This window comes from Pieris napi, chromosome 1, assembly GCF_905475465.1.
Source record: "Pieris napi chromosome 1, ilPieNapi1.2, whole genome shotgun sequence".
Classification (NCBI taxonomy): Eukaryota; Metazoa; Arthropoda; class Insecta; order Lepidoptera; family Pieridae; genus Pieris; species Pieris napi.
This window is the reverse complement of record NC_062234.1, coordinates 4399835-4544013: the sequence shown is the minus strand read 5'-3', so window position 1 is coordinate 4544013 and position 144179 is coordinate 4399835. Positions and strand designations below refer to the sequence as shown.

At 33.2% G+C, this 144179-nt stretch overlaps 2 protein-coding genes across 4 annotated transcripts; one reads left to right on the top strand and one right to left on the bottom strand.

Moving 5' to 3' along the window:
* The first annotated feature begins 55795 nt into the window (after positions 1–55795).
* LOC125054564 (G protein-activated inward rectifier potassium channel 4-like) lies at positions 55796–62059 on the top strand. 2 transcript variants are annotated; one of them, XM_047656543.1, is made up of 4 exons: positions 55796–55898; positions 56482–56572; positions 57378–58542; positions 59786–62059. In XM_047656543.1, the coding sequence occupies exons 2-3, from the start codon at positions 56488–56490 to the stop codon at positions 58445–58447; spliced, it is 1155 nt and encodes a 384-aa protein (XP_047512499.1). In that variant the 5' UTR covers positions 55796–55898; positions 56482–56487; the 3' UTR covers positions 58448–58542; positions 59786–62059. The 2 variants fall into 2 exon arrangements, with proteins under 2 accessions (XP_047512499.1, XP_047512507.1); XM_047656551.1 differs by having other exon boundaries at positions 55828–55898; positions 56486–56572.
* A 16333-nt stretch (positions 62060–78392) lies between these two features.
* LOC125052112 lies at positions 78393–142330 on the bottom strand. Of its 2 annotated transcripts, none has more exons than XM_047652756.1 (17): positions 142225–142330; positions 131011–131397; positions 102204–102327; positions 89052–89260; positions 88712–88825; positions 88040–88225; positions 87469–87617; positions 86917–87061; positions 83155–83291; positions 81214–81373; positions 80959–81116; positions 80641–80797; positions 80350–80510; positions 80032–80227; positions 79785–79962; positions 79525–79712; positions 78393–79220 (listed from the first exon to the last, which is right to left on the bottom strand). In XM_047652756.1, the coding sequence occupies exons 2-17, from the start codon at positions 131090–131092 to the stop codon at positions 79135–79137; spliced, it is 2430 nt and encodes an 809-aa protein (XP_047508712.1). In that variant the 5' UTR covers positions 131093–131397; positions 142225–142330; the 3' UTR covers positions 78393–79134. The 2 variants fall into 2 exon arrangements, with proteins under 2 accessions (XP_047508712.1, XP_047508713.1); XM_047652757.1 differs by having other exon boundaries at positions 78393–79217.
* Between the last annotated feature and the right edge of the window lie 1849 nt (positions 142331–144179).

The following is a 144179-nucleotide window of genomic DNA, read 5'->3' as shown; positions in this document are numbered from 1 at the left end:
ATTGCATGCAAATAATTAATTACAATTAAATAATCAAACACTGGAAAAGGAGTCATTATAGTCAATAAAGTTCAGTTTACATTTGAAAAATTAAATAAATAAATATTTATTACTCTTCTCTTACGTTAAGTGTAACATAAATTCTATTATTATTCGAATGTTGTTTTTAAATTATGTCCAATGCCGTAGCATCGTCCGTGGGCAACTTCATTCTGTTAATTTTGTGTCACGGTGCGCGCGCATCGTAAAATTTCACTCTCATAAATTTTTCATAACGCCCCTAATGGTAGGGGAGCCCACGATGCTAAATGGGGATTTACTCGAGCGTCGTAGAGACCTATTGGGATGCAAAGCTTAGATAAAAAGAAGAAAAAAATGTTATATGATAAATTCCTTTTCATCGGTGGGGGAAGCGGCTATAGATAGTTAAATATGTAAAAAAAAACTGTTGCATGGACATCCTCGAGCGCGTCAGATATTGATAGCATCTATGCCCTACGTATTTTTAATAATGTACGTATGTTAATCTGATCGTTTGCATGATGCGGGTGGTTGTATTTAAGGGTTGAAAATTAAAAAAAAAAAAATTTTATCGAGCGCGTCAGATTTTCTAAGGGAGTGTTAAGTGCACCAAAAAAAAGCTCTAATTCACTAATCTGACGATTTCGATGGGACGCAAACCCACAGCCATTTTCTTAATTTGCAAAAAAAAATCGCAATTTTGAAATACTCAAGCGCGTCAGATTAAGATATATGTGGTTCATCTTTATGTTCTAAACGTACTGTCTCATAATCTGACGATTATCTAGAGGGATTCGCCTGATCTGCCAAAAAAAAAATAGAAAAACGGTTCACCTAAAGGGCCATCCCTGCAACTTCCCGCTAATTCCATGCCTGGGCGCTTAAAATTGATATTTTGAGCTCGCTGAGTTCAAAGAAATAACATTTCTATGCATTTGAGCTCTCCCAGCTTGAAAGTCTGATAGAAGTTTCATAGAACACTATTTTTGGAATTTTCAAAGCGCAATAACTTTTGAATGGATCAAGCAATTTTCACGCGGTTGGCGGCATTCGACGCAGTTTTATCATCCTCATAAATAATTTTGCAATTTTAATTGATCGAACCACAAATTTCGGAGTAATCCCGAAAAAACACTTTTTCGGGTTTCTTTCGTGTACGATATCTCTCGAACGAATCAACCGCTTTTGACCAGCTTGGTGGCGATCGACGTGGTTTTTCAAGCTCAAAGGCGGATTAGTTTTTGAAGTTGATCGATAAAGAAACCACTTTAAAAAAAAATATTTCTTATTTTTTTAAGATTTTTCAAAATTTCTCAAAATCTATCGGTCCGAATCGGTTCAAATTCACAGGAAATGTAATTTTGAGGGAAATATTTAGAACGCCGTTTAGTAGATTCCGATCGGTTTAAGGAAATGTAGGCATCACGCAGCTGCACGCATTTAACTTTATCGACGAATTTTTGTTATTTCGGCTTGCGGAAATCGTCAGATTATATATTTTTCATTATTCTTAAATTATTTCCTTCAAAATAAAAAAAAATTAGCTATGCTCGAGAATGTCGAGATGACGTTTTTTTTTTACAACTTTGTTGCCCTCCCCTTTTTTTCCGTCACTCTCAAATTGTCAGATTAGTGGAATATACACTTTTTAGGATGTAATTACCTCACCCTACCTTAATCTGACGCGCTCGGGAATTTCTGATGGTCAATTTTTTTTTACTAAACTGATCCTGTCTCCTTCACGTGCGGCTTTATATATGGGCGTCATATTTTGTGGAGGTACTTAACCGGGTACAAGGTATCCCCCTATATATTAATCTGCCGCGCTTTAGTAAATCCCGAAATCCCCTCTTGGGCTCCCCCCCTACCATAAAGAAGTATAACTTCAAAAAAAGAGAAAATATTCCTTCAAAATATAGAAGTCTTAAACAACCGAATCGCGTTTCAGTCCATTACACGCTATCATAAACCTTATCGCACAAGACTGAATAACATAAACATAGCATAATGCATATTTTTCTGTAATCGATATGTATAACTGTCGTAAATATGTATCACAGATTTGCATGTCGATATATGATTGCGTGTCATGTCAGCTTCTATTTGGAAGGTTGTACACAATTTAAATGTTTGATATTACCTACGATTAGCGTTTAGTCGAAAACAAGAGAACGTGTTTTTTATCATGATTTTGATAAATAATCATATGAACTCTGGCTAAGGGTTAGAAGAAGAAAATTAAATGAGTCAGGTCACATAAAATAAACCTGAAGTAGTGTTCCAGATTGTAACGTCACCTAACATCCTTAATTAAAAAATGTCTAAATTATGAGTTAAAAATTAATACGAGTTCGTACATATCAAAATTTGTAAGGTTTGGTCGCTGTGTCATTACATGAAAAACTTGCCTAGTGCAAATAATAACAAACGAGGATGAATAATCCGTATTGTATTACACAATTTTGACCTTAATTAGGGTAATGTTAATTACCACCTAGTTTAAAACAAGGAACAAGACAACATAGCGTTGAAATTAACTAACCTGATACAATAATAAAGTTATTGTGGTGTGTTATGAATAATGTGTTTTAATATTGAAAAGGAACAAGAATCCTTGCTATTATACCTATTGTAGGAATTTCTAGTTGTTGTATTATTAAATTATTCGTACTTTCAAGCGAAATGTGCTTATAGAAAATGTATGCTAAGCTATTTAGTGTATTTTCCAACATCTTCCATGACTTCAACATTACAATATGCTTTCAAGACTACGTTTGCTGTATGTATCTATACTCGTAGAACTTGTAATTATGCTTATACTTACATCGTGATTTCAGGTATTACTTTAACATATAAAGCACATGAGTTGTCAATATTAAAAAAAAAATAGTTTAAAGATATAGTAGTAGTATAAAACTGATGGATTGACGTTTTACTTTTGACTTGGCGACTCATTGGTCTAGTGGTTAGTACCCCTGACTGCGAATCCATGGGTCCCGGGTGCGATCCCCGGCTGAGACGAACATCGATGTGAGCATTTGGTGTTGTGCTTAGATCTTGGGTGTTTAAATATGTATTTATATGTCTATCTATCTATAATATGTATTTATATCCGTTGCCTAGTACCCATAACACAAGCTTCACCAGCTTAGCATGGAACTAGGTCAATTGGTGTGAATTGACAAAAAAAAAACTTTTCGTACTTTGCTTTAGACTCTAGTGAGTCACAGGGTATATATCTCTGAGTCTGTTTAATTGATTATTATTATTAATCAAGACGAAGGTCTTCAGTGGTTACGCAAAGGAAAAAATGTATGCTTCGTCGTTGAACTTCGCACACAGGTTCTGCAGGACGGAACGATGACGTGATCTCTGACGTGTTGACATTACAACGTCACACTTTCACCCCAAATATTTTTAAATGAGTGTATACTCAAATAAATATAGTTTAAAAAAACTAAAAAACACGCTTTTTAGTTTGATGTGCTTTAAAAGCGTGTTTTTTAGTTTTTTTAAACTATATTAATTTTCTACTTTTTAGTCCTAGCAGCAATACGTGTTGTCTCAATTTAATCGTATTGCTTTGTGGACTAAAAAAAAATTTCATTATTTTTCGAGATAAACCTATGAAATTATTATATTGTCGCTGATTCTTTATAAGTGTACAAAGTTTGAATTAAATCTGTCCGTTTAATGTGGGTCAAAATCGAGTCCGAATGAGTCGGTTACATACATACATTCATACATACATACAGGTGAAGCTAATATAAAGCGTGTAAAATCCAACCCTAAATTAAAGACCAAACCAAATACTGTATATAATATCCGTTTCAGATGACATTTCTAGGTAAATTTTTATGTGCTGTTAATATCTGTTTTTGCAACGTTGGAATTACAATGAAAGCTTAATAATAATAAATAACATAATAAAAATCAACATATACGAGTACATGTCATGAATAGCACAATTCACAATTCGGTGGGTAGTTCGATTTTATTCCAAAATGAACTGGAATATTTGAAAGCTACCTTCATCGAAGAATCCTCTAATGATAAATTCAAATCCTTAGTCCCTTGGGGAGTAATCGGACTTTGAACAAAGGTAAGTTAGGGTTTAGGAATTCTTGAGATCTACATATTGCATTTTTTTATGTTAGCTCTGACTCTGTTTTCACCTTAACAATACAATCTGGACTTTACATAAAGTACATATTTAGTATTGTTGCCTCAAACTTAACTATTTAGTATTTTATAACTTCATTTAGCATTTTGTAACCCTAGAAGAAACACCATTTAATATTTATACAAACTTAAAACGAGGGTGAGGCAGCTCAACTCACCGTGACGGAGTTTAGAAGTTTTTCCGATTCTCTTATTTGTATTTAAGATCAAGAACGGCGTTAAATTGAAACTTTGAGTTTACGCGGATTGAAAATTTCAACTTATTGTTTATATTCTGTTAGAAATTTTTGCAAGGTTTCGTCTTCCGCTGGGATTACCAATTTTATAAAGCGAATAAGTATTTTGTGGAGGCTTAGGTATATGAGTTTCAAGTAATACCCAGACCTAATAATACCTAATTATTTGTCAGTGATTTATATGCACAATGTTAGCGTGAATGACGGTCACAGTTTGATATTGCAAAGACAAAAGTAATGGCCATTGCCGTTTATATATCAGTCACAGTCGTAGCAGATAGAGCTCTTGATTGCATGCGGCAAACCAGACAAGGGCATACCGGATTCAGATCAAGAATGATAGGCAAAATTCAAGGCAAGAGACAGGCTGGTATAGGGTAAAAGACGTCCAGCCCATACGTTCCGTGGGCAAGCATCACATCCTCCGAGGAAGTATATTAGACTAGCGCATAAAATTTAGTAATTAGTACCAGTTTATAGTGCGAAATCCACATTGACTCACGCTTTGATTAATTACAACAATAATTTATTTCTGATATGTGTGATAAGTATGATTTAAAAACGAATGTACCATATCAATAAATGTGATATTGACAGAGTGGGGATGGGTAAACCTCAACGCTGAATTTGTGTGTGTGTGTGTGTTTTTCTAACCCCAGCTGGAGCAAAAAATTTTTTTCGATGTGCACATTGCACAATTAACACTTGCTATCAAAGGTAGACAAAGAATGCTGATCACTTAATATATACAATAACATGATCAATGAAATATATGGAACCTGAGGTCATAAGGTTGTTGTAGTACCATTGAATTATTATTATAAAATGTGATATGGTATCAGTTATATTATAAGACAATATATAAAAAATTTCAAACGCTAAACAAAAACATAAATTAAACAAAGCAGGCGAATAGTTCATCCTAATATAATAGAATGGTAATGAAACAGAAAAAGTGTTGTTTGTTTTCAATCATGTTAAGATAATTTTTTGTAAATGTACGCACGATTTTTACTGATAAATTTACATATCTATAAATGAAATTGAAGCATTAGAACTATTGTTTGTAATGAACAATGATATATCTGAATCTAATATCTGAAGCAAAGGAATCCCTGGACAGCCAAACAAACGTGTCCATACTAAGATGGTAACAAGTAAAAAATCGTCTTTCGACACTTTATTACCAACGCATCCTGAGTTTTTTGGCTATGTAGCACACAGAGATTTAGAAAGCCTAGAAAAACTGATCGAGGCCGATCCCCTACTCGCTGGACCGATCATGTAAAGGCCATTACGGGTCTTACCATCACCCAGGCGCAGAGGCTTTCCGAAAACAGGGGAGAGTGGAGGAAGTTATGCGGCACCATTAACACGACCTTCAGAAATCAAGAGTGCGACTGAAGAAGTTATCTGAACACAAAGGGAACACAAACACATTCCTTACTTTTAATTAAGAAGAGGTTTAAAGATAAGCCAATGATTTTATTGAGGGCATAGAAAACCACGATTCAAAAGTTGGACATTTTACAAACAACGCTAATTTTATTTAAGTGAACGAAAATCATTAGACATTTAATTGGGTTCAAACTTTTTTTACATAAGTGTATACATATTTAACATGTATAATGTATTTAGGTTTGTTTAGGGATTATGATTTCAAATTCTGTGGATATAAATACGAAAAGGGGTAATTATCTAATAAAAAACGCACGAAAATAATAATAACGCACGTTGCGTTTAAGTTAATTAAGACCTATTATTATTTTTCCTATTTAATTTAATTCAATAATTGGGTATGTATTTTTTATTTATTTATAATAAAATGTAGTTTGTACTTTTTCTTCACTACAATAGACGTACTAGATGCTTAATTTAAATAGTCACTTAAAGAAGCGTTAATCAACTGACGACTCATTCAGTCGCTGCATTTGTTCTTTTTGCTAAACTTTGCGCGTAACTTTGCCTTTCTGTACAAGAGTTGATTGCTTTGCTCTCTTGGGATCAAGATTTGAATATTTTAACATTAAACACGTCAAAGGTTTGAATTTAATACCACTTTTACTAAGTATGTAAGTTTTCCTATTTTCACGATAAAGTCAGTATATTTTACTCACATAGTAAATTCATATTCCAAAAGTATCCACAAATCGTTCTACTGTTAATACGCGCCACCCAAGTCTTAAAGCCATTCTATAAAACAAATGTTTGTGTCAAATCAATTCCTATAAGCGTAGCAAATTTAAATTACAGAACAATATTCAACTTTAAGGCTTAGGACCCAAAGCTCATTATATCTTAAAGTGTATAGAGTATTTATTTTCCGTTGATCGAATGATAGCTCTTGAGTCGTTCATGTAATGATTTAACAGTGTTTTGATTATTACACAGGTCACTGACAGTACTTATTAATAATTGAAAACGCTGAACGAGAGTGATTTTCTCAATAAGGTACAAAATGTCTCAAATGTCTCAAAATGTTTAGTCCTTAGTAAATGTTTCAAAATGTTTAGTCCTTAGTAAATCCTCAGGCCAATGTTTTCGTCAAATATATTTTTGTGTTTAATAAATATGTGTTTATTAGGTTTACTTTGGTGTGATATGTCTAACTGTAAGTGTATCTAGATAGGAGTTAAGTGTAGCTATATAACTTAAGGTTTTTGTATTGGACATTGTAATTTAGGAAACGTATATAGCATAGGATTAGAATTTAGTTTTTAAAATGAAACATTTTATTATAACGTTCGATTGTGATTGGCTAACAGCATTACAACCAATCACAGATAAGTTGAAATTAATATAGTAACGTAATTTGCATTGTTGTCAACATTAACGATTTCAAAATACTTACATTACAGCTGTACCTATTGGCGCGAATTCTACGTAAACCTGAAACAGAAGACAAAATCAGTAAGATTTATCGATGTTAAGATTAGTGTTATCCCCCAAGTGTTTGTTAGATAACACTTAAACGGAGTGAGATTTGAATTAAACACACGGATTACCACTACGCCGCGAAATCGCACAGATTACAGGAAATGCTTTATGTTTAGATTCAAAGAGCTACTCGTATTTGAAATCGTACTCATTGATTATTCGTATTTATTTTCGTAATATATTTGTGAGAAACAACTTATTTAATAAAATGTTATGATCAGGATACAGATTATCTACATTCAATAAACCGCCAATCGGTCGTAAAAATTATATATAAAATATCGGATAAAATTCTTTATTTGTTACCATTTTGTACACTCATATAATATAACTATGGCATTGTAGTTTCTTTTATACACTCTTTTACACTACAATAGAAATATTTTATTCAAGTGCGTACAACACGTATGAAAAAAACTAAATGTATTATACGATAAGTAAAATGGTGAAGTTTTATTTGAATTACATTATCGGTTCTATTACATATTATACTACATGGACTTAAGAAAAAATATAAATAGCATCGTAACCATGGTAACAAGCATGGTGCTAACTTTATTGTGCGTTTTACATTATCGAAACAATACTCGAAGTACACAAGAAATTTGATAAAACGAAGTGTTCATTTAAAAGCTTTCCTTTATGTTTCATTTAAATTAATAGTCATCAAAAATAAAACGAAGATAGAGCAAAAAGCTTTTATTCATTCAAGATTAAGCCGCGTGTCTATTAATTTGTTACCTTTAAATATATATATATAGGTATACACTACGCCCACAACACACCTACAAGACTGCGTAACCCAATATCAAAGAGTATGTTAAAGCAGCTTTAAACTAATCTACAGTTATCTTCCAAATATACTGTAAATGGCAAGCATTAGGGTCCCTTCGGGCCTCCATTGAAAGGACTCCGTTATGTGAATTTCTTAGTGATATTTTTTGAAAGTATGATGATACTTTAATATGGAAAAGTGAGATCATGCAAATTTCTTAATGTCCTGAGAGTTTCGTTGATGTTTTGATACTATAATGGAGACAAAGGTTATATTTTTCACGATACTAAGTATACCGAAACATTAAGGGGCTGTCACAAGCAGTTTTGAGTCGGTGTGTAAAAGACAAGATATTTAAGTAACAAGTGACGAAAAGAGTTTATCTTTAGAGTTCTTTACTTACAGATTTAGAGATTACCTTTTAAGTGCTGACTCATCAATAATCCGCTAAGCTTTAGTGGGACCACGGCACTCCTTGTTGCAAAAGGTTTGTTATAAAAATACGGTTTTCATCCCTTGAAAGCCTTAATAAGCCTCGTTGATGCCATCTTTTACGGATATTTGGGGAATAAGGTAATTTCTTTTTGATAGCGCTTTTCACTTACAGGTGTCTTTTTTTCTAGTAACGTTATTTTTATAAACGGAAGTTATATAATAGGTAGAATTAACGAAAACGTATTATCAACCTTGGGGCTGGGGCCTACCATGAGCTCTAATTGGGAGCCTATTGACGGCCTACAACTGAACTGCATCGCTTATTCATACCATGACGTCAAAGAAACCAGTCAGATAAGGTTTACAAGCACTTCGATTTATTCATTTTTGCTAAAAGAATAGTGAAGAATACATACCCCATAACATTTAGGTAAGTTAAATTATTTGTAAATATAAAGTTTCAAATATTTTACAGAATTTTAAAAGCTATATATATACATTTAATATAAACACACATTAAGTATATTTTAGGGAGGCTAACATGGGCTTTGTTAAAATGTTTCAACTGATATATGGTCTTAAACCCTCGTTATTGGACCTTCTGCTGACTTTGCGTCCAAATAACTACCAATTCTGTTGACCGCCATTGGGTCCATCGGATTATTGCGTGGTCCGGAAACACTGTGCCGTTCACGTGCCCGCCACGGCATCGCTTCGCGGGCTATCGCCGTGTGTGGCACTGCAAGTATGGGATGATGACTCGCTGCCCATGGCCAATCTTCTGGGCTGTCTCTTTGCGTCGAACTCGACTTAGGATGACCAAACGCAACATCGACATTATTGCCGTGTGATACGTTGTTGTCTGAAATTCAATTTCGGCAACGTGCTATCCGCAAAGCTCTGTCTTCCATGGACACTCATAAGTCGAGCGGGCCTGATGGCAACCTCCCGATTGTGCTGCGTACACTCCTGAGTTAGTTCCAGTCCTAACGCGCCTTTACCGGTACCTGTACTCGCTCGGTATTGTCCCGAAGTTCTGAAAGACCACATCAGTACATCCGATCCCTACAAAAGGAGATTACTCTGATCCTTGCGAAACTTCGATCGCGATCGCACGATACGCACGCCGGCAGCTCAGCGCACTTACACCCAAAATTTGCCAGCGGTGACACAGTCGGTTGGAGTGTTTAACTCCGAGAGCTTACAGCACTGTAGCACAGCACGCAGGCTAAAAATAGATTTTTTTTTTCTCGCTCGGGGTAGGGTCTAGCCTTCTATACTAGCACATTATACATCTTATACGTCTACATATTCTTCTATCTTGCGTAGTCAAGACGAAACTTAAACTTTACACCATCGTCAATAATTATGGAGCATGTACAATCACCATAATCCCGGATGATATCTCATAAAGTTAACTGATAGCTGGGTTTGAAGGGTACAAAGCGAGGAGGGCACGGAGGTATAATGTTATAAATTTCTGCTTGTTGGATACAAAATACGTGCACTATAAAGGATAGGTCTACTTTGGAACACGATACGCTGAAGGGTCGCCATCGAAATTCAGATGCCGGCTGAATCGGTAATTTATCATCACTATTTACACTTTTAGTGACAACATCTCACTATATTTCATACATTTTTATTTAAGTAGTGCATCAATCTTCAGGAACATATTTGAAATAGGATGATAGGATATTTATAACTCTATTAACTAATGAAAATTTTAAAAATATAGCATAAAATTGTGATTTATGAGTTAGATATACAGCTTATTAAATAGTAGGTATTATTAAATTATATGTAAGATGTATTGTCTTTTATTGACATAACTTTCACACATTTAATAATATGGAGGAGGATGGAGGGTTTTGGCAGAAATGGCTCACGGTGTCCTCTATTACATTTCTGCCGAAACCCTCCATCTTTTAGTCGATACCAACTCCGGGGAAATAAATACAGATAATGCAACTTTTTCTACAGCTGTGATACTTTTTGACATTCAACACCTTTTGTCTCCAGTCATCGTGACCACGCACGCTGTAAACACGCGAAACGTCGGTTAAATCTAAAGTTATGAAAAATAATTGTAAATACATACATAACTTCAATCCGGTAAAAAATTGTTTAATTATTAAATGTAAGATGTAGTCCAACATTTCTCTTTTAGGACCATCTTCGAGAATATATAAAAGACGTCTGCTGCCATTACTTAAGTAACAATTTGTTTTACCCACATTGATGTATTTATGTGTGAATCCAATACAAGGTATTAAATTGTGAAATTAGAGCATGGTATAGATAAATTATTTGGCGTTTCTGACACATTGTGTCTCTTAATATATATTTTTTAATTTATGCCATATTCAACGAAGACTCCAACTAATTTAGTGCCTAAAAACTAAAACGCTAGAATATTTGTAACTACATAAAATAAAATTAGGGTCTTCATTAAAAATAGAGCTTTTTGAAAGGAAACAGAAAAAAACATTTCTTCATGTTTTCTGTATTCTACGCATAAAACATCTTTGTGTTTACATTTTTATTACATTTATTATTGTTTACATTAGATATGAAGCCTTTACTTCATATCCAATTTTGACATACGATTTAAATCGTTGTACTTAACAAATTTTGATTAATTTACACAATATTTTTCTGTCATAAAAGTTAATCGCCCCATTTTTGTAAATTAAACCTACGTCGTAATAATTTACGACACAGACTAACAAGTTCCGTCCACGCTTCACTAATTGACGCGTACAATAAATCTTTTATTACTAATTACTGGTAATAAATAAATGACGAACAACGACTATGGGGATTTTACAACACATTGAATTGTATGTTAGCAGTGTTAGCCTGGTTAATATAGCGATTTTCAACCCAAACGCTGTCGTGCCTTCGACCTGACTGTGACCAAACTTGTCTATGTGAGTAAAAGACACTTGTACTCATTACTTCTAGTCACGTAGGTATGATGAAGGAAACATGAGGCCCATACAGCATTACCTATATATAATTTAATATACTTAACTTGGTAATGTTGTATAAGGAATTTTGCGCTCATTATAATGTCTTGAAATTAAGAATTTTTTACTATTTAAATTAAATAATTTTATGTTCCTCTTTGGCGGTAGTTTTTTAGACAATCTAATTCTTGAAACTCTTACTCATAAAACTGAATTCTATCACTCCTCCTTTACTGTGCAAAGTATCCTGCTATGGAATTCCTTACCAATTGATATCAGACGAGCTCGGTCTTTAAATTTATTTAAAAATCATCTTTTTGATCATTTTTCTTCTGCCTCGTAATTACCTACTACTTATATATATATCAATTGTGACTCAATTAACCTTTGGATTAGATTTTACATTTTTGTTTATACATATTATTATTTTTATTGTATACGATGTATGCACTTCTTGTACTTTACCCTCTGTAGGTGTTTCCTTTTTTTATTGTTCCATATTAGGGCTGTCTGGAAGAAATCGCTTGTTAGCGATAAGGCCGCCCGTTGCCTAATAACTTATGTAAACTGCTTTTTTTATGTGTATGTTTTTTTATAAGGTAATGAAGTGTAAATAAATAAATTAAAAAAATACTTGTACAACCGCGTTGTGATCCACCTTCACCATTATAGACTTGTCGAACGGAAAATTAAGTTTCCTCTGTAATTTAACTAAGAAACTCCGGAAAAAACAAATGAAATAAACCATTACGTGACCTATTGAGTGCAAAGGCACTTAGCAATCCAACAATAATGTAACTATACTTACTTAATAAAGAATTTGTCTAGAATTGAAAATACACTTAACTTAGCACTTAGCCAAGTTATATGTAGCAGTATACAATCACAGTAAAAGTTTATCTGTCAATTATAAAGGTACTTTCATAGCCACAGACTAGGGAATATATACATCGTTTTTGATTTTTGCTCACAGCGGGATAGCGTTGAAGTAGCTGAGATTACAGATACTGAGTAAGCTCGGTACGCGTTTCTTAGCTTATATATGCAAAACGTGGAATGTCAAATTATGCTAACCACACAGCTAGGATAAATTTCATTATAGCGTAAGTTTCAATAGAGGGTCGATTTAGAGCTTTTACGAAAACATAGAATCGAAAGGGTCGTTATATAAAAATTAGACTTGTTAGGCTCTAATTTTTAACGTAAGGTTAGACTAATATTACCTATACTATAGTAATCTGTAAACGTACAATAAAAAAATTGATATAAATAAATGAATAGTGTGCACTCAATTACGACATTATTACATACAAAAATAATAATTAATAATCAATAACTTATCCTATAATAGGAAAATTTGGTAAAAAGTTAATCGCCTGTGTGTATTACAAAACAATCTATAATAATACAACTATGACTGTTTCTAGAACTTTACAACAAACATTACACTAAATGATTCGTAGTAATCGACATACCCCTTTCATCCACTGAACGCGTGAATCAAAGATAATATTACAACAGCCTATTATATTATGTGCAGGCAAAATCGCGTGTTATAATATGTACATACAGACAATCATTAACGGGGAATCAGAACAGGATAAAAAAGGAATTTATATAACCCCATCGAGATACGCTTTACGTGAATAAAACGTTTATGACGGAATAATTCAGTTTGAACAGCATTCAATAGCTATACGTGACGTAAGCCGTGTCATCCCGGCTTATATATTGCTTACGAAGAAATTTCCTTCCTTGCTCGATTTGTGATTCGGTAAAGAGAGGAATATGTATAGTGACATTTTAGGTCAAAAGACATAACGTATAATAATATTTGTTAGTAATGTAAAAAACGTTTAAAGAATGAGAGGAAGTAATAATTATAAGTGGTCACTAATGGCGACGTGTCGAAGCCGCATCAAACTCAAAATATCTTTGTTCATATAGGTAAACAAGTACACTTATGAACGTCATAAAAGAAGTTCAAGTTAATTGTAAATTTACATTTGCTACCAGTTCGCAAGTCAAGGGCGTAGAACGGGCAAAAAGAGCTGGCAAGAAACTTTCCGCCACTCTTTTTAATCGCTAAGTTTTGAGTCATACAAATTGTTTGAACTGGAGTATCGTCAAGATTTATTATAGTGAAATACTTTACTCATCTCTGACTTGCCTAACTGGTCAGTTGCAGTGTCGTCTGGCGATCAAAAAGTTTCCCGCCTCTGACTTGCCTCGAGTAGGCTGACCAGAGTAGAGTTTTAAGAACTATACGTATATATTATATACAATCATCATCAGCCTCCTGTGCCTGACACATGCCGTTGACTTTACGGGTCTAAGGAAAGCCGGTTTCCTCACGATGTTTTCCTTCACCGTTCAAGCGAATGTTAAATGCGCACATGGACAGAAAGTTCATTGGTGTACAGCCGGGGTTCGAACCTACGGCCGCAGGGACGAGAGTCGTACTAGGCCAACACTGCTGCAAAAGAATAAAAGTGTAATTATTTCCAACAAAATATATTTGGCCATCAAGCGGAAACGATAGAAACAAGCTGCAACCACATTTTTCCTAAAACAGCTTAAGATTTATAAGGTTTCAGTACTGCACCCATACCGAAACAGAACAAAAATAAATCGCGCGATCTACATACAAATTCATTAGTTCCAAGTAACTCCCAATATAGCGCTAGTGAAAACAATTAACCGTCCACAGGAAATACACATAAATTACGTCATTCGGATAAAAGAAATAAAAATAAGACATAAAAGGATAGCACACTAATGTACGCTCCGTTTGTCTGGGTTACCCGGGTCATCCGGGCACTCGTCCCGGATAAATCATTCCGGGCACTTTTTCCTGCTAGCATCAATTAGAGAATTCTTGCCTTTCAGCTTAAGCTGCTGAAATCACGTGACTATTTTACAAACATCGTATTTAACATACAAATTCTATATACTCGTATATATATATATGTATAAGTTAAGTACTTAATTATAATAAATTTCTAAGATCAAAACGTATAGAATTCATATATTATTTATTACTTATTAATTTTCTCGAACGTTACAGTGTGTAAACGAAATTCGTTTATGAAGAAATACATTACATGCCTAACATATTAGGAAAGATACACATATTTTATTAAAGAGCATTTTCCAGTGTTTTTCATAAGAAATTTGATATTAGTAATTCATAAGACAATATTCCGCTTCATTGAATACAAGAACCTTTCGAGCTAGTTCATAGCGAGAGACAACCTAATATTCTAAATTGATTCCTTTATCTCGTTACAACATAATATTAAACTATATGTATGATATTTTTATAATGCAATACTTGAGACATATTATTAAGGCCGTTATTTTCTTTATGAAATCGTATTAAAGTATAAACTAAGCAGTCGAAGGGCCTTACAATCATCATTAGACATTTTGACTGGTCCATATCATATGAATAGTAAGCCAAAAGAAAAGACGACTTTGGGTGTGATTGAAATACTATTTTGTATGGCGTTTCATTTTCCTATCAGACCAAAATGCATTATCAATTTATTTATTAACTAGAAATCCTTTATTTTACGCATACAAAATGTGTATTTTTCATTCACTTTAATTAAACTAAACCATCCAACGAACCGTTTTATCGATTTTTAATTAAAGCTTTTTGCAATTAATCTGAGCATGTACGAAATTGTTTCCGTCTGTCCACGGCAACGATGAATGGGTCATTGTTATCATCCAAATAATACCAAGTTGGTTAATTTATCCACCTACTGTATTAAGTTATTACGTAATTAGCTTACCTGACAACATGAAATAGAGACAATATCAATATTAAAAACCTTTTATGTTTTAAATAAATAGATTGATTAGGCCATCGCATGGAAACGCAATGTATTTCTGTATATACAAGAAATAAGTACATGTTATATTAAATTAGAGTGTTTAGGGACGCTTGCGCTTGTGCTATAAGCGCGTCTTCCGCTTGCTCGGGGAAATACCCGTGTGCGTGCCGCGCTCTTACTTACAATCATACTTGTATGCTGGCATTGCAATGGCAACACTCAGCATACGAACCGATTAGATTACATTTTTTTAAAGATTATTTAAATATTTATACCCATTCTGACTGATACAATTTGCGTACCTGTATGACTCAAAACTTAGCGATTAAAAAGAATGGCGGAAAGTGTCTTGCCAGTTCTTCTTGCCCGCTCTACGCCTTTAACTTGCGAACTGGTAGTAAATGTAAATTTACAATTAATTAAACCTTTTTTGTTGACGTTCATAAGTGAACTTGTCTACCTATATGAATAAAGATATTTTGAGTTTGAGTTTTGAGTTTACCTACATACACCTAATACTCCATTATTATATTAAACACAGGTAGAAGATTCATTGGTTGTTTGGTCATTTAGTTGGTGTATCTAGAAATTGCAAAATATTTTAGATTTTCCTTGACTAAACACTAATTGTATTCCAAATTTGAAGCTTCTATGTCTGCTCCATGTGCCTTAGAGTTTTGAAGGTCGATCAGTCAGTGGAAAATGAAATTTGACTAGTTACAATTCTTAATCTACTAGTTCAAATTAAATGAAATTGCTTGGTTACTGAAACTTCAGGTTTCAACGAAGTTATAGGTGGTTGAAAATGGCCTGAACTGCTTCGAGAAAAGTATAGTACGGCCGTGCCGCTTTTTTGCTCAACTTGGCGGGCGCACAACTGTGTTTCCAGGTAAAGAGGCCTGCAACAATAGTTATTTGTTGCTTATAGTACGTTTATGAAAATGGGTATTTATAGTTTCTTTTTTTACACGCTTTATATTAGGTTCACATACATACATACTGTATGTATGTATGTATGTATGTAACCGACTCCTTCGGACTCGATTTTGACCCACTTTAAACTGACAGATTTTATTCAAATTTTGCGCACCTGTCAAAGATCGATGACAATGCAGTAATCCGAAAAAAAAATAAAAAAAATTTAACTAAAAAATAAATAATAGTTTAAAAAAACTAACATTTTTAGTTTTTTTAAACTATTATTTATTTCAAATATATTCCACATTATTAGTTAACATTACATATTATACTTACTAGAAATGTTACTTGGACTGCAAAAATAGGCTTATAAAATCTAATTAAAGGAAAATTTCTATTATTATCTCAAATCCTTTTGATTTACAAAATTACGATCTCGTTTTCACTCCTATTAATTTTAAACTCAGCTCAATTTCAAGTTTTGTTATAAATACCCGTCTTCTACAATCTTCAATTAAATACCTTAAAGTTTCTACGCGATTTTATCAAGCAAAATCGTTGTGGGCCAGCACTGCGAGTTAAATTTTCTGACACTTGATGTTTGATACGCGAACAAGCGAAGCATCGTATTGTTACATTCAATGACGATCTTCTTGTTACAAAGTAGAGTGCGTAACTCTATAAGGTTACATTAATACGGCTTATAACCCATGCCATTCAAGAATAATGTAGGTTAGATTATAAAATATCATCGTAAATAAGACTCGGTCTCACCATGGAAATGATCCTAATGTTTAGAGAAGCCATCACCTTTACAGAGGGGGTCAAACTAACGTACCGGTAAACCGTCTTTAGCACCATTACCTTTTAATTACACCCTTTGCTTAATTAGGGGTTAGGCCGATAATTTTGCTGAGCCGCTTTTGTAATGAATACTTAAGGAAAAGGTTTTCTTAGGTATTTTTTGTTAAATTGTTTACCAATAATATTAAAGGTGTGTTGTTGTATCAGAGTATATAATAATATGCTTTTATTGTATTGTTCTATAGTAAAATAAAATGTTATAATGAATACCAATCGTTTTCGGCCTATCTAAGAGTCATAAAAACCTAGCACAGGCGCGAAATAACATCTGTCGTACCTATAAGTGACACTTTTAGCGGATACGTTTAATATAGTACCGAATTAAATAAATTTTATTATATATAACGTATTTAAATTACTATAGATTCGATATAATACCTACGTGTATATATTATGAATAATTTACTGGCATCTTAACGTGACTTTTGTAATATATCTTGGATAAGAATAAATTATGTTCTACTAATACACGAGTAATACGAGTTCAAACAACACGTATTAATAGCGTATTAAAACGATTTAGAAGATGTACAAACATGTACAAAGTCGATGATAGACTAAAAAAATTATATCCACATAGTAGGTACACGGTTTAAGATTTACTGCTGTTTACACAAACTTTATGATAAGTATTTGCCAAATACAATTACAATTTATCTAGATTAGTATACAAATTATATTTTAATTATATAAATATTGATCAGGTAAGTGAATGTGTTGTACTGTACGTATTACATTAATTTTATTTATATGTGCTAAAGGTACGTTTAGGAATAGACATACACATAACATTTATTACTAACGAAACACACACCAAATAATAAGAAAATTTATGTATAATATTTAAAGTGTGTGTTGTGGTTGTAACTGGCACCGGGCTCAGCATTATGCTGAGGAGCAGACGTGTTCCACTTGTCTTTCTGCCAGAGACCACAACAGCTAGTTTGCGCCTCAGACGCAAAAAAAGGAAAATAATGTACCTAATAATAATAACAATAGTAATCAAAACGTCATGTTAAGTAAATAGTGCAATAGCGTCGCCTTTAATAGCATTTTTAAACTATGTATTATACATGGTGTAATACAAACGTTGTGTAAAAAAAAACATGGCGATTAAAAAGAGTGGCGGAGAGTTTATTGCCAGTTCTTCTCTTCCGTTCTACGCCCTTGATTTGATAACTGGCAGTAAATGTTAAATTAGAAGCATTAATATATATTTCTTTAATGACGAATCACAAGTGTACACTGTGTTACCTACGTGAATAAATGATTTTTGATTGTTGATTTTGAAAGAAAATTTTATGGCTGTAAAGAAATAAATTTAGAATCGTAATTAAACTTCAAATTGAGGACAAAACAATACAGTTATATAATAAATTTAATTAAAGTAACGAGCTTAATGTCAGTTCCGAATTAATGATAAATATTTCATGCAATGTATCGTTAGTTGAAGCTTTTGTGCGCTTGTCCAAATCATGTTTTGATTATAACCTGTGACTCTTGACATTTACGACGGCGGAAATTGAAAAAGAAATAATGAGCCGGACGAAATATGTTTTGTAATTTTAATATTGCGTGGTTTAAGAATGTTTTTTACTAATTGTGCGAGGAAAATTTCATTGCGGATTTTTATTATTAAAGCTTATGACAAATGTTAATAACAGATCAAAATTTAACATTAATTATCCTACACGCTGATAAGAATCCATAAAATCCTTACATTATTAATCGAGTCTATATTATGAAAATTCGTATAATTAACATGTTAAGATAACTAAATAATAAAGTGTAGTTTAGTTGTTATAATTAAAAGCTTTTAAAACGCGCTTCAAATATGATGGAAAATCTCCATACATCATACAATCTTCCATCATTCGTTGGATCTCAGCAAATCGTGCTTTTTAGAAGTATAATATGAGAGAACTGATTAATATAGATTTCTCAAGCTCCAATACATCACATAACATGATGTACCTGAAACAAACAGTTGACATTGTCCAACACTATCAAACATCTCAGATAAAAATATAATTTTAGTAATAAATTTGTTTGACAATCAGTGCACCCAAATAACAATGAACTCAGGTACCGTTTAATGATAAGGGAATCACTTAACCCATACATATAAAGTAAGGAGTGACTAGGGCTAAATGCTCCCTCACGGATTATGCTAATTTCGGAGCAGATATTTTGTGCTCATTTAGAATAATTTCCGTCCAAATGTGTTATGTTAAAATTAGGGTCGAGTTCTATCTTGATTGTCTATGTTTCTGTTAAATTAGTCTAACGGATGGGTTATTCTACGCATATGACGAATATTATAAGTTATTTATTTCTAGGATAACAGAAAGTGGACCAAACGAGTTACCCAATGGAAAGAAACACCAGGCAAGAGGCGGAAGGGGAGACCCTTAGACCGCTGGGAACATGATCTGAAAAGATCAGCTGGCAAAAACTGGCACTCCATAGCACAGGACCGACAAAAAAGGGCATCTTTGGAGGAGGCCTTTAACCAAACCGGGGTTCCTGTTAATTCATAAATAAATAATATATTCTTTTTTTTTTAGAACGGGGGGAAAACGGGCAGGAGGCTCAGCTGATGTTAAGTGATACCGCCCATGGACATTCTCAATGCCAGAGAGCTCGCGAGTGCGTTGCCGGCCTTTTAAGAATTGGTACGCTCTTTTCTACTAACACAATATTAGCTAACCTACTAACAAAATTAATATTTTTGGTTACTGTAATATAGCATTTATTGTAAAACAGGAAATAAAAAGGCTTATTATTATTATTATTGCTAGGATATTTCGTAGAATACATCGTATTGAAAACGTATATTTTAATAGTTAACAAAAAAAAGTCCGCAAAAGTCGAGTGTTCCATTGGTGTATTTGGAAGTAAATGAAAAGAATACATTGTAAAAAAGAATAGAAAATATATGGCAACACGATACCACAATTTGAAGTGTTAATGATGTACATACCAAATATGAAAATGGTCGTAAATTTCGTGATTCTGATTTGCTAAAATTTATTTCTCCGTTAATTTTATTAAATGTTTTATTGTATTAGAAACACATTATCCGGTCGTTCGCTATTGACCCATACATTTCATATGTCCTTGATTACTTGTTCCAAGACAAGACTGGTTTTAAATAATATTCATTTAATACACTGGTTTAGACAGATGTTATGTGGTTTATTTACATATCGTTTGTTTGTCATTATTGATTGAACAATTATTTAAATAATGTACTACAAATTTATACAATCTAAACTAATATTATAATGAGAACAAATTTGATTTTTTGTTTGCATTGAATAGGCTCCACAACTTCAGAACTGATTACAAAAATTTTACCATTTAAAAAGGTTAGGGTTTAGTATGAATACCTCCGGTGCACTACGGTTTTTCAGTGTAACATGCCGTTGAGGTCCCGGTAGAATGCAACAGCGAACCCGGAGCCTCTGTAACGCGGCTTTGTAGGAACTACTGGAGATGGTTTTAGTGGGTATTGCTCACCCAGCCTCTGAATAGCAGAGATTTTGACGTGGATCGAGTTCCACACACCCCTGCAACTTTTCAGGGTCAGGGGATGCGCAAATGCCTTTCCACCTCTAATATAAAAAAAGAAGGGTTTAGTATGAAAGTACCTTGGTGAGAAAAGACCAATAGAAATTCGTAAATCACGTACACTGCGGAAACTTGACAATAGACCAAAGTGTATTATAATTTTATAGATGACATCAATATCTACAAAAGAGTCCCCGATTCAATATCGCTAGCAAAACGCTTTTGATCTTTAGTCTAATTAGATGAATGTAATTTACATTTAGATACAAATTTTAAATCGTCGAATAGGGAAAAAAGCTTTCATTTGACATATTATGTAATTGTATACGTCATTTACTTAGTATCCTTGTAATATTAGCATTTCCTTCGGTTTTTTTTTTCTGAAAAAAAAAATAGATTTTGCTTTTACGTCTTTGTTCCCCGGGGCAAGCGAGTAAAAGTAAAACTGGAAGAGTTTATGATATTTTTATATGCTTCGCATACAAGATATTTCACTAAGTGTCACGCAGACATTTATTTAAATTGACATCTGTCCAGCCTTTATCTCGTTACGTCTAGAAAATGTATGAAACAAAAAAATACACCAAGTTTTTAGTTAAAGAAAATTATCACATAAAATGCTATTGCTTAAATTTTTTATGGAATAAAACTACAAAAATAAAGCATCCCTTTGTTATGATAAGCAGATGTTTCTGTATATTATATATTTGATATATTGAGAACTAAATCGCATAACAAAAGTATTTATATACTTATACCCGCTGAAGTTAAACTGCGCGTATAAAGAACGTATTTACGTTACACAACACATAATCAAAACATATATACATATATATATATATATATATATAGTATCAAAACCTAGGGTAAACAGTAGCCTTTCTCAGAGATCCGGTCAACCATCAATATTTACATGAAAGAGGGTAAGTCCTCACGTTTGCTTTTCCCAACGAAAAGCAAGATTTCATGCAAGACTTCCTGCCCTGTTTATCTATGCTACGAATGTTTTCTTGGCATGAAATCTGAATAAATTGGTTCTATACGATAACGTTTTATGTATAAAGCTTTAGCGGGAAAAGCCTCGTAGAGAATTTGATTTAATTTGGACCCAATTATTATAATTTGTTTGAAAGCCCATTACAGATTGTCAAAATATAGTATTCACAATGTGATTTATAGACAATATTCTTAAGTGTTAAATGCGTACATAGATCTATTTGATAGGCATTTTTTGTTCTCACGTATATCTTTTTAATAAATGTTTATTTTTGACATTTAAAGTAACATTGATCCATTTTTAATACCTTGGTGGAAATGTCTCTGCTACCCAGAGAACCGGGTGACTTATACCCACTAAAACCACCTTGGGTAGACACAACATGAACGCATCAAAGAGGCCCTCAGGGTGGCTTCCACCGAGACCTTAGCAGCCATAAGTAAGCCAGGAGACCAACGAACCTGACCCTAATACCAAAGAAAATATAACAAACTAACTTAATATTACATTTTGTATTCCACAATATAATTCTACTAGGTATACTAATGTTTTAAGTCCACCCCTATCACAAACTATAAAAAAACAATGAACTCGCAGACCGGACAGGCGTTGTTCTGTATATATACACGATTATTTTTATTCTGTGCTTGAATTTAAAAAAATCATCTAATTGTAAATCTAAATCATTCGCGAATCCATTCCACACAACACCAATTTCATCAAAATCAGTCCAGCTTTTTAGAAGTTTAATTACAAACACGGAAGATTTATAATATTCATGTCGATGGTGGCGTTGCTGTCGGCTGGCGTTGCTTCAAAGAATCGGTTGCGTTGCGATTAGCACAAAAATATATATTTTTCAAAATGTTCTTATCGTTTCAAAACAAAATTGCGATCGATTCCCCTCTAGATCCATAATTAAATTACGTCCGTCCTCTCAAAAATATAGAATTCTGATTGCAATTTTCTCACGTTATTGAAAACCGATTGGTGCGAAAACTTAAACTTTTTTAATTGAATATTGATTTAGCGAAACATGTACGATGTATGCAATGTATATGTCGTTTTACAATTAAATAAGTATAGCAACAAGGTTTGGCATTTTCACATATGTATATGACTTTAAACGTAGCAAACCTTAACTCAAACTATCTTTATTCATATACCTAGGTAAACAAACACACTTATGAATCAAAAAAAAAAGTTAAATTAATTGTAAATTTACATTTACTACCAGTTCGCAAGTCAAGGGCGTAGAGCGGGCAAGAAGAACTGGCAAGAAACTTTCCGCCACTCTTTTTAATCGATATTTGTAAGGTAATCTAAATTTTATAAACAAATTATGTCTTTATACAGTTAAAGAGCATTTACAGTCAACCTGGTCAGTAGTTTGTTAGTCCGACAGCCTGTCTTGACTAGTTCCCAATAATGTTAAAACCTATTTTGTCTTTCTTTAGAATTTTCAAAAGATTTATTTCCATTGCTCTTAATTCTGATAATAACTTTGTTACCGTAGGTCCTCGTTTGACATCCGTACACAGAAGCGTGGTGTCAAAAACCACTTTACACCCGAGAGCCCTATGGCATGCTTAAAAGCGCCGCCATATTGCCATACATCGAAAAGAATCGGGTGGAATTCTCTTTTCCTTGATAGTATTTGATAAAATCAGAAATAGATTACAAAGTTATAATTTCGCGTCATTAAAAAATTTTCTTAAATGTAATCAGAGTCAATAATTTAAAGTAATTAAATGCTTGCGATTATTCATTGGTAAAACCAAAAATTTTAATTTAACAATCTTACCCATTCAAATATCGACGTGACGCCACTGAATGAGTAATTAAAACAAACAACCATGTAAAACTAAACGCGAAATAAATTGAAATGTAAAATAATCCATTGTTATTAACGGGTCGTTAATATTCATGCGTTTAACCGATACCATTATCACAATAATTATGGTAATTTAACGATTGATTATGACGTGTATATTGGCTCTAATGAAATAATTGAGATTGTACTACGTCATATAGTTAATTATAATGGTGATAAAGATCAGCTGTACATGGTTATGTTTCATTAATCTGTGGTAATAGAGCTAAACTAGAGTACCCATACTGGAACAATAATTATTAACGCTTCTGTACGATTTGGACTTTAGTATGTATAACCTACTTCAAAATAGCCTAGAGGTATACAATTCAGCCCGTATAGGGCGGTCTAAGTAAACCGTATTACGAAGTTGAAATCGCAGATAAATGTTGCATATTATTTATTATCACCATTATTGTGGTTAAGCAAGCGCTTAATTTGTCAACTTACTCGTCTTAATATGAAACATTTTAAAAAACAAAATTCTTTACATTTTTTCGATGCTTATCACTACTTCATTTGTAGACCGATCAGAGGATAAAAATGTTTTATCCAGTGGGTACTTTTGTTCGTGCATTCAAGAAGCTTTTCATTTGTAAACGTTTCATTATAGTAATGTCAAGTATATCAAGGCTCGGGTCACGTACATTATAGGTTTGGAATTAAAAGAAGATCGACTCCCCTAATAATATTAGCTATAGAACAACAGCCGTGCGATTCTGTTAATCCGTGAGTTCACCTCGCACTAACAACGCTCCCTTCCATTTTTGGAATCTCATGGTATTCTATTAAGAAATTTCACATTACGTCTTGACAAGCGGAGGGAGCTTGTAGTTTATTGTTTATCAGAATGCCAAATCGTAAAATGACTGGTTCACGACTGATTTGAGCGCGACCGCCGCTGCGAAAACCGCTGTGAGAGTTCGAAAGTGAGTTACAGAATCGCAAGGCAGGTTTTAAAGTGTGAAAATCGTGACTGGTCATGTTTCTAACGCCCATAGCAAATGGCCTTGACGACGCAAAACAACAACTGTTACGCATTGGTGGGCACTGAAGGCTGACTTGCCTAGTAAAATATCAATTACACCTTACATGTCAATATCCATACTTAATCGGAATATCCTAACAGTAACCGACCCTAGGCCAAATCAATTTATAACTAGCTGATCCGGCAAACGTCGTTTTGCCATGTATATCATTTATAATAAAAAATAGGGGTTGATCGTAGAGGGGTGAAAATTAGGGGTTGTATGTATTTTTTAATGCTGTACCATAAAAAAATAAATGATAAAAATTTATCTACAAATTAAAAAAATATTTTTAGGGGTGGACTACCCTTAACATTTAGGGGGATGAAAAATAGATGTTGGCCGATTCTCATAGATACTGGATAAGCACAAAAAATTTCAACAAAATCGGTCAAGCCGTTTCGGAGGAGTATGGCAACGAAAACTGTGACACGAGAATTTTATATATTAGATTTGATGTAATACATATATTTTTTTTTTAATTTAAAATGAATCTAGCTATACTCTAAACGCTTATATACTTTACAAAAAAAAAAATCCAATGGCGCTACAACCTTTTTAATATACTTTTAAGTTTAATTTATTTACGAAGTGATAATTCAAAAATCGATAGCCTTAATATAATAGGATTACAGAGCTTAAAGCACGTCAAGTATTCTTCACTTAATCATTTTTGGTGGAAAAGAAGGAAAACATGAAAATAGCCAGATTCCGGAATATTCATTATTCCAAGGACCGCTAATTTAAGCTATTAATCTCTCATGATAACGTTTGAAGTCTCTCGCTAATTACTTTTTTATTATTTGAAAAATTATTATTCAATATGCTTATGTACAAAAGTATGTTCAATAATTGTACTGTAACTGAAAGAAAAATCTTCGTGTAGTAAAATCTATGGGTTTCTTATGATCTAATATATAAAATTCTCGTGTCGCGTTGTTTGTGGTTAAACTCCTCCGAAACGGCTCGACCGTTTCTCATGAAATTTTGTGTGCATATTGGGTATGTCTGAGAATCGGACAACATCTATTTTTCATCCCCCTAAATGTTAAGGGTCCACCCCTAAATATATTTTTTTTATTTTTAGATATTTTTTCTGTTTTTATGATACAGCATTAAAAAATACATACAACTCCTAATTTTCACCCCTCTACGATCAACCGAACTAAAAAAATGTTTCCTAGAAATAATATTCATGGCAAAACAACGTTTGCCGGGTCAGCTCGTCTAATCTAAAGAATTTTAGCATTGATTTTAAACGTCAGAATAAATATTTACATCTTAAGAAATCTTATATATAAAAACTTGAATTTATTTACCTAATGTGACGTTTCCATTGCTTTACAGCAGTCGTCACCAGCGAGATACTGATCATATCTGTCAAATAAATTATTTTAAAAGTGTAGTATTAGCGTAAACTAAACATTAGAATTGCTACAACTGATTCTAAGAAATATCCTTGATTTATTAATTTTTAAAATTTCATTATCTAACAGCCTAAATTTGAAAAAATCTATTATAGTGAAGGATTTATTTCATCTTATATCTGTTGATTTATAATATAACGTGTTTACTCTGTGTTAACACTAACAATAAGAAATTATTCGACTAACAGGAACAGAATATTTTTTCTTACTTTTACTCGCTTACGAAGTATGGTATGTAAGAAAGAGAAGAAACATTAAAGCGCGGTGATTAAATTTAAATGAGTTATTAAAACGAAAATGTTCCGTCAATGTGTCGTAGCTGTATAAACATAATTAAATTTCATTAGTTTATTCCTGTCCGTTACATTTGGAAGAGCAAAATCAGTCCTGCAGAATATTATAGAAAAACCTGTAGATACCTAATTATCTTCTATGAGCCGCTGCTCAGACATCTTAACGTACATGTGTTGCATATTACAATAACACAAAGAAGACAATTTTTATTTCTTAAAAAATCAAAAATATTTTAAATATGACATATGTCACTGTTAAACATTGAGTAAAAAAACAAAATATAATATAAATTTACAATAATGGTTAATAAATCTAGCAGTGTATGTTAGTCTTGAGCAGTATTGGCCTAGTGGCTTCAGCGTGCGACTCTCTTACCTTAGGTCATAGGTTTGATCCCCGGCTGCTTCACCAATAGACTTTCTTTCTATGAGCGCATTTAACATTTGCTCGAACGATGAAGGAAAACATCGTGAGGAAACCGACATGTCTTAGACCCAAAAAGTCGACGGCGTATTTCAGGCACTGGAGGCTCTTCACCTACTTGCCTATTAGATTTAAAAATGATCATGAAACAGATTCAGAAATCTGAGGCCAAGACCTGAAGAGGTTGTAGCGCCACTTTATTTTTATTATTTTATGTAAGTCTTGTGGTAATAAACAATAGGTTTTGGCCTGCCTCTATTTTCCTATTCTGTAGTACCTTCCCGTAATGTGAGCTCGGTCTAGGGTCCAATAACTTGTAACTTTTTATGTATGTCATACTACTTTCTATTGCGTAAAAGTTTATCATGTTTTCGGTGTTATGCATTTCGCGACTTGGCACGCGTATGTTTTTATTTCTGATATTAATTAGTATTTGCACAAAATAGTTATCCCATAAATGTAAATGTTTTATACTTTTTAATAATCACCACGAATCACGATTAGACTGCGAATGGCTCACAATCCATGGTCGCCATTATTTTGCATAATACAAATCGATATATTATGCAAAGAAACTACATAATGAACATACTTTTACTATATATATCATAATAAACTATATGGATGTTTGGATTTATAACTAGTATAATAATATATCATCACCATTATTCACAAATAATATACGTATTGTATTAAATATATAAAAAAAAAGATGTGCAAAAGCAATTATGTCATCCAATGACAGTGTCACGATTGAAGGGTTATGAAACCCTAGGCTTACCATCTTCGCTCCATAAAATTAAGAATATTCTTAGTGATTAAAAATCCTAAATTACGTAAAGCGTTAGTTTAAGAAATTCTTATTTGATTTCAAATGAGATGCAAATCCGGTTAACTGACAATATTATTAATAGGCAAATCACCCAAATACATTTTAATTAAAGTTTTATAAAACTACTAGTGGACCCGACAGACGTTGTCCTGCATGATATTTCAAGCGATTAGTAAAGCAAAGTATGAAAGTACCGACTGCAGCGCCATCTGGCGGGCTGATTTGTGAATCTAAACCATTCCCAGATCCCCTTGAACACACACAAAAAATTTCATCAAAATCGGTCCAGTCGTTTGAGAGAAGTTCAGTGACATACACACTCACAGAAGAATTATATATATAAAGATTTTGTATAGAAAGGATAATTAGTTTCAGTTGTAATCTACTCAACGTTCAGTTCTAGAAGTTTAATAACTTGTTTATTCATTATAAATTCAAGGATAACTTGCAAATTCATACTAGTTCTAAAGCTTCTATATGTAGGGTACATACCATACATTATAGACGTATAATACAATCCAACAATGGACTAATTGAAGATGGTTGGTCATTTAAGTAAAACACGCACATCTGAAATTGATTAAATTCGAATACATTCAAATCATACTAAAAACACTTAAATCTTAGATATATTTAAGTAAAATGTGCAGTAATAAAAAAATAAAGACTTTATTAGTAGGGCTGGTTTAAAAGGACTTAGTCCTATGTAGAACAAAAATATATATAAATATATGTACTTTTGACTATTACGCATGTTTATATGTTATGAATCCCCTTACTATACAGTACCTAAAGCACGCAAAAGAAATAGAATAATTGTAATGATTATGCGTTTTAATGCGGTATATATCAGCACACGACAAGGAGCCCTGTAAGATTCTCATTTCTTTTCTTATTTACAGTACATACAGTGAGAATTATTTATATAAAGATAATATTACGTTTATTATAATTAGTATATTATAATTAAATATGAGAACTTAATAACAACCGCACTCATAACAATTTTAACAAATGTCAGCGTTTCGCTGTTTTAAAGCCCAACTTTTAATATCACAGAAACGTAGTGACCTAGAAAAGTAAAAACTTAAACTTTTCATAAAATTCACGTTCTAGATATTTTTTCCAAAAAATATTTATTTCGCTAAAACCGTCTAATTCATTTTTAAATCACCTTCTGGCACCGTATGTATATTGTAGAACTTGGCTATCGCATGTGACTGTCAGATAAAGTAACCATATACAGTTTTTACATTTCAATTTCAATTCATAGGATCAAGGAAAAATTAGAATAATCTAATGCTCTGGATTTTTCCAAAATTATTAAAATTGATTAATTCATTACTATACAAATGTTGATTTAATAGTATAAGAATACTGATTTGAATTAATTTATATTACGATGTGTGGCACCATATACACAGGTATATGAACACATTAAAACACAGTCGTGTTTAAGTAGTCCTCATCATGCAATAGTAACTGTAAATTAAGTGCTAATTGTTGCTAAATTTAGTTATTTACACTTTGTTACATTATAAGAAATAACATTGAAAATTATAAGGGACAACGGGCGGCCTTATCGTTATCAAGCGATCTCTTCCAGGCAACCCTAGTAAGGAAGAAACTAAAATATTAAATATAAAGGATAAATTTACTGTTTTTAAATAATAATTTATTAAAAAAGATGCTATCGCAAATTATCACTGAAGTATTTCTTAACCAATTCGACTTAGAGTCTTTTAAGAAAAAAACTTAACAGTTCTTCTTCATCGACGAAATGACGACTCATAAGCATTCAGATGAGCCTCCTGCCCGTTTTCCTGTTCCATAAAAAAATTACTAATACCTCAACCATAAATCTAAGCCTTTTCTTTAGTACACGGGTGTTTTAGAATCTTTGGAAAATTTAATGAAAAAAGGCTACATCAACGCCGGGATTTTTTATTCAAAATAACCTCGCAAAATTAAATGAGAATTTTTGTCACCGAGATAAATTTAACAATACTAGTAGGGCTGTCAGCACAGGTTTTTAATAATTTTTATGTTTTGATATTATGCATATTAGGAACGTCTTGCGCCAACCGATTATTTAATTAAGCGGAATCTTGAGCTTTGGTTTTGCTATGGTTATTGATTCCATTTCGAACTTGTCTGTAGCCAAATCGAATAGTAAATTATAATCAAGCAGTAATTACGATTTCGTACCGTATTTCTTATTAATAATATAAATAATGATACATAGTCAAATCTTTGTTATAAGTCTAACCTCTTGTTGTATTGTTGTGATATTAATTTCGTTATTGAAATTTAATATAATTATATTATAATTATTATTTATATTTAATTTAGTATGCTTAAAACTTGGCGACTATAAAAAGTGACGGAGAGTCTTTTGCCAGTTCTTCTCGTTTCCGCTCTACACCCTTGACTTGCGAACTGGTAGGTAGTAAATGTAAATTTGGAATCAATTTAACAGATTTTCTGTTGACGATCATATGTGTAAAATATATACATTAAATAAAATAAAATAAATATATATATATTACTTATATGAATAAAGTTATTTTGAGTTGCCGGTAATAAAAATGTATCTAGATTTATAATTTTTTTTTATAAAATTTAATAATAGATATTACTACTGGCACTTGCACTTTGAATAATTATTACCTGCCTGCCGAATATTCAACTTAATTTAATTCTTGTAAACTATATATATATGTGTCAACCCTACATAAATTAAATCGCACCATTGTTTAATTTCCGTATTATATTGCGAGTGATTTTATAAAAACGTTCATTCATCAGTGTTTAACACAAAATGCTACTTCAATGGAGTAACTTTGATTTAGTTGAGTAAATCTAATGATTGATCATAAAATATGTATGCTAATATGTTACATGGACACTAATGACATCTGCTGAAAGCTAAACTAAAGTTGTGTTTCATTATAATAATGAATACTTTAAACCGATAAACGTAGCAAAGATATAAAAAATAATAATAGGTTTGATAAGCTTTATTTATTTATTTCCTTATTCGTAAAAATCAAACCAGAATCAAACACTTTTATACAACAAAGTTTTATTTTCATGTTTATCGGTGTGTATTTTAGAAATAGGATATCGGGAGAGACGCTAATTATTTTTTATTTTTATCACACTTCGTTGCAATTACCTAAACAACCTTGGTTGAAATTGAACTTCGCAATCGCTACCGCCATTAAAAGTTACTTTTCTTCATTAGTTTTCTTTATAGGCATGTGGGTGTTCAAACTATTCCTGACACACACCAGATGTGTCTTAGACACATTGTATCGTTAGGAAAAAACTTAAAAATACACAGTCATGTTACCGGTATCCTTAAACGTTTCTAAATGTTATTATATAATCGCCTTTACACCACTTCAAAAATACTACTAAAAGTCCTTAAGACACTAAAACGATTTGTACAAAAAAGATAAATTGTACTTCGCAAAATCTTAAACGAAATCCTAAACCACTTCGAAATTTTAATTTTGCCTTTTCTATTATTTGGACTCCTTTAAAAGACTTTTATTTACATTTACGTAGATTTACTCTCACACAATTTGTTTTTTTTTTAAATAAATGTCAAGCTCATTTAAATCGCTTTCTGAATATTTAAATATAGATAGTAGGTTACACAACTAACCTATTTTTTATGTTACAATGTCAATTAATTAGCATAATAGCAGTATTATAATGTTAAAATCGTTAAACAACGACTATGCAAAAATACAGATTCATAATAAAATGCCAGTTTGATATTTTAATATTCTATCACCGTTAAACATCGAAACGATAAAAACTTTATTATAAGGTTAAATATCATTTAAGCCTTTTTATGTGCGCATTTAACATTTTCTCGAACGGTGAAGGAAAACATCGTGAGGAAACCGACATGTCTTAGCGACGGCGTGTGTCATGCACTGGAGGCTGATTACCTACTTGCCTATTAGATTAAAAAAGTATTATGAAACAGATTCAGAAATCTGAGGCCAAGACCTAAAGAGGTTATAGCGCCACTGAATTTTTATTAGACTAGGAACATAAAGTATATTTTTTAATACTTTTTGAAGTAGGTAAAACTACTAAAGCTTAAACAGTTGTAACATAATAATTAAACTATTACTATTTTATTTATACTAAGTTCAGGTTAAATGTTGGTAGCTAACAACTGTTTATACCAACGATGTATTAGAGGTAATGTATACCGATGTTTGTGGACCATTTAGAACTCTATTCAATTGGAGATTTGTAACATTTATTCATAACTCCTCTAGACTCTAGATATCGTTCCACTATATTTTATTAAAAGAAAAAGTAAAGTTTTAAGCGTCTTAAAGAACTAATGGTGGCTGTACACACTCGGCGAGAGCTTCTCGCCGCGCCGGGAGTCTCGACCGAGAGGACCGAGAGAAGAGCGCAGCCCGTACAGTGTACACACTCGTTACGTTAATTGTACTTAAAACACCGTTAATAATGGACGTGGCAACCGCTGCTGCTGTTTGTCTTTGTGCAATGAGTTATTATAATTTTATTCACGTTAACCATTAAAAAAAATACGAAGCCATGGCGAAGAAGATGGTCACTATACACCGCAACAGAAATTGGTAATTAGGATCATAAACTTTTAATATTACCCAAAATTTAATGATTGAACGAGTGTGTACAGGTCGCTCTCGTTTTACTCGCGAGATCCTTTGACTCGTGCGCAAAAAACCGACAGGCGACCGAGAGAGGCGAGACCAACTGCGAGGAAGCGAGGCGAGACGAGAGCTCTACTGTACACTCTTGCACTCGGCCTATCTCGGGGTGTCTCGACGAGTGTGTACAGCCACCATAAGACAATGAAGTTAATACGTAACATAACAAAAAAGTAAAATCCCTACAATCTGATAACGGTACCGAATACATTAATATTATTTTTTTTACTCTGGAAATGGAATAGAGGAGTCTCACCGCTACTGATACACCACAACAGGCATAAGTAGGAGAAAAATCAAAAGCCTATTAGAAAAAGCTCGACGCTTGTTAGGGGCAAATGTTCCTCTAAAATTATGGGCTGAAGCGATTGCAACTGCAAATTATTTAGTTAATCGTTGCCTAACTTAAGTATTAAAATGTGAGACACAACTTTTTTTAAAAAGGAGAAAAGATATTTTCTCAGAAAATGCAACAGAGGGCATGTTTTTAGAATACTCTCTAGGGCATAAGGGTTTATAAAACAAAATGCAATGAAGTTGTGATAAGACATGTTAGGGTTACTGACATAATGTACATTTATTTTCACAATGAAACTTATGAGAACTTTGAAAATGAACGAGCGGAAAAGGCGGTATCGGAAATACACGAGACTGGAAATAAAAGAAGTCTTGCAAAGAAAAATAATAGACCACACATAGAAATCGAAAATGAAGAAAAATACTTATCCATAAATTCATAAATTGCACACAGACGAATCGGAATATAAATCAGGCCATGAATAAAATGAAGTAAGTATGTTAGAAATTAGATGTCATAAATTAATTCTAACCTTAAAAAATATCTACCATGTAAGTACGACGTAGGTTACTTGCTTATAGGAAATAAGTAGGTAAAAAAGTGTTTTAAGAGAAGTGGTTTTGAAAATTTTTTGTCTCATTATACAAAGTCACAAATTTATTGGCTCATAGTTATTTATGTGGTCCTTGACTCTTTTATTTTAATTGAGTTTTTTCAGCTTTTCTTAGTATAGACAGTGCAAAATTGGTTATTCAAGTGTTAGCTAACCAATGCGTAGATACACTACAAAGACCCTTAATATTTTTTCTTTAAAGAAAAAAAAATGATAATGGAGTTTAAATTCTCAAATTTCTGTATACCTACCACATATAACAAAGAAAGAAACACTAATTAATGTATGTGTAAAATATTTGGACAAAAAGCGAAAAATTTACGAAAGCGCTTCTGTCTTCTAGTCGATTAAAATATGAAAGAAATTAATTTATGTTTTTTTAAGGTTAAATGTGTATTTTTAAATCAAGTATTAAACAGTGTGACGTATTCTATACCGTTTACATTATTACGTATTTTTTTAAACTTACGTTAAGAATACACAGGTGAATGATACTAAGTCGATTTCCTAAATAATAAAACTGATAAATACTTACAGCCAAATGTTAATTATTTTCGTTAAAATCACAATCACAATCACTATATTTTAACACTTTCCGTTACCATCAGTTATTGCAAATCAATCAAAGCACACGATTAGTACAAATACACAAGAACACAGCACTGCAATATCCGTAATCCATAGCCGGTTTACGTAAATTAAAAATCCATAGATTAAACCAATTTTTTTTGTTTCATAAATTTCGCATGGTTTCTCGATCACGGCTGTAGCGAATATTATGATTTCAAAGATAATAAAGCTTCACGCAAGCTCCAAGCTCGACTGCCCGAAGGGAACTGAGCGCCGATACCTGCAACGGCACGCACACAGATACAAAACACACTCACCGCTGGGCGTCGAGCAATATAATATTCTTTGATAAAGCGAAGCTAACGTCTTCACGTGCTTTGTGTGCTTTTCACATGGTCAGTGTCGCATTATTTTGATAGTGATTGTTATGTAAATCACATGACCTATAAAAATATTGAAACTTCTTACTATATTTTATGACTAAGACCAAGAACCCCGGCTTCCTAGAGTGTGGTGGTCTGATGGCAATGTACAGAAGGCTGCTGAGCAGGACTTGAATGGGCCTTATGTCGGATACATCCGGGTATCGTATGTTGAATGATTTTACAAACCTCAAGAGGCATTTTATAGGCGATTGGAGAGCATAGGTGCCACAACCAGTGCCGGATTAGCCATATAGCAAGAGTAGCAAATGCTACGGGCCCCGCGAATTTAGGGGCCCCGCGCTCCAACGCCTGTCTGACCGTAATAAAAAAGTATTAATTTAGTGGCGAGTGTTTTTTTCAATATTAAATGGTATTAAATGAATTAAGGAACTCGAAAACCCAGAAAAGTTTATTTGAAACAGTTTTTTTAAATACCCTTAACTTAAAAACCTACAGTAAACCAAGGGCCCATAGGCAGAATTTGCTACAGGCTCCGCGCTGGCTTAACCCGGCACTGGCCACAACATCTTCGCGTCAAGTCTGACTTTTTGTGGCTTTATTTACAGTTTCCAACCTATTAAAATAATGGTTACAGCCTCATCGCTTAACGTTTTCCTAAAAAGACGCAAATACATTGTTTTCTTCCAGTGGTGGATGCGAAAATCCGGCTTTGTCGCGGCGGCGAAGAGTTTAGTAATCGGCGAGTCGATACAAACAATTCTATTATATTATTTAATTATTGTCGTCCTTGTGTGTATCATATTTAAATCTCGAATACTTTATTTACTAATAACACTATATTATTCGCACTAAAACCCGTTCTTTGAGAATAAAATATTTTAGAGACTATAATTCCAGCCTCTTGGAATTTATATTCATAAATATTCATTATATTATTACAATAGTTGATATTTTTGTTTTTATTAGACATAATATTTTAAATTCTAATAAAAAAATATTTTATGGTGGATTATTAAAACCTACTTCTGAAAATTGAGAAATACTACTAAAAAAATACTACCGTGAGCTTTTATTAAAAGGGCTGCTATGACGTTTTGTTTAATAGCATAATAATTTCCAACCCTTTTATAACATCTAAATTATAGTTCAGCCATGAAAATCCGGTACAAGCAGCTAGTTACACAATTTTTCATGTGTTGTACAATTCCATATGAACCTAGTCGGATTCAACAGCAAGCAGAATAAAGTTTCCATTTAAAGTAAACTTTATCAAATTTAAAATATATATATAATACTAGCTGACCCGGCAAACGTTTGTTTTGCCATGTATATTATTTCTAGGAAACATTTTTTTAGTTCAATAAAAATAACTATCTACAATAATAAAAAATAGGGGTCGATCGATACTAGCTGCCCCCGCGAACTTCGTTTCTCCTTAATGTTATTTTACTTAGCCTACCTTTTTAGTTTTTAGTACATAACAACATGGAACATTTTGCTATGCTACCCCAGAGACTGTTCGGTTTTCCGGAATGAAAACTTTTTAGGTTTTTCTATTGATTTTTCATTTAGATTTCATTCCGATTCTCAGACTTAATGAATTCGCATAAAAACTTACATAAGAATCGGTCGAGCCGTTTTGGAGGAGTATGGGAACGAACATTGTCATACGAGAATTTTATATATTAGATATAATTATACATCGCAGACTTATGAAATTAATAAAAGAGGTAAGCAAGCCCGATACATAACGATTCATTTAATATATGTATTACCTACCTTACATTTTAAAATAAAACGTGTTATTTTGAATATAACTTATTCATCCACTTAATTCTGAAGGTGCATTAAATTTATACGTAAATTCGTAATCAATTTTGTGGTTATTGTGGTTTGAATTTTTGAATTTATTAAATTGTTGAAACTGAATTTATATTTTTTTAATTACTTATCGATTTTTCATTTTTATTGCTACATGTGACAAGTGTCCGTTAAGAGTTTGTTCTTTTGTTTTCTTAATAACCACTACGAATAAAATTGCATAAAATGACTTAAGAAATTGACGAATTTACTGGTGGTATAAAACTTCTGTCTTTAACCCGAATAAGCATTGCAAGACTAGCAAATTACGTAAACTTTTTTAAAACTGCGCCTGGGTACGGTTTTATACTTACTGTTTTAAATATACGCTGTGGGTGGGTCCACATCTGTTGAATATGCCGCGAATGTGCGCGCGAGCATTTTTGTTCGTGCGCCGCTCCTGCGCCGCCCGCGAGCAGATAAAAATAAATAAAGGATAAAAGTCGGTAATAATTTGGCGCTTATATGTTGTGATAATAAGCCGGCGTTTAAATGATGGCACTTATGATTGGCTTATAAGGCGCGGTTATTGATTAGTGTTAACAACACGGTAAATGTAAGGTTATTTTCTGAGAGCTTTTATTTTAAAATCAAGTTGAAAGCAGACAGTTCAAAAATCCAACTGTTAGAGTGCGTCCACATCTGGCGAATGCGACGCGAAGACGAAAAGACGCGAGCCGTGACCTGTCACCATTTGGACCATTGGTGCAGTAGGTCTTCTAGTTTAGTTTATTTACGTCCGGTATAATGACTTATGATGGATATTATATGAGAAATGGGAAATTTGTCATTTAAAGGAGCGCTTTTAAGCTTTGTCGCCGCTTACTTTGCCAGTTCGTCAGCTCCCTCATTTCCTGCCATACCTACGGGTGCGTTTATCCAATAAAGACGTACGATTTTCTTCTTTTGTGAATGCATAGTTATATTTTTTCTGATTTCTATTTTCTACCACTAAAGGATGTAGCTATTTTGATTTGATTATTGCTTCTACAGCCGCCCTTAAGTCTGTATAGCTATATGTTCAATTCCTCTTCTTTATCGCTACATAGTATAGTTATTGTCGCGTACGCCCGCTCTAGAAGTTCTGCTTGATAGACGGTGCAGTATTTAGGGACTTTTATCCTTCAAACCTTAGCCGTCTCACACTTTGTTTCATCGCTGCACTTTTCTACTCTCCGTAAACGAATGCCGCTTGCCATGCTTGTAAGATGGTCTTAAAAACTCAATTCCTACCTTTACAAGCGCCGCTTACATTACCGACAATAAGGCCGACCCCATTGCGAGAATTTTAGCGACGCCAGTTTTGCTAGTATTAAAAATACTTATTATTTGACTAATGCTTGAATAAGGAAAATTTTTAACACATTTACCAACCAGCTACTAAAATACTAAATCTAAAATGATATTATAATCAAATATATATTAATCAAAATATAAGTTATTATAAGTGCTTTAGTTATCAGCTTCAATACGACACATAAAGTATTGTTAGTCTAGGTATAATTAAATGTTAAGATCATTACATGATATTATAAATTCTTACGACTAATATAAGCTTCGTTATCCGCTCTACGCCGTAGACGCAAATTATGCAAACTTCGGCGTTCATAATACATCTTACACATTTTTGTAAATAATCCGGCCGATTTTATGATTTGTTATTCAAATACACATAGCCCCTAATTGTCATCTATTTTTTAATAGCGATAGTGGTACTGATGGAGCAGTAGTTGTCGGTAGTAGTTTCCATAGTGGCTACAGCGTGCGACTTTCATCCCTGAGGTCGTAGGTGGGTCGAACTTTCTTTCTAGATGCTATAGATTATGTGTACATTTAACATTCGCTCGAACGGGACGATTTACGGAAAACATCGTGAGGGAACCGACATGTCTTAGACCCAAAAAGTCGATGGCTTGTGTGTCAGGCACTGGAGGCTGATCACCTACTTGCTTATTAGATTTAGGAATGATCATGAAACAGATTCAGAAATCTGAGGCCCACACATAAAGAGGTTGTAGCGCCACTGATTTTTGATAGTTGTACTACAATATACTTGCTATATAAGTACTAGGTAAATAACCGATTTGAAAATACACCAAAATTAATATGTTCACAGGGGAACTTAATTTATATGCGGACAAACATGGGATTACCAAAAGGAACAATGCTTATTAAATTGTAATTCTCTTCTTCGGTTTTCTACGTCGTTTAAAATAAATTGAAGACTGATATGTAGGGACAAACAAAATTTGTAGTAAAGCAAATGGCCTAAAGTTTAGCTAGTAGATTCAAGGGTCCTCGATAGTAAATAGCCTTAGACTTAAGAGTTTTCCTGTCGATTCAAGGATTTTCGCCGTCAATAAAAATGTGCTTAAGCAAAAACATTTTCACATCGCGAAACGATGAAGAAAAATGGAACAGTATAACATTACCGCGCATTTGAAATTATAATAAGCACACTATAAGAATCTAACTGAGCGTCCCCAACGTAAAATTAAATATTCAAATATTCTTAAAACAGACACAGATAACATTTTACTGGTCGTTCTGAAGTGTGCCACTGTTTCTTATCTTATATTCGTTGCGAATTCTGTTTATTTGAAAATTTAATATTCTGTTTTTATTATTATTGCTTATTTCGCCTGTAATTAAGTTATTAGGAAAGTATAGCGAAATATTTAAGCCTGCGATAGCTTGGCGCGTGTCGTGAACTTTCATATTTTTCAATAAAACTCTTATTTGATCTTATAAATTAATTATAATCATGTAACACTCACGCAAATCAAAATTAATCTTTCAAGATTATATTATTAAATAATTCGCCTCTTTTCAACTTACAAAAGTCTTAAGCATAATAAGTTACCGGTTCAGTGTTGGGTTTCATCCTTATTCCAATTTTTTTCCAATTGGTTAATTATTGCGCCAGCTCATCGTTTTGTATAAAAGGCTTTTTAATCAGTCGATGTTGTTAAGTCTGTCGCAATATTATTAAACTCTTTGATGTAGAGGCGGAAATTAAACGTTCCTTAAGAATAATCCAATATTTACAAGATTGCGAAAAGATCGGGCGAGTAAGGATATTAGTATCCCTTATTTGCTTTTGTGACACATGGTGTTTCATATGATGCAAGTGGTATGATTATTACTCACCGACTTCATAAGTACTTAGTTTATAGAGCCAAGCGTAGTCAGTTTTAGAGAAGTCTGAGAGATTTACCTTATATGAAATTATAGAAAACTATGAAAAATTGAGCTAACTGTTTCAAATAGTATACGTTACTATAGAAATGAAAATAATAGTAATAAAATAATCTTTATTCGCCACTATAACTTACAAAATATATTCAATTCACAGAACTCACAGTTTTGCAAAGCTATCTCCATAATTTTAGGTACTACAAGTTAACAGTTATATTTCTCGCTTTTTAATAATTTTATTTATTAATGGCTTCTCAGAATTCTTTTAGATAGTAATAATTATTAAGTATCACGTATGTTGTGTTTCCTTATCAAAGGATGTTTTTTTTTTTTTTTTTCTATACATAAGATTTTATTGTAATGCCCGTTGGAAAAGTTTGTTTTATATAAATTAGTTAATTAATTTTAGAAAGTATTGGAATCTTATGTTACCTATCTCATACGTTTTTTTAATCGCAGCGCGATGCCTTTCTTGATCGATGGGCTATTATTTTTATTTCAATATCAACATAGACCGGCATTATTAGTGCATACAAGAAATTTTTCTCAGCCTTTTATATTGACGTTTTCTATTGTTATTTGTTTTTTTTCAACATAATTCGTGTAATTTCAGGTGTATAAATATGTATATATATGTTAATTATGATATAGTATTTTATGTGAAATAAAATTAATATTACCGTTGTTATATTTAGATAGTTAAAATGTTTTTATATAAAACAAAAAATACCTATCATAAAAAAATCTTGCGTAATCTCAATAAAAAACTACGCAATAGATTGAGTTTTTCTTAAAACATAATAATTTATTGGAAAAGTTTATATGTATAATCATATTATCTTCGGTCTTAGATTCGTATTTCTATGCGAAAAGAGTAATGCAGTCAAAACTGGTTAAAGTTAAAAATTACCAAATGGAGACAACATAACAAACAAATTAAAACAAATTCATATGTGTACAAATGAAAATTTAAACTTGCGTATTGTTAATACCAGCCGTAATCGCAACGAGTCGTAGTCTGCTACAAATAACCGCTCATTGTAGAAATCGTGGGCTCGTAGCATATACCTACATGTAGCTTATTTTTTGAGAAACATTATATGAGAAACAAAATAAAACTAAAACTATTATTTAATAATAACTAAAATTGTATAATAATAAAATTTTTGTTTAAATCCTATTTAATATGTAGTAAAGTTGTTTGACCTACGACTTGCAATTAGTGCGCTAAGAGTTAAGACAAATCTATATATTGTAACCTTTTCTTATACTGTACTACTACTTACTAAGTGAAAAACTATAAAAACTGGACCGATGTGTTTTTATACCTCAGAACATTAACAATGTGATAACCCAACGAGATTACAATCCTTATGGAATTTTAAATGATAAAATAATAATATGTATCTATAAAAAGCAGCATTTTCTAGGTCGAGTTTCTTAACGCCTGGTGTAAAATTTTAGCAAACTTTAATGGTATGTATAAAGGAATTGTTTAAGGCGTCAAAATATGTATGCCACAAATAAAAATGTTGGGTATTCTAAATATTTGTACGTTGCAACGTCGGATGAAATTAAACCACACGTAGTTTTGCAATTTGTACAAATATCCAGAGACATCCGTGTCAGCGTGAATTCTTGAAATACGTCGATTTGTGAACTTCCCCAAAAAATTCACAAAATATGAATGTTGACAATGAATGTTAAATAAATGATTTATAATATAAATATTTCACATAAGTAATATATTATTCTTGAATCATATTTAATAGTTAGGTCATGACTTATTAATCGCTTAGTGTATTATTACACTTTAAACAGTGAATTTGTAATGCATTATACTATAAAAGTCCTTTTTTGTACGTATTTAAAGCTAGGACTAGTAACGAATAATATCAAAACCACAGTTATCCTGTAACATCTGGATATATCCGGCTAGAAGCAGTTGAAACCGGCTCGCACCTGAACGGGGCGCTAATTGAATCCGCAGTACCAACATATTAAGTTTTCATACGGCATTTAAAACTTTTGCAGCAAAATGCTAATTTTTATTTAACGTACTCCCGTTGTTTTTGTTCCTTTATTATTGCAGTAAATTATGATTGAGACCAGATTAAATACACTGGTAACATAGTTTAAAAAAATTGTCAAGTTAGTCAATACGATTTTGTTCTAAAACCCGGTGTGAGAGAATATTTTTGTTTAATTTAGGTATATCTAGTTTAAAGATTCTAATTATCATTGACACACTATTTCATCGGGTTCATAAATCGTTACTATAAATATGACAATAGAAAATAATATTTATATTCCTGTGTGACGAACTTCCTTGCACGGAAGTTAGTCTAACATCACAATAATAATAAATCAACAAAGGAAAAATCTTAGAAACCTTTACTGTTTACTTCTGTAAGGAAACGTTTGAAACCATTCCCCGGGCGATCAATCAGGTCGACAATAAAAATACGATATCGAACCGGGTCGTATTGTGATGTATTCAAAGAAGTCAGCCTGAGGAACGTATGGGTGAACGCTGAAGCGAAGATTCTTTGGGATATTTAAACTGGAAGCTTATCGGAAAATTGGCAACTTTGAAATGCAAACGTAACAAGGTGTTCGATTTTTGAACCTATATGTATACATTTTGGAATTACGTTTTACGTACGTAACGTAAACTACGATTGTTTTGATTTTAATTGTTCGCAATTTTTGCTTCACATAGGAAATCTTAAAAATCGAAAGTCAGCATTCCAAACTTAAAATCATTGGAAGTTAAGCTATAACTACCCTGTATACATTTTGGAATTACCCATTTTACGTACGTAACGTAAACTACGATTGTTTTGATTAAAATTATTGGCAATTTTTGTTTCACCTATAGGAAATCTTAAAAATCGAAAGTTAGCATTCCAAACTTAAAATCATTGGAAGTTAAGCTATAACTACCCTGTATACATTTTGGAATTACCCATTTTACGTACGTAACGTAAACTACGATTGTTTTGATTTAAATTATTGGCAATTTTTGTTTCACCTGTAGGAAATCTTAAAAATCGAAAGTTAGCATTCCAAACTTAAAATCATTGGAAGTTAAGCTATAACTACCCTGTATACATTTTGGAATTACCCATTTTACGTACGTAACGTAAACTACGATTGTTTTGATTTAAATTATTGGCAATTTTTGTTTCACCTATAGGAAATCTTAAAAATCGAAAGTTAGCATTCCAAACTTAAAATCACTCGAAGTTAAGGTACATTCACCAAAGTTTTAAAAGTTAGACAAATCTTGAAGTTAAAGTGTAATAAATAATATCTTCCAGCACGTGAACAAGGGCTAATCTGAGCCGCTTAACGGCGAAACTTGGGATATTTTTCAAACTTACGAATTGGTCCTATTAACTGCACGGTGCAGATAACTCAAACTCAGTCACAATAAAATTCATCTCCTTTGTTAGGTTCGTTCTTTGGCTATGTTACTTATGTTTTAAACGACATCCGTAGCATCTCTGCTGGAATAACGTAAAAACAAAAGCAACAGATAGTTTATATTGAGATTTAGACGTCACAAATCTGTCTTTAACTTTGAGTCTCAGTTTTCCTTCACGAATACTTTTTTGACATATGTAGCCAGTTATTATTTAAAACGGAATAATGATTCTTTTTTTTTATCAAAAAAGTAACCATTATGGGTCACACCAAGGCGGTTTCAAATAGATGTTATTTTTGAGATTGAAATTATTGGTTTACACGTTAATGTCTCTCAGTTCAGTAGTGACGTAACAAAATAATTAATTACAAGTATAAACCATCAATAAGGATACTATAAGGAATTCTGGCTTACTTAATTATCACATAATTTAATCACATCACTAACAGATAATTAAATTTATTTCGTTAACGTATAATAAATTAAATTATTACAACGCGGTGTTGCGATGATAAATCTATTGATATTTCATCGAGAAAGTAAATTTCTCTATGCTTAAATAACGAAGTTACATTTTAATAAGTAATACAAATACCTTCAAAATCTTTCGGTTTATAATTGCTTACTATGAATGTTACGTCATTGCCCAATATTTCCCCTTACATGAGATTTATATATTGCAATGCGTATAGGTGGTATATGGTTTTAATGAAATAATTAATGAAACAAACGCAGTATCCGCCGAAGCCCAATTCCAAAGAAACATTTTTGCGATGAGAGATCAGAAAATACTAGTTTCTTATGAACAATTTTACATTGCGCATTAAGGGTGCCTAAAATTGTTTATTAAAATTATTATTGGTCCAAACAAATATTTACCGAAGTTAGCTTTTAGAACTTGGTCAAACACTTGGTAATATTGTTGTAATTTTTTAATATTAAATACTTATTAACTAAACAGACATTAACTTATTACTAATAAATTAACGTTGCATCAAGTATTCTATTTTAAGTTAAGTAACAACTTCATGTAATTAAAATTAAACCTTTAATAGTTAGTTTAGGCGCATTTCCACTGAGAGTTACGGTTTTTTTTTAATATCACATTTAACTTTTAATTCGAGTTAAGTAAATAATGTAATACAGTGGAATCTCTAAAACTCTCTCCAATGTCAAGGGTAATGCAAAAAAATACAGTTAACGTGTTTTCGACGTACTAAGAACTTCGAGATACATATGATTTAACTGCTGAAATTTCGACTTACAGAGGCACGATTTCTAAGTGATTTTTTTTATTTTTTATTTGTAGAGTCGAATTTGAAAAAACAAAAAACAATAGATTAGAAGTCCCTAACCCGAACATTCATTTTGGATTTTATTTCTATTATTTCGGAGAATTCCAAGTAAGACGTCATTATATTTTACTTACGACCTACGGAGTCTCCTTTTAGAAATTCGATGATTGATAATACATATTTGTACTCAATAGAGTATAAAAATACTGTTATAAAAATAATAAAATATTATTATTAAATATGTATTATCAATACTTCGAAGGGAAATAACATTTTGTTCGAGTTACTAAGTCTAAATAATACGCGGTATGCGTGCGTATTCAGGGGTTCAGCGGAAGGGAATGGGAATTTTTTGACTTGCTGACGATTTCGACTTAACAAGGTTCGAGTTATAAAGATTCCACTGTAATTCAGGTTTCACTATGTTCAAGAAACCTAATAAGGCGTTCAACACATTATTTTGGTCGTGACCAGTACGTTAATTGAACTTGTGAAACAAATTAGTGAAGAAATTTACAAATAAGCGGTGATTTTGCGCTTCGTTCGTAATTGCATTGATCAGCTTTTCATAAACTGGGTGTAAGTTGAGCTTTAGGTCCTAGTCTATAACGTGAAGCTTAACAGTCGAAAACCCTGTTTATAATTCATACATGCCGGGAAATTCGTTTCTGCTCTAAGTTCAAAATGGCCGCTTTTATCTACTAGATATTTTGTATCAAATATCGCAAAGAAATAATATTACTTTGTTAAAAAACAAGGGCTCGAAAACCTTTTAGTTTGTGCATCAGATATAGATTTCGTTATCATTATTTTTTTCCTAATAGACAAGAAGGTGACCAGCCCTCTGTGCCTGACACACGCCGTCGATTTTTTGGTTCTAAATTCCGGTTTCCTCTTTCCCATCACCGTAAGAACGAATGTTGAATCCTGTGCGCATTTAACTGAATGGGGTTCAAGCTCATCGTAGGTTCAGGTATGAGAGTGCACGCTGGGAGTTAATACAGATACTTAGATTGTTTTTACAGTACTTTAAAAATACAATTTGTTTTAACCTACAAAAGTATTTAAAAAATTAACCATGATATGGTTTTTTCATAAAAATATATCAGTCACTTAACACAGATCTTAAGTGATTTCACTTCGAAATTGACCCTTTTTAAATAATATTTATCTAACAGATCATTACAATATAAATTGTTAATATTCCTTCAACCTTGATTTTAAATAAATAAATTGGAAACTAGACGGGACTAACATGTACTGAAAGTCTAGAGGGGGGTAGTGTGCAACCCAACTGTACCTCAAGAACTGAGTTTCTTTGAACCTATGGGATATGTGCGTCGGCGAAGACCTAGGTTATTTGCGATACCAAGGACCAGAACCAGTCTGTTGCACAGATCCCAGATCAAAGACGTTGCGCCTACTGAATGCTGTCTCCGACAATATCGACATATTTATATGTTCGCAGAGTGAATTCACAGTAGCGATATTGTGTATATTATGTGTTTAATATTATATACTTTATTATATTTTTTTTTATTTTTCTCGACATTATCGTGTTGGTATAGTCTATATGTATTTCTGTAATAAATAAATTAAAAAAAACTTCATCAGTTTTCGTATGAATTCATTGTAGAGTCTTACACAATACAAATATTCATACTCGTACATTGTTGTTAAAAGATGTCTCGTTTTCAAGGTAAAATATAACGCCAAGCAAAATATTGAGTTAGTATAGACAGCGCGCCCTTCAGTTTGCTGCTCTCCCTATGTAAGCATGCTTTTATACTGTGCATCATTGTATGAATTACTACATTTACGACAAATTCATGTCAGTTTCTTTGAAATATTGCTGCTGAGTGTACTGCATGTTTTTAGTAACTTTTTTATTGAGTTTTTAGTTAGCTTAATTAATTATACACAATTAATTCGTTACATAGATAGTTTTACGTTACTTTGAATGATGTCATTCAATCATTCACTATTTCTATTTATACGTTGCATTGCATTTTCTGTGTAATGGTAAAATTAATCTCAATCAAACAGATAAAACATTTGTGTGAGATCTAATTATGCCCAACTTGGAGGTAGGTATATCAGCTTAATAAACTATATATTTCCGCTGATTTCTGGAATTAAAATCAAAGTAATATTATCATTATGAATACGTCTTTACCTCGTTACTCCCAAACGGACTGGCGGATATGAGATTCTTTGAGACACAATGACTGATGTTCCAAATACAGCTTCTATCTTTTATAATGAAAATTCTTATGAGTTCACGGTACATTTTTTTACTGACGCATACATAATTTCAAACGAGATATGGTTATACATTTGAAGGGTACATTAGCATTCCCAATCGATTAATTAATTGAGTTGCGGGATATAGAGAAATTTTAACCAGTTCAATCAATCAGCCATTCCTTCTTTTCGTATAAAGATTAATTACTTCCTAATATAAATATTGAAGTGGTCGGGAAACGCTTAAATTCATTTTTCTTTATAGGAGATCTCAATTATTGTTTATTGTCAATAGTAGTATAATATATACTTTATTATTTAAATTTAAGTTTAATTCGAGTTCAGTTTCAGTTGTCATTTTTTTCTAGAACATTTTCTAGAAAAAAATGTATAACGGGTTGTAAAATACGACGATATTACAATATCTTAAAGTTTTCTTGACTTGAGGAGGCGGATTTTTTCAAGCGCTTTTGAATAGTCATTAAGAAAGTTGAACTGACTTAAGTTATACTGAGAAGTGGGGAACAAACTTACCTAGTTGCCAATCTAAACTTGAATATTTATTTTAATTTTCGATGTACTTTTGCTAACAATAATGTATTCGTATAATAATGCATTGAAATGATAAGTACATAAAAAATACATGGCACTACAACCCTTTAGGGCCCTTAATTTTTTTTATATGTTTCATGATCATGTAAGGCATGCCGGTTTCCTCACGATGTTCATAATACGAGCGAGTGTTAGAGCGCGCATATAGACAGAAAGTCCAATGGTGCTGGTCACCCGGGGTTCGATCCTACGACCTCAGGGTGGGACAACAACTCTCGGACTATAAAAATAAAATAAAAATAAAATAGCCTTTATTGCTGAACTTATTTTTACAGTAATTTTTCTTACAAATACGTTTATAACTTTTAACAGTTTCTTTTCTTTTCATAAATCCGGTATCGGTAAACGGTCGTTTCTACATTTCAGCTTGTCTTTCGACATAGGCCTCCTCTAAAGATTTCCACTCTGTTCTATTTTTCGCTATGCGCGTCCATATTGGGCCCGCCACTTTTTTGATGTCGTCCTCCCATCTTCTAGTCTGTCTGCCTCTGTTTCTTTTACTATCTCGTGGTTGCCATTCTGTTATTATTCTCGTCCATTTCTCCTTCTTCTCTCTTATCATATGTCCAGCCCACCTCCACTTTAAGCACCTGTATGTTGTGTATGCATTCTTAAATTTTGTTTTGTTTTTGATACATTTTAGTTTAACTCGGTCTTTTCTTTTAATTCCTATTGTGCTTCTCTCCATTCCATTCTGACAAACTTTTATTTTCCTTGCTTGTTCTTCTGTCAATGCCCATGTTTGGCACCCATATAGTAAGCATGGTAAGATACACATATTGTATATTCTCCTCTTGTTCCTCATAGACATATCCTGGTTCTTCATGACTTCACTGAGTGACCAATATCTCTTCCAAGTATTAGTTATTCTTCTTTCTATTTCTTTTTGCATACATTCCTCAGTAGATATTAACTGTCCCAAATACACATACTCCTTTACATACTCTATTTCTTCATCATTTACTGTTATGGACTCTGTTTGTGAGGAGTTAGACATTACTTTTGTTTTCGTTAAGTTCATTGACAGGCCTGCCTTCTTACTTTCTTCCGCTAACTGTTGCAACATTTCCTTTAGGGTTTTCGGGTTTTCCGAAAATAAGATTAGGTCGTCTGCAAAGCGTAGGTGACTCAGATTTTCGCCATTTATATTTAGTCCTTTATTCGTCCAATCCAGATTTCTGAATATCATTTCCAGAACTGCTGCAAATATTTTTGGTGAAATTGGGTCTCCCTGGCGTACACCTCTCTCAACCGGAAATTCTTCGCCTATAGATTCTAGTTTTACTTGTGCGGTGCTTTTTGTGTATACGTTTTTCAGTATCCGTATGTATTTTGCATGTACGCCTTGATCTTTTAATGCGTCCCAGATAAATCTATGTTCAAGTGTGTCGAATGCTTTGTTGAAATCCACGAACCCTATGTAGTAAATTTTGTTATATTCTTTAAATTTCTGGAGTATTTGTCTAAGGGCGTGTATGTGGTCTATTGTTGAAAAATGTCTACGGAATCCAGCTTGTTCTTTGGGTTGATTTTCTTCAAGTGTGTTTGTGATTCTAGATAATATTATTTTTGAAAACACTTTGTAAATATTGGACATTAAACTGATTGGTCTGTAATTTGCTATATCTCCTTTGTCACCTTTTTTATGTAGTAGTATAATTGTAGATTTTGTCCAATCCTCTGGAATGTTTTCCGTTTTGATAATTTCATTAAATATATCTGTAAGTCTTGGAGCGATTACTGGTAACGTTGCTTTTAGAAGTTCGTTTGTAACAAGATCAGATCCAGGGGCTTTATCGAGTTTTTGTGTATTTATTGCTTTTATGGTTTCTTCCTTCATTATTTCCGGTATATATTCTTCATTAGTTATTTCGTCGTTTTCTTTTATAGTGTCTTTCTCTTTTTGACTTCGGTATAAGTTTCGGTAGAATTCTGTAGCGATTTTTAATATTTCGAGTCTTTTACCTGTATTATTGCCATCTTTCTTTCTCATACTTGGTATCCAGTCCTTTTTGTAGTTTAACTCCTTCAATGCCTTTTTTATTCCTCCTGTCTTTTCTATGTAACTTTTCATTGTATTAGATCTTTTAGTTTTTCTTTCTTTCCTAAGTTGTTCACTGATCTTTTTGCTTACTTCTGTTACTCTTTGGCGGTTTCCTTTAATTTCCTTTTGTCGTAAAAGTTCTTTTCGTTCTTGTAATAATTGTTTGATTGTAAGTGAGACTTCTTTCTTGATACTTTTGTTTGTTTTTCTGGTTACTGTTTTTAGTTGATTTAGTAATAGGTTGTATTTTTCTTGTATCGATGGATATTCTTTCTTCTCTAATTCCGCGGCATCTAGAGATGTTTGAAGATTATTAAGTAATAGTTTAGGGTCACCTGAGTATTGTACCGCTAATTGTTTATTTTGAAATCGTCTTGTTTTCTTGAACATTCCTGACATCGCAACTCGAACCATCCTATGGTCTGTGTGGAAGTTTAAATTGTTTATGATCGAAATGTTCTTGAAGGCTTTTCTATTATTAGACATAATAAAATCGATTTCATTCCTATATTGTCCATTGGGTGAGATCCATGTCCATTTTTTTGATGGTTTCCTTTTATAAAAACTGTTTAGAATACTTAATCTGTTCTCCAGTGCAAAGTTTACTAGTCTTGTTCCGTTTTTGCTTCTATTTCCATACCCATAGTTTCCTATGGTATTTTCTTCCCCACTATTTTGAATCCCAATTTGTCCATTAAAGTCTCCCATCACGATGACGTTTTTGTGTGCGTTATCAATAGCGTTTTGGAGATTTTCATAGAATTCCTCAATTGTTTTTACGTCCTCTTTTTTATCAGATTCAGTTGGTGAATATGCCTGTATAATAGACCATCTCTCTTCTTTATCTCCGTTCACGGGCAGTTTTATATTAAGGATTGCAATACGTTCCGAGAATCCACTAAGTTCTTCTATGTTGTTGACTAGATTTGCTTTCACCATGAATCCAACTCCATACAGCCCGGGCGTCTCCCCTTTATAATGTAGTACGTATTTGCCATGGTTTTCTATACCTTCTCCAAATCTGCGCATTTCGCTAATACCTATAATATCCCACTTTAACTCTTCTATTGCCAGCTCTAGTTCTTGGAGTTTTTCAGGTGTTCTAAGAGATCGACAGTTAATAGTTGCTATGTGGATGTCATTTACTTTGTTTTTCATGTTAGTGTTATTTTTCATGTTAGTGTTATTTTTTTCCTTTAGAGGGTCGTGGTCATTTTTCCCCACGATGACCAGTCGGCTTGGGGAAGTATTTTGTTTTGTTATTTTATGTTGGTTCATGTTGAGCTGTTTATTTTTCCGTTTACCGACAGTTAATTGTTATTCTTTGTTAGTTGTTGTCTTAGCGGGAAAAGACGAAAGAGAATTAGCTCTAATCCTCATTACGTCGAAAGCATTTGGTCTATTGTTAATCGGCGGCATTAGAGTTTGTTGTTTCCTTGGTTGAGCATTGTTTTGTGGGGATGATGACGTTTCTCTTTTGCGCTTTTCCTTATTTATGTTAGTATTTTTTTCTTTTACTACTAGTTTGTCAAATTTCAGGTACGCGATATTTCCCTTTTCTCTCTCCTCTTTTAGCTGCGCCTGCAACGTTTTCCTTTTCTCTATTACTTCCTTTGTGTAGTCTTCTGTAACATATACATTTTTGAAGTTTTTCTTCTTTCCCATAACTTCATTCTTCTTCCATTCGCTCGTAAAGGAAATCAGAATTGGTCTTGGTTTTCCAGAAGACTTTCCCTTTCCTAGACGATATATTTTGTTTATCTCATGTTCTTGTAATTGTATGTCAAGGTCAGTTTTGAAAATATGTATTGTATTTTGTATTAATTCTTGTGTAGACCTTTCGCCTTCATTTACTCCAAACATTATCAAATTGTTTTGCTTCTTTCCTCTTTTTAAACTTTCTACTTCCTTTTCGAGATTTTCTACTTTTATTTTTAAGTTTCTATTTTCTGTTATAATAGGTTGAAGTTTTTCGTCTAATCTCTCCATTATATTATTTGTTATCGAATCTTTCAATTCTATTGTTTGGTTCAAGATTTCATTCTTCATTTTATCAAACAATAGTTGAAACTGATCTTCCATTCTTGTAAACTAAATCTGCGTGTTATGGAACGTAATTAGTGGTAGTTTTTATTTACTTGCTCTGGCAACACTAGTTAGCTGTTGCTGTGACAAGTGTCAATGTCATTGATCTTTTGTCTATGCTCAATATGATTGGTGAATTTCTAACCTCTAATTATCACTTTTTGGAGATACTTTTGTTGAAATTCAAGAACTTACGTGATATTGTGTGAAATCGGTAGTTCCACTACACGGACGACACTTCGATTTGTGTTTTGTGACGTCGCAGTCTCAAGAACAGTGTACGAAATTATTTTTTAGCACTCAATATTACGGAGCTACACAATTACGATGCTTACAGTATGACAGCCGGAAACGGACCCCGGACTATAGCACATTATAAATAATGTCTAAGCTTCTTTTTTACACCTTAGCCTTAGGAGTATAGGCATACTGTCGTAATTGCTGAGACGGAGATGCCATCTTTTGGTATCCTTAATTGGTAAGTACCATATACAAATTCATTGTTTTTGCTGGATTTTTATCCGAGGATAAATAACAAAATATTATATCCGTGTAGTCACGTTATCTTTATGAAAATACTGTTGTGTTAAATACTTCAGAACAATAGCCAGTGCTAATTTGAAAATAGATTTTCTAAGATTAACATTATTATAACTATTTTCACCAATACCATCGAATATTGTTAAAATACACATATGTAGTTGTAAAGATATTTTTTAAACAAAGTAAGATCTTTAGTGGATTGTCATGGTCATGAATGGTTTTATACAAAAACAAAACCCAACTTTCAGGCATGTGGCATTCTATGATCGTATACTGAAAAGTAAGCAGTGAATCCTACTTAATAAATCCGTCTCAGGGACATAACATAAATAAACTATGACTATTATAAATCTACAGACATTTCCTCTAAATACTAAAACCTGACGCATGCGTTCATCTGCTAAATGGGTGGAGATAGGATGACAGCTGCACTTTATTCTTACCCCCGTCAAATGCGACACACCGTGACTCCTGCCACGCATAAACTTTAAAACTATTTCTCGACGTTTTCTTTCAATCATTCTGGTTTACTGTCAAGGATCAAGCAAGGTCAGGCTTGGGTATGCCTTTATGGCCCAACCGTGTGTCCACCGTATCCTCCGTATATGATGACACGCGGGTAATGCTTCTCTTCCAACAGCTCGATGCAGGTTATTCCCGAAACATATCCAGAGTGAACCTCCGTCGAGCATATAGGAAAGTGTTTCTGACGGCCGATCTACCCAATGTTTTAGAAGGAAGAATGAGTTCAAAGGTTTGTAAACCAAACCGAAATTCACTTGTGCCTCCCTTCTTACAAAATTACTTCTCCTTCCTTTATCTACAGAGGTGGGTCAAAACCGAAACTCCTGGTATTTGCACTTCTCCCTAGAAATATTTCCGCTGTTACCGTCTAGGCCGACTCTCAACCATGCTGTAGTACGTTAAACAACAGCATTTTTATTTCAATTTCTTTTTGATTGAAAGTTGAAAGTTGTCAAAAGAAATAGATGCAATTTAAAAATATAAGGGCTTGAGAATATTAAACATTAAATTACATTCCTTAACAAGGATCGGTATGATTTCAATATGGAAAATGAATTCTTGTCTCATACGCCGAAGTAATAAGAAAATTAACTTATACTCGTACTGTCTCGACAGTTTATACAAGCTTTACAGAAATATTTTTATATTGGGCAGTCTATTTGATGAATAAATTAATATATTTTGTCGTATTCCGTTGTAATTTTGGCTAAGAATTTAGGATTTGTTGTTTTAGTTTTATAATAATATCGTCGACCTACGAAAACTATAAAACGCATGGTTAAACCAATTAATGTAATTGAAGTGTAAATTATTAGAAAAATTAATAATGAATAACTTTATCGAATTGAAAACTTAGGAAACATCTTACACTTCACTTACCCTTGACATAGACAATTTAAAATCCGCAATAAGACGCTATTAGCAATTACTCCTACATGTATAATGAAAACTAAACTGAATATATAAATAAGTTTAAAAGAGCCTTTCGTCTTTCTTTTGTAATGTACTTTAGTTAGTCTTTGAGTTATAACTACGGCAAAATTAGTTTTAGACTACATCATTTCATAGAACGCAAGAAATAATATGATTGTTACGGCATTGCCAAACGCTTTGCTTCAGGCGCCCCCTCAACATTATGTGAAACGCTTATTAATATGTATTAATATCAAATATGTTTTCTAAATTAATATCAATTTTATTATTTTTTGTAAATAATTGTGTACCCTTTTTATATGCGATCCTGTGTTGTATAAGTCGAAAAATCCTATTACTCAATCAATTACAATCAATTAGTAGGTAGTACAGACCCGAGAGACTGGTGCAAATCTTATATTACATAGACATAGACATAGACATAGACATAGACATAGACATAGACATAGACATAGACATAGACATAGACATAGACATAGACATAGACATAGACATAGACATAGACATAGACATAGACATAGACATAGACATAGACATAGACATAGACATAGACATAGACATAGACATAGACATAGACATAGACATAGACATAGACATAGACATAGACATAGACATAGACATAGACATAGACATAGACATAGACATAGACATAGACATAGACATAGACATAGACATAGACATAGACATAGACATAGACATAGACATAGACATAGACATAGACATAGACATAGACATAGACATAGACATAGACATAGACATAGACATAGACATAGACATAGACATAGACATAGACATAGACATAGACATAGACATAGACATAGACATAGACATAGACATAGACATAGACATAGACATAGACATAGACATAACATTTATTACAAACAAAAACACACACACATAAACACACAAAATAACAATACTTAAAGAAAACATAAAATAAAATAAGACATCACAAACAATAAAAATTAGAAATTAAAATTAAGAAATTTTCTTTTGCCATTCGGTTCGTTTCTAGTGTGCAATGTGTGTACAAATTACAATTACAACGCTTTTATTCCGATCTCTTTTAACAAACAATTCTACATTTGTGTCTTTTATTATCTAAGTCATTGCGACAGTCGGTCATAATATAACGAACATACGACAAACTTTCACTATCTTAAATACAATTTGTAGCAAATACGATAAAAACGTTATCTTTAATATGGCAAAACGTCGTACACTTAGCTACCGGATTACTTTATCTCTCCCTACAAGAGCCTTACAGATTATTTATAGAACATAACATTTAAGAATATATTTTCTAAATCTATTAAGGGAAGCCAAAATATATCGAGTATATAAAGAACGATTTCTTAATTACGCAACTAAAACTTAACTATAACTAAATAAAATGATGTAATCTAATAAAAGAAAAAAACTATTTTTACACGCTTTATATTAGCTTCACCTGTATGTATGTATGTAACCGACTCCTTCGGACTCGATTTTGACCCACTTTAAACGGACAGATTTAATTCAAACTTTGTACACTTATAAAGAATCAGCGACAATATAATAATTTCATAGGTTTATCTCGAAAAAACAATGAAACTTTTTTAAGTCCACAAAGCAATACGATTAAATTGAGACAACACGTATTGCTGCTAGGACTAAAAAGTGGAATATAAATATAGTTTAAAAAAACTATAAAACACGCTTTTAAAGCACATCAAACTAAAAAGTGAAAAATAATTCCTAATTTAGGCTGAAAATGGTAATGGTTCATTATTTATTAAATATCTCCTATTACATTACTGAAGAATTCTACACAAATTACACTCTGCTACGTGAACTCTCGGACTAGGGTAAACTAAATCTAGTCCAATTTAACCCCAAGAAGACACAAGTTTACGCATTATTTGCTAAAAATACACCCTTTGTCGCTACTCCTCCCTTCGAAGACACTCTCGTTAAAGCTAGCATCGGAATACTGGGCGTTGACATATCGAATGACGTTTCGCGGTCATTTGGAAGGAAAGGCTAAGTTAGCCTCTAAGAAGGTTTATGTGCTCAGCAAGGCGAGACGGTACTTCACTCCGGGCCACCTCTTGCAACTCTATAAAGCACAAATTTGGTCCCACATGGAGTACTGTTCTCACCTCTGGGCAGAAGCTTCCCAGTACCAGCTACTTCCACTTGACTGTATTCAACGAAGAGCGATTCGAATCGTCGACGACCAATCACTTTCCGCTTGGCTTGATCCCTCGGCGTTTCGTAGAGATGTGGGGTCTGTCTGCATCTTTTACCGAATTTACCATTGAGAGTCTTTAGAGGTGTTGTTCAGACTAATATCTGCAGCCGAGTTTATTCATCGGGCGTCAAGGCAGAATACAAAATACCATCCGTATCACCTCGACGTCGTTCCAGAACTGCGAGTTTCTTAAGGCAGTTTTCACTATGTGGAACCAGATGCCTACTGATATATTTCCGAACCAATTTGACTTAGGGTCCTCCAAGAAAAGAGCGTATCAATTCTTAAAAGGCTGACAACGCACTTGCGAGCCTCCTGGCCGGCGTCCATGGGCGGCGGTATCAGTTAACATCATATGAGCCTCCTGTCCGTTTGAGTCCTGTTACATAAATATCGTATGATGTTCACACAGACCGCTAAATAAACATATATTCGCAACATTGTAGGAAATTATTTAAATGTTTTATTTGTTTAGGCTTCACAAAATTGAGGCTACAGATTCGCTATGTACTTTCTTTATGATTAACGTCATAAATTTATCTTATCGCATCTCAGTGTATTTAAATACTTTTACACAGTAGGCGGCAGTCGGCATTTAATAAAAGATGAAACTACGTCTTCATGTCAATTATTCAGCAGTTGAGTAAAATCTGATGATTTTCTTTAGGAAAAGGTAAGTAAAAATGAATTTCTTAACAATGATAATCTTAATATATATATATCTTAATATATATAAATTACGTGTCACGTTGTTTGTCCGCTATGGACTCCTAAACTACCGAACCGATATCAATCAAATTTGCACACCGTGTGAAGTTTGATCCAACTTAAAAGATAGGATAGCTTACATCTCAATTTATATCTGCAATATTATTTTATAGCAAAATATTTGTTTATTATTTGATAGTCACAATTCTAAGAGATGGCGTTGTGTTGAAAGTAGCAACGTTTCGGATAAGCTACAATTTAATGGCATAACCCCCAATAAAGCATGGTGGTCCCCATGACTGGTGTTCTCCTACCGTTTCCCTACCAATAGTTTGCTATTATGTAATATAACAAAAACCTTAGCCACAGCAACGCCTGGCCTAGTATCGTAGTAAATTTGTTACTAGTGATAAATATATACGTATTATATAAAAAAAAATCTTTTATAAAAGGTATAAAATTTAGTAGCTTGTTATTAATATCCGTTCAAACATGCTTCGTAGTATTCTTAAGAAAATATCAAAACATAAATTAACCTTTTTTTTTAGAAAGAAATGAATTATGAAAGAAAATGGTCACCTATAAATACGGACGAGATTCCGCCTCCAGTAGTTCCAGGAATTTATCGTCCAAAAAATCGTAAGTAACGCGGATTGAACAATAAATTCTGCATTATATTACTACATATATAACTAGCTGCTCCCGCGAATTTTGTTTCTCCTAAATGCGATTTTACTTAGCCTACCTTTTTCTCTATATAAACCTCAGAGTTCAAGTCTTAAGATTTTAATTAACACATAAAAAATAAGGGGTGAAAATTTTGGGTTGTATGTATTTTTTATGGCACGTTATAAAAAAAAATGTCGTCCAAAAAATAAAAATAAAATATTAGGGGTAGACAACCCTTATCACTTAGGGGTATGAAAAATATATAGTAGCCGATTCTCAGACCTACTGAATATGCATATAAAATTTGATAAAAATCGGTCAAGGCTTTTCGGAGGAGTATAGTAACTAACATTGTAACACGAGAATTTTCTATATAAGATAATATATTATTCAAATGGTCGTATTAAGAAAAAGGAGCAGTGACGAAAATTGGACATTTCCGTCTTATTTTCAGGGGCAGGTAGGTGGAGATTTGGCCGCAGACGCACGTCTTGGTTGAAAAATCTTAGACAGTGGTTTGATGAAAGCACTAAGTTATTGTTAAGAAGCACGTCATCCAAAAATAAAGTAGCCATGATCAATGCCAACCTTCGAAAAGAGATGTCACTTTAAAAATAAGAAGAAGAAGAGTCTAATTTTGGTCGCTGTTTCTTTTCTTACATACTCCTAATATAAAAGCCATTCTTTAATTCACACACCAAGACATTGTTGTATTCATATATAACAATTAACATCTGCCTGAGATAACTATACCTACTACAATTTCTGTTTTCAGGTGTGCCAGGTATCAATTCATATACACGTAGAAAGAACATACGAGCCGTACTCAAAAATGGTCACCTGAATATCGAAAGTAAATCAAAACAAAGACAACTATTCTCCAACTACATCGTAGCACTTGTTGAAGCAAGATGGAGGTGGACCCTTCTCAATTTTGTAAGCGCACACACGTGTCTTTGGCTTTTTTTTGGAACCATCTATTGGATTATTTCATACAACCATGACGACTTCTCATCTGTACCCACATCTCAAAACGCTTCGAAAACAATACCGTGCATACGAAATCTATATGGCTTTACCTCGGCTTTCCTCTTCAGCATCGAAGTTCACACAACGGTCGCATACGGAAAGCGAGCAATCACACTTGAATGTCCCCAGACTGTAACTGCGATGTGCTTACAATGCATTGTGAGCTCAATATTCCAGGCAATAATGGTCGGCATACTTTTCGCAAAGTTGACTCGACCTCGAGCCAGGACGCAGACAATTCTCTTTAGCAGACAAGCAGTTATAAATCTGAGAAATGACAAATTCTGTCTAATATTCAGAGTCGGCGATATGAGGAAGTCTAGAATATTGAATATAAAGCCTCAAGCCTACGTAATAAGGTTTCAAACTGAGCACAAACAGATGAATATTAGCGATCAAATTGAATTGAATGTTGATGTAGATGAATGTGAACAAACTTTTTTCCTATGGCCAATTACGGTGGTCCATTGGATAGATGAAAAAAGTCCGTTTTACAAATTATCAGCAGCTGACCTGTTGTGTAGTAAAATAGAAATACTCGTCGTTTTCGAAGGTATGATAGAATCAACCGGTCAATCGGTGCAAGCGCGGTCGAGTTTTATAGAGTGTGATATATTTTGGGGTCATAGATTTGCGACGATGATTGGCTATGATACGGAGAGGATGATGTATGATGTCGATTTTTCAAAGCTATCAGAAATTCAACAGGTCGACACACCTTTGTGTTCTGCGAGTGAATTTAGTACATTGTTATCAGTCCTTTCGGACACTTCACGGGAGTTCACTACATCGCATGAATTTAATGAATGGACGTGAGTTGTAACAAAGAGGTGGTTAAATTGTCTGAGTATCCCTGAATATGTAAATGAATAGGTTCATTTCTGAATTCAAATAACTATCTTAATTTTTATTAATAGACCAGTGCCGATAATTTTTGAAACCAAAAAAAATTACAGTAGGATGAAACCCATTAGAAAAGCAGGGGAATATGATCAAAATGACAGGAAAAATAAATTACGGTCGATCTGAGGTCGGGAAGGGGTAGGGGGGGGTGTTTTAAGGGTAAAAAACGGTTTATCTCGATTTCCGGCAAAACTACAAGTCCTATCGAAGAAAGTTTAATGGCAAAGTTGTAGGTAATAAAAAGATCTAAAACTTTTGTATTTACACATTTTTCACATAACCTCAAAATTGGTGTGACAAATTCAAAAAACCAAGTTTTTGGTTTTTTATTCTTATCTTTTACAAAAATTTATTTTTTTAAACGAAATTTGGTGAAAACTTACCTTATTATGTCCCAAATATACTGTAATTTATTTGATTAAAAATATTTATTTTTTCACCTTATTTTGAATTAATATCGAAAAAACACCCTAATTTTCAATCGAAAATTCTGACGTCAAAATTTCAGCTTTTTTCAAAGGGTTGGTGTGCTTTCAGTTCGTTGAAATCTCTACTTTCCTATGGTAAAAAAATATATATATATATTACCATAGAAAATCTTCTCAGAAAATGCAAAACATCGTAAGCAGTAACGCCCAGACCCGTCATACCCTTCCCTACTTCTCGGTAATATATATATATTTTTTTACCATAGGAAAGTAGAGATTTCAACAAACTGAAAGCACACCAACCCTTTAAAAAAAGCTGAAATTTTGACGTCAGAATTTTCGATTGAAAATTAGGGTGTTTTTTCGATATTAATTCAAAATAAGGCGAACAAATAAATATTTTTAATCAAATAAATTACAGTATATTTGGGACATAATAAGGTAAGTTTTCACCAAATTTCGTTTAAAAAAATAAATTTTTGTAAAAGATAAAAATAAAAAACCAAAAACTTGGTTTTTTGAATTTTTCACACCAATTTTGAGGTTATGTGAAAAATGTGTAAATACAAAAGTTTTAGATCTTTTTATTACCTACAACTTTGCCATTAAACTTTCTTCGATAGGACTTGTAGTTTTGCCGGAAATCGAGATAAACCGTTTTTTACCCTTAAAACACCCCCCCCTACCCCTTCCCGACCTCAGATCGACCGTAATTTATTTTTCCTTTCATTTTGATCATATTCCCCTGCCTTTCTAATGGGTTTCATCCTACTGTAATTTTTTTCACTTTTTATTTATTTTGAAGGCTATCTGCACTGGTCTATAATTGCATCTTTGACTGATAAAACGCGAACTTATTACATAACTTGTACAATATTCGAGTGCCTCTTTTAGCAGGTTTATTTGATAGTGTTTCTACACTTTTAGACTTATAATTTAAATCAATATAATTATTTCAAAAATACTGATATTAAGATCCAATAATAAAAATGCGAATTTTCTTACCAGTTAAATTTATATAAAATACTGTAAAAATTATACTCACAACTTGGTAATGATAGTTTTCTTATGGGCGTGCATAATTTATATCAAATATTTTTTCATTCACTGATAATTTTATCTTTTGCCATCACAATGATTAAAATGTAAATCAGTGGCGCTACAACCTTTTTAGGTCTGGGCCTCAGATTTCTGTATCTGTTTCATGATCATTTGTCAATCTCAATAGGTGATCAACCTCCTGTGCTTGACCAATAGCCAATGTCAAATGCGCACATAGACAGTCCATAATTTAGGTCTGGGCCTCAGATTTCTGTACAGCCGAGTATTGAACCTACGTCCATAGAGATGAGAGTCGCACGCTGAAGCCACTAGGCCAACACTGCTCACAATGATCTATATACAATGAAAGCTCTCTCCACAAGTTAAGAACAAGGTTTGCGTTAGCTAAATTTTGTAGTCGTGACTCAGGCGAATTCAAAGTAAACCGAATATTTGAAGAAGTTATAACAAGATTTAAGATGAGCCTTAACTAATTAGTGAAGGTTTTGTCTATGTTTCAGAATTAATTGGCAAAAGGTTTGAATGAAAACGCTGAAATCGAGATACTATCATGTTATGTAAACGTCTGGAGGATCTAATATCGAATTATTGTGAAATAAAACGAGACTACGAGAAAACGTGTTTACTGTTCATTATGTAGGTTTTGCTATTGTAATTTAATATTTTGAGATAAACGATGAAACTTGTTTTACAATGTCTAATAATAAGTTTATAAATACGTTCTGAAGCCAATATCTATTAAAATGTTAATATTTTAGTCCTTTTTTTGTTTATCAGTGTATTACTTAATCAATAAAAGTAATTAAGCGAAATTGAATTAAATAGAAAACAAAATGAATATACTACTACTAAAGTCTATTGTGTATTAAACTAAAATAAAAAAGGTATTTGAAAAAAAAATTGTTGGAAGAAGTAAATACTGTCAGGCATAGATAGAATAATAAAAAGACAGTCAATTTTATTTTATTTATGAAAATAGATTTACTGTGTTTGCTTTGTGTTTGGTTCTTTAAAAAAAGGTAAAAATTAAATACACACGGTAATAAAATATGGCGGTAAAAAAGGGAGGTTATTAAGGAGCTGGTAAATAAATGAATGATTAACAACAATATTAAGGGTTTCGCATTGGTTTGCTGAGCTAGAGTTAGGAAGAACTTTCATTAACAACGACCCCCGAACGCGAAGATCTACATCGGTAGTAACTGAATAAATGATGTCTGAAAAGTTGAAACATTGTGGAGGACTGACGGAAATTTCCTTGGACAGCTTTGCGAGACCAGAAGGCTAGAGTCCCCGAAGGGAGGTGGGCCAATTTCACCCAAATCTGGCAATGTACTCTTACTTTGCCTTAGCGATTTCCCGTTTTATTGAATATGCTCAGTAAATGTGGCGGAGAATTTCTTGCTAGTTCTTCTTGCCGTTCCACGTCCTTGTTTTGGGAACTATAAATTTAGATCTTCCTTTTTTATAAATATTGACGTTTATTGTTAATAATATGATTAAATTATTTTTTTAAGTTTAAGTTTAAGCAATATAACACAAATTAACGTTAAAAAATTATATAAAGGTGTAGGTATAGCCTCTGCAGTGAGGCTTTGGAATTCACTTCCCGTCCCTATCCGCTCAACTCCTTCTCTATCTTCGTTTCAACCTCTACTGCACAACCATTACGTGTCCACATCGTGTCCCTAACTTTCGTACGAAGGAAAAGAGCACATGAAACAGTTAGATCTGAAATTATCCTGTTTCATGTGTTCTTTTTCTTTTTGATGTGCTTTTTTTTTAGTGTCCCTTCCACTGATTAAATATGTTTAAATTGCTTTGCTTTCATTAGTTTTGTCTCAGTAACTTTGTGTCTTCTGTAGTTTTGCACTTCCTGCGCACTCCTTAACTATTTTCTTTCACCGTGGCAGAGATCACTCGAAAGCAGTTGCCGCTAGTTGCCCTCCTTTTTATTTAATTATTTTAATTGTACTGTATTTCTGGTTTACTGCAACGAAGTGTTAATAAATGAAGCCTGCAAAAGTTTTAATAATTTAACTGTTTATTGAAGTGACATATTTAAAATTACATAATTAATAAAGGCGAACGTCATTTTATGCACACGTATACAAGGTTGAAATTAGCTCCGGGCTGTCATACGAGTAATGTTGTACGTGACTGAACCTGAGGTCTATAGAACGCGTATTGGGCTTATAGATAGCCCTAATCATAGCCAATACCGATATAAAGTTGTTCTTGATCTTTAAATAAGAATAATAAAAATAGTATGAATTTCAACAAATTTCAATATGAATTCTGTTAATAATAGGTTCAAATCTTGATAGACATTTTTAGATTTATTCAAAAGTTGCCTCATACGAACTTTTTGTTCCTTGTATAAGTCCAAATATATATTTTAGAAATTAGTATTAATTACAATATTTATAACTCAAGAACGGCTGAACTTATTTGTCTTAGAAGCAGGAGACGGGGATAGAGACACAATACGCAACTGACAGCTAAACGTAAGATTATCTATGGTTAAGTATGATTGAAAAAGACAATTAGAAGTTTTGAAGTTGATGATTTTATTTTGATGTTTCTATAAGCTTATCGTGCCGATATTATCATTCATAATGCCACGACCAAGATCGAATCTTTCCCGACAAAAACCTAATGCAATAAACGTGTAAAAGTGTTTACAATTACATGTTTTTATATATTTGAATTTTTTTATTTAAGAAGTGTGTACAGGACAATGTCTATCGGGTCCGCTAGTAACAAATAATTAGTACTATATTTAACTATTTTATTAAAACTAGATTAATGAGAAAAACTCTTTTACAACATAATCATTACTTATAGAACTTAAATTAAGAAAATCGTAAGGTTCACTTCTGTATTATCTTGCCTCTTTAAAACTTTCATGCGATCGAAGTAACTTAATAATAGAGTAATTAAGATTAAGATATGCAAAAACAAATGTTATTCAGATTCTGCTATCTATTTAACTGTACCGCGCTCTATCATATTGTATAATTCCATGATACCTGACTCTGAAAAGCGAAATTAGAAATGAAAACTTTCCTTTCATGGCGAAGTCCGCATCTAAATTATGATATCTGAGGGACGCCCGTAAAATGTACGTAAAAAGTAGTAGGAAATGGTTTATCTCTGTCATGATATGAGATAGGACAGGACAGGTTTTTGAATTACGGTTGTTGTCAGGATTCAATAAAAGTGAGTTGTAATAATATATTTGGATGATATTTTTACAATCCTATTTCCCAAGCCCACCGTATTACACTCGTTAAAAAAACTTATATTTAGAACATAAGTTCAAGAATTACTCATAAATGACTTGATTTATTATGCATTCCTGTATTCCATGACATTTGCATGCCTGTTTATGTATGGCTGATTGTGCGGACTTTTCTTGTGTTCGATTTTTGTATTATGTACCACTATCATGGCAAATAAATGATTTATTTATTAATAAAAACTTTCCAATTTGTTCCAAAATATAATTTTATTTGCTTGACTTTTAAGAGAACAATCTGAAGCCAGAATTGATTAAAACGAAGGGCACAATTAAGCATTTTCTTATTGTTTTATACGCAAATTAATGATCATAACTAAATTGGGGAATCAAACGAGGATCTCCAATTAAACACATCGAAATTACCCCCGATTAGGTATTTGAATTACCAAAATTAGTCATCAAAATGTCACATATTAAATTTAATTAGAAAATTATTTATTGTTAAAATAGTTGACTATATAAGGGTGTATATAAATGTAAAGTCAAGATAAGTGGTTTAGGCGTAGCGTCACAGAGGTCACGCTAACATGGCGTAATACAGGGTCGGGTGTGGTCTAAGACTTAAGATTTTGGGATTCTCCTATCGATATTAGTTGTCATTAAAATCTTGTAATGATTATGTATTCTTAAAGGCTATATTGACGGGACGAGATATTACATGCTACTACCTCACCTGCTTTCTATTCCATTTCATCCTCGATAATTAGGAATTTAATTGTAATTAAATAATTTAATATCAACCTGGATGCGCTTGTATTAAGTCATTAAGGCACGTTTGAATTTCGGTTGTACGTCCCTAGATATATTTATATGGTAGCTATGACTATGTATAGTGAAGTGAATTCAACGACAATATTCCAATCGTTCATTGTTACCTCTGGCTTTCTACCTTCCTTTCTCCACGCGGAATCCTTTACCTTCTTGCTCATTATGTAGGTGCTGCTCTCACTTCTCATTTCTGTGACACATCCTCTTTAATCTATTCTATAATATTATATGCATCTATAAAACAATAATTAATACTGCACTATAAATTATTATTTTCTTAAAAGTTGTCTTCTAACTTATACCATGCGCTAACTCGTAGTAACTTCTAAACGTGATTTTGAGCTAAAAGTTGGTGTTGAAAATAACAATGTGGTATAACTACATTATAATAATGTTGTTACATAACAGTATTCAGCCTGCCGGCGTTTCTTGTCCTACTGTTGGCTTAACACTTTTGCGTTAAAGGAGCATAAAATTATATTCGAATAAGCCCTGTCGTAAGTTTGCCTGATCTTATCTATTGGTTGTATGATGGAGATAAAAATCAGGATAAATATACAATCCAAGTATAATTGGAAGCTTGTGTTATTTTGTGAATAAGCGTGTGATTGTGTGATTTTTCATGTCAAATAAATAAATGTTGTTGTGGTTGTTCGATAGACGAAAAATATGGCACAGAGCGCCCCACGCTTTTTCACAATAATACCAGTATTTTTTGTTCATTACCATTTTCAGCCTAAATTAGGAATTATTTTTCACTTTTTAGTTTGATGTGCTTTAAAAGCGTGCATTCTAGTTTTTTTAAACTATTATTTATTTTTTAGTTAATTTTTATTTTATTTTTTGCATTTTTTTTCGGATTATTGCATTGTCATCGATCTTTGACAGGTGCGCAAAGTTTGAATTAAGTCGTTTTGTCCGTTAAAAGTGGGTCAAAATCGAGTCCGAAGGAGTCGGTTACATACATACATACATACAGGCGAACCTAATATAAAGCGTGTAAAAAAGACGGACGAACATAAGCATTTGTAAATTGAAACCAAAGCAAAGATGAATCATACATAGTCCAGGTTTGCATTAAATAAATAAGTTACTTTAAAAAATACTGTGTTTCATCTTTTGTACTGATACCGTATCTCTCAGTAACTTAATGTAAGGAAACTGTACGTGGTCAAGTGACTGCCATGAATTTAAAAAACAAATGGATAAGGCGTTTGAAAAAGCTATTCCAATAATAATCTGATTATGTTTATTTATTAGAGAATACCGTCGGTAATGTGTTGGTAACAATTTTTTTAAACTTTTAAAATCATAAAATAACTGAATAACTTTTTGAAGTCAAAAGTGTCGCAAGTGCGTTGCTGGCGCACTTGCGAGCCCTCTGGCATTGAGAGTGTCCATTATCACTTAACATCAGGTGAGCCTCCTGCCCGTTTGCCCCCCGTTCTATAAAAAAAATATATATACAACGATTGAATCTTATAGAGGTCGTGTGAATGCCTGCTTTGATTTTAAAACAAAAAAAAACACGAGGTAGTATTTGATGGGGGTTTCAGAATAAATGCAATCCATTCTATAACTAAGGATACCCCTAGGGTTATATAAATTCTTGGATCGCAGTTAAGGCATTAGTGTCCAGTTTAAGAGTCGGGCGGTGCAGTGCGGATTGCGAGTCGCCTTCAGAACATAAATCACTATGTTTTAGCGCAACGAGCTAACAGCTCGGATCACTCGCGATGCCAAACTGATGCTTGTTTAAAGTTTTGAAAATATCAAAACTCTATTTATCTTCCAGAGTTGTTATTTTGTAATGTTTATCATTAATTTAATAAACAAAATACAATACTTTCACTTTGTGGAACCAGCTGCCCACTGAAGTATTTCCGAACCAATTCGACTGGGGGTCCTTCAAAAAAAGAGCGTACCAATTCTTAAAAGGCCGGCAACGTACTCGCGAGCCCTCTGGCATTGAGAGTGTCCATGGGCGGCGGTATCACTTAACGTCAGGAGGCTCTGCCCGTTTGTCCCCCGTGCTATAAAAAAAAAATATGAAGTTGAATTCTCGCGTTTAAAACTAGCACTTTTCGTTCTATGCGCAATACTATTTTTATGAATATTAAATTTTAATCTGGCTTAGACATAAAAATCGACTTCCTCTGCACTTGAACCTGTACGTACCTACGTAACTGAAAACATTTGCTGGTAATCTTTCCCTGCTCTGAACATTGGAAAAGCATCAATCAATAAACCGGTAATTTGGCAGAATGTCGTGACACGATATCGGCATGTGCCGCGGTTAAAATATATACGCAATAACATCTTCCCTTCTGATATACATCGTTGTAGTTAAATGTTGAAACCCTACATTTTTGTAATTGGCCGGTAAATATTTTAATATTAGCTATGAGCACCGCGCCATATAATAAAACAGCTACGCCATGGCAATCAAACTACTCGTACTTCTATTATGTGAGGAAGTTCTTAGATCATAAGTTTTGACAGAACACAGATTATAACATAATAGATAATAATAATTCCATATTTGCAGGCTTTAATATGGCTGTATGTGCGATTTTTTTATCCAGCCAGTGTCAGTCACTTTGCGTTATATTTCTCCAGCGCATGAGGAACTAATAATTCATTGGATGGGGTTCAACCGCACGACCGTCATGAATCAGAATCGATAGTTACGCCAGCCATAAGGCACAACAGCTTATAATCCCGTACCCTTAGATAAATTTGATTTATTAGAAAATATCGATAAAACATTCGAAAAAGATAAAATGTTTTTTAATACGATTTATAACATAAACTTTAAAAAAATATGACCTCACTCGGCTTCAAGTTTTGAAACTTGAAATTTGATAGACATAACTAAAAACCAATCTAACAGCGACATCTAAAGAATTGATGGGATTGTTGTGTAAGGAAGACGCAATTGTGAATTATTGGGTCGATATCGAACGAGATACGTAAGAGCTTTCTCCCATCTCCACGGTGCTGCGGCAATATAACATTTCGGGCTAAGTTATATGTGCCTGGCTCTTGATAAAATTGAAGAGTGCACTTAGTGATTTTCTATAGGATCTAAGTTTTTATACAAACATAAATCTCTTTCGTTTTTCAGTGTGTAATCGATAATATACATTATGTCCACGCCTATCTTTTAAGTTTTTTCTATTTATTTTTATATAACAGGGGGCAAACGGGCAGGAGGCTCATCTGATAATCTCTAATCAGCTGGTGGCCCTCTAGATACCTCAGGAGCTAGTCGTTAACAATGGTTTCCATTATTTTTGAGAGCAAGGAGGTTATAGGTATGGGGCAATAGTTGGACGGATCAGACCAATCGCCTTTTTTAGGAATCGGATGTATTGAAGCGGTTTTCCAGTAGTTTGGGGCAGTGCCAAGCAAGTTGAGGTACCGGAAAAGGCGCGTTAGGGTCATCAGGCCCGTTCGACTTATGAATGACCAAGGAAGATAGTGCTTTGCGGACAACACGTTGCCAGAATACGATACGCGGCACAACGGAATATTCCAATTTTTTGCCCCGGAATAATAAGAGAAAGAAAAGAATAAGGCGGGTTTTGCAGGTTCAAGATGGAAGAGAACCATCTGACATTGTCAAAGTCCACAGAGAACGTGGAAGGGATTTCATCGACTAAATAGGGATTAAATGTTGACTTTCATGACGTCATATCGTCGTGATGACCTACGGGTTATTTCAAGAGAAAATGTCAGCCAATTACTAATTGAGCTAATCACTGAGCCGTGATTTTACAGACTAAGGGATCAACTCTTGGATTCGATTAAAGTCGCAATGACATTTTTTAATGAATAAAAAAAAAGCCTTTTATTTCCCTCATTTAAGGTTTACACTTCTTACAATTTATTTTAGTGTTAGTTCATGTATTTTAATCTATGTTAGTATAACTTCTCTTTCCTTTACTTCATTGTATGTGTACCTAAATTTCTATATATATATATATATATATATTTTTTTACCCCATATATTTTTTTTTCTTCTACCCCAAGTTGGGTGTAGGCCTCCTCCAGTGACGCCCATTTGTCTAATGAATTACCTACCTATGAATTATTAAGATATATATAGATAAAAATTTGCATTATTATAATTTGAAAGTTCTGAAAATTCAAAGCTATCAAGATGTTCCTTACAACTTTTCATTCCGTTCCACGTCAACTCCACTTACGTCAAGCGAGTTATGATTAAATTAGATTATTGGGTTAGGTATACATTTACATACCGTACTCCAGTGAGACAGATTTATTGAACCCACAAAACTTATTTCAAAGCTAATGTATGATATGTATGTTTGGAAAATGGAGTTTCGAAATAAATAACTTCGCTTCTATTGCATTAAAATCCTAGAAATGTGAAACGTAGCGGATGAGTAATTTAAAATTGTATTAAAGTTTCAAAACGATAATACTACACAGATAAAAATTTACGCAGATAAAAAAGAGTTAAAAACAATCAAACATCAAACTTTGCTAAAATAAATAAATTGTTATTTGCAAGTGACAAATTCCGTAATTTAAATATTTTATTATGTTACGCGCACGCACTGTATATTTAGTCAATAGAAAATCCTTGGATTTAAGCTTAGCGGATCAGCTTTATATAGATTGCAGAACGTCATGCAGGATGTAGAACAAAGAGTGGAACAAATCCACTCTGGTGTTTTTTTTAATTCTAATTAAATATTGTTATTGATCAGAAAAAAAAGAAAAATTATAATATTCTGATCGAGTGAATTTGACCGTTTATATTGATTGTTGCTTTGGTTGATCATTGAAATGTCTTCTATTACTTTTGAGAATCATAATTTAGAATATTGTAACGACCAATTAGAGCAGAGAAAATGCTTTTTCTCTGCTCAGGGCTTCGAGGCGCCATCTTGACTTTGGACAGTGCGTTCAGGGAATGCAGGGTAGTTCTGATTGAATATTCAGTGGAGCATTGTGGTGATGAGACGTTGGACCAAGTTGGGCCTAGGAGACTGTGATTCAAAGTGAGTTTGGTGCCTTAATCCTCATACTCCTAATTGCTCATAACAAGATAAACTTTGTTTGTTATGTTAACAGGAATCAATCTAAATTAAATATTGTACGATAATTATTCGTGTCTTTTGTGCTCGCACTTTACCCACATGGCCCCGACTAAACCCGATGTCAATCTCGATATTTCTGCAACGTATACATATTTTACAGTTATCTGCATTGTGTTATAAATTATAAAATTATACGAACATAAAGTCGTACAAGAAAATGAAATAATATTTTGTTGGCAACATTATAAGCACATAAATCATTTTAAATCTTTCTCGCGAGCAGCTTAGAATGAACTTATTATTATTTTGGCACGGCCAAGTTTTATATAACGTCAAGTAGCAAGAGTTTTTAATAAATTGTCTTCCGTTAGTAACTCTTTGTTACAGCCGTTTATAAATTAAATATCTAATTATGTTTATTTCATTCATTTTATAAAATAATAATTATAATTATTGATGTATGACTATATATACTAATAATAGTTAGTTTTAAGGAAATCAGTAATTAGAACAGTTTAAAATATTTTAATTTCAATTTATTGTTATCATATTACACTTCGAAGCAATAAGTAATTGTTACGTAACTCTTAACGAATAACGCTGTCAATAATACATTTAAAAAAATGTGTTAGTGTAAAATGTGCTCGTACTTAGAAAAGTTCATTGGTGCACTGCCGGGTTTCGAACTACGATATTAGGGATGAGAGTCGCACGCTCGAGCCACTCGGCCTACACCGCTAGAAAATTTTAATATGATATGAATTAAAATCGATTTATTTAAAATTACTTAAACTACTAAACTCCTAAAGAGTATCTTTACAATGTATAATTTTCTATTAAATATTAGGTTACTATAAAAATATTCAACAACGATAGAGCTATTTACGGATAGTTTGGTCAATCTGTTAGTTATTGTCGTATTTTTAATCCCTTAACATGTTAGGGGTTAAAGTAATTTACGGCTGTTAAGTTATTTATTAGTATCAATTAACCACAAAATAAACAGTAATTTGACGACGGGCCTAAATAAACAGCATTAATATCCGTCACCATACAAAACCCGACCATTCTTACCTCATAAAAATGGATATTTCCCTACTAAACCCTACCATAAACACAACAAAACAAATGTATCAGAGAACACTACAATAGCGCTTAATTCCGAGGCATAAAAGTGATAATCGTTTGATAGAACTCCGTAAACGTTTGCAAAAGCCCTCCATATAATGTCTTCTAATTCGGTCATAAAAGTATAGCGATCTTAAGTTTACTGCAATCTAAAGTTAATAACTTAGAAGATGCTTTATGCAAGCCCTTTGATGGTTTATAAAATATTATTAACGTCTGTCCTTAAATTTGTTGAGCGTATATAAATTTGCTGTATAATAAAAGTCTAAGCCCAAAGCATGAACATTTTAAAAGTACATTTTGTTATACTAGTAGAAATGAACAATACGCGTTAATCAAATATATTTAAAGTAACCTGTGCTAAAGTCAGTTTATTTATTACGATTTGAATATATTAATATAGATAAATTACGCGTCACGTTGTTTCTCCGCTATGGACTCCTAAACCACTTAACCGATTCCGATGAAATTTGCACACCGTGTGCAGTTAAGTCTCAAAGTCTCTTTTATAAATATATATATTTCTACTGTACGTTCGTATGTCACTGAACTCCTCCTAAACGGCTGGACTGATTTGAATGTTTTTTTTTGTATGCAGCCCAGGATGGTTTAGATTCACAAATCACTCCAGCAGATGGCGCTGCTTCGGTACTTTCATGCCTATACTATCCTAATCACTTAAAATATCATGTCGTCGGGTCCGCTAGTTCTGTATAAAAAAAATTGCCTTATCAGTGCTAAAGATATTGAGAGAACCACACCGATACTGATATATCTTGGAAATCCTTAATTCATTAGAATCAGTATATGGAGCTAGTAAGCTTCCATGTGTCTCTCGAACCATTCCTGGCATTAGTATCGTGGACCGCTTTATATATCTCGGATTCCAAATCTCTAACGATGGTAGCTCTGTCCCCGGCGAATCGGCATGGCCAAAGATGCCATGACCGTTTAGGCAACATCTGGAAGAAACGAGGAATTGGTATCAAAACTAACACTGATACGGGCTCAAGTATTCCCCATCTTCTACTCCGTAGAGTAGAAACGTGGACTATCTTGGCTCGAGAAATGTAAAGGATCTATGCCTTTTAGATGTGTTGCTGGCGGCAAATGCTCAGAATACCGTGGACTGCGAAGTGCACCAATACATCGATCCTGACCCAACTCCGCATACGGATTCGCCTGTCTACCACATGCCGACAGCGAATTGTATCTTATTTCGACCATACAAAACTTAGAGAAACTGTGGTTGGTAACACAGAAGACTGAAAAGATCACACGGCCGTTCACCAACCAGGTGGGGCGATCAAGTGAAAGACTCATCGTCCTCAAAGTGTACACTGTGATAAGAGACGCGCTGGACCGAAACCGGTGGAAGCAGATAGTCCGCTTCAGGTGCTTTCTTGCTGACAACGACGCTCAGACATGAGTTGCCTATTAAAGAGAGAATCAATATGAAATTCTTTATAAAACAGAATAATTCATATAAAAAGCTGACCTATTTATTTTCTTAAACTCAATATAATAGTCCTAACAAGGTCGTTGTAGTCAACATGGACGTCATGGCATTCGTTGGGTGCAAATCGAAAACTCAAACTGATCTAGTTATCTCGAGCGCCTGTCAGTTATAAAGCGAATGAGAAAAGTCAAGCGAAGCCTTCCCGACCGCACTTCGCGTCACATTACTAACACGGCGTGACTTGTCTTAAGGTAGGCAAAGAGAAACGCGTTTTATTTATTACGGTTATATGGAGGTAAACAAATTGCATTGCTAAGGTTCTCTAAGCTATTATAAGATTAATAATAGTCATTCAGGGCCTACGTACGCCGCATAATCTATTGAGACTGGCCAATGGAGAGGAGAATATACGCGACTTACATTGCACTTTCTATTAGATAACTCTGATACTATAATGGGTTCTATCTTCTATGCGACCACAGTATTTAAATCAAGGCATAGGAACGAAAGCTTTGCCTGCTATCTGGCATGGGGATGCTCATTTGAGCCGTTTACAGAAGCGTTATTTTAGTGTATCGAAATGGTATATTTTAATAATTAGCGGTACAAAGTAATTAGTTTCCAAAAAACCACGTAACAAAAAAATGTATGTGTCTATTTTACTGGCAATATTCTTTAAATCTAAACTGGGTAATACATCAGTGACTGCTAGGTTTGGCGTGTGTATGTTTACCGTTACATCTGAATTTTGAATCCTACCCTCGGACTGAAGACAGAAGATCTATGTTAAGTAAGTTCTTTAAGAAAACATACAATAGATTAATTAACTATATACAATTTTTTTAACTACCGTTATTTTAGTATTTTTGCATTATATGCGAATGTCACTATGTTTCTGTAATAAACTTCTGTATAGCGATATTTTTCTCAGTTGTGGCCTAATATTCGTGGCCCAACGCAAGAAAATAAATTGTCGCTTTCAAAAATGAAGTCTGCGCATTGTCGTTCATACATAACGCTTATTGGACACGTCTGGGCTGTTAGCACTTCTCATCTTCTGGTGAAATATAATAATATGACTTGGCATTAATATGAATATGGCAATAAAAATATGTTAGACCCTGAAGGTAGACTTAATTCTTGAAGATATTATTACATACTTTCATACAATTCCACGAAATAATTATATTCATAATAACATACAATATTGTATTCATAATAAATAACAGAAATCTCAATGGTTATTATTTTTTTGTTAAAGAAAAATTATATTCGAAACTCACAAAGCCGTGTTAATGTGGACTGACAGACAAGGGTAAAAGTTTTGTTAGAAAATTTGGGCATTTGTAAGCTGAAAAGTTTAAATTTCGATCTGAGTTGATCCATACGGATATGACGCTGTTTTGATATAGTTTCACTTCATACTGCGTTTTAATGGATTTGTGTGAACTACATACATCTTCATTGCTAAATAAGAATCGCACTCGGGGGTCCTGGATTTGCTTTCCACTTTACATTTGATTTTTGTATGCACAAATGGCTGGTATTGCCTATTCTGCCCCCTTGGGACTACCAAATTTATTCCACTTCAACACTTCAATGTACGAGTATGTACCACATAAAGTAAAGCATTTATAACGTACATACATCCCCAGTGGAATTACAATCATAAATTACTATAATATGTTCTGAATATGACTTTAGCCCTCTAATTGGTTGCAAAAATTCGACTAATCGGTCTTAAGGAAAACGCTGTTTGGAGCTATTGGTCGATTTGCGCACTACTAGCAACGGCTCCCTAAACATATTTTGTTAACTTAGTTTTCGTTTGTTAGAGACATAGTATCTCATCATCATTAGGTCTCAATTCTTAATAGAATCTCAAAGGATTAGCATGATAGCTTAGAAATTTTATAAATTATGTTTTCACGCATGCACATTATGTACCCACTAGCTATCTTAGGTACACATTGCTTAGTCTACTTGCTTATTACTGTTTATAAAAATCTTTATAAATTTCGTGGATGAGAAGATATACTGTTTAGTTAGTAGTTAGTTATATTGTTAGTGTTAAATATAAGTAAGCAAATAATTTTAGTGATCGTTTATTAATAAATGTGGTTTCATTCCATAAAAAAATGTTTCGACTAATTATCAATAAATAAAAAAATATTAATAAATGGCTATCTTTTTAATTTAATGTAATACATTTTTGTAATTACATTGATAGAAGCCGAAGCCGGCGTGGGCTCTTGCCGAATAGTTGCCGACTATGAAAACGGCTGGTATAGTCAGTTTTACCGACTAGTCGGAATATTACAAATATAAAACGATTTTACTTTATATTCATTTATGCCATACACTTTCTAAAACAAATCTTATCAGTGTACCAATACAGATCAGTTAAATTTATAAAAGTGTGTATTTGTACTAAGTATTTACTTGAATTTTTGACGTGACAACGTCTTATAATTCGATGAAGCCGGCTGCACGCACGAAAAAACATGACTCATGCGGCGTTACCTCGCTCTGCGGCGTTCCATTTAAGTGCAAGCGAGAGCGCGGAACGAGCGACAAAGAGGCACAATCGGCCTCCGCGTTCGGCAGCGTTCGTTCGTTAAAAAATGACATAATTGTATTTATGCGTACGAATAAATGTAACTTGATCAATTCAATTGTGATTTCCAATTACCTCGTTCTCTATATCAATACAAAATATCTATCAAACAAATAAAATTAAAATTTTCTTTTGAATGCAACCATACCATCAGTATTTTCTTACGACGTTGTCACGTTCAACTATCGTCAGTAAGCCGACTTTAAAGACAACCGATTTTTTGTTCATCTTTAGACTATTGCTATTATTAATAGTAATAGTATTAAACAATCAACAACTTAGGTAAAAGTATTGCGACTATAGGAGTTTTAAATCCAAATTGACCACAAAATACTTACCAACATATTGTGAAACGTCACTATAACAACATATTGGAAATAATTTTAATAGATCAGCTCTGTGCCAATACTGTTAACTTGGTGCCAAATTGTTCGTTGTGAATTTAAATACTAGTAATCTCGGTTTATTTATAGGCTTCTTCGATGCTTGTTCATCCTCAAACAGGTAATTTTATCGATACTGTGTAAAACTCATACATCATACACAGCTCTCATCACAAACAATGATTCGAGTATATTTTTCTTTGGGTATCGATTAGTAATGTGAGTTGGTAAGTTTTTTTGAGGGGTATAAACCCCTTGGTGCTTGTTGCAGATATTTTTTGAATACATATATACCTTGGGTAATATCGTTTTTCGTCTATCTTTTCGGCTGATTAATCATCGTTGTTGCAAAAAAAATAATTAACCAGTGTTTAATTTTTTTAATCAGAAGAAAAATGAGATGTAAATTAATGCTTTTTTTAAAATATTTATTATATTTTTTCAAAAAAGCTTAATATCATGGTTACTCAAAAATGGATCACTTTTGAATGATGCATATGGGGGTTAAAATTATCGCAAATAATTATCCCTAACCTAATGGGAATTTGTCGAATTACCAAGAACTATCCATATATACACATATATGGAGAAATTCATGCATTTAAGGGCTCAACTCAATTATAACATAAGGCGACAGCGTTGAGAGTCGCGCGCAGAGCTTCGAGGTAAACTCTATAGACTTGTTTTGCGCATAATTTTTCTAGCTACTACATGTAAAATCTAACGAAATAATATTATCTTTTGTCTCGATTATAATAGATATTAATGCAAATTCAAAGTCAATAAGTAAAGAAAGAACAAGTGCTAAGAAAACTTACAAGGTTTTAACTCAGTTCGGAAGCTTTCAACTTTGGCTGGCCTGATTTTTACTTACTTAGAAAATCTTTGCTTCGTGAGCTCTTGCGTCAGCTTAATTATTAATGCTACAAGTAGATTGTATAAGACCGTTTGGAATATACACCTAAGGAAACTATAAATACCAGGAATTTTTATATGAAAATCAGTTAGTAACGTAGTAGTTCGTTTATGATCTCTTTCACCTTTTTTTTATTCGCCATAAGTCTAGTAGTATAGAATTAGCGGGGAAAAACTGGATGAATTTTACTCAAGACAAAGAGAAATGGAAAAATATGGAGGAGGCTTTTAGGCATACAAGATTGTATGGCCCCATTTGGAGTAAAAGTAGATCTCTAAACCGCAAAAAAATAAATCTAACATAAATTTATACTAACACAACTAATACTAATATTAAGGAATGCAAAACCAATAACCAATTGTTGTATGGATTAATAAAACTTTAATAATAAATAAATAAATGTACATGTATTTTTGCACTTCTTGCCTATCTTATGTAATTTAATACTTTTTTTTTCTCACTGTGGTTAGGCAACCTATTCCAGGCGGAAGAGATCGCTCGAAAGCGATAAGGCCGCCAGTTGCTCTCCTTTTTATTTAATTACGGCAATTGTACTATATTAATAAATAAATAAATAAATAAATAACTCTAGTACTTTGCAGGTGTTATTGTGCACACAAAAATAAATCTTCTTAATGCCTTGGCGGGGTTCGAATGCGCGACTTTAGGCCTAACAATTTTCATGTAATTAAGTGAGAAATCTAACTTATTTATTTTAGCATTTAATGTATTTTGGTTTGAAAACAAATGCATATTAGGAGTTAAGGTCAATTCAGACAAAGTTGTCTAATTAGAGACTGTAGATTATTTACTTAGCAAATATTTCTAGTTCTATAAATTCACCTCATATAGTATTTAAAACATATAAATGACGATCTAAAAATAGATAAAGAATAAATTTTATGTGTAATTAAAATAATTTTATTTATGAAAACAATAAATCAATATTTACAATTTTCTTAACCTACAAAGTAATAATTAAAATAATTAAACATTATCAAATGTTTGGTCCCTGTGGCAGTGTGTGCCTTTAACGCTGGCAGCATTTCCTCACTGTATTGCGATATTTATTCGTTGAGCTGCTCTGAGTTCACTGGTACTATCTACCAGGCACCAACTTAAAACTTTAATAAGCGCCTGTGCACTTGAACCCCACAGCCAAAAATAAATAAAAAAGTATAGTTAAAATATAGTTTATTAATATATTCATCCGATAGAACATCATTTGATTGCTGTGATACTAAAACGTATACATTCATGTGACATTGTAGATTTGACTAAAAGCAAAAGATTGTTTTCGCTAAAACTAAATACAATTCAAGGTTCATAAATGGATATTTTATGGCGACTGTCGTACTCATACTCGTCAAAACATTACGAGATCGTCCGTGATCGAGAGTGTATAATGTATATAGTGTTCTCGCCTCGCTTCGTTCCTTCTATTGTCGCCTTTCTCACAACTACTAGCATCGAGACAAAGTTTTTCACTATTTATGATAACGCGTGTAACATAACATATTTTTGTCGAGACATCAAGAATCGAGACTAAGAAGAAGCTAGGGACTTGACAGTGATGTGTGGACAGTCGCCAAGAAATACAATTATTATACATAGTTATATTTTATTATTATTAAATTTAACTAGTATATAAAACAATGTTATTTGGGATCTGTGCGAAGACACTTTGTGACTGCATAGTTAGATAAAATATAAGTAAAGCATATCAATCTCAAATAGTAAAAATGTAATGGATTATAAAATGCACATTCGTTTAAAATATTTAGACTATATTGCAAAATATATGAAATGTGAAAATGCATCAGAGATGAAATAAATTTAAGTGTATGGAAAAATAAGTATATAATTCAATGTTACTAATTACTACCCTACTTTAAATGGAAAATTATTGATTATACCATAATTATTATTATACATTTACTGGGCTTTTCATCTTTTTCAAACGTTAAAAGTGTCGGAGGGTTTATTGTCAGTTCTTCTCTCCTGTTCTACGCCCTTCATTTGAGAGCTTGTACTAAGTATTCATTGTGTTACATTAATGAATAAATTACATTTTGTTATTTAGAGTCCATTTGCTAAAGTTACTTAACAAAAGCAAATACATAATCTCTAGAACTTAAAAATATACCCGTAAAAAGAAATGTTCTATTTATATGGAAAGTTACGGCTGGTAATACAGATTCTTTGGTGAACTTATATTTACAATATTAAAGTTATTTAAATATAAAATACCTCCTTTTTTTCATACTTTACAAGAAATTGTATCGCTGAAACTTAAAATACGATGGTGGATCTGATTTATTTGTGTTTAATATTCCATCATCTGTATGTAAAAAAGCATTAAATTCAATTTGAAGCGATAACTTCTTTAGCGGCGTTGTACACTTTTGGAATGGGTAAAAAAAAATGTTAAACTCGCGTCAGGACACGTGACCTGATCGAAAATTCGTAAGACGGATGGTGAGTAGACAGCTGGCGCGGCGTATTTAATGTAATATAAATTGTCATGTTTGTGTACGATAGCGCAATAAATAAATATTGTATTCTACCACATAAATGGTAGTACTTTTATACTGATAATTAAAGCAATTCGTGCAAAATTATTCCCTAACCATTCCAAAATATCAAAAATGCACAACGTTAATATTCAAGTTTTTACTTCTGCCGGCAATCCCGGAGTGTATCCCATCGTTTTTTTTTTTGGGAGAACGTGCTACCTCTCGTCTCACCTCCGAATCTTTCCCATAGCCATTTATTTTCTTCGTCATGCATTTTATTCAGTTATATAGAGTGTAATCTATATTAAAAACCTATCATTAACGACGAATAATAAACTAGTACACGCCATCTTGAATTGCAATCTACCTTATATCACTTACATAATACTGAATGCATTTAACTTATCACTCGAATGTACAAAATAACAATATAGTAATGTTTCCCAACGTGGGACCCACGTTTCACAAGGGGGCAATTTAATTGTTAAGGAATTTGTAAAATTATTTGGAATTTGAATGTCAGCTTTAGATTATATGTTTTACTACCCGTGTTTTGCTAACAAGTTCTAGTGATTTCTTCCTAAAACCTATAATTTAAGTTTCTTAAAGGAACACACACACAATTATCTATGATATAGTATGTAGTTGAGCATACTACTACTTGGCGCAAAAAACCGTTGGGAAACACTGCAATAGAGTAAAGTACTACAGTATTACCACGTACCTTCAATAATAGGCTAATATTGGTACTCGTAAACAAGGAACAATAAAGAAGTCGTTTGACAACAAATCTTAATATTGATGTATAAGATATACTAATATATTATATAAAATAAACCACTGATGACGCAAACTTGGAATTACGTGGTACGAAGACTCAATGTTGAAGTCACGTGGTTATCTATTGTCTTTTTACAACCACATTATGGAAAACATTCAGGTTTTCTTCAGGAATCGGTTTGTGTCTCCATGTTCTCGTGCCGTATGAATTCAGTTTCTTGGATATCATCTTCACTGTGAGTGTCCATATCTGCTGGAAAATAGGATACCAGCTATTTATATATTTTGATTCTTTGTAAATATTTAAATACTTCTCAATTATCTATATTTGGCTATTAATTTCATATATTTAGGCGGGCTTATATTATATAACATATGCAGGTTATATTATATCACTTACATCTTATAAGTATATCGCCTTTGAGGCAGTTGGATAGGAGAAAAAATGTATCCTTTAAATTTCTTTTTTAATGACTTCATTCAAATTTAATCATCTCATGATAAATAAAACTCATTGAAAATTACACTTTAACCTAATAAAACTTAATCGTATTTACCTTCAAGCTTACAATGCGGCCTTGTATCTAATGCAAGTACAGCAAGTGGCGTATCATCCAAGACTCCTGACCATCGAGCAGCTAGTACTCTAGATCCCCGGTGACCGCGTACCACCACGGTCGGTACTATGCTCGGCGAGAGTGCTGTTCCACTATACATAGATACTCCAACGTTACGGGTCAGGGCACTATATGAAATTTAAAAAAAATAGAAAAATGCACAAATATAATTTCAAATATTTTATCCAATTTGAAATTACTTCTGTTCTGTGTCCCGCGTACGACGAGGTTTCTTCTTACACATTACCACTAATGTGACGCAGAGAGTAGTAAGAATGGTTAGCATCACCAAGGCAAGAACTGCACCAACCAGCAAAGGCACGCTGTTATCTTGGGGACTTAATTGTGGTGGAGATGGTGTCATGGTCTGGAGCGAACCTGTTAAAGGTGACAAATCGTTGGTTTTATCACGTTTTTTTTTATTTGAATCTTTGGATTTACACTTACCTGGTCGGTCGAGGTCTTCCATAGTCCTTACAGGAACACTATGTAGCGCAGCGGGTTGTAACGATCGACCACGAGGATTAACAGCATATATTAGAAATGTATAACGTCCAGGAGAAAGAGAGTCGAGAGGAAATTGAGGTGTTGCATCATTGCTTGTTTTATAGACTGTCTCAGTTAATCCACGCCCAGAAATACCCTGTAAAACATTAGGATATTTTAAGCCTATCAGATTCTTTATAATAATATTATTTAATATCACTGATACTCGCTGAAGACGACCACACTATCAAAACTAAAATGTATTTTCGTTTTTCATACTTGATCATTCATAGCAGAATCCAGATCATTTCGTTGTACTTCCTGCTGTTTAACCCCAAGGGCCTCCATAACGAACCATTGAGGGAGACCGCCGTCATGTCCAGCCTCGCATCTTATAATGTCATTCTCTATTTCGCAATTGCTCGGTGATTCGGGGTAACCTGATCCAAAAATTATATCTTCAATTTAAACAAATTTAAGAAATAACTTCCATAGCTAGTAAAAATGTGTTGAAATGACATTTGCTGTTTGAAATGACAAAAATAGCCAAGTAATTATATAAAGACTCACCAGCTGGCATGATCCTAAATAAGCATGGTTCTCTTTGGTTCCCAATATCATTTCTGGCCCAGCAGGCTAACCAGCCCAAATCCTCGTCATCAATATTAGGTAATCCGTGGATAGCAGTGCTACTTGAACCCATTGTTGTTACGTTTGATACAGGAATCTTAAAACCAAGAATGTTTGATAATGAGTTTGAACATGACCCTTCTCACTGACAGGCACGGTTAATTTTCAATACCTCCCTTGTTTTTTTTAAGTAGGGTAGTAGAAAAGAAAATAAGACTACTTTAGTTAAATTGTTTATAAGGATTCTGGTTAACTCACTGGAAGAACGTCCCTGGTCCCATTATAAGTCCAATAAAACTTAAGTGGTCCAGCATCTCTTGCAGAAGGAGCACTAACAGAACATCGAGCTCTGACTTCACCACCTGGGGCACCAGCTATTTGCTGAACTACGTTACCGGCAGAGCATTCTGGTCGAGCTAAAAAAAATAGTTAAGAGTATAACTTACCAAAATAAAGAAACATCGCCAAACACATTAGTAAACATTCCGTAATAATTTATAATTTGACACTAACATAATATATTCAAACTAAGTGCTTCACTTAATCCACTGCCTTCTGAGTTCCACGCTCTGCACCGATATCTGGCTGAATGGTGCCTCCTCAGACCATGGAGGAACAGTTTTTGTCCTTCCACAGATATACCACCAACAGGATCGTCACGTATTAGGTGATCCTGTAAGTGAAAGTCTAGATTAATTATATTAAGGTCTGTTATCAGGTACTATTATGTATTTATGTCATGGCCCGATCATTTATTTAATCCATTGGATCTTGTGCATGTGTGGGGTGAGAGGAAAAACTAAGCTTGATTGCGGCTCACAAAATCAATGCGATGGTGGTGACACGCAAACGTAAGTTTAACAAACGCGACTGTCAAATCCTGCTAAAGACTTAAAGTAACTTGCAAAAAACTGGAACAGTGGCACAACGGGACTCAGTCCCGTCCAGATACAAGGAACAAAACGGCTGCCTCCGCACTGTAATGTATAAGGTAAGGATGCATACTCAGCGAATGTCTATGTTGCCGAAATTCGCAGGAACCTGGTAGGGTGCCATCTAAATGGGCAAAGGCGCACGTTGGTACACAGGGAAACGAGGTCCCGGGGCTTTGGACACTATTTAAACAGATTCAAACTGAAGATAAACCCCGCACGCGACTATGACGAAAGAACCAACCATGCGGTGATTAATTTACTTCTTGACTGTCCGACTTTCGAAAGAGTTAGGATCTGATGTGGTATCCAGCGATCCGACATGTTTTTCGGGCATTAATTCTAATTATAAGCCTATAAATATTTTGTTTATCCAAAGAACAGTAAGATATTCTATAGATTGTGATATTCCTCATCGAGAGCGGAGCGGTTAAAAAACTAATATAGCAGCGAACTCAGTTAATGGAGCGTTATTATAAAGTTATTACTTTTACAGCATAATAAATTGAATTTTTATGTTGAATTAATTTAATACTAATTACCCAGTCACGTGTTGTCACGCTACGAGTCACGTCGTGTAGACTTAAGTTTCAATTTGCGTGAAACGACTTCACTTGCAGGATATCAAATTGTATTGTTAAATCCAATTCCCTAATCAAACTGTTTGTGAACCTTTATGGCAATCAAAAAAACTGTTAGCTTTGACATTAAAAGTCTTAATTATAATAAATGATAAATGTTGACTTATCTTGCCTGATTAATTTTAGACCAACTAGATTTCGAATCGCAATTTTCACATTTGCAACGCACTTAAACATAGTTTGACTAATGTTTTAAGAAGAAGAGAAAAAGGAAATGCTAGTTTAATACCTTGGAAATACCTTTCTTTTCTTAATAAAATATACTTAAAGAGATTTCAAACAGTATAAATAATGAGAATATTCATATTATTAAAGGTTTTTTAAAGAAATTTTAAACTTTAACTTGTTGTTACTTAACTATTCACAATGAATAATTTATATGAAGTAACTACATACATTAATTACGTGAACGCATGATGAAGTTTGTTTAGATGGTACACATGCTCACTACACGTATCTCATTATTAACTTACAAAAACAAACTTATATTATGAACCTACGCAAGTTACATTACTCATATTAGAAATTATACTGAATACGATGAAACTCTTGTAATTGCGTCGTTTTTAAGGCTAGGTAACTAATACTATTATAAAACATATTTAAACGTAAACGCGAATTTATGACATTACATACAGAACTGAACTTGAGTCGAGTTGTCACTCGAACAGCCTGTCGGCTTAGTCAGCAAAGTGATGTTCTATATCAACCTATGACGATTGCAAATTTTGCTGAACTCTGACATCCACTTTATACATTTACTTAGTGACACCCTGCGAATCTTAAACAGGGTCTTTCGTGTCTTGAAATCTAGCTGCATACTCATCAATGTACAATAAAAAGAAAACTATTTGAACAAAACATTAATTTTTACACTATACCTCAAATCCCTTATAGAATGAAAAGTTAAATGCTGGTGGTGATGCATCAGCAGAACATAGCAATACCGCATCTTCGTCTTCGCGAAGCTGGTGAGATTCCCTCGGTTCGATAAGAGATATTTGGGGTATTGGTGGGTCTGTAACAAATATCGAAAACAACTTATAAAATTTTCATAATATTAATAATTAATCAGTTTGGTGGTCTAGCATGCAGCTTGTCGGGGTTTAGAGCATTCAATTAATATGTAATATATTAAATACTATTTTATTTTTATGTTCGTACATGTGTTTTAAGAGATGGCTTGAGACAACAGATGATGAAAAATGCTTGAATTCCTTTGAGGAATATCCTACTCGTAATGGATTCATAAATTTAGTGAAAGCTTTAATAGTATATGATATTGAATTATATGTCCAACTCGGTTAATCATAATTTAGTATAACATAACTACTTACTTGACTAAACGAATGTAAAAAGAAACTGAACATATTGTGATATAAAACATTTAACGCTTTCACTATAAATTACTTTTTGTGCTTTGTTCGTGGAAAAGCGAAGGTGTGGTGTTTTCATTCGTACATTAAATCTTAATGTTTCAATTTAAAGAATTTAAAATACACAATTTTGTATGATTTTTGAGTTTTCAATATACTGAAATGGTCAAAATTTGTATTTGTATAACAAGGTTATATGTGATGTGTTTCAAAGCAACAGGCAGGAACATTTCTGTATTTGTTTTATTCATCATATTTCTATGAAAAGAACGTAGTAACCCTTCATAAAAATTTGAGATTGGTAGGAAATCGATCTCAAAGGTTTTTTCGAAGAAAACTGAAATATTTTAGTACTATATTTGAAATCAGTGGATCTTTTACCTAATCTGCACGATTTTTAGTTTGTTTTCAACAATTTATTTAAAAGCTTCTTAACGACTTTTAAACATTAAAATGTCACTAAATTTAAATTATTTATGTATGTAATTATTAAGTACCTACTCAAGTTAGTACCATAAACTATTATAGAGAAATATCAGGTGAAACCTTATAAACACTATAATTTCTTATTTTAATTAGTTTCCATTCACTATATTAATTAATGTTGAACCGCGACTAAAAGCTGTAAATAATGTATGGTATACGAGGTTTCTCCATTTAATTATTAACTTCATATTGCATTTCAACATTTTGGATTTTTACATTATTGAAAGTATCAAAAGTATCTTACTGTACAGTTGCTCGTATTGTTTATTCTCGGAAATCATTTCAATAAGTCTTTAACATTAAAATTTACGTCGTTACTATGTAAATATTAAACAATTTTATTATTTATACTTCATATTTTTAAACAGTGTAATATATTAATTTAGTAATCATGTAACCTTTAATATATAAAAAGTCGGATTTGTTCAAACACTTAAAAATCGAGAACAGCTGTACGAATTTTCATGGCTATTGATTTATTGTATTTGACTGTCTTGAATAGCAGAAAAAAACAGGCACACACAGAAATCGGTTCTAATTATTTTCTATTTAAGAAGAATATTCCCATATACTTTTTTCAAAAGTTAAACTTAAAAAAAATTATAAGTACATTTTTTTTTAAAGAGAGCCTTTAAGTTCTAAGTTCTTTATTGCAAGTTTTATCACGGATTAACATATTGTCAGTCAGGTCGTCAAATATTATTTAATGGATATATTCTGTTTAAAAGAAAATAACATTTATTTAAACTCTTCATGTCAATAAATGTATAAAGTATAAAACATAAGTAATTTTGCAAACAGAATCCTTCGCCTCAGACATTGGAGTAAGTTATTTCAGTGCACTGTGTACAAACAAGCAAATAATAAGGATAGAGCCATGCACAAAATGTTACCTTTAAGTAATTAAAGGCAGCAGTGCTTCTCAAATCGCGAACATTGTAATTTAATTAATTATTGTGTGAGTTAGTTTCGTACATTTTCCATGTGTTTAGAATTTGAGGAAAGCTTAGCAATAAAAACTAGAATGCTATTTTGAAGCTCGGCGCTCAATAACATATAAATAAATGTTATTGTATTAGTAGACGTCCATAGAGACCTAGAATGATGTTAAAACCACAGTAGAATTTTGCACCACATTTAAAATCTACATTTTATATCTTCTACCAAGTGATGTAATTTGTAAGTGTCATTGACTATAAAAAGTAAAAAGACTTCAGAGAGTCAGATTTGCAAAGAAAACGAGGTAAAAATCCGTTGAGACATTACGCTAAACAAAACAGTCACCGACAGCGTATGTCTAACGTTTATATTATTTAAAAACAAGTCCTCCGCTACATCTGTCTATCGGTTCGCGATAAACTAAAATACAAAATTTTGTTACAGTTTATAGAAATATCTAGAATGATATGGATAAATGATATATTGGTCAATAGGATCAGGAAGGTTTTAATAATATTTCAGGGTTTTCGGGTGATACCCACTCTTGCGAAGTTGGGATCTATATTTTTATATTATACTTGCTGACCCGGCAAACGTTTGTTTTGCCATGTATATTATTTCTAGGAAAAAAATTTAGTACAATAAAAATAACTATCAACAATAATAAAAAATAGGGGTTGAACGTAGAAGGGTGAAAATTAGGGGTTGTGTCTATTTTTGCATGCGAAATGCAAATTGTAAAAAAAATTTTTTGGGCTATTCCTTATCACTTAGAGGTTTGAAAGATAGATAGTAGCCGATTCTCAGACTTACTGAATATGAATATAAAATTTCATAAGTTTCGGTCGAGCCGTTTCGGAGGAGTATGGTATGAGGGAACGAACATTGTGACACGAGAATTTTATATATTAGATTAAATCGTCCAATTAGGACTAACAGACTGATATACTGTTAAATTTGTGATTGTACGACATCAACGATTATGTTTTACAACGACCAATATGAAACATTCACTTTCAAATTAAACAAACATAATAAATTTAATAAATAGAATATAACATGTTAGCTTATTTTTGGTCTATAAAAATTGTTAAATTGGTACTGTTAAAATTGAATTGAATAAGTCTAAATTCATTGTCTATTCACAACGCGTCCGACAAAGTCCGCACAAAGTATGCACTAGTACAATTATCACGTTGTTTGTATTGTAACTTTGTTTATTGTTTAGTACGTGCGTTTATAAACTGTTTACAACCGCAATAGCTTGCTTGTAGCTTTTCATTTAAATAAAACAAGAAAAAGTAAATAGACAGAAACGTATGTATTATTTTTATTCTCTACGTGTTTATAGTGTATTCATCCAAGAGTAATCAACGTGGAGTTAAAAATATATTAATAGTAATGTGTAATCTATGGTTCAGTAATTAGTTTAACACTACTATTCCTAAGAAGAAGTGTAGCGCGAAAGTGTGGTATCTGATTTGTACTATCAATCAATTCGAAGCACGTAAAGATGTAGAAGCATAATATGTATGTTGATAATATATATATAATATCTACGGAGTTTATAGTTTAACGAATGATATGCAATATAGTGAATAGTGAATATATTATACAGTAAAATATTCCCACAAGTACTTTATAAACGTGCGTAACTCCAAATGCATTCTCCAAGTAAAAATAAGATTTTACAGTTTTCTTCCGAGGTACATTAGCATACGCATATAAAATTCTGCCAGCATTAGACGGAGTAGGTTTTTATTTATTATAGTATTAAAGTTGAGTAAATCCTACTTCTAATCAATGTACATTTTGCCTTTTAAAATTTAAATCCGTACTTACAAATTACTTCTAGTACTATAGAATCTTCTAGAGTATAGGCTGGAAACCATGGGTTGGAAACGCGGCAGACCAGCTCTCTGCCACTATCTTCTCGTCTTACACGCCAAGTCAGAATACTTCTTGTTAATTGTCCATCAACTTCCACCTATTAGCGGAGAAACATTTTAAAACTAATAAAAAATATAATTCCAAAGTGCTTATTTATAATATGTAATATTAGAAAAAACGTTAAAAAGTTTACGTATGAAGATTATTTGGTTCATTGTTTTGTAGCAACAACTACTAATGCTACGAGCCTCTGCGATAGTTCGTAGAGGTTACGTAGCCTATAAATAAACCCGCTTTAATCGATTGGACTATCGTTATTTTCAAATTGGTAGTTTAATAATAAGTACTTCCATCTTATTAAAGTACTTATTATTAAACTATTCTGCTGATAGAATTCGAGATATAGCTGGCCCCTAATAAATAATGTAATATTTTGGTTACTACATTGATCTGTTAATGTATATTATAAAACGTTTACGTATACAATAAAAGTAAAAACTATACCTGCGTAAGCCCTGAGTCGATTTTTTGCGCATTTATAAACCAGTCGATGTTTGGGGCTGGTTTTGACCCGCGCGTTGTACAAACGAATGACCTTTCGTGGCCAGCGCGAGTCGCTCCGCTTCCAGTCACCCTTACATATTGAGGCTTCACTATTATAGAAAATATCAAACATATTAATGAACTGTTCTTACTAAACAATTAATATTACATTATATTGCATACATATTTTATCAATATCAATATTAAGATTTAAATATATCCGAGACTAGAATGTATATCTTTACAAATCTCTGTCTTGTTTCTTTTAATTATATTGTCATATTTAATAAAAAACTAGTGCAGCCTTCTGATTAAGCTTGGGTTACTGAACCATGAAGTCGTGCGTTCCAACACCGGTTGTACTTCCTTTTATGTTTGCAATAATGTCTCATAGCGTGTGTAAAAAACGTAAGAAATCTGACGCGTGTTAAATGTAAAAAAATACGTCTTAGGATTGAAACAAACACTATATGTTGCGCATGCTCCATTTAGAATAGACCTCAAACTATAACTACGTACTTAATGTACTTACAATAAACCTTAAGCGAAACATCTTTGACTAAGTGCTGCAATAGGGGCGGGTCAACTCTGCACCGTAGTTTTGCCCCACTCATTTCACGCGACAAGCTTTTTATGTGCACTTGACAATTGAACGAGTCTCTAGCGATGCTTAGCCGTTCATTGCCATGGTACCAAGTGATATCAGGCATGGGCTTACCTTAAAACATATGAACTTACATTTCAGTGATTATATATTTTGGCTTTAATATTAACTGGGATAATATTGGCTGCGATTTTTCATAAAACTTGATAATTCACTACCTAAAAGGGCATACAATCAACTTTATCTAAATAGCTTTGTACTAATTTAGCTCTTTAAGTGAAATCTGTATTGTCGCTTCATATGAACAGTTTTGCAAATCTGCCTTGCGATTCTTTAACTCACTTTTCGAACTCTCACAGCGCAGCGGCGGTCACGCTCAAATCAGTCGTGAAGCAGTCATTTTACGATTTGGCATTATGATAAGGAGGGCTTGTAGTTTATTGTTTATCAGAATGCGAAATCAAGTTAGTAAGTTACAGAATCGCAGGGCTGTATACATCATGTATTTCGGATAAAGTAGAAATCTCACATCTTCAATTTTAATGTTCGATACATTCCCTATTCTAATTTTTACTATAAATAACATATGTTACAGCTTACCACCAGGAGCCTGGCAGGTCAGCTTGAGCTCCTGTCCTTCTCGATAAGGTCCAGCCAAGTTGCCAGTGATCTCTCGACCCTCGCTATCATATATTCTGGGTGGGTCAGGAGGTACTGCAATCAATAACTTTTATAAATTATACGCCCATTGTTCATTGTTCATGCAGATTCTGTTAAATCTCAATCCATAACAAATACAACGTACTCTATTCAAATAGAATATTTTTATTGTTATTACTTTATTTGTGTAATATATAATTATGAGACAATTAAAACAGCAATTATTTTTATTAATTAGTTAATAAATAAAAACGTTATCAATGTAGTTTCAGGCGCTTACCAATGACTGTTAAATTGACTTTATAATTCTTTGTAGGAGCATCAATATAGTCTATCCTACATCTATATAAGGCTTCGTCATACTGAGTAACCTTCTCAATAACTAGATGGGCTGCGGTAGTATCTGACTCGTTTAGGACAAAGTGAGCTCTCGTTTCGAACTCGCCTGCCAGAGCCCAATGTGTTGGTGGTCCATTTCTAAAATCTACACTGAAACAATTGTTTTTAAATTAGTGCTTACAAGTAGGTAAATGATGACGTCTTTCTTAGGGTGCGTACAGACTATGTAACATATTATATAACTTGTGTTTTATAACACGTCCACATTATGTAACCTTGTTATTCAACATTATAACATAAAACAATACTGTACACATTAGAATAACAATGCAATATAACAACGTTATATAACCATTTTAAATAACAAAAGAAAAACAAAAAAAACGTAGATGTTGGGTTCGTCCTAGCATACATATCAATAACATGTTATTATAACATGTTTTATAACATTCAGTGTCCACATTATCTGAAACATGTTGTATAGCAATGTTGTATAACATGTTATGTTATATAGTCTGTACGCACCTATAGATGTTTTTTGGCCCGCGGTAACATAGTTTATCCGATTGAAGCATTATGTTATATAGCTTTCATTAAGGGACGATTGCAGAGAAGTTTCCTTCCTTCCTGAGATAAACCCAACACACAATCGACTCGATTTTTTAACAATAGTTTAGATCAATAAATATGTGTATGTGTCAGGGAATGTTATGATTATGACGATATGTTATGATGTTAAGTTTGAGTCAGTTGATTTTAATGTTGATTTGGTTAATATATTTTTTATGTTACAGACGGCAAACGGGCCTCACCATCACCTGATGTTAAGTGAAACCACCGCCCATGGACACTCACACTGCCAGAAGGCTCGCAAGCCCGCTGCCGGCATTTTCATAAATGGTACGCTTTTTTCTTGTAGGACCCTAATTATAGAGATTTATTTTGGGGTCAAGGTGGGTTGAGGTGCTATCTTGACTTTTGACAATGCGTACAGGGAACGCGTGACAGTTCTGATGGCGTAACGATGGAGTCAGCAATTTATCCGACAAATATATATATATACCTATTTGAATTAGGGCGATGGTCCGGTTGCACGAACTAATATACATTGTATATACACAATCATTTCTTTGTTTCGTAAACTTTAATATATTATACACAATTTCCTCTTCAATGTGGACGATAAAATGCAAAGAACCCTTTGTATGCGACGTATTGTTAGAATGTGGCTGCAATTTTTTTCCGAATCATAGAGCACAAGTGATGCCAAATTGTGCGCACTTCCTCCATTGACTCATTTTAAAACAACTCTTTACATCTGGGTGCAGTTTACGTACATATAGTAAACAAAATTACGACAAAGCAAGATTTAATCAATCTATATATAATTTAACTTTGATATAACTTTTTATTTTTGAGGCATTTTGTGGGTATGCTAAAAATACATAAATGTTGCAGTTACAAATTTTAACTAGCCAGATTCCAAGCTGTGAACCAATCTGAATCCACAAATTTTTCTATTTTTATTTTTCGCAATTAACAGTTTCTTGCAAAAAAAAATTGAAACAAATGCAGATCTGACACTACACGGTTTGGTGAATGGTTATAAAAGGCAGAAATACCATGTAATAAACACTTTTACTGAACCACTCAAATTATATTCGCTGTGGTTTTCGGAAGGAAGCAATTCAGTACCGCCCCTGTACTTGGAACCGCTCCAGGGAGCCAAGAAAAATATTTGATCTAAACTACTCGCCGAATCAATAAAGTTTATTTACGAAATAGGTAGACTGTTTGTTTTTATCATAGGATATTTCATATTTCAATAACATTCAAATGAATGGTGGAAAAATAACTAGGTAAGATAATGTTGTTTCATTGGAACTCCATAGACAACATGCATTGGCTGAAATGAGTAAAGCGTACCTATACTTAACATACAAACATACATACCATATCTTCTTAAGGTAAGATAAGTGCAAAGATTACGAGAAGATAATATGGTCTGAATAGAAACGATATAAGAATATACTCGAGCTCTTCAGTAAATTCTTAGTTAGTAAATTGATTTAATGATACTAGAAATCAAATTGGGCAAGTTCTCACTCATGTTAGACGTAAGCAATGGCTGTCCGTATAGTAGGAAATCTTGATAAATGAATAACAACTCATAAGTATATAAATTTCACACATTAATTTACATTACACAGACATTTTCATCTTATTTATTAGTATTAGTTTACTTACTTAAAGGAACTGAGGAATTAAAATTAATTGCACCTTAATTATTCTACTTTCAGACAGTTAAAAGTTGAAACATTCTGTAAAAGGAAGATTCAAGTTATTTAGATTATTGTAACTCGATTCCGGCAGCGTTTAAAACTTTAATGGTAGTTTCATTTGTGTTTTTTACTTTGTAATTTTAGTTCTAATAAAAACCTTTGTAAACAAATTTAGAACCGTTGGAATTGTGACCTTTCTAGATTTTATGTTAAGTACAAATTATTTCACAAGAATAGCAATTTAAAAATGATACTGTAATACTTTCTTCTAAATAAACTTTATAATATTAGCTTTTATGTCTGTTTTCTATCTACATTTATTAATATTTCAGTGTGACATTTACTATTATTCTTTTAAATATAGTTTTAAACTACAATACTATTTATTTGGATAAGTGTAAAGTACTCATAAGTGTAAAAAAAATTAGTTCACATACATATAAAAAATAAATTTACAACACAACCGCGTAGATGTTCAATCTAATCACCAATATCTCGACATCGGCCTCCAGATGTGACCTGGAGCAACAATTCGATATAAAGGTAACTCGCTGATGGCTAGAAATCTTTTGCAATAGAATTATATAACACGTCACTGTGACACAAGCGGAGCGAAAAGTTATTGGGTAAGTGGCTACGCGAGGTAATCATGATCATGTGAATAAAACAAGGTATCATAGTATAATTTTATGAAATATTTAATTATTTAAAATACTGATGTCGATAGGTATAAACATAGTTTATATGTTTAATAGATTATAATATTTTTAGCAAATACTGAGTTACATCTACCAGCTTTGATATTTATAGATACGAGTGTTAGTATAAAATAACACACATGCACAAACAGATTATTTATGCTATATTAAAATACTACACTACACTACCGTAGTGTCGGCGGCGATTTGTATAATTGCTTTGTTGTAACTCCAACAATTTTGTCAGTAGCAGCACACATACATTAATTTGAAATTTGCGTGAGAGTTAGCTTGGTTTGTAAATTTTCCATAACCAATCGCAAAATAACTAAGCTGTTTTCTGTTATTGAAAGAAGCGTTACTTTTCCCTTTCCTTTGCATTCTGATGTCCTATTCTCGCATGTCAAACTGGTAATAATGTTGTGTATACCGATTGCACACGGTTTAACGTGACTAGACTTTTTACTTATCTCATGAAGTGGCTGACTCCAAACTAAGATATCCAACGGCTCAGCTTGTTCTTTTGAGGGATTTTAATGCACACCAACCGGAATGGTTATGGGTTGGTTCCTTATGAGAAGACCTTGTGAGACTTTTAATCTCTCCCAATTGGTCTGTGAAGCTACTCGATGCCGGATATCGAAGACCATAATGCGAAGCCTTGACCTTTTGCTGACCTAAGATCCGAACCGGTACGTGGTATCTGTTTCTGCCCCACTTGGAATGTCCGATCACTGTCTGCTAAAGTCTGTGTCGTCCACCTGACCATACTTAAGGGTCGGAAGAGAGTGTGGAGATACAAGTCAGCCGACTGGGATGAGATGCGTAATTGGATCTTATCATTGGCAGGAGGTGTGCTTCAGTCCCACTCACCCGACAGCCTGCGCGAACAATATCTCTGATGTAATTCGTCAAGATATGGAGTATTATGTTCCATTCTTTGACGTTTCTCTCGATTACAAAGCTCGACCCAGGTTCTATGCTCAGTGTATAGGAAAACCTTTTTAATATCTATCAAGCTTAAGTCCGATCATGCAGTCATTTCCGGGCCGGTGCTGCCAAATCATCTGGGCGGTATTGAGAGGTGGGCTAAGTTAAATCTCATCTCTTGAGTTTTGACCATCGTCGTTCAGTTGCCTGCCTCTCAGTCTTCTATAGATAGCACACCGGAGTATGCTCCGCGGAACTACACAATCTGATTCGTCCTCATTCAAACAACGCTCATCTAGAAGCACGCTGGAGCTTCACCTATAAAAAACAGCAAAGGAGTGGAACGCCTTGCCCCTTTCCTTCTGCCTTACGCAGTATGATATGGATTCATTCAAGCGGGGATTCAACAGGCATCTCCTGAACAGACCTGCCCTCCATTACGCTACATCTCACTTAACATCAGGTGGGATTGTGGCCAAACGTCAGGCCAGCTATTTATAAAAAAAAAGGAAAATCGAAATTAACTCTACAACAATAAATCGGTAAATTGATAGAGTGAAATATTATTATTATTATTACATCGCAACCCTTCATTTTTCCATTGTAATAGATGATTTCCGGTGATGTAATAGATTACCGTTAAAAGTTCTACTCCTTTTTACTCTCTCATTTCAAACGTCCTGCAACCTTTTAGTAGCCCGTAAGGCAGACACCTTTCATATGTGTTAATCCCAGCGTTAGAATAGCGAATGTTAGAGTACTAACCAGAAAAAAACTATTCTATCGCTGGGAATCGAAGTCAATAATCGAAGATTTTGATAATCACTATTTATTTATTTATAGCCTTATATCAGAAATACAAAATATATACATTATAACTATTGTTTTTCTTAATCTACGATAACTGATTCTGTGTGTCTACGGGCAAAGGCCTTCCTTATTGTATACCAATCTCATCCAGGTCCTAGTCTTTCCAGCCGTTTCCATGATTTCATCGGCCCACCTTTTAAATTGCCTACCTCTGTATCTCTTTTATGGCCTCTTGGTTGCCATAGTGTTACAATTTTGCTCCATTTATCTGCTCCTCTTATGGTATGTCCAGCCCATTTACATTTTAGTTCTTTTGTTTTATATACAACGTCAGCAAACCCTGTATTATCTCTTAAATACTTTGTTACTTATTTTGTAAATTCTTCTTTTCTTTATTATACTTCTTTTCATGACTCTCTGGGTTACGCTTAATCTTCACATACGGCTGCCAAACATGGGCACTTACCAAAGCACAATGTGGTTATAGAATCACCAATTACGTTCACATATTTAAAGCGGTTATTAAAAGTTAACGATAAATATCAAGTCATACAATTATATAGCTATTATTGTATATGCATGATTCAGAAGTTTTCATTCATTCAAAGATAAGTAAAGATATAAATCTTGCGACATTGGAGTTTAATATACTTCTTGGACTTAAATAAAACTGTTAAAATGAAACGCTCGTCATTCCGTCGTCTCGTCGAGTTATTTCAAAGTTTTAAATTCATTTATGCATTCTAAATCTCTTTTGTATAGGTTCATAATAAACGAACTATATTTTTTTAGAATACCTCACGTATCTAGTATTTGCTTTTACTTGAAACTTACAGAGTTCTGATTTAATTAATAATTTATACTATAGTGATTATGTTAAACAATTTTTAAGAAAACAATGAAGTAAATGGGATTAATATTTATTCACCTTGACTCTTGAGCATAGAAAATACTTTCAATTCCCATTAAACATTGCTTTTAAAGTTCTTGGTTTTTATAAAACACATTTATTGTCGATACATTTAAACATATACGTTTGCACAGTTTTAACCGTATTATTAAATCACAAAATAATAATCATTCAATTGGTTCGTGTACGGCAATCCTAAGAGTCCTTTGTTACGCCCGCTACTTGGGTTCCAGCCAAGCTATATGCAATATATATTTGGCAAACAATGGAATTTTCATTTAATATTGACATGTAAATTATCTAACAATCTCTAGACAGACTTTATAGTGTAATCTGTTTAAAGTTACTGTTTTCAAGCTGCCAACTATTTCGATATTAGACATTCCAGAAGTGCACATTCTTAGCGGCACATTTTCTTTGTAGAACCATTATTTCACCGATTCAAACCGATGCCTAAAAACGCTAGGTTTGAGTCAAGAAGTGTCGGTTGTTACGCTACGTTAGTTCTGAATTCTAATATATAAAGCTGAATTACCACATTTCATCGCTTTTTCTTTCGAGGGAAAGGTGATATGGGGGGGTGTTTTTCGTATAGAAAATCCAAAACTGAGTAGAGAAAAAATCGGGAAGTCCAGGGTCTGAAGATTCAAAAAAATCTTCAATGGCCTGCCTAAAAGACCAACCTAACCGGCGCAATGTAGAAAAATTATAAGTATGGTTTTCAATTTCTATCAGGTTGAGGATCTAGGAAAAATTAGTAGTGTAAAAACTTAGGCCCAGCGCACCGAGACAGCTAGTACTATGTATAAGAATCAAGTTTGAGACTATACATTGAGTGGTATAGTTGCGATTGACCAGTTTTTTATCTGAAGATTGGCTATCGGCACTAGTGCCACAAGTTCTCAAGATCCCAGAGGTGCTAGGTTCAAACCTCTGCTGTGCACCTAGGCTTTTCTTGCTTTATGCACATTTAACACTCGTTGGTACGGTGAAGGATAACCTTGTGAGGAAACCAGCTTCAAACCCAAAATTCGACGTCTTGTGTCAAGCAGAGAAGGCAACTGGTACAGAAATCTTACCAAGGGTTGTACGACTATTGTTTTAAACTATACAATGTACATAAATGAGAAGTTCGTCAGTAACATAAGAGACACACTTCTATAACCAGTTGCATTTAACTGTATGAATATTGCATTTAATAAATCCTAAAAGTGTACTAGCAATAAATAAATACCAATGGAAATAATACCTAAGCTATTGGTATTAAGGAATAATAGAATTTAACAATGATTCCATCGTAAAAGTCAAAAGTAATTTAAAATTACTGTATGAGGTCGGGAGTTCAATTTGCGGACAAAGGTAACGGAATAATACCTCAAGGCGGGGAGTGGGGGTCGTAAAGTTACCTGTTTTAATGCCGCATCTAGGCTATAAACTGGGCTCTGGGAGTGCTGAGCTAGACAATTTTAGAGCACTTAAAAATTAATGTCCTGCCTCTTAATGGTTTGTATTTGATTTTTCAATTTTTTTTATAGAACAGCGGGCAAACGGGCAGTAGGCTCACCTGATGTGATACCGACGCCCATGGACACACTCAATGCCAGAGGGCTCGCGAGTCCGTTGCCGGCCTTTTAAGAATTGGTACGCAAATAACATTAAATTTGAATTTTCTAAATTGAGGTTGGTGAACTGTCTTCGAATAAATTTAGATTTCATTAATAAATTAAGCTTCAGATAGAGTATATCGAGCATCGAGATCACAATTTGGTCTTAACATAGTTCTGAAGTTCAACCTAATCTATTTCGACTTGGCTGAATTTTAAAGATACGAAATTGTTAAATAAGCTGAACCATAAAACTGAGAATTTACTTATTCACCTTGTAAAACTGAGATCAGCATCTTATAACTAGTTTTTGAATTTGTATTTATGCTGGACTTAACTCATCATATATTTCTAATCAACGTAAGGCGGATTGGCAATATTAAGAAAGTATGAGTGAAACAATCTTTTTCTCTTCCGTTTTGTTTCACTCACCAATGAAAAATAGATTATATAACGTACACTGCATATGTGTATGAAAATAGAGTAATTGAAATATAAATTACGGTCTTGAAGTCATAAAAGTGACTGGTAGTACGAGACTTAATTTTCTGTCATAGTGCAAGCGAACATTCTCTTTTATTACCGTAATTTTCTTTCAGTTATGACATATTTTTCATCGAGAATTAGTTTCATATTAAGCTACGTTTAATAAAAATTATAGGAAAAAAGAAAAATATGAATCTTTCACTATTATGGTATATTAATGAATAAGTTCTATCGAAATATATAATTAAAATCAAATAAATTAACTATGGCAGTCGTTTTATTTTTTTTAAAGGTATTTCTGGTATTTCTTTAAATCTTTCGTAATTAAAGAGTTTCTTGACAGTTGCTTACGTAAATTTGACGTTAGACAGATATAAAAATAAAAAACTTGAGAGGTGTCAAGGGACATCCGGATGGAACGAAGTTCCTTTCGATTAATTTATATTTTAAATGGTATCATAACAGTATGATAGATTTTCTCGATTCCAATATTATATTTCATCGTCTATTAAAGTTTTAAGAGACCAGGAATCTAGAAGAGGAAGAAGTATGATGTCCTTGTGCTACGCTGGGATTAAATAGTAAAATAACCTAAATATAAAATTAAGTGGCACAATTAATAAGCATATTTCGTATTTCGTGGTTCAGATATTTTAATTCAGTCTCATCTGGTTCATCTCCTTGTATAAGGTGTTCTCGTTGTTATATTAGTTCACTAAGTTTTGAATTCGCAGAATTACAATGAATATTTTTTAAAGGTATTGTATTTTGCAAGGTAACTATCCCTAGTTATTGATATTCCTAGATATAACTATCCCGCATTTATTGTACAGGGATTCTGGTGTACGTTTACCACGACTAATTGACCTGGCCCGGCGTTGCTTAACTTTGGTGACCGGACGAGAACCGGTGTATTACAATAGCAAATAGCAAAAAAGTGTCGTGACAACTTTTCGTAAGAATTTTTTCCGTCTAGCCCCCTTTCACAACGCGCGATAAGGAACTTCGTTCCAATAATCACATTAAGATATAATATTTGGTAAACAATTTTTTTGCATTTCGACTCATGAGTTAAGCTTGTTTTTTCAAGGCACTGGATCTCACATCATATTAGCAAAACATGTCAGAGATAAATAATTCCATAGAAACAGTATTGTAGTCATTTTATTTATCTAATAATAGTCACTAATTAAATTTGATGAATCTATCATGATAGATGAACTCATGAGTTCATACCATACGGTTACAATACGCGCTTAAAGCTACAGCTCCAAGATGCTAATTAAAATAATTTTATCCTAACAGTCAGTAGAATACACAATAACAAGAATGCATTCAATTTTATTCCTAGGCTGAACAATTACACAGACTGTTGTTTATGCCGTGCTCGGTAATTAAAGTTCTGTATTCGTTTCAAGCAACGCTATCTGTATTGGCGTACCTTCGTAACGTTTTTTGGACTCTTGCCATGTCCTAACTATTTGTTATCGACTTGTCCTGTTGCTGTTTTATATTCTTCTTAAGTGCAATTACTACTGTAGTTTTCATTGGACCTCATAGGAGGTGAAAGGTTATGTAAATGAACTGTGACAAATACACCGGCTTGTGGCATAGGGTACGCGTATATGATTTTCATGCAAACAAAGGGTGCTTCATATAAGTTTATTGCATAATGCTACTATAAAATCAGGTTAACGTATATGAAATGTTACCTAAGAAAGCCAACAATTAAAATGAACACTAGGTTCGTTTTGAGGTTATACAATAAAAAGATTATGTGTAAATTGTAGTGGTGAAGTATACGATGTTTTCAAGTGTGCATTTTATATTTCCATTTTAATTTATTCATGTTAACTTCACTGCCACACCAAGACATTTATATTTTTGCTTTAAATATGTGATCAAGTGCGAGATCCAATGCCCCAGTAATACGGAGAAAAAAATTTAGTTTCCTTTCATTATAATTTTATATAAACACGTTTACGTTTCACCTATTTGTATTTTATGTACAATAAAGGTGTGAAATACATAATTATGTAATGATATCCTGTTCCAGCTTTGTACGTCTGGATATTTTTTATAAATCCCTCAGAGAAAAGCATATACATATATATATATATATACAAGGTGGCCAAAAAGTCGTGGATCAAACGCAAATAGGGGATAGATGAGGTCATCAGCTGTAAAAAATTGTTCTACGGGAGGTCTCTAAGCTCAACCCCTGCAGAGTTATAATTTATTTTGCGTTTTATATGAAAATTGACTTTTTTTTACTAATTCTTATTAAAATTCGAAACTATCTACATCCTGTATCTTTCTCATAATATCCACTAGATTGGTTTATTAAGTGTATTGAAGATAATATTAAGTTATACGATATAAAGTTTTTTCAAATCAAAACTTTTTGTTTACTTCGGACCCCACTGTGAAAAAAAATTACTTTACCGAAAAGTGACCCTGTTTTACAAGTTTTGGCGCATTTCATAGGGATTCTGAAAAGGTATTACACATGGCCATGAGTCGCTCCAATATCTTTTTGACTTTTTGGCCACCCTGTATAATTAATATAACAGTGAAAGAATTTTTGTAATCGGTGCAGTAGATTATTCATTATAAAAAAAAATACAAATCTTTCCACTAACAAAACGAATATAGAAAAAAAAATTATTTCATGCTCCGTTTCAGTAATTTTAGGCCCACCAACCAATAGACGACTGTTTATATAACGTATCGAAATACACAGTGTTCGTGTGTTAATCTAGTAAGTGCACCAAGATACCGCTCTTTGTATCTCCCCTAGATGTAGGAACACATTTGCTAAACTACGAAATAGAAGCTATAATCTCCTGTATTTAGTCCGATATCGTTAAGATAATTTCATACAAGATACTTTTAATGAATTATTTCAATGAAATAAGATGTACATTTACAAGTTACATTTGTTTTAATCAAGGAATATAGAATATATATAGTGAAATAACGTGAAATCCATTTTTAAACGTCGTAATTTATATTAGTTTAGTTCAAGAGCTTCAGAAGCTTCATGTATATATAAACTGAATAAGTAAATCTGTAACTTTAACATAAACCTCTGACACGGCCCTTTATAACTGTAATCCATATCAGTTATATAATTGGAAGCTAGCCACGTCGCTAGAGAGTCGACAGGTACAGTTAATTACCTCTGTATTTACGAGACATAGGAATGGCTTCACACGCCCGGTACAAAGCCAGGTGGATTTATGTGCGTTATGCAGAACCTGCCTCACTTACAAGATAAGGATATGGATAAAGAAGACTTGTTAATAAGGGCTTAAGGTTTAATTTTAATAAATTACTAAATAAATTTTAAAATTATACTTGGAATAATTGTTTAGGTTGATCCCTCCTGCCTCTTTTCAACACCCGTTTTTGGTCGTCCCGCAAGCTCGTTAGCCCCCCTATTATATAAAAAAAATTGAAATACGCATACTTCACTGTGAGTTAAATTATTATAAGTCAAATTCGGTTTACAACAGTTCGACATATATCTAATTGAATATCGATAGAACCAATGCACTTAAGAAATTTAAAACCCAAATAACGCTTATTATTATAAGGGAAACATAGAGGGAGACGACTATCTATTTTTTATCTTTACTAACAACGACTGATTGAATAAAAATAGCTTCAGTATACGTATAAAATTCGTAAAAACAATCTAATTATGCTATATTTAATCAAATAAATGCTATGTCAAGATTTTAACCAAAGTTATTTATCCATTACTATCGCACAGCCGTTATTAATTACCTTCGTTTTGTGACGTTTTGCAGCTCAATTCCTCAATATGTACAACCGGGCAGAAAATACGTTTCAATGAACTCCCATAAGAGCGATTAGACAGTCCGGGGTTTGATACGGGTTGACGCTTGTTACGTGCGCTACCGATAGTACATATTTTAGGACATCAGTGATACTAAAGTTCTTTGACGGTTGTCAAATTCAAATGATTAATATTAAAATCAGCAATCGTTTTCAGTTTTTAAAATTTACAAGAACATATTGCGTTCACTAATCGTAAGACAGTTACAAAATGAATATTTATAGGAAACAATTTTTTAACGGATTGAAGTTATGTATTTATGTATTATAAATTGACAATTATTTTTCATAATTAAGACGGCCTAAAATTGTGAAACACCTGGGATCCAATAATATCCAAATTAAAATCTCAAGATAAACAATCCGCGAAAATAGAGGACACCGTGAGCGATTTCTGCCAAAACCCTCCATCTTTTAGTCGATACCAACTCCGCGGAAATAAATACAGATAATACAACTTTTTCTACAGCTGTGATACTTTTTGACATTCAACACCTTTTGTCTTCAGTCACCGTGACCACACACGCTGTAAAGCACGCGAAACGTCGGTTAAATTTAAAATTCGAATCAATCCGATAAAAAATTGTTTCCTTTAAATGTGTAAAAGTTATGTCAATAAAAGACAATACATACTATGAATATTTATGTTGTTGTTTTCTTGCCGCAACCTTTGACACTTTTATGCTTGATTGTACACGACGATAATTAATAAAGATATGAAACTGTCAACGGGAATATACATAGTTCACAACGTGTCAACGCCTCCTGTGATAATTTATTGTGACCCCGTGTACAGTGCTATGAGCAAGTGTTACCAAATTAGTTGTCTAACTACGTGTGTATATATTTCAGGACACTATTAACTAATTGATGACGTAGACCACTGCTAGTACAGTATTCGGAGCTTTTAACATAGTAAATTTAAGTAGTTGCGGTTAATTACTGGCCATTATATTCCCGTAGTCTAACAGACAGGGCCAATACAATAGATGTCAGGTATTGAATTCAATGAATTGTTTTTGACGTGATAACGTCTTTAAAATCGTTTTACTCGGGTGACATGTTCAGAAACTTTTGTCACACCAAAACCTCACGAGCGCGATCGCAGGTATAACGAGAGAGAGACGGACCGATCTCCCGTCTCATCTCGAGCGCTGCCAGTCATTCCGTGAATGTATGAAGAAAAATGTATATCATAGTCGAATAAGTAAACTTGTCATTTTACACCCGAAATTTATCATCAAAAGTGTGAATAAAACGATAGATGTAATTTAAAATTTGAAAAAATTGTTATCTTCATTAATTCCTTACTTCCCAAAAACTTATATCACCAATAAGACGTTATCACGTAAACATCTCGATCGTAAACCTACTTTACAAACAACCAATATTTTTGAAATTAGAATATAACTACATAACATTCCTAATTCAATTTCAAGCAGATTTTTTTATTTTTTATTTAAATTAGTAAAATATCTATACCGAAAGTAGTAACCATATAACACTTACGTATATATGGGCATCCTGTCGTTATTTTTGAACCACATGGTCATGGCAACATCCCTTACAGACGCAGCCAGGTTACAAGGCAGGCGAGTCTCGCTGCCTGGAACTGACCATATTTGAATCACATCTGTAAAGAAAATTAGTAATGTTAATTTACTTGTAGGTAGGTAAGTTAGGTAGTACGCTACCTAATTAATACTCTTAGTAACTAATATTTATTTAAAAAACACTTAAATAATTTGCACTTCTTGCAGAAGTTTCACACGATCACTTTCAGGCAACTATTGTAAGGAAAAAAAGGTAAAGTGCACACGCACACAATACCGTTAAGGAAAAAAATGCGTCAGTTATTCAATTATAAAGCGTCAAGTGGAAATCTTAAAATATTGACGCACGCATAGATATTGAAGCAAATTTTGAGATATTTTTGCTTTAAATAAAAGTTTTAAAAGTATTTGTGCACTTTAATGCCGAAACTCCTAGTTCAAAATATGCTTTTCACAGTTTTAAAATGTTACTCGGTATTTTTTTTTAATATTATTAGTACAAAGGGAAGATTTAAAATCCAAAACGCGGCGGAGAGGCGAAAGAACATCACGAGTGAGCTCGGAAGTGTCCATTGTTCGCGGGCAGTGTCGCATTAGTGCTTCCTTTACATTGCGTGATACTTGCATACAAAACCGCATAACATAACTTGACTATTGTAATAAAAAAACATGATTTAAGTAATGTATATATAATATTTAATCGAAAAATCTATGTACTTTATGATTTTCGAATTCCATTTTCTTCACCGAAATTTCTATATTAGCTCATTCATTATTCCTTATTTAAAAACATCCTCACCCTCACGTGTTTCAGACTACTTAATGTTACATGGTGCATGTCGTAATCATACGTCATGCCTGAGAGACCGAGGACCGGTCAACAAAGCATTGCATGGTCACCCACTAGATGGACTGATGACCTGGTGAGGGTAAAGGGAAGGCATTGAATGCATGGAGGACAGGTCGTATTGGAAATTTGGAGAGACGCCACTGAGAGCCTGTCGAGGTTCACTGCTGGAAATAGGCAGCAGTGGTAGTCGACAGGCTGAAACGAACGAACAAGCAAACATTTATATATTTGTAAGAACACTAGCTTCACCAGCTTCTTTTTTTTTTGGTTCGGATCATATCTTCTATATCTTATCTTATCCTATATCTCTCTTATCTTATCTTTCTATATCTTTTGAGGTTGGTGACATCTATACCAGATTTTTATTTTGTTCAATCTAAATGAAGTACCTGAAGTGTGTACCTTAAAGCTCGCTAACTCGTCCCAGTAAGATTACGAATGTAAATGGTGCATCACAAGAAAATCTTGAATTTAACGACGCCTCAAAGGCTTTGTCGTTTCCACCCACGAACACTAACGGAATACACGCGTTGATCTTTGATCTTGACGATGTCTTAAGGATTAAGCTTTTGTATTGAGACGATTAACCTCTATATAACCTTTATACTCACACTCCACAGTGCAAAAAGGTACATTTATATTCATAGTCTTAGAATATTATTACGTAATATTTCATCAAGGAACCAATAATAAAGAAAATAAAGACAAATGCGACTGACCAAGTATATAAACGCTATATAAACTATATTCTTGTTAACAATGTACATCAAGTAAATGACAATGTGGCATATTATTAGATGCGAACCTATCTCGGTTCATTTATAAGCACTAATACAAATTGAAGAGAATAGTAACAGTCAATTGTGGTAAAAGATATGGCCGGTAGTTATTGAAATAGTTATAATTAATTTGTATTTATATTATTTAATTATTGTAGTAGTAGTAGTATGTTATGTGTGTTAGGTATTAGAAACACTGCGTACTCTTTCCTCAAAGATCGGCTACTCATCCGACAATTCAACGCATCAAAATGGGTGTCTATGGACTGAGGTACCACATTTGACTGACGGCAAGGTCGTTTCCTCCTAAATCACTTGGGATACTATGATTAGGCTTAATCTATTAATCATATTAATATCCCATGTAAAATATTTTTTCAACATCTAAAAGTTAAACATATTATAAAATGGCATTTCATTTTATCAAGTAAATAACAAATACTATTTGCGCTATTTTAACTAAAGTACTAACCTGTATTTTTTCAAAACAAACGTAGTCACTATAAGACAGACAGCGACGAATTAGAGTGTACTCAAAAGGGAACAATTATACTGATTTAGTTTTTATTTAAAAAGGGGAAAAAAGTTTTTATTTTAGTTTCTGTATGAAATTGAAAATAAATAAATTTGATATTTTTGCACGACACAGAAATATCTAATAGAAAAAATTATTTATGAAACTTCATTGAGTGGATACGTTGATGAAAAGCACTCGAAACGTCGAGTTACGTAAATAATTAATTGGCATTTATATCATTTTAAGTTTTACATTATGTACAGTACACATAAAACTATGACGTAATATTTATTCGCTCATATAGAAATGTCTTTTAATGAAATGTTAGTTAATCCTTATTCAAATACAAGCCAGCTTTATTACGTTAATTACTAGTACATTATTTCTAGACTTACGCACTGTACATCTTGTCATATCGATGAAAAGTGCAAGCTTTATTTGTATTGCGCTCCTTTCAAGATTGATTCTCATAGTAGAGAGCTTCTGCAGACATGCAGAAGAAGATAAAATATTTATTATTGTTAATTGTTATACTAGAGGAATTGCTACCTGCCTGCAATTTTGCCCCCTGCTTTATAAAAACAAAGGCATAAGGGTAGACAATTGTCTACCTATTGTTTTTTCAGTTTAAACTCCATTCAACTAAGAATCGGTTAAAGTGAATCGAAAGAAACATGGCACGGACGAAATACCTGAGAGACGGGTAAACAAAGTTTCTTTCGTACCTAGTAAACAATTTGCGTTTTGCTCTTCAATCATTGAACTTTCTGAAGCAGGAAGCTTATGGCTGTTCATAAGATTTATCAACAGACGTGCGGGACCCACATTTTTATTTTTAATAGGCAGTAATAAACAGTATGATATTTAGGTGTCCCACCTCATTAAAAAAATTAAAGTCTGTGTGGGCTGGAACATCAGTGAGGTCGGCGATCACTACTTTTATTTCTACGACTCACCACAGCCTGTACCCAGGTGGTCAATCAGCTCCACCTGGTCGCTCGGGTAGCCCAACATATTATGCATCAAGTTTTCGAACCTCTTAGCCTGTCTGATTGACGCGCAAGTCAGGACTGATTTTCTCATCTATACCTGTTACCAATACTCATAGGTGGCGTATTTAAAAAAAACATTCTTGTCATTCAAGCGAAAGCAAGTCGTGTCTGTCGTTCTTTGACCATGGGCAAGGTGCTCCATTTTGATAAGCTTCATAATTCGATGTAAAATATTTCCCATTTCCATCAGCAGACATTGCGGTAGGCACGCATCATAATTATTGTAAAGATCCCACAGCTGCTGACGCAGATTCAGAAAGATTTGTGACCGCGTGCGTATGGTATGGTATGGTTTGTGGACTCAGTTTCCGCAATTAGACTCTTAACACTAAGCCAGCCTAACTCCTTTCAAAAGCACAGAAGTCTCCTGGGTCCTTGCAGGCTTCACGAAGCGACCTCACTGTTCCGAGGATTTCTGCACGTTGTTTAGCCACAGCCGAAGCGTCCAAGTTTCGTTATTACCGTTTGGAGTTCTGTTCTCGGCCACCAAACCAGGGCTCCGTAGGCTAGCATTGGCCTGATTACAGCAGTATATATCCATAAAGTAATCTTAGGCGATAAACCCCATTTCACGCCTAGCATCTTTTTGCATTGATAAAAGGCGATCGTAGCTTTTTTAAGTTTGTATTCTAGGTGTTTATTCCAAAGCAGTTTGCTGTCCCACCTAAGTACTTCATGTTTGCCTTAGTTTTAGTTCAGTGTCGAAGACTTTGGTGACCGCGTGCGTGAAGTATATGCTATAAATAGTTTAAGGCACGACGGTCGAGTTACAGAAGAGTAGAAGAGGCCTACGTCCAAAATTACACTTGTGTGAGTGACTCGACAAACGAGTGGGTTATAAAGACAACATAGGTACATTTACACCTACAATAGATTAATTTAAGTACACCATAACAATTTAAGTGCATGCTCCTCTACTAACAGCGTATCTCGCTAAATTGATACACTTAGCGTGTATCAATTTCAGCGCCCAAGAAAGCGTCAGTCGGCTTTGGCTTGGATGTGTTACGTAATATATTTTTATATACATAATTTACAGACTTGATGACCTGGTTTGAAAATATATGATTTTTAAAACACTTATACACACGCAGTGCGTAAACCAAGGGCTTAATATGGGAACAATTAAATCATTTAAGGAATGTCGTTTATTGATGACGCCATGCTACAATCGCGCATGTTTCATATTTCCCAACAATTGTTCAACGCAAGTGTAAATCCACATTTTTGGTGATTCACCTACTAAAAAAATGCATTGACAATAGTACCAAATATAAGGAGGTTTTATAAAGTTTGATTAAGTAAACTTTGCCCTCCGATTATTAAGTTTTCTTGATCAATCTATTCTTTAAAAAGTGAGTGAATGAGTTCTTCTTTAAAAAGTCTACCCGCAACACGTTGACTTTAAAGTCTAAGATATACTAGTTTCTCCTCAGGATATAAAAAATGTTTTCAGAATTAAGATTTAGAAAGAAAATTCTATTGGATTATCCACAAGGTTAATAATACTGTGTTGGACAGAATGTTTTAAATGTATCTATATTAAATTCTCCAAGCACATTCTTATCAAAAGCATTTTAAAATAAAAGAGTAAAGCTAATCCATGATACGATCTCTGAAAAATCCGTCCTAATCAAACAAAATTGCTTTCAGAACTTTCAAAAAATTTAAACCCAATACAAAGCGGATTAGTTACACTGGATTGTATGTAAATCGTGTATTCGCCAATAACAATAAAGAGTGGACGTATCAAAAGCTGTTGATCCTCTTTAAATAACCATACTTTTAGACAGAAATATTGTTATGTATAACATACATTGCTACTCACCCATTTCTCACACATAAATTTGTGTGCACAAAACCGGCATTACACTTAAAACTTATACATTTATACAGCGAACTGAAAAATAATGGAGGTACTTTTTAATACGTAAGTCCTGATCTCGATGAATTTGTAACAGTAAGTTAGTATAGTATGTGCATTGAAGTTTTATTAAGTCATTTCAATATTCTTTTTAAATAAAATACAGATATCTCAATTAAGTGAAAACAGAAGATAAAATGATATATACACTCCTTTATTTATATCTGCATATCAAACAGCACTTAGACTTACAACACTCCACAAATAACATTGCACATGTATCACAAAAACTAGAACTGTGTTGTTGGCATCTATGGAATCATTCAGTTCTATTACATGGTTTGGATTTTTTTAAACTTTGTTTTAAAACCTCTTTTTGGAATGAAGCGTCGCTCCTATTTGCTTGGCGGATTGGGAGTACGCAGGATAACAATTAGACTTTACCACCGTTTCTTTCATCTGCTTACAAACTAGCTACAGATTGCGGATTTAATAATTTCAAGATATATATGCATACGGAATAGTATTTCCCCAAACTATCGCGGGATAGGCGGTGTGATGCGACGGTCTTTGATCCTTTGGAGGATGGCCGGCTTTGGTATGGGATGCTACTTGTGGGGACACGTTAGCCTCACCTCCTTCGGACAAGCACAAAAGCTGACGTGCCCACAGAGTAGGCGGAAAATAATAAATGCCAGAAATATAAGAGTCTCTCCTCTAACGTTTTGTTTCCATTAGAGTAGAGATTCATGGCGCTTGGTCGATAGACCGATAACTAATCTGAGGAAATGAGGAAATGAGGAAATGAGTAAAATCTTTGAAAAAATCATTCTTGAACAATTATTGACACATTTTAATAATAATAAAATTATGCATAGCCAGCAGTTTGGTTTTACAAGAGGTCGCTCCACAGCAGATGCTGGCATTCAATTAATTTCCGAGATTTTAAATGCTTGGGAAAATTCTCATGATGCCATTGGAGTTTTTTGCGACTTATCAAAGGCTTTTGACTGTGTCCATCACGAAATCCTAATCAAGAAACTTCAACACTATGGCATTGGCGAAAGGGCGCTAAATCTTGTAGAATCATACCTGAGCGATAGAATTCAAAAGGTAAATGTAAATGGAGCTATATCACAGGGATCCTCTGTTACTATGGGAGTACCGCAGGGCTCCATACTTGGTCCCTTCTTATTCCTTGTCTATATAAATGACCTGCCATTTCTTGTAAAGGAGCTTCACGAGATAGTACTGTTTGCTGATGACACTTCGCTTTTATTTAAAGTGAAACGACAAAATCCATCACTTGATAACGTAAACAGTGCCATCTCCAGTGTAGTTCACTGGTTTAATACAAATAATCTTAAGTTAAACGAAAAGAAGACAAAATGTGTTAAATTTGTAACTACAAATGTAAAAAGTAGTCATTCTCAAATAATAATTAAAGACGAGGAAATAGACTTTGTTGATAATGCGGTGTTCTTGGGAATTACTTTAGATAGTAAACTCCAGTGGGGCCGACACATAGAAGGTCTTTCGAATAGGCTAAGTTCCGCAGCGTTCGCAGTTAAAAAGATACGCGATCTTACGGATGAGAACACAGCAAAGCTTGTTTATTTCAGCTATTTTCATAGTATAATGTCATATGGTGTTATTTTGTGGGGTAATGCAGCTGACATTAAATCGATATTTGTAGTGCAAAAGCGGGCTATAAGAGCGATCTGTGGGTTGTCCCCACGGGAGTCGGTCCGAAGCAAATTTAAGGAATTACATATTTTGACTCTGGCAAGTCAATACATTTATGAGAATATTTTGTATATGCGGAAAAATATAGATATCTTTAAAAAGAATAGTAGCTTCCATAATTATAGTACTCGTAATAAAGACAAAATTAGCGCACCAACCAGAAGGCTGCATAAAACGAGTAATTCTTTCCAAGGCAATTGTATACGTTTTTTTCAACAAAATCCCTAGTGAGATACAAGCGTTGTCAATAAATAAATTTAAATCGTACATTAAAGTAAAACTGCTTACTAAGGCTTATTATAATATAAATGAATATTTAAACGATCCTAGTGCTTGGATATGAGTTGCTCCAGTATATATTATAGGTAACACGACTGAATCTCTCGGCTGCATTTCCAGACTCTGGGGCGATCGTCAACATCCACGACTGTTTTAATGTAAAGTGGGAACAAACCGTGATCCATGTGGTATCCAATTATTTCAGTATTATTATTATTTTCTTATGTAGCCAAGTCCACATTTCAAGGATCGTCATGCTCGCTTAAATGTCATTGCTTGTGGCGGCGTCCATGCGTCGGGTTGTCTCTCTCCCTAAAATATGGCGAGGGGGCCGATGGCTGGCCATGCGTCATACTCGTGAACGGGTGCTGCTTGTGGTGACTGGTCGTACTTGAATTCGTGTATGCGGTGATGTTAATTATTTCGACTATGTGTTTGCGTGTTGTTCCCACGAGAATGTAAGTGCGTGCTCCTATTTCACCATGCCTCCTGCTGATAGGGGACAAGTCTTTGTTTTTATTTATGTTCTTATTATTAATTACTTAAAATGTCATGTGGAACATGGTGTAATGGTTGCAGCTCCTTACAACCTTTGTGTAAAAAAAAAAAAAAAAACATGGCGATTAAAAAGAGTGGCGGAGAGTTTATTGCCAGTTCTTCTCTTCCGTTCTACGCCCTTGATTTGAGAACTGGCAGTAAATGTAAAATTAGAAGCATTAATATTTATATCTTTAATGACGAATCACAAGTGTACATTGTGTTACCTACGTGAATAAATGATTTTTGAATTTGAATTTGAATTTGAATGCTGCCAGCAATAATGGTACACTGCCACAGGGACCAAAATTTTTATTTAATGGACGCGAGTAATGCGTGGTAATCATCCTTTCCAGGCTTGAGTGTTAAGTCTTGGGTGAAGAAGATTTGTGTGCTATTAAACTAATAATTAAATAAATTAGAAGTGTTGTCATTCTGAACTTGCTGTTTTCATTCTGGAGGGTATATGTGTTTGACTTATCGGTTGAAGGTGGAACATAAATATTTCTATACAATCAAGAATCGAACCAAGAACCGCAAGGTTAAAGACTATATAGTAACTAATTAAACCATAATCGTAGGTATCCAGTGAGTCCCTTATGTAACACAAATCCCTCATAAATTTTGAATAAAATATTCGCTCAAGATCCTTTACTCATGAAAGTATCGGTATTTTCTATTATTGAATATGTTTATATAGAATTATTCGATAAAAAGTATCTTTATTGCTGCGGGGTATTATTTAGAAATATAAGAATACCTTTGCAATGAGTCCTATTACGTATTGCCATATTTTTCAATTCAATATTATTACTTAGATCTCAATTCATAATAAGATAAAATATTTAAGATTATTTGTCTAATTTACCATAAAGCCTATTTCTCAACACCTGTTTTAAATTGTCTAACAAACCAGATCAGCCCTGCGATTCTGTAACTCACTTGTCGAACTCACACAGCGGTTTTCGCATCGGCGGTCGCTCTCAAATCAGTCGTGAAGCAGTCATTTTATGATTTGGCATTCTGAAAAGGTGGGAGCTTGTAGTTTATTGTTTATCAGAATGCCAAATCATAAAATGACTGCTTCACGACTGATTTGAGAGCGACCGCCGATGCGAAAACCGCTGTGTGAGTTCGACAAGTGAGTTACAGAATCGCAGGGCTGATTTTTAGCGGCAGAAGCAATATTGGTTATTCGGTTATAATTGCCAAATCGAAATTTAAACGAGAACCAAATCGCAATCGTAACACGATCGTACGCCGCGAACACTCGACAATTCAAATTAGTGGCAAAAAGCGATTCGCAAATATAATTGGCGGTCCGGCTCACAACTATGGAGAGGACTAATTGTGTCCGCACCCTGAATATGTATGAGGCATCGATTCTCCTAACGAATGCCGTCATCCGATCCAGGTCTCATTTTTCATAGAAGTTGTTAAATTAAGACATTAATGTTTCCTGATTGTATAAAGAGTCTGTGTTGAATCTGTGTTGCTTCTTGTATATTGATGTGCGCTTTGAATTCAGCTTCTTCTTCAAAATAAGAACTCGTCTAAAGTCCGAAACTTATTTTGAATTCATTTCATACTATATCATAGAATATACCTTATGAATGCTAGACTAATATAAAATGTATTACGGTTCGTCTCTGATTAATTTTCCGTATCTCACGATAAATATCGGTTATTTCCCATGAGACCGCCCAAACATTAGCTCGTGACTTGTATCAATATCGCAGACTATTTTAGATAGAAAGACATATATACATGAATAATTAAAACGTTTCAAATATTAATGATAATGAAACCTTTGTAGTCGAAAACAATGGAATCGAATGTCTTAATAATCCAGTGTCCCAAACTTGGGACTTCATTTCAGTTAATTTAGATTTTTCAAAGCCCAAGAAGGAACGTCTCGAGCGGCATTAATTAGGAAAATTGAGAGAAAAATCTTTTAGTGACATGACTTCAAGGTAGCATTACTTGCTGACACGGTTTGAATGGCTTAATTTAACCAATAAAATAAACACGAGAAAGTGTAATACATATTGTATATTTATGTGATGAATTAACCCAAACAATATACAGAAATGTGTGCTTACCTACAAGCGGAAGGGTATCTAATTAATAACCCACAAGTCAACTTGGGTGCCCGTCGACGTTTATCTCATTACGTAGCTTGTCGGGAACGTACTTAAAACAAATACTCTGGGGCCCTAAAAATCAATACTGATATCATTAAGAGAAAAGGACTGGGCCGATTTAAATATTTCAACATTACATTATTCTAATTAACAATATCCTTAATATCACTTTAAAAATGTCCAGCCGTGTAAAGCCGGGGCAACTTTTGAATAATGATTTGAAAGATTTCAATATACGAGTATGAATGGCGATTGCTTACTTTGATTTCTTATTAATTGATAAGTATTAAAATGGTATAAGTAATAGAAAACATAAAATGGTGTTTGGTTTACGCGAATTCTACACGTTTGAATAAATGTTTTTTAAGGAATTTATAACATTATTTACATGACTGTGTGACTTTCGCAGAACACGACTGCGGAGAACATCAAGATATGTAATTATTGCCCCCCTATTATATAAAAAAAAAAAAAAAAAAAAAATCCTTTCTATATTTTATAAGATTATGTGCATTATATTTATCAGACATCTGTGAAGTACTCATATTTTAAATTAATGCTCTATTATGATAACTGCATAAACAATATATTGAAGATGTATAGTGTATACACATATTAAAGTATATATATTCACATTGCTAATTCGTATTCAAAAACAATAATAGGATTTTTAATACTTACTTTACTTTTGTTTTATAAAGCTTAAAATATTTATTGGAGACTTGGAGGCCCTATTTTAGGGACCAAAAATAAAGCTAAGAAACAATGGTTTTCTACGTGTGAATCCGGTCCATAAAGTTTTGAAGGAGAAAATTAGTAGGAACTTTATCACAAATGCAACATAATTATGTTTACTTGGGACGGACGAGCTTAAAGTAGGAACTAGTAATAAATAAAAGCATTTCACTGTACTAAACTTGCTTTAATTAAACCATTTCAGGTGATTAGATAATTAACTTTAAATATACGTAGTAGAACCTATGAAGTAGTATGTATATTTAATGTGTACAGATAATTGTTAAGACATCCACAACTATTGTTATTTTGTCGCAATAAGTGAGGTTCCTCCAGGGCATGAAACTATGGAAATACAAACAAAAGCATTCTGGTTCAAACCGTATCCAAATACGCAAATTTCTTAGCAACTCCAACACAAAATGCTTACATAACCTGTTGAAAGACAACGTTAACGTCAAACTACTGGAAATGCATTCTAATGTCAGGAACAAAACAATTGCGAAGCGTTATAAACAAAAGCGCAACAAAAGCCTCTCACTCCCCACAATGAATCAACAAGACGAAACAACAGATCGATACGATTTCAAAGGCGATTCATTGAAATGTCCCACTTAAGTAGCAAAAATGAGTGTCGCAGTATTGTTGAATGCAAATACATTGCAACTTGGAAGTGCTCCGTTCGTATCGTATCGACAGTGAAGAGCTATGAACATGTAGACTAGACGACATTTTAGAAACTTAAAAATTATGATTCAAGTTAAATCTTTGAGTAGAGATTCATGGCGCTTGGTCGATAGACCGATAACTAATCTGAGGAAATGCTGCCAGCAATAATGGTACCTACACTGCCACAGGGACCAAAATTTTAAATTTATTTTAGTCTTCTATTTATCCTTTTTTTAATATTATCTAGGTTTAGAATATTGTCAATACAAATAAGGAGATTACGGAAAAAATGGACGCGAGTAATCCGTGGTAATCATCCTTCCCAGGAGGTTAAGTCTTGGGTGTAGAAGATTTGTGTGCTATTAAACTAATAATTAAATAAATTAGAAGTGTTGTCATTCTGAACTTGCTGTTTTCATTCTGGAGGCTATATGTTTATTTCAGAAGATGATCTTTGTATATTGAGAAGCGCATGAGAGAGAAAATGATTCGTCACCTTGGTAAAATGAAAATAAAGTCGAATATCGAAATTCATTGTCTATTCGCTGTAACTTCACGATTGTTTAATCAAAACATATATATTAAAACAAAAGTAATAAGTATAAGGAAAGTCTATATAGTACTTAATCTACAACATCTAGGACAAAGATATCGACGACTGAGTAAGTTTGAATGCTATCTCGGTAAATGAACCTCATTCTAGGCACTCGCCTTCTGTCTATGCTGTAATTGTATTACTTGACAATTCCGATAATTCCCAGTCAGCACTTCTTTAAGAAGTTGCTTTTCTGCTCTGGGATTTAACTTAGCTAGATTTGGATTCGAATTGTTCGAAAAGTTTTCGTAGTCCAAAACCCATAAAGGATTATGTAACTTGCTTTTACTTAAACCATAGTTTCCATAATATAGAAATAATAATATATAAGGAGTGTTAAGCTAGTGGTATTCAATTTTCAATAATGAGGTCAAGTTTTGGTTGTGCAATAATGCGTTTTTATTTTTACCCACGCAATTGTGAGGAAATCGGTATGTCTTAGACCCAAAAATCGACGACAAGTGTCAGACACAAGAGGCTAATGGCCTAATTAGATGATATAGGTGAGTGTCTAAATAAAAAAATGATTAAGGAAACAAACGCGATTTGAGACCAGCGTGCGACTCTAATATCTAAGGTCGTAGGTTCGATCCCCGGCTGTGCATCATTGGACTTTCTTTTTATGTGCGCATTTAACATTTGTTCGAACGGTGATGGAAAACATCGTGAGGAAACCGACATATCTTAGACCCAAAAAGTCGACGGCGTGTGTCAAGCACTGGAGGCTGATCACCTACTTTCCTATCAGATTTAAAAATGATCATGAAACAGATTCAGAAATCTGAGGCCAAGACCTAAAGAGATTGTAGCGCCACTGATTTTTATTTAGGATCGTTATTAATGTTTTCAAATTTACAAATGTTTTTTTGGTATTCAAATAACATCAATCGCACCAGTAGTTATATATTTGTTCAAACATAGCTTCGAAATTTAATTGCTTAATAACTTTTGATATTAAAAACAGTACAGTTACTCAAATTGCAGTATTCCTTTATTGTCTGAAAATTTATACAATTTTTTCCACTTATTTTAAATGGGATAGTTATGGAATAGGAAAGTTGCCAATTATCACAGATCAGCAGCTAGTCCATCGTTTTGTCATACTAATTTTCATTAAGATTATTATGATACATACTAATTCCACAGCCAAATTGCGAATCAGGGTTGAAATCTCATTAAATTAGAATTAATATCAGAACACAGGCGGATTAATTTGTACGGCGGACGCCATGTTACAATATAACATAAACCATGTCATTCGTTATTATAACGTAAGCCATGTGATATATTAATTTAATTGTATACATGTGACGTAATGTTAATATCTTGTGCTACTTTGGATTTTTCCTCACTTTTTGGATCACTCCTCCTTTACTGCAAAGTATCCTGCTATGGAATTCCCTACCAATTGATATTAGACGAGCTCAGTCCTTAAATTTATTAAAAGAGCTTCTTTTTGATAATTTTTTTTCCGCCTCGTAATTAGCTCTGCTTATATGTATTAATTATTGTGACTCTGTTAACCTTTTGATTGTATTTTAATTTTTTTTTTACATATTTGTATTTATTATTATTGTTATTTTATCTTTAGATTTTACTTTATTTTATTTTAGTTATAGTAACGTGTTATTTTGAGTTTTTTTTTGTTTATAATTTTTGCATTACTTGTACTTTACCCTCTGTAGGTGTTTCTTTATCATTGTTCCACTTTAGGGTTGCCTGGAAGAAATCGCTTGTTGCCTTATAACTTAAGTAACTTGCTTTTTATATTTTTGTTATGTTTTTGTTTTTGATTAAGGTAATAAAGAAAAAAAAAATTTTTTTTGTTTGCCTTTTTCTATGTTTTAGTCTACATAAAATCTTATCAGCAATTTATTATGCATCATGCTTTCTGAAAGCTTTTTTTCTCAACATCGTTTTAGGTTCTTATTGTTTTAGATTTTAATTAACATACATTAACAATGTTTAATTTAATTAATAGCAAAGTGGAAACGAGCGGCGCAGTATTATTGAATGCAAATACGTTGCAACTACAAATGCATAGATATGTGTAGATAGATTTTATATCTTGCATATAAGAAGAAGATCACGTCTCGATTATAGGCTTCGTAAATGTTGGTAATTTTTAACTATCGTTGTGACAGTTGTATATCCTAGATGCTTGTTATCTTACGATTGATATATTACGATGTTGTTATGTCCCGAGCGCTGATCACAAACTAGAAATTAAAGGAATAAATACTAATTAGGAAGTTGGGATCGGAATCGCCATTGTAGGTCTACGGATGTTAAAACCCTTTACTCTTATTCATATTGGTACTTTAAGTCTTATCATATGTATATATATGTCGGAGTAATATTGTCACTCCATCGATATGAACACCGTCATTAGTGGACTTAGTGGGCGTCGTGTAAAGTGCGAGCACAAAAGACACGTACAATTATCGTACAATATTAAATATAAAATGATTCCTTTTAACTTATAACGAGTAGCGGGTTCATGGACCTGATGTCTTTTTTAATCACAATCTACCAGACCAAACTCGGTCCAACCTCCCAATACCATAACTCTCTTCTGTACGCATTGTCAAAAGTCAAGATAGCGCCATAGCTCTGCTCTGATTGGTCGTAACAATAATTCGTTATTCGTATAGTAATGTTTTACTTAACATATAGTTATTCATTAAGTAATGATTCCAAACTATAAAACAATTAAATAATAACAAAAATTAAACTATGATTCTTAAAAGTGATAGGATAAATCTCAATTATTAAACACGCAACAATAAAAATCAACGGTACGAAAACAACGAAAAGATAGAAAATACTCAAATTAATATAGAATACTTTTATACCGTCGAAAATTATTACAGAACCTAACAATAGTTGCATAGTATCTCGGTGCATTTCATATTGATTACACATGATAATAGTTATATTTTCCAGTTGTGTAGCCGAGGCACAGCTGCGTTGGGCTACAACTAGGAAACAGAAATGCATTGCAGCTACAATCAAATCTATATGGTAAAGACATCGCCCATATTAAGCTGCATATTGTTGGAAGTTTGAATCTATACTAATATTATAAAGAGGGAAAATTGCTTAGGTTGTAAGGGATAATATCTAGATCTACTGAAGCGATAGATTAGGAAGTTATTTGTGAGTGTCACTGGCTGTATAATAAACCGAAAAGTGTGGACAATTTCGTGGACGTCGTAATTGCAAAGTTCGACGGTCGAACGACAACGTTGCTTATTAACGATGAGAGATATATGATTGAATTATAGAGAAAAAAGTTATAGCTTGGTAATGCCTACAAAAGATTTAGCGACAATATAAGTCTAAAGAAAAAACTTTTTAACCGGATTAAAGTATGTATTATTATAAATTTACAATTATTTAACATAATTTTAAATTTAACCGACGTTTCGCGTGCTTTACAGCGTGCGTGGTCACGGTGACTGAATACAAAAGGTGTTGGATGCCAAAAGTATCACAGCTGTAGAAAAAGTTGCATTATCTGTATTTATTTCCCCGGAGTTGGTATCGACTAAAAGTTGGAGGGTTTTGGCAAAAATGGCTCACGGTGTCCTCTATTTTCGCGGATTGTTTATCTTGAGATTTTAATATATAACTTTAATCCGGTTAAAAAGTTTTTTCTTTAGATGTGTAAAGGTTATGTCAATAAAAGACAACATAAGTCTATTTATTATATTACATAAAAACAACTCCTCTGTCGCCTCTTTTTACTTTTTACTTTTACACAGAATTCATTGCGCTTTTCATTAATATCTATAATGATTACGAGGATAGTTGAAGTATGTAATTTTTCAAGTTATACAAAATAATATAAGCATACGATTGCTAGAGTAATATAAATCGTGCCGCGCACCCGCTTACCTATAATATTATTCTACATGGTACTCCCATATTTCGGTTGCCTCTCCATGCGAATGCGCAACACGCTTGCAATAAAAAGATGATTAAAAGACTATGTAAAGTCAATAATTAAGTGGGAAATTTATAAAAAAACTAGCTGATCCGGCAAACGTCGTTATGCCATGTATATCATTTATAATAAAAAAATAGGGGTTGATCATAGAGGGGTGAAAATTAGGGGTTGTATGTATTTTTTAATGTTGTATCATAAAAAAATAGAAATTAAAAATTTTGTCTAAAAAATAAAAATAAAAATTTAGGGGTGGACTACCCTTAACATCTGGCGGGCTGATTTGTGAATCTAAACCATTCCCAGATCCCCTTGAAGACACACAAAAAATTTCATCAAAATTGGTCCAGTCGTTTAGGAGGAGTTCAGTCACATACACACGCACACAAGAAATATATATATTAACATAAGGAAGTGATATTGTAAATAATATTGTTATATTAAGATACATGCCAAATATTACCGTTGTCACTCCTCAGGTTGAGTAGAGAAAAATATATTGTATGTGTAAATTTTTACGTATTATGTAATTTAAATTATTTTTTATTTTTTATTTAAATTCATTCGTTGCATCAAGTTTTCTTAAATTCTAAATTTAACTTAATTCTCTATAATAATAAAACTAATATTAAGTAATAAAAATTGATGGTGTTTTAAATATGTAAACCACATCTACACAAGCATATAACTTTGGTAGAAAGAGAGGCTGGCAAACTGGATATATAGTAAATGCAATCAGCGCGCTCTTAAAATAAATTGGTTGAAATCCAAGAAGAAGATTTATTTATTTTTAAGCATATAAAATCAAGGCTAACTAGTATAATGTGGGAATACCCTACAGTCTACTCGGCAATGCACGGCGAAGTAACATGCACAACAAAATATTAGTTATCGTATATTTAGAGCATCATAGAATTTTTATTCACATATTCAAATCGAGATTTTATTTATCGGAAAACTCGGAAACTAAGTGGACGTTTATAATTTTCTGTAACTCGCTAATTAAATTCAAAATCATCGCCTGGTTAACTTCTAATATATGAGATATTAGAAATTTAAAAGGTGCTTTATTGGTTTTTTAAAATTAAATTTTTGATGGTCCAAATCGAGATTAACTTTGACCGACTCTCTCTGACTTTGTTAATCCTATGTTAACTTTAAACTGTTAATATTATTAAGCAAAGATTGTTTAAACATTAGCGACGTACAGCTTGAAGGTTGAAGCTTATATGTTCTGTATACAAAATGCTTCTTAACTATTCTATGTATGCGGAGCTGTGGACATTTTCAAACAGTCATATTAACTGAATCATCTTAGATATATAAAAGAAAGTCGTGTTTGTTACAACACTTATAACTCGAGAACGGCTGGACCGATTGCCATGGTTTTTGATTTGTTGGATTTGTTTCCGTCCCGAATAGCAGAATAAGCAATAAAATATCGGATAAGTTATCGAATAACAATAAATTAATTAATTAATTTTACGAATGCAAAAACCATATGGTGCCATCTGTTGACAAAACTACGCATCATTTTACGTCGAATTCGTGTCAGTTCACGAAATTCCGATCTTGAGGTGAATGAGGAGATGCATAACCATGCTTTGATCCTGATCAAAAGATGTTGGATATCAGAAAGTGCTTAACATGCAGTATCGCCATATTGACGCTAGAGAGAAGATGCCTAATGTGTAAAACTGCCATTCTTCTTTCGCAATGGCAAGCAATAAAACATTTCTGTATTTGCAAAAAAGTTGTATTAATGTAATACTTAACATTAATGAAATCCTAAAATAAGTTAAATTAAAGTAACAACGATATTATAAGGTTGTAGGGCGGAACGAAGTTAGCCAGGTCAGCTAGTAGTAATATATATTGTCTGCTCTGTAGCGGTACTTTAGCGCCATAATTAGTTTTAAGCTTTTCTATAGAATTTTATTTTTATTTATTAGCCACAATATTATTATTATTATTATTATTATAGCCTCTTTTCTCACATGACAGTATTTTTTTTTCTTTATTTTTCGTAGATTGTTCTTTTGTTCCACTTTTGCGTGTCCGTTTACCACAATATATTTATCATAATTCAGTGAGTGATACTGAATCAAATGAACTCAATTTTTATCAATTCATATTATAAAAAGTACAAAGTGATTTAAAGAAAAAATATTTTACTTTCCAGCTTTCGTAGCTTATTTATATTTATATTTATATATGTAACAACTAGTAAAAGCCTCATAATCAGGTATTATTGTTACTATAATTAATTTCTCCTTCACGCAAAATCGCTCATCGTCTACGATCATTTATTCATTTTAATATAAATTAATAGCAATCAGCTTTAATTAAACATTTTGATGAGTCATAACGATATTATCCGCTACGTAGAATACGACCCTCTAAAACAATTAAAAACATTTTGATAATTATAATAGGAATTATGAATTTGCAGATTTGTATGGTTAATTGTATGCTCACTTTGAGCCTCAACCATATTGAAAAATGTTACTATGGTACTCTATGGTGGTATGTCACCAATTATATTATCTTATGGTAAATTAATAATGAGAGCAGTGTTGGCCTAGTGGCTTCAGCGTGCGACTCTCATACCTGATGTCGTAGGTTCGATCCCGGGCTGTGCACCAATGGACTTTCTTTCTATGTACGCTTTACCATTTGCTTGAACGGTGAAGGAAAACATCGTGAGGAAACCGACTTGGCTTAGACCAAAAAGTCAACGGCGTGTGTCAGGCACTGGAGGCTGATCACCTACTTGCCTATTAGATTTAAAAAATGATCACGAAACAGATTCAGAAAACTGAGGCCCAGACCTAAAGAGGTTGTAGCGCCACTGATTTATTTTTATTTTTCTAAATTAATAATTGTCATGCATCCAAATGAAAATACTTTTATCATATAGACAATTTGTATAGGTCTATTTTTCACATACGATATAGAAAGCTTCGGGTTCCATTTGCTTATAAACTGCCTTTTTATCTTCAAAATCGTAATGTAATTTATTTTTATAATTCCTATTGCACGTCTTAAAATCTACGAAATTCTTTATGCCCCACAAGGGAACAATAACGTTGGAAGGATCTCAAGTCTCAATTTATTTAACTACTCCACAAACAAAGATTGCTTTGTCCCCATCAGATTTAACCACACAGTGTTAGCACATGCAAATGCTCATTGTCTGGAGTACTTTAGGGATAATTAATCTAATGCTATTACCATTGCGTTTGTACTGTTAAGCTAGTATTATTGTTACATTACTTAAGTCGCTGAGACATTTTAAAACAAAACAAAAATCGCGCTCTCAAATATATTTTATAATTACGATTGTTCTTTCATGAAATCGCTACCTCAGGAGAGTGATTTAAAGTTTATTGCACACTATTATAGTTTATAAAATAGCAACAAATATTAAGATTATAATAAAACTGCGTGAATACTTTTAGGTTTTGGTGATTTACTTGTTTTAATAATAAATAAATCAGTGGCGCTACAACCTCTTTAGGTATTGGCCTCAGATTTCTGAATCTGGTTCATGATCATTTTTAAATCTAATAGGCAAGTAGGTGATCAGCCTCCTGTGCCTGACACACGCCGTCGACTTCTTGCGTCTAGATCATATCGGTTTCCTCACGATGTTCCCCTTCACCTTTCGACCAAATGTTAAATGCGCACATAGAAAGAAAGTCCATTGGTGCACAGCCCGGGATCGAACCTACACCATCAGGTATGAGAGTCGCACGCTGAAGCCACTAGGCCAACACTGCTCTACGAATATCTACTATAATACGGCAACAATGATGTATAGTTGAAACGATTTCTATACTGTACATAGGTATGATTTGATATTATTAAAAGTTGTTAAAATCCGCATAACACATCTCTCAAAAGTAGAGTACGCCGTTGAAACAGCAAAAGCAGGTTAGTCTGAGAGGATCGTTGCGAGAGCCTGCTAAGACACTGTTTCATCAAAGGAGCTCTAGGAATTGAGTTAGGATGTGCATGTTTCCATTCTCTACATTTAGATTGGTAGAAACATTTAAAAACTATTTCTAATTGTAACCCACGATGCTAAATGGGGATTAATTCGAACGTCATAGAAACCTATTGGGTTGCGAAGCTTAGATAATTATAAGAAAAAAATGTTATATAAAAAGAAACCATTTCATCGGTGGGGGGAGCGGCTATAGACTTTCAAAGATGTAAAAAAACTGTGCCATGGACGTACTCGAGCGCGTCAGATATTGATAGCATCCATTTCCTACGTATTTTTAATAATGTACGTATGTTAAGCTGATTGTTTTCGTGGTGTGGGTGGTACGTAAGGGTTGAAAATGCAAAAAAAAAAATATCGAGCGCGTCAGATTTTCTAAGGGGGTGTTAAGTGAACCTAAAAAAAGCTCTCATCTAATAATCTGACGATTTGGATGGAAAATTGAAAAATCGCCATTTTGACATACTCATGCGCGTCAGATTAATATATGGTTCATCTTTATGTCCTAGGTGTGCTATCTCATAATCTGACGATTATAGTCATTGAACTTAATTGATTGATACGCTCTGAAAATAGCAAAAAAGTATGTTGTTCAAGTAGAACTTGTATTTATTATATAATAATAATAAAAAAAAACGGTAGAACCGGCTTACTTCGACGATATTCTAAAATATTTCAAATTTTATTGATTTTTGCAAAGTACTTTCACCACAAAATACACACTTTATGTTAATATCACTTATAGTTAATATTTTTAAACTAGTATAGGCATCACGCAGCCGCTTATTAAACTTAATCGACGAATTTTTCTGACTACTGATCTGTAGTTAGGTAAGACGTAGTAGTAAATTGACACGCACTTGTAACTCCTTTTATCCGGAGAAGGTTCCAGAATACTTTCCGTGTGAACAATGGGAACACATTAGACACGTTATTAGATCATAGGTGGTGTTATGCCGCAGAGGGTATGTTTTATGTATGCGGCGTCCACCCGACAATAACGAGGCCGATATTAGCTTTTTTCTCTCAAATATCTTGTATCGCTGTTTCGGAGGGATTTCTCAATGGGATATAGGAAACGATTTTGTTCGCCTTTGAAATGTTGATACGTTTATGGAATTATTATCAAGGATTGTAAATTAGAAGCGTTTCTATAAATGGGAATTTCTATAAAAACTAAGAGATCAAACCTGATGCGGTGATTTATTGATCGTATTCTAAAGTAAATTTATTTGGGACTGAAAAAATTACATAATTATGAAAAGATTTGAACTAATGTTAGCACTAGTAACTATGGTAACGAATAATGTCCTGACTTTCGTACGCGTATTATAGAACCGTGAACTAAATATACCTATATGTATATTCAACATCGAGGTCATCAGAACTCGATGTCAACAAAACAACATTCTTTTAACTACGCTAAAAATAAAACGCTCCCCCATGAAAACTGTCCTGAATACAGAATTGCAGCGACACTCGATATTTTTGGATCGGCATCTTCTGGACACGCGCCAAAGATCAGTTTAAATAAGCACCGCTAATAAAAAACCACACATTAGCTACTCCACAAATAAAAAAATAAAATTCTATCTTAGATAATAACGTACATAGTTAAGATTTACACTTCGTCAGATTTCTACATATTCCATTTTTTCTTAAATGGTGCGTACTCCTCCAGCTGGAGTCTATGATACGAGCTGACCCGGCAGAAGTTGTTTTGTAATGAGGGATTATTACAGTACCTAAATCCCTATGTATATCGATTACGAAAATCCGTCAGTCGCACGAGCACGTGCGTGCCGCGCACCACCACCGTGTGGAACCAGCTGCCCGCCGAACTATTTCCGAACCAATTCAACTTCAAGAAACGAGCTTACCAATTATTAAAAGGCTGGCAATACACTCGCAAACCCTCTGGCCTTGAGAGTACCCATGGGCAGCGGTATCAGTGAACATCAGATGAGCCTCCTGCCCTTTTGCCCCCTGTTCTATAATGGGAGTTGGAGACAAATGTTATCACTTAGGCGTATACCAAATAGTTTACCACCTTCCAAATATACACAAAAACTTGAGGCTGTTCGTTTAAGGGCCGAAACGGCTTGACCGTTTTATTACAAGCAGTGTGATTCGAAATTTTTATTTACATAGAAATACAAAACTAAATTTTAAACTTTTTAAATAAAATCTATTCGTATATTATTCACATAACTCGACGTTTCAAGTGCAGGAATTGTGGTTAATAATGGTCAAATGTAATAATATAATAAACGGTAGTAACTGACTGACTAACGGTACTGACGTTTCCACCCACCCACCCGACCCAAACCTTTCCAGCTGATGATACAGGTCATTTAAATGTAGTTGATGAACGACATTTAGGGATGTTTTTTATCATAAAATTACATTACCAGATCTGATATGTATGTTGCATGGTGTTCATTTCTATTAAGGTTTCTAACAACATTTCTTTCGATCAAGAAGTATTGTAGGTAATCTGTCAAACTGGAATTTTCATAAGGACCTATCTTACTTCCGGTGCGGTGCATTCAATTAGAATTCGTATTTGTTCTCCATGATTTACGTTCATTATATTTCTTTGCAAATCGTTATAAAATTATTGAAAAAGTCATTCAAATGTGAAAATAAAAACTACATTTCCAGTATTGGTGTTTAAAACTGTCCCTGATAATTTCTACCACATGGTGCAACTGGGTCGACCTTTTGGCTCACGGTTATCCTCTTTTGATAAAAAATACGTGAAGAAGTAGCAAAATTGTCGTGACACGTGGCGATTTCTGAAAGCATCGCTTGGCACTGTGCCAGCAACGTATCTCTTTACCTTCCTTTCTTGCTTTATTTAATTTAACTGCCTTTAGAAATGAACAAAAATACTAAAATATTTAGGATTAACATTACATAAGTAAATTTTGTTCACATAACTAATAATTATATTCATAATTACGTCTTAATGAACTAATCCTTCTTCTACTTTATGTTCTACAAATGTATCATTATACATACATTATTTTTAAAATACAATTTAAGATTGATTTTCTTCTAAGTTTACGAGACTAGTTAATTTAAAAAACACGATTCATCAAATAGTCGAATGTTAAGAATTTTTAATTGCAATGGAAGTAAATTATTGTGAGACTAAAAAAAACATTCTGATCGCGTATTCTCGATTCAAACTTATTACAAAGCAATATGTGGCATATATATCAAATATGTATTGTGTATTTGTAGGTGTTTGTATTTTGTAACCATATTGCACATTGCGTGGCGTGTCTCGAAATCCGTGCTTAAAAATAGTATGACAAGTTACAGTTACATTTGGCGCCGATGCTAACGACCTAGGTGTGATACCCGTCATCTCACGCCCGACTCACACCTGTTGTGTTGAGATATTATAATTAGACCATCACATAGTGTCTAACTATAAAGTCACCTAATTAAACGTATACACTAGCACTGGATTGGGCGTGGCACAGTTCAAATTATATAATGCAAGTCGCATTCAATACACTAACATATTATATACAAAATATTATTATATATAATATGTAAGCGTATTGGATAGAAATATTTTTAGGGAGTCATTAAAGCATTACAAATCGTGATTATTTACGTTTCGATACCTACCAACTCTTTTTCTTATTTAAATGTATGTAAGGCGCTCTGCTCTCTCTTACACCGTTTGTTTGTGTGTCGTAGTTAGGCTATATAGGTTGGCCAAAAAGTCGTGGATCAAACGCAAATAGGGGATTATAATACCTTTTCAGAATCCCTATTAAATATGCCAAAACTTGTAGTACAGTGTCACTTTTCGGTAGAGTAATTTTTTTTCACAGTGGGGTCCGAAGTAAACAAAAAGTTATGATTTGAATTTTTTTTAAATCGTATAACTTAATATTATCTTCAATACACTCAATAAACAACTATAAATAGTATGTCTAACGCAAGAACTCATCAGTACCAATCTAGTGGATATTATGAAAAAGATACAGGATGTAGATTTTTTCGAATTTTAATAAGAATAAGTAAAAAAAGTCAATTTTCTTATGAAAACGCAAAATAAATTATAACTCTGAACGGGTTGAGCTTAGAGACCTCCCGTAGAAATTTTTTTTGCAGCTGATGACCTCATCTATCCCCTATTTGCGTTTGATCCACGACTTTATGACCACCGTGTATAAATAAACTTCGACGAAACAATTAAGTTATTTTGTAAATAAATTGTGAGGCTGTTGAAAAAGTTCGGTTTCAAGTGAATAGTGGTTTTGAGCTGAATTGAATTTAGATCCGGATTGAATCCTTAATTCTCTAACTTTCGACAAAACCGATTTGTACAGGCTTTAACAAAATATTTTTTATTTCCTATGCGTATTGAAACTGTTTCTATATGCAGCTTACGTTAGAAAATACATAATAATTATGTAAAAAAACTCTTTGACTTTTTAAATTTTGTTTCATTAATAATTGTTGTATGAAAAAGACGTCCCTAGAAAATATTATCTATAGATTTAAATAGCTGTATATTTTATATAAACTTAAAATAAATCACACTTTTCCTATGTAAAATTCAAACGTTTCAGCATGTCGATCTCCCCATCTCGAAATATACCTCTCCCCATCTCGACATATACCTCTCCCCATCTCGACATATACCTCTCCCCATCTCGACTTATACCTCTCCCCTAACTTTCCAGTACGACCGGTTCCTCGCGTTCTGCATTTAACGCCTTCCTTCCACCCTAACCAGTCCAAATAGTCAAACGCTCTGGAAGGCTGACCAACGCTTCGTCAACTAGTCCACGGATTCTAGAACTCATTTGCCCTAGCAGCCATCGGTTGCATCTGGGCAAAGTTGGGCAAAGCCCATTTCCATTTGAGTTTATACACTCTTTTTGCTATGTCGGTGACTTTAGTTCATCTACGGGTCTCTTTATTTCTTATTCGACCACATAGAGAAACACCGAGCATAACACTATACTTAGCACAATGAACGACGCGAACTTTGTGGTACTAGGCTCTAAGTAAAAAAAAAATGTGCGTGTACTAGTGTACACACGTTAGAAGTGAAACTTCTTTATGACCTTATTTTTCGAAAAATTAACTATATGCAACTTTACAGAAATTGGTTAAATAAAGTTAAACTAGATAAAGTTTAACAAAAGGCTTTTAATATCACAGACTTGAATACAAATAATACAATTATTTCATTTTACCTTATTACCACTAAGATTATTACAGAATTTCATAAATTGTAATAGAATTTTTAGTATCATTGTTATCGTTATTATACATTTTTGTTATTAATGGTTTAGAATCTCTTTGAATCAACCCTGGTAGGGACAAGAAAAAGACGCGCGTAACGGTCAAATGTGACGCGTAACCGAAACATGTGACGCGTAACCGAAAAACGTGACGCGTAACGAAAAAATGTTACACTAAATTTTTTTCCAACCCCGATAAAGAAGTTTCACTTCAACAAAGTTTCAGCGCCGTTCTCCTATGTAAATTATATTATCCGCGTTTAGTGTTTAAGAATTGTAAAATATTGATGAGCACTTTGGTTGCAGTCACTAGAGTCTAACAAGTTTATAGTTCTCCAAAACAAATTAATAAAATCAAACACAAGAAATACATTATCTTAAATAGCAATAACACGATTTGCAGACAAGAGTACCATAGCTTTATTGCGAAATACGTGCAATTTATCGGATGTTGCAGCTTTAACCGCTTATGTAAAATACTAATAACAAATAACTGCTCGAATCCAGTGCTATTTTATCTGAAAGCGCTGGTTCATAATATCTCGTACTTTAAAGACCAAATAGGCTACTGTTTAATGAATTATAAGGATCAGCTTTTTCAAGATAAAATTACCTTGTTCATAGTATTGAGAAAATTGTTATATAAAATCTTTTCTAAATGATATTACAATTCTGCTTTATATATTTTGTATAGCTAAGTACTAAGCCCGAGGTTATCAATATACTTTATCTCTTCATTAATTGGATTATATGTATAACTTTAAGCTATAACTTAAAGTTATTAAAAATGATGTACCAACCTTCCAAGGCTTTATTGATCACAACTTAATGTAAGCTATATTCAAAACGTGAGTATATTTGCGACCAAAACTAAAGCTGATGAACAACAAATCAATGAAGTAAGTCATCAAAGAACTTTTTATCCGATTCGGTAAGTCAAGTATGTAGACCTGAAATAAATTAGTTATTTGTGTTTATTGAAAAGGAAGATTGCAATAGTAAAATTAATTGGCTTTTAGATAGTGGGTGTATATACGTAGACTATATACTAAATAATGATACTTTTTTAATTCTATAGATCTAAAAATTCCTTCAATCGATGTAAAACTACCAGATTGCAAAATGGTAAAAGCATTCAAAGTAGGTACTGTCACAATTTATTTAAAAACAGTATTGAAATAAAAAACATGTAGATTTGAAACATATTTTGTAATATGTTACACCAAGAAGTAGTTACCAGAACTTGCACAATGGTAGCCAAAATAGAAGACGCAAAATTGTATAATTTTTTGTTAAACCCACTATTCCAACTAATTTATAACAAGAAATCATTGTAATTATATAGTTGTATATTATATAATTTATGCATAGCAAAAACTAAATGCTCATAGTCTCTTGGACTATTAATAGTACCACCTTGTAAAGACTCTTCTCTTCAAGCGATTGGAAACTAAGCTAGTCATTAATTTCACGCAGCATTCACAAAAGTATTACAACAATATATTACCATTGCAAACCACCAAAATATAATTACTATTCAAATATAATATAAATATTTTTATGTATATGGAAAGCTTCTTGTTTGCAGTCGCATATAGGTAGTTAGATAATTAGGGTATCTATATAATCGTTACAAGAGATTTAGGTATTTTTAACGCTTACTCGCGCGTAAATTTTATATTCGGAAAGCATATGTATGAAGACCACACATGGCGAACATTGTTGCAATACGTCATTTAGTCACTTAATAGTACACTTAAGTCACTTATTGTTTTGATACAAATTTGTATTCTATTAGTTTTTTCATCTTTAACCACTTCCTTAAAAACAAAATTATCACTAACCTTTCAAAAATCACATTACATACATTTACTAAACATCTTAAACAAAATCTTGTTAACCTGTCCTATTCTGATACTGAAAATATTCTTATTGTGCAAAAATAGTTAATAATTTTAATAATAGCTTATAATTTTTAAAATACTGTTTACTTGTCAAAAGAAAGAGACTGGCTGCCCACAACACAGGGAATCCTAGTGTGGGGGCCAGTGCACTTTACCTTATCTAAATATCATGTATATTGTGTATAATAAAGTTTTATCTTTCTTTCTTCCAGTTACTGTTATGTTTAATTTCAATAATTTGATGACACACTATTTACCGATTTATTTATAAAACTACAAATGTGTAGTACTTATATAAGCTCGATTATGTGTGCGTGACTCGACTGATTTCAATTACCATTATCTTATTGACAAGCAATATTTAAAGTCGGGCACCATAACATCATTTCAATTTGGCGAACCGCCAGGGTGTATGCGACACTGCCTGCTTGCATATAGAAAATTCAATACTGCCCTGTAAACAAGAAGCGATATGCCTATTGCTGAGCCTATTGGTTAAATAGAAACAATTAATGGTTATATAGGTATGTAGTTTATTTGGCATATATATGCGTAGTAACGCGTCATAGGCTTGCTGACTATCGTTCTTCACAAATCTCCTTTATAAACATATGGTTATGTTAGCTGTATTTATTTATACGAAGGTTTGGTTTATTATTATTAAATTGTTTATAAGTTTCGCCCTCATCCACTTCTACAGTTGTTTTCAAATTATCGTTTTTCTTTTATTAGGGTTGGAAAAGATCGTAGTTAGTGTCAAAATAGAAATAAGGCGGCCCGTTGCCCGTTGACCTACGAAATGTTTTCTTATTTTTGTTTTTAAGTCTCATAAATAATTTAATTATTGTATGAAAAATAAATTTTATACCGATATATTTTTTAATTGATGCTAAGTGGGAATTCATTAATTATGGGATTGTACGTTTAAACCCTGACTGGGCCCCACTTGCCATATGCGTTCTAAACATAGTTCTTTCGGTAATGGAAATTTTGTGTTTTATAAACAAAATTGATCTCGGGTCAGACGAAGAAAAATTACCTACTACGTTTAAAGCTACTCCAGGATATCCGATTTTTATAATTACACATTTAGTCTATTTACTTTAGCAACGTTTCACAATCATTCAACCATTGAATTTCAAATATTGCTCAAATGCCGGTAAACATGGCTGATCTAACTTATCTAGCTTATTGGTATGGAGAATCTGGGCAACAGATCTTATTTGCTAAACCGGGAACTAGGTGCAAAGCCTGACACAGTTCCGGAAACCTAGCGGTTTGTTAATATATTAGATTGTATAATTCTGAAACGTTATTGGGTGTGCACTTGACTACTATTAAAGCAGTTTAACTTTTAACTAAATTATACAATTTTTTTTTATATAATAGGGGGGCAAACGAGCCTGCGGGACGACCAAAAAGGGCAGTCTACGCAGCCCATAGACACCCATTTACAATGATGTGCAGCACTGTTGGCTTAAGGAGCGTTCAAGTATTACGGCACGCAATGTTTGGAGATTATTGTCCCCCCCATCTAACGCGCGTAACGATTTTCTGCACCCAATAGTAAAACGTTTTGTGACCACCCAGTGACTCTTTATACCTAAAAGATATCATTATGTGGTGTAAAATACTGGAAAGTCGAAAATAATATTAACAATAACGCGTAATTCAATCCCCGCCCCGCATCGTAACGTTTTACAAAAGGACCCCCCCCCCAAATTCGTTACGTAATACTTGAATGCTCCTTTAGGCATGTGACTTAAGCAAGAGATCGTCTGTTCGAGCCCGGCTAATTTCTTTTAACGAAAGGATTTCTCTTATAACCTATATATGTTAGCGAGAAGAAACTTACTTGATTCCATCATCTCAAAGCTAGTCCTTGTCATAGTCAATATCACCAGCACTTTCACAAACACGCACAAATCCTTTCCCATTTTCACTTAAAATACTTTTCGAAACACAACGAAACCCATCTTCATTATAAGAAGAAAAGTGATGTTTATCCATGTGTAAAGTAAATTTAACTCCTCATAGTATTTTTAAATTATTTATTTTATTTTTTATTCCTTTAATTATGTTCCGTGATCAGCTGTTCAATTTGTGACGTCATTCATTTCTTTAAACGTCATGTAAATTACATAATGAACGCCGCATTATGAAATGCTATTTTTATATCTTCAAAGTGTCATAATATTAGGTCGATGTCCAACTTTTCACCTCGAAATCCGGAACTCGATATCTGAAAGGAATGTTTTGGTAAAATTAGTAAAATTCTTATTGCCATATTTACTTAAACCCTGTTTTCATAAACATTTAACGACTTTTAATTAAATCATTTTAAGATTCCGAATTACAAATTTCAAAACCCACGCGACAGACTATTTTCATTCGCTGAAGTAGAAAAACTTTTACAGAAAGCTCTGAAGAGTTTTGTGTTTTTAAACTTTTAAAATACTTTACAGTGTTTTTTCTACTATATAAATTATCTCAAAATTAATTTATATAACCGCCTAATAACGCATGTTTGGGTAATGTTAATGTTAATGTGTCACCCAGAGGTCAGGCTATTTTGGACATGCGTCACGCTTCCGTCGAACTAATAATGTAACTCCCTCCGGATGCTTCGCTTCCTTTGCCTTGAAAATCATCGGGCCAATTAGGACCAGTCGCAGTAATTAGCTAAATTAATATTTAAACTTTTTGAAGTGAAACTTCTTTATCGGGGTTGGAAAAAAATGTAGTGTAACATTTTTGCGTTACGCGTCACATTTTTCCGTTACGCGCCATGTTGCTTTTTGAAGTCAAACTTCTTTATCGGCGTTACAATATGACATATTATAGTATGTTTTTGACTTTGAAGATTGACAACGGATTACATTTTCGAAGTCAAACTTCTTTATCGGCGTTAAAATATGACATATAGTATGTTTTTGACTTTGAAGTTTGACAACGGATTACATTTTCGACTTGAAATTTGCTAATCGCAATTTGCAGCAATTAATTTGTAAATTGTATGCTAGGCAGTGTATCAAAATTTACTGTGATTAAAGAAATAGTTTCTGACCTCTAAACTTAAAACAAACCAATTATGGCTCTGCGTACAACAAAGGTTTTATATAAGTTTCACTTCTTACGTGTGTACACCTAGTACACGCACACATTTTTTTTATAAACAGTTGGTAAGGTGTTTAGCTTATTTGATGAATCAGCAACTTTCAACTCGGAAGGTCATACAGTAACACAGTGTATAATGAAAATTCCGGAAAATGAAACACTACATCTACGGGAATAATCAATTTTAATTATAAATTTTGTTGAGCCGAATGCCAAAATTAATAATGGAAAGCATTCGAAATGTTTAAAATAATTTAATAGATTATTTTTATCTACCCTTGTTAATAAATGAAAGATAAGGATCATAAGGGTGACATAAATTATAATTACATATGTTTCCATTCATTCGAAAGGAACAAATTATGTTTTAATGAGATTAAGCATACCTCACTTAAGATAAGCATCGCATATATTACTGGTATTGTTATCTGGTGTTCTAAAATTATCCAATTACATATATCTAAATATATTGTTAATTAATAGTATTTTTTTTTTCGTAATTATCTATCGAACCGATTAAAGGTAAACAAGGAGACAATTACGGGCTATTATCTCTTTTATAAACATCTTTTTGTCCTAGGCGCGACAGACACGGCAGAGGCTCAGAGAAATCAGTCACCCACGTAGTTCTGGAATGCGAGGCTTTGGCTAAACAACGTGCAGAAATCCTCGGATCAGTGAGGTCGCTCCTTGAAGCCTGCGAAGTGCACAGGAAGCTTCTGTGCTTTTGAAAGGAGTTAGGCTGGCTTAGTTAGCCAGGACTTTACGCACAATGTCTTAGTAGTGTCTAAATAGTCTTAGTCCGGAAACTAAGTCCACAAACCAATAAGATAATATTTTCACAGGTTAACATAGTCTGTCTTTTACTGTCTCATTAATATGATTACTTAATAGAAGAACTAAAAGCATAGAAAACCTTTATTTCTTTGTGGTCTAAGATCCCGATATACAACGACCTTCACCGAGATGCTTATTTAATGAAACGTATTTTATATTTAATTTAATATGTCAATAAATATAATCAATATGGGTTGCCTAGCAAATTTCAGTCCAGAGTATTTTAATTAAGATTAAAAAAAAATATATTTATATATAGAAAGACATATTAAATAAAATATAAAATACGTTTCATTAAATAAGCATCTCGGTGAAGATCCATTGTATATCGGGATCTTATACTATTGTATTCTATAAACATATTTATTGTTACTACTTCATTAGTATTAATTTTTATTTAGTTTAAGTAATTAAAGTATTTATCTTGTTGCCTTTCGTGTGTCTTTTTTCCTATTTATATTATCTATTTTTATACATTTATCAAGCCAAAAATAGCTTAATAAATGTCACAACATCTTAACTGCATTATTAGGGGAGGGTTCTAAATAAATCCAACTCTGTCATCAGCTTAAAAAAGATCCCGTAACGATGCGTATCTTGACAAAGTTTAAATTGCAGCTGACGGCTTTTAGCATGGCGGAACGTAGTTTAGGAAAATATTATTACAAGGAGTTATAAATCGAGACATAATTAATTAAAAAAAAATATATAATTTGTCTTTATATTTTTTGTCATCTTTGATTTTTGTGTTATGGTTAAAATTATTAAGCCTGATTTGTTTTACATAAAAACTTGTAATATTCATATAATTTATTATGGTTATTAAGTTTATTGTTGTAATAAATGAGTTAGTTATCATCGTCACAAGACAGCTAAAACTATATAATATAATATTAATTTTCTTAATTATGGTCTAAAATCTAGTGTGTATGTAAACACAGAAAATCAGCTAAACAATACGTATGTAAGTAACATAATATTCGTACGTAAGTAACATATTATACGTACCTAAGTAACGAAAGAAACCTATAATTGGTACAGGGAAAAAAATAAAATGTGCGACGATACAATATGGTAAGTCATTATAATACCTTTTGATGTAAGCTCTTTGATGTGAGTGACATTTTGTAAACTGGGAGTGATTTGCCTTGGTTGGTGGCTCTTGGAATGATATAGCACACATTGTTATAAGGGTGAGTGCAGACTGCAGAGTATAGGCCCTTGATAAAAACTGTATAACAATAATTTATAATCTATGGTCTCTTATAATATATGGTCAAGAGTCAACCTTTCCTACTTCCTTTTTGTTTTAAAAAGTCCATTTTGCGAGAATTTAATCATTTTTTATAATTTTTCCACGATTGTTTTATCTAGCTGTTGTTTTAGCTAGTCGAGGATGCCGAACGAATAAAACAAACGACAATTTTTTCAACAAAAAATTCGAACAATCACAATAACCAGTAATGCGATTGCAGAGTTGGTACTAAGTTGTTAGTATGACACTGTATGTCAAACTTTTAGTGGCTTTAATCATCGATTCTGAATAAAAATATACCTTCGTCATCGGCAACATCATCACTAACATAAGATAAGGCCCTTCCAATACTCATAACTAAACACATTTTATTACTAACCGTACTTGTACTAGTGATACAACTTGCTACTGTTTATCGAGAACTTGAAATAATAACGCCATATGTACGTTGCCTTTACGAACTAATTATAGAAAGAATTTTTGACGTTTTGTTTTATGATGTGATGAGTGATGTCGCCCTATTCTTGGTTTGTAATGTGAGCGTTGGAAAATGAATTGTTGCTTATTGCCTACGCTTAGAAATATGAATTCATAGCCGCTTTTCGGCATAACATATAACAAATAAACAGTGTTAATGGTTCAGCTGTATTTGATGAATGTTTAAAATTACTAAGTTTCATGACAAAGGCATTATTCAATTATGAAAATACTTTGCTTTGTTACCTCGAGTTTAACTTAATATAAAATAATTTACAAATACTCAAGATATGTAAAAATTAAAACTATATTTGGAAAAATAAATAGTATTATTGTTTTTAGTGATTTTTGTATATCGTTATTTTTATCAGCTGTAAGTACATTTTAACTTCTAAATGTCCTCAAAGTCCATCTCAGTATCTTTAAATTAAAACCAATTTAAATAAAACACAATACTACAATCATTAGGACTTCGTTTAAGCCCTTAGGGAAAATCCTATTAACGATATTCCCATTCAGTCTATTAAAGATTTCTTGAAAACTAGTTTGAGTTCCGAGATATTTGTTTCTTATTTGTTGTGAATAGTTCTGACTTCTTCGTAAGTTGCGGTCATTCGTTTATTTTAAACCATACCAATTAGGGGTTCAAACTTAAATAATAAACATTTAAATATTAAGGATAAAGCTTTGATTGAAACATAAATTGTTTTCCGTAGCAAAATGCGGTTTTAGTCTTAGAGATGGAAAAAAGAAATGAAATATTCGATACGAACAATAAATCTGCCCTGCGATTCTGTAACTCACTTTTCGAACTCACACAGCGGTTTTCGCATCGGCGGTCGTTCTCAAATCAGTCGTGAAGCAGTCATTTTATGATTTGGCATTCTGATAAACAATAAACTACAAGCTCCCACCTTTTCAGAATGCCAAATCATAAAATGACTGCTTCACGACTGATTTCAGAGCGACCGCCGATGCGAAAACCGCTGTGTGAGTTCGAAAAGTGAGTTACAGAATCGCAGGGCAGTGCTCTCTTGATATTTTATGTTAAGGCATTATATGATAACTATCTCAATTCTATTAATAAAATATCCTTTAAAAGTGATAAATCATAATAATATAGATTAACCAAGTACTATAATGTGTAGACTTAGATCTATTAGGCTCATTTAGAGCCATTATATTAAGATCAACGAATTAATTAATTCAATATAGATGTGTCACGCGGAATGGTAATTGCGGGCGTCAATTAAAGGTATGTTTGTGTAGGGAATTTGAATCGTTATGACTCATTACGTTCGGCTAGACTGGCGCCTACAGAAGACAACTAAAATTCTAATTAATGTGGACATATAATTAAAGCTCAGTAGAAGAAGATTTACTTGGCTGTGTAAAATAAACAGCTGGATACTTTAACTAAAAGGAATACTATAGATAATAAGAGTCTGGCTAATGAAAGAAGATAACGAAAAAGCGCGGCAAATTAAAAAAGATATAGTGTGGTATCCCTAAAAGTTTGATATATTTTGTGGATTAAACTTACTTGATACTTGATTATTTTTTTACATTGATAGTATATTTCTATGAAATTAAATACTATACGTATTTAGTCTTTTATTATTGATACTTAAAACGACTAGCATTGCATGGAAAACTAAAGCTATATTTATTATAAAACACAACTTTATTCGGAATAATCAAATACTGCGAAAGAAACGAAATATTCTATCACATAAAACCAAGTTTAGGCCTGTTATTATTCGGAAAAAATATATAATAGGAATAAAAATGAGTAATTGCATGAAGTATACAGAAAATAAATCATACTAACCAAATAATTCAATTATCTTCTTTGATTAGCCAGACTCTATGTGTTTTTGCTTTAAACTAAAGTGATAGCCGACTTAAAAATAATTTTTATTAAATTTTTTTTCCAAAACGCTTGAAATGTTACCTCATGAGGTGATATTTATTTATGAAAAATCCTCCTTGTCTTAACAGGTGACCCTAACTTTCTTGAGGTCACTCAATAGACCATAAAAAGTCCGTTAACACGTGTTATTCGTTAACTAACCTTATATATCGAATAATATGTGCCTTTTTAGATGGTATTTCCTGCCGAGGACACATGTAGTAACGGCGGATGATGTTGCCTCCTGACGTACCCATCAATCACATTGAGGCTGTAGTGCTACTTTCTTTGGCATGTATCAGAAGATTGCAAGTGCGAATTCTCGATGTACTCTAACCTATAACTCGACTCGTGATGCTGGAGATATTGAAATCCATTATTTATTCTTCTTGAAGAGGCGTCGTAATTTGTAACGTAAAATTTGATTGGCTTCAAAGAAAAAACTATACGTAGCAGCTCTTTTAAAAAGTTCTTTAGGTTATTTGGCAGTCTTGCGAGCAGTAACTTTTTTATATTATACTTGGCATTTTTTTAAATTTGAAAAGGTGGGAGCTTGTAGTTTATTGTTTATCAGAATGCCAAATCATAAAATGACTGCTTCACGACTGATTTGAGAGCGACCGCCGATGCGAAAACCGCTGTGTGAGTTCGAAAAGTGAGTTACAGAATCGCAAGGCTAAGAATTATTTGACTTCGAGATATATACTATTTAGATTATTAGCATTTTAATATCTACTAATGTAATCAATATAACGTATGGTGACGAAAAACATTGTGAGAAAACCGGCGAGCCTTATATAAAAAGAAGGCTGATCACCTACTTGCCTGTTAGAAAAAAACGATCACAAAACAGATACAGAAAATCTGAGGATCAGGCAAAAAAGGTTTTTTTTATACATAAAACATCAACAGATCCAGACTATTCTATAAACGTTGAACCGATTTCGCATTTCAAGCAAAGCTGTTGATTTGCTGATTTGGCATGGTCAATATGTAGCTATCATAAATCACGCGCAAATCATTTAGATCGCAAATTGTCGAATCGGCAAGTGTCAAGAGTGGCTGCAAATTGATTGGCAGGAGGAAGTGACTAATATGGCAGGTGGGACCGTAGCGCGTGTGAACTAGATCTATCTTGCCTAGCTGGGATAGAAAATTATTTATCAGTTCAGACCAAGTACAGTGTTATACAAATTAAGAGTATTCAGAAACGAATTCATTGCCTATTTAATATATCAAGAGTAGATACAACAATAATTGAAATAAATCAGTGACGCTACAACCTCTTTAGGGCCTCAGATATCTGAATCTGTTTCATGAGGTGATCAGCCTCCACTGCCTGACACACGCCGTCGACTTTTTGGGTCTAAGACATGTCGATTTCCTCACGATGTTTTCCTTCACCGTTCGAGCGAATGTTAAATGCGCACATAGAAAGTCCATTGGTGCACAGCCAGGGATCGAACCTACGACCTCAGGGATGAGAGTCGCACGCTGGAGCCACTAGGCCAAAACTGCTGCAACACATAACAATAATTATCTAGTATTTTATGGCCGTACTGAAATATTCAATTAATTATATCTTATACGAAATCAAAAGACTTCCAATAGGATTGTAAAATCTCTAATGAACTACTTGGACCCGTGGTAAACTACAATCAATCATTATTAAATGACCGTAATGAAAAGCTGTACTCATTTATAGAAATGTTAAGTTAACTACTCGTAGATTAAATTATAAGTATCGACAAAAAATTTTAACTATCTATCTTTTAGTGTAGTATTTCTAAACGCTATAACCCAAAAGGGGTCATTTAGTCAATGATGACAAAAAAAATTTATTATAAATTAAATTTGAGATGAAAAATATTAATAATGTTTCCCTCGCCCACAATATCGTAAGGCATGATGTATTGTAGCATTAAACATGTGGTCATTATGTTTACCATATTTCGATTATTTTAAGAGCGGCTTCACATTACTACCGGAACTATAAATAATAATTTTAAATATACGATATTTCATTCATTTACTTCTGGCAGCAGAAATTTCAGTAATACTCAGTAAAATCCAGTAAAGCACGCAGCAAAAAACATTCCATTACATATATTTGCATAAGAATTATGTTAAAATTGGTCGTTTCCGAAGCGCGATCACTCCCAAAAAATCACGCACTATTTTTCATGTTAATTATATACTTGACATATACGTTCGATACTGTTTTTTTGCTATTATTACTTATTTGACATAAACTAAAATAAAGTATGAGAGTGTTCTATAATGATTTATTACATATTAGTAATGTATATAAACGTTGGATGTCGGCGACAGTGTAAAGTGTGGTGGTTGGTGGAACTCGCCCAGCTACGGACTGTCTGCATTACCGCCCGTAGTCTCTATACTAGGACTCGCAGACGGCGTCCCCTACGTGTCGAAGAGGAAAGCCGCAATGTGCATTGCGAGAGGCTAAACAGGCGCTACGAATTACGATCACCAAAGCCAAAGAAAGGGAATGGCAGGATCTACTAGAGACGCCCGGCTCCCTAGTGGCCCCCGTACCAAATAGTTACAAATAAACTGCGCCAATGGGCTCCACCTCTGACAGTTATTATGGAACCAGACCTGCTTAGCACTGTGGTGGCAAAACTTTTCCCCGAGCGGAGTACCCCTGCATTAAGGGATGAGCATCGAACACAACGAAGCCCTGAGATATCGTCCTCGGATTTAGAAAGAAAACCATCAGGCCCCGGCGCGAACGCGCTAGTTCTGGCCCTTACCCTCGGCGCTGGTCTTTGCGTGTGATTTCAATGTATCCTCACAGAATGCTTGAGAAAAGGCCACTTCCCATCGGCATGGAAGACTGTATGGCTGGTGCTATTAAAAAAGAGTGGAGAGTTTCGCTTGTCACCCTCAGCGTATCGCCCAATACTCCTTTTAGATGAAGCCGGCAAGCTGTTCGAGCGGATCATTGTCGGTCGTATTTACAAGCATCTAGAGACTGTAGGCTCTTAATGTACACGAGGCGCAAGGCTTTTAACACACTGAGAAAGTATTCAAGAAGGAAGGAATGCCTTAAATATCACGGGCTCCCAGAGTACATCCAAAAGTTTAAATTTTGTTATCTTACAGGTCGGTAGCGGTATACTCCTCTAAACATGGTATAATGGTATCTGAAGCTAGGCACAATGGTAATGACCATGCGCTGGCAGCAAGCAATAAGACACTGAAGAACAGGCTGGTGCGAGCAGGTTTTACACCATCAACGCATTCAGACCACAGCTCGAGAAATGGGTGAAGAAGCGGTGGGGCCACCGAAAAAAAAAATGGTATTCAAAATGTAACAGCGCTAACTCGACACAACATTATTGTTTCAAGTAGTATTCAAAACAAGTATTAAACTGAATCTCAAATCGCGAAGGGAAGCGGAGGAGGGGCTTAATGTGAGTCTTTTGTTTTTGTTTCCCCTTCAGTCGCTAATGGAATGTCCGAATTAACATTTACTTTTGATGTTGCAATACAAAGGGAATACTTGTTTGCAATATTGCGTTCAATCGCTTATATTCCAATTGTCTTCGTAGAAATTCGTCCACCATTTTATTCTAGTTAAAATTAATCACTGAAATGCTTTTTCTCATTTATATATTCATCAATAAAAATACTTCAAATAAGTAAGGTTCTTGTTTATTTCTACAGACCAACCAACTTTACAGTTATTAATGAACAATTTATTATTCTTCAAACATAAATAACGTCTCGTTCTTTTTCTAAAAAACCAATGGCGCTGCAACCTTTGGGTTTTGGCCTTAGATTTTTGCAATTGTTTCGTAAAAAATTGTTTAATAGGAAAGTATTTACGTTTACTTAGTAGACGATGTTTTCCTTCACCGTGAGAGAGTGTTAAAAATAAAAGTAACAGCTGGGATTCGAACCTCGGAATCAGAGTCACGTGCTCGAGTCACTGGCTCACTAGTTGTTTGCTGAGTTTGATAGAAACTATTTCTTATAGATTTCATATTATGATTCATGACGGCAGGACTCCTTGTCGTAATATTTGCAATCAATATCAATAACTATGAGTGCCCGCACATCAATCATTCGCTAGCCATGCTTCCCTATTATAAAAGACCTACCTTTTATTAATATAAATTGTAGACGTAAATTACATTGAAGTAACGGACTTCCGGTGAACTTTAACATAACAATATAAAGAGATTTAAGATATTATTTGTATGGAGTCTTGTAACCCTCTAATCGGGCAAACATATTTCCACGTTACTCTTTTAAAGTATGAAGTTAAAGTTTCGAATGTACGACCTCCGATCCTCGTGGGATAAGAATCGCGGATTTAACCTACGTACTAGGATCGCAGAGATACCTAATGTTAGCATAACACAAAGGCGCGATCGTGTAGCCATATTTATTTATTATGTTTCGAAGTGAGATTTATGCTGGTCACACTATTTATATGCTGGTCACATTATTTCTGAATGGAATAGGTATCATATTTGAGCCATCAGTTTGCCAATAAGGGAAAACTGCTTTAAAAGTATGCTTTTAAGATTATTTTAAGGTACCTATATTTTTAACATCAAACGAATGAAACGATATATATTTTTCTTGATTCTGTCATATTCACATCTATGTAGTTCTTTACTGCAATGTTATATATAACAAGCAGTCTCCACTTAGTTGAATACGTATTTCCGAGGTATTATGTTCGATCTGGATAAATACGAAAGTATTATCTTGTTCACCATTATTTTGTTATGATGTATGCTACGACTGACGTTACGACACTTATCATCCCACAGCCGCCCCTACCCTTAAATTAATTAGGTAATTTTAAGAAATCTATGATCCAACATCCCCATAATTTTAATCTCAATTTTAATTAATCTAAACACCAACCAAATACGTAGCAGCTCTACTCTGAATGAATAGAAATGTTTTTGTTAAATTTACTTGAAAAAGATTCGGGAACAAAGGCGTCTGGCCTTTGTTACTGTAACGATAACATTTAATAAAACGTTTATCCTATTTATTAGTCTTTAAGAATGTTATATAAAAAATCACTAAAAATATGAAAGGCAAAAAAAATGTAATTCGCCCACACGTTTAGATTAGATATTTGTCGTAGTTAGTTAGTAAGGCTTTTAAGTAATTTTTGAATGATTTAAGTACCACAATATGGGGGAAGAAAAGGCGTCTAATGTTCAGTTTCATTTAGTTAGCGTAGTGTGATATAATTTAGAACAAGAAATAAATTCATATAGGTAAATCCAAAAGTAAGATAAATCACGATTTTCATGAGCGTTGTTATATAATCTGCAAAACTTTCAACGTCAAATTGATGCGACTACGGCTGAATTCTCAAAGATTTTTTTACATACTCGTAATTTACTTAAAATCTATATCCACAATTAGATTTGTATTAAAGGATTTAATATAAATAAATAATTAAAATAACAAACCGTGTATAATAATATCCATTAATCACAACGCACAAAACAAGTACACAAACTATCGATGAACCACAGAAAAACACTTCAAAACGCGCGCGCGCGCCGATGTCCCGGCTCGTACTAGTTGGTCTTGATTAGTTACCCGGTTCCTATAAATAAATTGTCGCTACTGTGTGGGTTAGGTTGACTTCCTAAATCTAGATACAATTTATTTCTTCATAACTAAAATCCTTAAAAATCGTTTATGTTATGTAAAACAGTTTTCATAACAACCAATAAAATGTTCATACAATTATGCAATTTTGTGATGTTATAGTTACAGACCATAAAATACATCATGAAACATCACGTTCACGAGGTAAAGATTCAAAAATACATACGTTTCATAATATTACTGTGCTAAAAAGCCTTCTTACAAACTATTTTGGAACTTCATTTTACTGTTATGTGTTATTTTATTAAAACAGAATTTCGTGATGAGATAAACGGGTTAGCAATTACGAAAGAGTCAATCACATAATCTGTTTAAACATTTTTGTTAATTGCTATTAACAGATTTAAGCCGAGATTTAAGGGATAAAGATAAAGTATAACTTAAAACAGTTTTTGCGTAGCTAATAATAACAAACATGCTAAAGACCCATGTTTTCAAATGTAAGCCACTCAAATGAAACCAGATAATTTACATAAATTAAGTGTTCATATGCAAATATTGGTCTTGCATGTTCCACAATTTCATGATGAACAGATTGAATGAACATGATTTAATTCGAAAGGTTGAGAGGCAATATTATTACAAGCCCCTTTTTTTAAATATTCGGTACATCTGTTGGTTTACTAGAGTCACAATTATACATTATTTATAAACGTCGATTTATATCATACGATATCAATAAATGTCTTGCTATTGCTCTAAGCAATTGTTGCTATTTAGTGAACGTAGATTTTTGTATTTCTATTCTCTTTCAATGAAATGTACATTAAAATATTTTTTTCGTATAAAACATGGGGCAAAGGGGCAGAAGGCTCACCTGATGTTAAGTCATTCCTAAATAAAACAAATTTCTTATAGAATTGGGATTCAAAGCAATATCATAATACAGTGAAACGTTCGTCAACTCCTGAGTTTATACATCAAGTTTGATAATTAATTTCAAAGTCGTCTGCAACTCGTGTAATACTTTAATAAAGTACTTCGTCTTATTATAAAGCGGTTTTATAAAACGCACACAACATAGTTTTGGAAACAAGTTACATCGGTCTTGTCTTTAGTATTGTGCACAGAGTATTATTACATATTAAATGACGTACCAGTTGATAAATAAAATATGTTTTTGACAGTTTGATGTCAATTGTAGATTAATTATAGATCTGCCAGTATCTTCGGAACCTTGTCTAAAGGGACTCCTTTTAATGATATATTTTAGTTTATGTTAAGTTTAGTTATTTACTTCAATGTATATTATTTTATAAACTATTTTGGGTATTATAGATCTTATTGTAGATTATGTAATGAAATCTGTATCTGTTATATTATCCTGTCCTAACCGATTCTATAATTATTTAGATTAAGATATCATCATCAAATGTTGAACGACCAGAACAGCAACTTCACAAGAACCGTTAAATCGGGGGTCGAAATGTAGTGACTTATACTTTATAGGGATAATAAACAGACGGGACTTGCAATTCAGCTAATGGACGACTCTTAATAAATGTCTTTATGACTCGGTTACAAATTCGATTGTTTAAAAGTTATGTGCTTTTTATTGACTTTGGTAGATGATTTACGAGTGATAGAACGCTTTTATGTTTTCTAACTAGGTTTCAGCTTGAAGAACATTACCTAGATATTACCGATGACAAAGAAAAATAATAGATATTATGGCGCGTCTAAACGGGCCATGTTTTGCTGCAATTGATGGCTGCAACACTGTAGCCGGCAACATTGCAAACAATAACAG

Bases quoted from the DNA above. Each gene is read 5' to 3' on its own strand.
- LOC125054564 (XM_047656543.1), top strand. From the start codon at position 56,488: ATGAATTATGAAAGAAAATGGTCACCTATAAATACGGACGAGATTCCG. The intron at 56,573-57,377 runs GTAAGTAACGCG...TTCTGTTTTCAG, and splicing joins AATTTATCGTCCAAAAAATC to GTGTGCCAGGTATCAATTCA.
- LOC125052112 (XM_047652756.1), bottom strand. From the start codon at position 131,092: ATGGGAAAGGATTTGTGCGTGTTTGTGAAAGTGCTGGTGATATTGACT. The intron at 83,292-86,916 runs GTAAGTACGGAT...TATTTGTTACAG, and splicing joins TATAGTACTAGAAGTAATTT to ACCCACCAATACCCCAAATA. The intron at 81,374-83,154 runs GTATAGTGTAAA...TTTCACTTACAG, and splicing joins CATTCTATAAGGGATTTGAG to GATCACCTAATACGTGACGA.